Source organism: Arvicanthis niloticus, chromosome 4 (genome assembly GCF_011762505.2).
Source record: "Arvicanthis niloticus isolate mArvNil1 chromosome 4, mArvNil1.pat.X, whole genome shotgun sequence".
Taxonomy (NCBI): domain Eukaryota; kingdom Metazoa; phylum Chordata; class Mammalia; order Rodentia; family Muridae; genus Arvicanthis; species Arvicanthis niloticus.
This window is the reverse complement of record NC_047661.1, coordinates 110,104,357-110,248,535: the sequence shown is the minus strand read 5'-3', so window position 1 is coordinate 110,248,535 and position 144,179 is coordinate 110,104,357. Positions and strand designations below refer to the sequence as shown.

The window sequence follows — 144,179 nt, the reverse complement described above, 5'->3', positions numbered from 1 at the left end:
CTGCCAAATGACTGAATGCCATCTGCCAAATCCCACCATAGCAACACCTGAATTGGTTTTTAATTGTAGGCATTCTTGGTAGCCTAGCTTTAGAATTCCGCCTATTATATATGGGAACTTTCTGACAACTTAGTATCAATTATTACTAATTTTAGTGTTAGCAGTGATGAGACTCGGGCTTTTAATTGGCACTCCTGAAAATGTTTTATTTTATTATTTATTTATATTTAAAAAAATACTTTTATTTTATGTGTGGATATTTAACCTGCATGTATGTCTCTGTACCACATGTGTACCTGGTGACGGTAAAGAACAGAAGAGTATACCACATCAGTTGTGAGCTGCCTTTAGTGTCCTGGGAATCAGACCCTAGTCTTCTGGAAGAGCTTCCAGTGCTCTTAACTGCAGAACCATTTCTCCTGTCCTCAAGTTTGTTTCTTAAGGCAAAATATATGTACCTTCTGGAAAAGGAGTCTAAGGAGAAGTGCTTAATCATAGACAATAACAAAAAAAAGCATGCCTAAGAATGCAAGAACAGTGCTCAGGTTTTTAATACCCTTAATTGGTTCAGTGCCTGCTGTGCAAGCATGAGAACCTGAGTTCTGATCCCCAGAGGGACAGACGGATTCCCAGCATTCAGATGCTAGCTAGGTTAGCCGATTGGTGAGCTCCACATTCAGTAAGACTCTCAAAAAATTAAAATTATAATTAAAATTAAAAAAAAAAATAAGGTGGAGAGTAATAGAGGGAGACACCTACTGTTGACCCCGGGCCATGCACATGAACACACCCCACACAAGCAAGCTCATCCAACCCACTGCACACATATACACACCAATAAATAAACTCATACACATGAAGTCAGGTGTGGTATCACGTGCCAATCTGCTATTACAGCTTTGGGAGTGTAAAGCAAGAGGATCAAATGTTTGAGGCCAGGCTGAACTACATATCAAGGCCCTATCTTAGGAAAAAAAAAAAAAAAAAAAAAAAACAAAGACAAGAAGAGCGCATGAGGATGTCCATAGTGGGTGGAGCTGGGACTCCCATCCAGCCGGCTGAAAGCTCTGAAGACCTGAGCAGGGCCTCTAGAGGCCATTCCTGCAGAATTCATCATTTGCCTTTTTGCTTTGCTCTTTTGTTCCTTATGGCTCCAATCACGTAGCTCTCAAACAAATGGCACCTGTGTGGAAGACCGTGGTGGTTTGAATATGCTTGGCCCAGGGAGAGGCACTGTTAGGAGGTGTGGCCTTGTTAGAGTTGGTGTGGCCTTGTTGGAGGAAGTGTGTCACTGTGTGGATGGGCTTTGAGGGCTCTATGCTCAAGCTTCACCCAGGGCAGATGAGAGCCTCCTCCTAACTGCCTGCAGAAGAGAATCCCCTCCTGACTATCTTTGGACCGAGATTTATAACTCCCAGCTCCCCCAGCAACATGTCTCCCTGGTCGCTGCCACGTCTCCCGCCATGATGATATGGACTGAACCTCTGAAACTGTAAGCCAGCCCCAATTAAATGGTTTCTTTCATAAGAGTTGCCTTGGTCATGGTCTCTTTTCACAGCAATGAAAACCCTAACTAAGACAAAGACTGTGACAGACGATGACAAAGGCAAAGAAAACTAAGACAAAGTGGTGACTATGGGACAAAAGGAGGAGAGAACCAAGGTGCTACTGTGGAAACAAGCTGGAGGTCATTTCCCAGCTAGCCAGATTGCACATTCATAGGGTGCAACCACGGGCCAAAGGGATCACTTCCTGCCTGCTCATTTGAAGCCTGTTAAACCACATGACTGTATCAAGTGCTTTAACATCATTGCTACATAAAGAATAAGGTGGCAAAAATGTTCTTGCAAATACAGTAGCAAAATAGAATGCAGTTGTTTTAACCCTCAGTATCATATGCTTCATTAGCTCTGTGAGATGACCTGTCTTCACTCAGACTTGCCAATTGTTTGTAAACTTTGGGCAGAGCACTTACACTAAGTTATATATCTGATGTAGGGATTATAATTTTTAGAAGTCATATTTTATACATCTTGAAATTTTGATTACAACCTCAGTGGAGCATGGTTGTATGATTGGTTCTTTTGTCATACCTCCTTCCACAGGATCTGGATTTTAGCTCAACCCCCCAAACCTGTCACAGTGCTGGTCACAGTGGTCCACACTTTACTTAAACTAGCAATTGTAATGTTTTATGTCACAGAGGTTTCTAGACATTCATTTGAAGGGTTAGATAATAATTAAAATTGTTTGTGGGTATGATAGTAGAGTGGATGTCTCTCCAATGAGTTTTAAATGTATCTCCACTTAAGCAATTTGGCCATTAAACTTGCTACTCAAGATTAATTTGAATAGTACAGAATGGTTTTCACTGCTAACCCTTTTCTCTCCGTGTGTGTTTCTGAAGTTATAAGGTTTGTTTCCATTTCAAGTCAGGGATGCATATCAGAGAAGGTTCAGCCTCAGCCCCCAGCCTTGGGCCTACTACAATTCCCCCTCCCATCATTTACACAAGAGGATCAGTGTCAGGGTGAGGTGTCAGTAAAGTGAGACACTCAGAGCTAAGGGTTATCAAAAGCAATTTAGGCGATGGCAGTTAGCTCTCTGGAGAAGGAGCCTTGAATCTCTTTGGGAAGCTGCTGTTTGAGAGAGGAAAGATGGGAAACACGTTAAAGCCAGGACTCTTTGAGCAGAAATCTCCAGGTTTCATGGGGCACACAGGCTCAATTATCAGCATTTTAGCTTAGTGGAAAGTCAAGCCCCTACCCTTAGCCTGGGTCCCCGCTGCTCCAGGCATTTTATTGACCATTAAATATAGAATTTTGCTTCACTTGCCAAGCCAAACCTGATGTGTTATTGAAACAGAAAGAGTAGGATGAGACTTAAAATAGCAGGTGCTGGCACTTCTCTTTCCCTTGCCTGAGTAGCTCAGGTCCCAAATGTCCTACCTTCTTACAGCCCAAGACCCTTTCACAGAGACCATGCGAAGCAATCCCTGCAGGCTGCTTCAGTGCATTTTTTTTAACTTAGTGATGTCTATGTGACACCTATGTCGCAGAGACAGCTTTGCACTGCAAATGATTGACAGAGCAGATGATGGTAAAGAGATGTAGGCGATTAACCAGCTGAGACACTTCGCCCAGGAGGCATAGCAACTGGTCTAAGCCAGAAGACTTGGTGAGCAAACTGCAAAGCTGTTTAATAAACTCAAGGCAAGTCTAGATGTTTCCAAATCAGTTGTCCAAGGAAGGCTAAGTTTTTCCCTGGGTTGAACTTCTCTGTGAAAAACTTTCAGCTTGCTTTGTAACAGTGACTCTTCTCACATCTACCCATGGACCAATGAATTGAATAGTGAAAGTGACCCTAGCATGGTAGAACTGGGGTCCCTTCCTAGCAGGCCTGGAGCTTCCTACCTCTATACCCAATTCCTCCTTCCTCCTTTGGAAGCAGCAATTTAGAAAAGATGATAAAATATATCTTAAAGCAACCTGCCCCAACTTTTGGCACCTTCAAAATTCTGCTAGATTACCTAGACATAATGAATGTTCAAATGATGAAACTACTGTGCAGGTTGGAGGAAGGTCAAATACATTCATGGGTTACTGCAAGTGTACAGCACGAGGCCCCAAGAACAAGCCAAAAGTATCTGTCATGAACCAAAAGTATATTCATAGGTTTTGACTGAGGGATCCCCATCTTGAGAAATTTAATAACAAGTAAATAGAAAGGCACAGACTGAATGTATGTAAAATTTTGAAGGGCTGGAGAGATTGGCTCAGCAGTCAAGAGTGCTTACTGTTCTTGCAGAAGACCCTGGTTTGGTTCACCTCCGTGTGAGCACCCACATAGTGGCACACAACTGAAGGTAACTCAGGTTTTCAAGGAGTCCAGTGCTTTAGTCTGGCCTCTGCAAGTTTGCATATGTATGCTGCACATAAATTCATATAGGCACACACAAGGGCATGAGCGCACATGTGTACACACACACATCAGCATCATTCTCGCCATCATAAAAATGATTGTGCATTATTTCAGCCCTTAGTATTTGTCTTACAAATATGGGAAATAATGTTTTGTTTTGATTTGATTTTTACAAACTTCATCCCCTCCATTCTCTACTGAGGAAAGATAGAGGCCTAAAGAATAATAATAGTTATTATTATTATTTATAATAAAGCAAACACCTTAAGAGTGCCACAGGATGGGGAAAGAAGAAACAAAGGGGCACTTATTTATTCAGTACAAATTGCATAGAAACTTTTAAAGGCTGTGCTGGGTTTAGATAGGAAGAGGAGAAGGGAGGAAAGCAAGAAAGATTGTGCCTACACTGGTGGCGTCCACAGTAGTCTAGAGACGTCAGGCAAGGATGGCAGCCTATGATTGACTGGCAGAGATGCAGAGGATTAGTATCCAGGAGGATCTAAATATACTCCGGCATTTCTGGAACACAAAGTCAAGGGCCAGAACAGAAGGAGTGAAGTGGGATGAGAGGACAGGCTGTGAGGGAATTTGCTTCCTGCACACACAAAAGCCTTCGAATGGGGTTCAGCTTTTGAATGTGACATAATCACTGAAGGATATGATTGTAAGGCAATGATGAAGGGGGATGGTTAGTCTAATGGTCCATTTGACCAATTTAGAATCACCATGGAAACAGATGTCTTGATATATTGATGGTAGTGTTGACAGAAGTGGCTAACTGAAGAGGGAATGCCACCTTGGATGTGGGGGATACCGTGATGTGGGTGGGCGACCTGGACCAAATAAAAGAAGGCAAACTGAATATTTGCTTTGCTTTCTGAATGTGGATTCAGTGTGACTAGCTGCCTCACACTCCTGTCACCATCAGGGATTATACCCTGTGAGCTAAGCTGAGCTTTTCCTACCTAAAATTACTTTTGTCAGGTTTTCTCACAGCACTAGGTAAAGCAGCTGACACACTGAGTCAGATCTGCATTTTAAATAAGGATTTGATTACCAGCGTGTACAGTGAGTTAGGCCTGGACAGCTGTGAGCAGTGATACAGGGCTACAAGAGACAAATGGGAGTCTGCTACAGCAGTCCAGACTAAGGTGATTGACAAAGGGGAGAGACGGGAGGAATGCCATTGAAAAGTCTAATATAGCCAATCTTTGACCTTCACAGGAGATTTGCCTTAGTAAATCCCCAACCTGAAGAATATGGCTGTGTTTACACTACTGCTTCTTTTCTCCCAAACACCTTCCCACTTCCATAATTCTGCCCTGTTTCTGTGTCCAGGCCATCAGGCAAGACTCTTCTTTCTACTTGAACATTTTAAGCATTCTGTCACAGTGCTGAGATTGGTGACAGGCTTACCTGAACCATTGGTGAATCGGACACTCCAGTCTTCTGTGTATGCAGGTGATGCTCTTCCAGGCACAAACAACATGCAGGTTGTGGCACGTACACCCCAGTACGGCTATGGCTGAAATCCAGTACAAAATTGTCAGCTTACTTAAAGCATTATAAAATTGTTGTGGATTTCTCCCAGTAATTTAATTATTCCATTTTTGAGCGTGAACTTTGCAGGTGATGATATCACATCGCAATGTCAAAAAGTCACACACAGCTGTTTACTCTTGTGTCTTTAGCATCTGATACCACATAGTGGTACCTTTACAGATCCACTCTTAATAAGAAGTAAAGTTTTTTTTTTCTCTCATTGTAAAGACTAGGGCACATAAGCCACCACCATAAGCGTGAGTGTAGGAGCAGAAGGGGTGATATTGTGATCACCCTAAGCAACAACCATAAAAAATGCTTTTTTTTTTTTTTTTTTTTGATTCATGATTTCAGGAAGTTCAGCATGTGATGGGCAGCTGCTTGAGTCTATACCAGTGGAGAGCATCATAGTGGTAGAAACATGTGGCCGTAGCTACCAGCCTCATGGTGGACAGGAAGCAGAAAGAAAGAGGGACAGTAAGAGCATTTCATCACAATGCTGAAGTTGGTGACAGGCTTACCTGGACCACTGTCAAATCAGATATTCCAGTCTTCTGTGTATCCAGGTGATGTTCTTCCAGGCAGGATGTACGTGGAGAAAATAGACCAGATAATAATTACAGCCCTGATAGCCAGCTTTCTCCAGCAAGGGACTATCTCCTAAAGTTTCTAGTTTCTTCTAAAATATCACAAGCTGAGAAACAAGAAAGCATTCGATTCAAGAGGTTATGGAGGGACCATTTTGTACATAAATCATCATGCCACTATATTAAATCATGTCCCAGTGTGTAATGAAATAGTGCTTATAAAACAGTTTGTAACAGTATATAGGTAGCATTCAAGAACTGTTAGTATTACAGAATAACACAAAGCCATGCAGACAGCAAATGATTTATCTTTATTTTAATATCAATGGAACAATACAGCCTGGTGTATAACACACCTCAAAACTATCATAAAGTGAGAAGAACAAAGCAAATCTGCATACACAAAACATCTCACATAAAGTTTATGAATAGTTTGATATAAAGAAAACAACAAAATTCTACAGCTCGTAGAATATTTCTTTGTATTTTAAAAATTAAATTATAAAAAATGTTCAATTCTCTTGGGAAACCAAATGAATTATTTTGAGGATAATGTAATTAATATAGCCTGAGTTTTTCATTGTCCTTTGCTGGAAGTACATGCTAACCACGGCTAAGCATGAAGTTATATGATTTCTCTCAATGGGGAGATGTTTTGGTTCATACCCTGCAAATGTAGATTTCCAGTGTTATTTTGTCTCTTCCTCGTCTTCGCTCTCTTCATCTAACCTTTCAAAAGTTTACATGTCTATCAAAGGTCACTTAATGTCATGGGGATTCTTGCAAATTGAAGTTCTTACATCTGGTATAAAAATAAAGGTTATCACCTAGAAAGAACAAATGAAAATGGGTCACCTCTCTGAAAGGTTTCCTCACATCCCTTCATCACCAGGATGCTGCAAATAATTGTTTTTTTTTTTTTTTTTTTTTTTTTTAAGGGCCAGATTTGAAACTTCTTTCAGAGAGAGACATTTTAGGACAAGGGATCCTGGAGACACAGATTAATATAAGTGAAAGCTCTTAAGCTAAAGTTTTGCTTCTGAAAACTTGTGACCAGTAATATCAGTATCCTTGGAACCTGTTAGAAACAGAACTCCAGTCCCAGTCAAAGGCCAAGTGAGTTTGAGCCTGTATTCCAACAGATTACATGGTGACTTCTAAGCACATTAACGTTTGAGTCTGATTAAATCCATTACATATTTGTATAAGTGTTCCCATATCACTTCCATTATTACTATGTGACTGTTAATTTAGCAATTTGAATATATACTTTTTTCTTTATGATAGGGTCTCATGTAGTCAAGACTGGCCTTGAACTTGATAAGTAGTCAGAGATGACTGTGGCGGTTTGAATACGTTTGGCCCCCATAGACTCAGGCTCAAGTGTTTAAATGCTCAGCCCACAGGGAGTGGCGCTGTTAGGAGGTGTGGCCTTGTTGGAAGAAATGTGTCACTGTGGGGGAGGGCTTTGAAGTCCCTACCTCAGGCTCTGCCCAGTATGGAGCCTCGTCTCCACCTGGCTGCCTGCAGAAGATGGTCTCTTTCTGCTGCCTGTGGATCAAGATGTAGAACTTTCAGCTCCTCCAGCACCTTGTTGGTTTGCCACGCTTCCCACCACGATGAGAGATGAGGATGGACTAAACCACTGAAGTTGTAAGCCAGCCCTAATTAAATGTTTGCCTTTATAAGAGTTGCCTGAGCCAGGCAGTGGTGGTGCATGCCTTTAATCCCAACACTTGGGAGGCAGAGGCAGGCAGATTTCTGAGTCCAAGGCCAGCCTGGTCTACAGAGTGAGTTCCAGGGCAGCCAGGGTTGCACTGAGAAACCCTGTCTCAAAAAACCTAAATAAATAAATAAATAAATAAATAAATAAATAAGAGTTGCCTGGGTCATGGTGTCTCTTCACAGCATTGAAACTGTAACTAAGATAGAAGATGGTACAAGCAAAGCATAGTGGGGTAGTGCTATGACAGACCTGACCAATTTAAAGGAGGATTGTATAAGGACTTTGGAACTAGAAATGCCATTGAGTATTGAGACCTCAGTGGGATGTTTTGTAGGAGCTTGGAAGATAAGACTTTTGAAAGCAGTGCAGACGATGGAGGCCTGGCTTGTGACATTTCAGAGGAAAAATTAAAAACTCCATCAGGCCCATTGGTATTTTTGATTTAAGATTTTGTGATTCTGATTTGCTGGGGTTGAACATTCAGCTGTGATTAACAAGATGCCAGAAGTGAACCTTTTACGTTACTGGCATAATTGATGCTAGTTAGCTGAAGCTAAGAAATTAGTGGTGATTAAGAAGAGACCAGCATCACTGAGGTGAAGTCTTCTGGAAAGTGTTTTCTGGGAGTTCATGCTGACAGCCAGACTTGGTACTGTGTAAGAGTCACCCAAGTGGTACCTGTTTTAAAAGCATAAAGGGTTTATGGAGAGTAGCTAAGGCCTCCCACTCTGAGAGGCACGGAAAGGCCATTGGTGAAGGTGCAGCATCAGTGGCTGTCGAAGGCCCAGGACTGAAGGGGTCACGTAAAGAAGCTTGGCTCTAGGAAGAGAGCCTATGAGGGGTTAATTGTGAAAGTGCAGCCCAGCTGCAGCAGAAGACCGAAGCCAGCATTTTGGAATGCCAGTACCATGGGATGACCACAAAAACAGCAGTAGGGATAGAGTGGAATCAGCCTGGGCCTAGAAGACAAGGTGTGTGCCACAGAAGGCAGGATTGGAGAAGTGATCCAAGCCCTTCGGAGGAGTCCAGAAGATCTGAGAGGATCTCAGATATTGGACAACTAGAGTTTGATTTTGCTTTGATTTGACTGAGACTATGCCCTGGTATTTTTCTCTCTTGAAGTAAGAAAGTATTTTATTGGAGCCCACAGTTAAGAGACTTTGAATCGTAAAAGACTGAATTTCAAAAGAGATTGGGTATTTTAAAGGGACTGAAATTTTAATCTGTTTGAATTTGTAAAGATTGTGGGACTTTTAAAGTTATTTAGATCTTGGGAAAGTAAGGGTTATGGCTTAATGGTGTTGTGTTTGTGTGTCAGGTTGACCAGGGGTCAGTTATACTGGCTGGTTTTGTGTGTCGACTTGACACAAGCTAGAGTTATCACAGAGAAAGGAACCTCAGCCGAGGAAATGCCTCCATGATATCCATCTGTAAAGCATTCTCTCAATTAGTGATCAATGGGGAAGGGTCCAACCATTGTGGGTGGTGCCATTCCTGGGCTGGTAGTCCTGGGTTCTATAAGAGGGCAGGCTGAACAAGCCATGGGAAGCAAGCCAGTAAGAAGTACCCTTCATGGACTCTGCATCAGCTCCTGCTTCCAGGTTCCAACCCTGCTTGAGTTCTTGTCCTGACTTTCACCAATGATGGACTCTGATCTGGGAGTGTAAGCCAAATAAACGCTTTCTTTCCTCCCCACCTGACTTTGTGGTCAGGTGTTTCATCACAGCAATAAGATCCTGACTAAGAAAATGACCTTGAATTTCTAACTTCTCTGCCTCTATCTCCCAAGTATTAGAATTACAGGCATGCCCCATTATGGCCAAATTTATGGAGTGCTGGGAATTAAGTGACTTATCCTATGCTGAACAAGCACTCTACAACATGAATTACATTCCAAGCCATTTGAATATGTATTTCTTTGTATTCTTATTATTAAGCTATTTATTTACATCTGGATTGCAGAATCTCTTCTCTCCCCCCAGTCCCTCTGTCTCCCCTCCCTCCCTCCCTCCTCCTTCCCTCTTTCTTCCCTTTCTCCTCAGAAAAGGAAAGGCCTCCCATGGATATCAACTAGCTTCCACATATCAAGTTGCAGTAAGACTAGGCACATTTCCTTTTGAGGCTAGACAAGGCAGCCCAGGTAGAGAAAAGGGATCCAAAGGCAGGCAGAGTCAGAGATAGCCTCTGGTCCAGCTGTTAAGAGTTCCATATGAAGACCCAGCTACACAACTGTTATGCAGAGGGCCTAGGATCATCCTATATGTGCTCTCTGATTGTGGGATTCGTCTCTATGAGCCCCCATGGGCCCAGGTTAGTTGATATCCTTGACCCCTCTGGCTCCTCCAATCCTTCCAACCCCTCCTCCACAGGATTCTCCAAGTTCCACTTAGTCTTAGGCTGTGGGTCTCTGCATCTATTTCCATCAGGTGCTGGGTACAGCCTCTCTGATTAAGAAATGTTTCCCTTAGAGTCATGTGTTTAAAGACTTAGCCCCCAAGTGGAGGTGTTATTTGGGAAAGTTATGCCACCTGTAGAAGGTTAGCCTTGTTGGAGGAAGTGTGTTACTGGGAGTGGGTTTTAAGGTTTGATAGCCTGGCCCCACTTCCTGTTTGCTCTGTTTCCTGAGTACAGAGGAGATGTGATCAGCTAGCTTCCTGTTCCTGTCACTGTCTTTCCTATCATAATATACTCTATTCGTCTAAAACTATAACCCAAAATAAACCTGAAGGGCCCAGTTTAACATTACAAACTCCATTTTGTTTTCAGGCTCCATTTTATGATTAACTTAGCCTCTGAATGAATTCAGCTACTGAAAAAAACCCCAACTTGTTCTTGGAGCCATGTCACACTGGCAACTAACAATCACAATTCCCCTGGGCAAATAGCCACTCCACGCCTAGCAAATAACCAATCAGGTCTTAAGGGAAAAGTACCTACTGTCTAAAGTAGATTCATTAAGCTAGCAACCATTTTTCATGCCAAGCTGAAATCATTACTAGCCAATAGAAATGTGCCAAGTAAATGCCAACCAGTCATTTAACTGCCAAGTTGGAAAGTCTGTCACCCTGCTACCATGATAAATAGGCAAGGCTTGTACCAGTTCAGTACCGTCCACATCTTCCACTGTGCTGGAGAGTTTGGAGGGTCTGAGCTCATGCTTAAATACAGACTCTTTGCTTTTGCAAGAGTTGGACTCCTGGTGGTCTTTGGTGGTCTGTGTGGACCTTGCAATCTGGGCATAACAAATCATTCTTTAATTTGTCTTTTTAACGTTATTTTATCACAGCAACAGTAAGGAAGCTAATACACTAACTAACCATTGCTTGGATTGAGAGAGAAAAAAATACTGAAAGAGACAGATGCCCTTTCTAGGTGGTACAGGAATAGTACAAGCCACAAGAAAAAGATTTGCTGACAGGGACAGTTGACATGGTCCAATGGAATTAGCCATGAAGTCAAATGAAGGTGAATTGCTACAGATAACTAGATTTCTGGCTCAGGTAAGAGAACACAGGGGAGCCTGTTTATGGATAGAAGATACATAGTTTGGGAACAAAATAAACATGAGTTTCATAGCTGGAGATCTTCCATTCATACTTCCTAGCCCCTGACACCAATGATCTCATCAAGACCAATGAAAGAACATTTTTAATTTAAGAAATTGGTCAGTAACCACGTGTCTTTTACATAAACTCGTGGAGAATACTCAAATGATGTGTGTAGCTTTTCAAATTACCATCTGGTTATTAATGCATGGCTGGTAAATGAGCATAAATGAGACCAGAAGACCGGAATCCTTCTGTGAAGGGAGGGAGTCACAGAAACACCAGCAGCTGGAACACTTCTTTCATCTTCTGGTCACTTGGGTCTGGAAAAAGATTTTTTTTCATAAATATCACATGATTGCTAGTTCTGTGACTGTCCTTCTCTGACAGGTGCAGAAAAATATTGGTTTGAAAGATAAAATGGTTGAAGATATAAGGCCTTTGCCCGTCAGCCATGTCACGCCATGGATTTTAGCTGTGAGCTATGCAGACAGTGTTCCAGATCCTTTGCACATATCAGGCAGGCTTTAGCCACGATGCTTTTTATATATGCTCTCATTGACTCTTATCTCAGGTCAGTTCAGTTATGGGGACTCCCATCACCCTTACTTTTTTCTACTAGCGTCTTTACGATCACCCCAGCCAGGAGAAGAGTATCACATGATCAAAGCTTGACCCACTATCTTAGTCAGGGTTTTTTTTGTTTTGTTTTGTTTTGTTTTTTGTTTTTTGAGACAGGGTTTCTCTGTGTAGCCCTGGCTGTCTCGGAACTCACTCTGTAGACCAGACCATCCTCAAACTCAGAAATCTGCCTGCCTCTGCCTCCCAAGTGCTGGGATTAAAGGCATGTGCCACCACTGCCCAGCTTAGTCAGGGTTTGTATTCCTGCACAAAACATCATGACCAAGAGGCAAGTTGGGGAGGAACGGGCTTATTCAGCTTACACTTCCATATAGCTGTTCATTGCCAAAGGAAGTCAGGACTGGAATTCACAAAGGGTAGGAACTTGGAGGCAGGAGCTGATCAGAGGCCATGGAGGGATGCTACTTACTGGATTGCTTCCCCTGGTTTGCTCAGCTTGCTTTCTTATAGAACCCAGGACTACCAGCCCAGGGATGGCACCACCCACAATGGGCCCTCCTACCCTTGATCACTAATTGAGAAAATGTCTTACATCTGTATTTCATGGAGGCATTTCTTCAAGGGAGGCTCCTTGCTGGATGATGACTCCAGCTTGTGTCAAGTTGACATACAAAACCAGCCAGTACACCCACCAAACCCCAGTTAAGCAAGTGATGGACACAGGTAAACTATGACAATCAAATTTAAATTTGTTGGGATTTGTACTTAGTTGTAGCTAAAATATTAGGGCCATCAAATGTACTGAAGGAGAAACCATGTGGGATCTATTTGCAAGCTTCTGCAGAGAATGAAGTTATTCAAAATCCAAGGATAACTTGGCTGTGATTTAAACTGATTCAGAATTGTCATATCTTTGCAGTTCCTGGATTCACTTGCTTCCGAGGCCCATTACGGTTCCTGTCCTTGTGGGTTTCTATGACATTCTATATCCTTACGGTGAGTTTTCCTTTCTTCTTAAATTACCTGGAACACCGTAAAGGAAACTACTTACTACAGTCAGTGCAATACAATGGTCTCCAAGAAAATATTCTTATTCTCATTTTATTGACAAGGAAATAGAGAATCTATACAAACATGTACATAAGGAAAAGTAAAATTCATATCTATATGGCTGATCGTTTGTGCTTTTCAACTACCAGAATAACGTAGAACCAAACATTCAGCACATGCCTCTAAAACCATCTTAGTACAGCACACTGCAAACTTTGTGATTTTCAAACTTTATTATTATCTTGTTAGAACTAAGATTCGAAACCATCTCTCACTGGCAACAGGCATCCAAGCATTTTTATTTTCAGTCTGAGACCTGAACCTTCCTGCTCTCTGGCCTAGTCGGCATCTTTTCAAAAACCCCAAGCCTAATGACATCTGCAGACCTTACTCACTTCTAGCTTGTTAGACTCATCTCTTCCCAAGGACAAATTCTGAGCTTTCTGAGCTGGTTCTTTATGCATGATTTACCGACACCAGCCCATCCGTATTGTTCATCTCCATGGACGGTTTCCCAGCAGAAACTGACGTGGGCTTTTCTCTTTCTAACCATTGCACAAGCCCAGTGTAACATATGGGGCTCCCCAGTTGCTCAGTTTGAGCAGTCAGCATAAATGAGGAAGCAAGCGCACTAAAGGGATCCGGTTGTCATGTCTAAGCGCCCTGGCTTTACATTGGGATGTGATGCCTCACCACAGGAGCCCACCACGTAACTACTTAACTGACATGAATGTGGACCCGGACCACTCTGACTCCAAGATGATGTTCACAGCTTAGGTTAAGGTGTTTGTAATATGGCCTGAGAGATGGCTCAGTGGTTAAGAGCACTGACTGCTCTTCCAGACGTTCTGAGTTCAATTCCCAGCAACCACATGGTGGCTCACAACCATCTGTAATGGGATCTGATTCCCTCTTCTTGTGTGTCAGAAGAGAGCAACATTGTACTCACATACATAAAATAAATAAATCTTCAAAAACAAAAGATGTTTAAAATCCTGGCAGAGAACTACCTCTCTCTACATAAACCACATCAATCTTGGTAACTTGTTATATATTTATAACAATATATTACCAACAATAACTTGTAAAACACAAACAAACAAAACCACACCTGAATGCCTACCATGTTGACAAACTACCTGTCCTGTTGTTTGTGAACTTTTGTGCTGTGTGTACACATGCACCATCTTTATCTGGATTACTCATGACAGGAAGCACAGCTTTCTGTACTGCCAATCCTTTTCATTAGAATCTGTGTGGCCAAGTCTAAGTTACATGGTAATTTTTGGTATCTCCAGAGACTTACGAATCGGAGAATCATCTAGCCTTCTGGAGACAAAGTCAACAAGCATTGACTACTTACAAAGTCAAGAGCGGAGGTTTCAAAACATAACCAGATCCTATTTTACCTGGTAGGGATCCTACATGTGCCTATCACTTTCTTGATAGAAATTCAGACCAAAGATGAGAGGAGTTTTCTTTATGCAGAGCAGCCAGAAGCAACAGAAAACGCAGCTGAGAATCTCTGCCATACCTTTGCATACTGGGAACAATTCTGGCCGTAGAGGGACATGCAGCACAAGTTGAAACAAGTATTGGCTTTCGTTGCTCAGAGTTCTATTCTCCATCTTTTCACCAACGAGGTCTCCAGAAGGATCTAGGTACTATTTTCTCTTGTCCAGCATTAACTGAGACTCAGGAGAAATCCATGTCTTTCCGACCCTGCACATTTTGTAGTTCTCTCAGATGGTTAGTATTTGGTGTTTCTGGACCCAGGCATCTATCTCAAAGGTAATTTAAGCCCAGAGAAATGTAAATCTGGAGAATCAAAAACCTACTATTTACTCTTAAAACACTTACACATACTTTTTGACACAAATGTTTGTTTTCTTATAAAATACAAGTGCATTTTCTTATAAAATCAAGTCCAAGTACATGGACCTTCAGAATAAGACAAGCAAAAGGTTTTGGGTGGGGGGTGGTGTATGGGGGTGGGTGGGTAAGGGACAAGAGACACCCAAGGCTTCTCACAGTGCTCCTCATCCTCCTACTTCAGCTTTCCTAAATCAAGTTCTAGTGCATAAAAACCATGTAATGTTCTACATTATCTCTGACTTCTCCAGAGTCACAATGAATTCATTCATTCACCTCTTTAGAATAGCTTTTGATTCTCAAAAAAAGCCCATTGCTGATGGACCGTCTTCTGGGTTTCATTCTAAGCTGGGCCCTTTCCCTGTGGAAAGTTCTTCCTGGAACAGCATGAAGGAACCATTTGTTTTTTCTCATGATCACAATGATTTGCTGCTCAGGTGTGTGGCTGAGATCCAGTGCCTACTGGCCATAGGATGTCACACTCAGCTGTATTGAGACCATTTCCTAAGCTCAAGACTAAGTGAATGTTTCAGTTTGTCACATGAACAGATTAGACTATTAAGAACCATAACTACTGCTGGGCAGTGGTGGTGCACGCCTTTATTCCCAGCACTTGGGAGGCAGAGGCAGGCGGATTTCTGAGTTCGAGGACAGCCTGGTCTACAGGGTGAGTCCCAGGACAGCCAGGACTACATAGAGAAACCTCATCTCAAAAAAACAAAAAACAAAACAAAACAAAAAAACAACAAAACCCATAACTACCATAGACTTAATGTAGTCAACACTTTTACCCAGCAGGTACAGACTGAGTATGGGCGCAGGCAACACTCTTCCAGCATTCACTAGGAGGGACGACTGTGCATCAGGCTTCAATGACTCATTAGAGATTGCACTATAATTAGTCTATTGAGGATAGAATAGATCTTTGACCTCTCCTCTTCAAATAACTAAAGTCACCTGATCTCAGTGTCCTCAACCGAGCTAGGCAGCTCTCCCTTGGGCCCTCCCGACTCCTGCTTGAAAGTCACTGACACCAGACTCTCTTTCTTCTCACAGTGCCTGCCTGTTCCGCCTCAAAGGACATTCACACTAGCTAAGCACTTACAGGCCCCTGTATGTAACTTCTTCGGACTTCTTGGGACTTTGTTTTTCTGTATGTTCCATTTCCCTTTGAGTCAGTCTTCTTGAGTTTCCCTTTTGTTTCCTTGGTACTGAGAGGGGTCAAACACTGGGCTGAGCTGTGGCCATGCAAGGCCATCCCTTTACCACCAAGTCACACTCTGAGCCCTTAATTCTAGGTGATTAACAGAAAACAGAAACTAGTTCCATTAACACTCAGGTTTTGAATACCTCAGGGTGCTGGAATCACAGACATTTGTCATGTTGCTTTGTTGACTGTCTCTCTATCACCTAACAAGAGATCTGCCTGCCTCTGCTTTCTTTGTGCTTTTAACCAACAGAACACTGCAAAGCTGATATGAAGTTATGTCTCCAATTAGGATATAAAGGTTGCAGTTGATCTTGCCGGGAGACTCTTTAACTGTCTTGTTTTGTGCACTTTGGTAACACAACATACCCATGGAGAGGCCCATGTGACAAGGAATGAGCAACAAGCAGAGATTCTCTTAATCTCTACCATTTAAGTTGGGGAGCTAAGGCCTTATACAATCAAACCTTGGAATAACCAAAACTATGGGACTCAAGCTCAACCTGGATTTGAGAGGAGTGTTATTTCTAGTGGTCACATTTTCTCTCAAGTTGTTAATCACCAATAGATGATAAAGTAACAAGATTTTAAATATAAAGCTAATGTAACTTCTACCAGGAAATTACTTTACCTTTTTATGTGACTCAGGGTATTTATGCTCATTCTCCAAGTGCTCTCAAGTTTGGACGCCTAGTGACCCACACTAGGAAGGGCAAATAGACCACTGCAAGCAAGTGACTTTCCTTTCCTCTTTCTTTCTTTCTTTCTTTCTTTCTCTCTCTCTCTCTCTCTCTCTCTCTCTCTCTCTCTCTCTCTCTTTCTCTCTTTCTTTCTTCTTTCTTTCTTTCTTTCTTTCTTTCTTTCTTTCTTTCTTTCCTTCTTTAAATGTGTATGGGTATTTTATCTGCATGTATACATGTATGTCTGTGAGCTATGTGTATACTTGGTACCCAGAGAGGTCAAAAGATGGCAACACGTCCTCTGTAACTGGAGTTACACATGATGCTAAGTTGTCACATGGGTGCTCTTGAATCTATCCCTTGTTCACTCAAGAACAGTAAGTACTCCTAGCCACGGAGCCATCTGTCCACCTTAACGTTTTTTGTTTTTGTTTTTAACATTTTTCACTTCTACAATGCATCTTCGTCATGTCTATTCCCAGCTTCCTTCTTCTGCTTCCTCCACTTCTTCTCCCTCAACTTATCTCCCATCGCTCTCCCAACTACACGTCCATATTTGCTGTTTACAATTCACTGAGATCAACTAGTGTTGCCCATAGATACAGGTGTATATGCTCATCTCCCAGGTGTGAACCAATGGCTACCCTTTCGAAGCACAAGTGACTCTCTCTCCCCCTGAAGCCATCAATTGCCATTAGTCCCCCAGTTCCATATAGGTGTGGGCATCAGGAGCTCCCTCACCTTGATGCTGGAATTTTTACTCATCTTGCATAGATTTTGTGCCAGTAACCACAGCTGCTGTGAGTTCATGTGACAATAGCCATTGTCATGTCCATCGGACAGCCTTTTACATTCCTGTCACCAAGGAATACCACCTTACGCCAGCCATCCAGATATGCATGCACACATATAAGTTATCAAGTACAATCATGTGAGTTAGATGGTCCTTCTAGGGTGGTAAGGAAGATAGGAGATAAATGGTGTTTGACTCTCCTTTCTTCTTTCTCCAAGAAATAGTAGTCTAATGTGAAAACTCATCTTAAAGTAAAATACTTTGTCTGCATCAGTAAATTCCTTGCTAGGTTTATACCAATAATTCAACTGAAGGCCAACTCCAAGCTCCTGCATGCTCTCAGTGATAAATTGTAAAAGGCTTTCATAGAATGGACAAGTGGGCAGAGGGAGTGAATCTGCCACAGAGTATTTGGTTAACATCAGTTCCAGCTCCCACATCCCTGTTTTCCCTGGAACTCTGTTTTAAATTTTTCATTCAGTGTGAGCTAGGAAGACAGTACTCAAGAACGGCCAGCTAATCCGTTGCACTTCTTCTTGTATACCATGGGGAAATAGCCACACAAACAGATGTTAAAATACTGACTTTTTAAAAAACATTCCTCCATTTGCTTAAAGTAACAACACACTATTGAAACTCACTTCAACTCCAGGTCAACACCTACCTTCATTGTTCCATGTAAGTATCAGGGAAAAGAGACATAGATTTGCATACATCAATATCCTTTTCCAGCATAGGATCCTGGGAGCCAAGGCAAACACTCCTCAGATGAGCAAAGGGCCTGCAACCAGACTAAGACGAAAAACCCCAACAAACAAAAAAAAAAAACTAATGTATTCCCTTTGCCACAAGTCGCTGAACCAACCACAATTAGTATCTTCCCGTTGAAAATGTTAAGGCATACATAATATCTTTGGATTTACATTCAATCTTTACACTCATAATCACAATTGCAGAAAATACTACCAAACTGGTCCACAGTAAAAATTAATTTTTGAATGCGAGCCTGCCATGAAATTCCTATCACAGAAATGAGTCTGCACATGAAAAATGTCATTTGATGCTAAAACTATCAATGTTTTAAAGTAAATTCCAGTAGGACAGAAACTAATAACAAGAAATAAAAAATTATACATGATGTGCATTTGATCTCCTGCTACAGTCCAAGCAGGCATTAAGCCGATGATCCTTCTGTCTCAGCCTCTAGAGTAGCTGAGAGTGTAGACCAGTAAGTGCCTCCATGCCTGGCTAGAATGCTCTGGAGTCTTGAGTGGTCTGGAACTTGCTGTGTATACAAGCTTGTGGTGATTCTGTCATCTCTGCCTCCCGAGTGACAGAGTTACATGCATGTGCTATCACATGCAACATTTTTTTTTCTCTTTAAATAAATTCTCCCAATGTGTTACCCGAGCTAGCTATCAAGGGCCTTCTGAACAATTTCTGGATAGAAACTTTAGGTACACAACATCACATCTGGCCATCACACAATGTTCTGCGTGCACACAGCACAAAGGAAGCGAAGCAAGGAGGAAAGAAAAATCAGAAACAGGAAGTCACATTTGGGTTTGGACATCCCGTTTCAAGCCAGTTCTATCACTGGCTCTCGGCCACCAACCTTTGCGCATGCTATATTCCTCTTCATACAAGCCAAATTCCTGATTGTTTAAACAAGTTCTGTATCCCAAGCCCTCTTTCAGATTTCAGAAAAGCTACTACAAGAGGTAGGACTAGTGGCACACACCTGTCACAGCAGCATTTAAGCGGAGGCAAGAGGATTAAAAAAAAAAAAAAAAAAATCAAATTCCAGGTCATACTCAGCCACTTAGTGAATTCAAGACCAGCCTGGGCTACATGACACCTGTCTCCAAAACCAAATAGAAAAGGCAGCTTACAGTCTACAGCTCCTGGGCCTTTGCAAGCATGTACGTATGCATGAGCACCCGTGTTTGTGTGTTTGTGTGTGTGTGTGTGTGTGTGTGTGTGTGTGTGTGTGTGTGAGCGTGCTTCCAGTAGCACAAGGTAGAATGTCTAATACCATACATTTAAAAGTTTACATGTTCTAGAGACGCTACTGATATTATTATGACTTTCATGGGTAGGGTACTGTTTTAAAAAGTGGAGGGGGTACGGATTGGAAAATGAAAGTGTGGTTTAAGAGCCAAGAGCTCTAAAATCTTCCCAAGTAGAATTTTTAAGTATTTCTGCAAATGGAATGAGGCTATCAGAGGAATGACATTTGATATTGTGGGAAAGAGGGGGGAAAGTGACTTTTCTGTGAGAAAAACCTTTGTGAAATAGAGTAGCCCAGACCAAGCAGCTCTAAGTGGGACAGATGCCCTTTAAAACTACTTTTATGAGACTCTATCAATTGAGCCATTTCAATTACATCCACATGGATTATGTTCCTCTCATTTTGTTTTATTGGGTATTATTCTTAGTGTGTGTGTGCCTTCACTCTCTTTGAGTTACTTGTGGTCTCCTGTCACGAGTGTGCTGCTCATGTTACTTCTGATCTGAAAAGCTCCTCTCAAGGTCAGGAGGTCACATTTTAAACATGGAAGCCATTACTGGTCATTATCCAAAAAAAAATCATGAAGGAAGCCATTCTGGAAGAAGAATGTTGGCCTCTGAGCCTGGAGTCTATTTTTATTGTCGAGGATTGTGTGTTTATTTTTGTCTCCTGTTGTACAAAAGGCAGCAGTGAACACAGGGTGATCAGGCTTGGATGTTAACTTTGTTCCCAGGAGCATTGGAGGAATCCTGTGTGAGAACAAAATGACTGCTGGACAGATTCCTCCAGAGAAAAGCCCTGATGGGTAGCAGGATCCACTCACTGGGAAGGCAGCACAGTGCTCTAGGTTGCATTAAGAAGGTCCAGGGAATGTGTGAAGAGTGGGGACTGGGCTGCTCCTGTCTTGCATCGGGCTGTTGTTGCTCACACTCACTGAGGCTCTGCAGCTGAGATCATTTAGAAAGGATTGTAACCCAGGTTGAGATGGTGAGTAGGATTTTAGGTGAGTATAAGGCAACTTGGGTGGGTGGGGGCGGGGAAGAAACATAATAGTTAGAACCATATTTTAAGATTAAATGAGCTTCCTGACTCAAGGGATGGGATCCATTCATATTAAAAATCAAATAAGCCAACTTGAAGCAACTGGCACAGGACTGGCAAGATGGCTCAGTGTGTCAAGATGCTTACTACCAAACCCAATTACCAGCATCTGGTCACCCCTAGCCCACAGAGGCCTCTGAAGTCCACGCCGACCCTACATTGTTTACACAAACATACCCACACATAAGTAAGTAAGCAAGTAAGTAAATGAATGCAATCTAAAACTCCGATACTTAGATAGTTAAACTTCCATTTTGGGGGTCAGGGGTCCTTAACATGAGTGGATTCTTCTATTTCAAAGCTCTAACATAGGCTTTTGGAATGAAAGAAAACCTCTTCTCAATGCTTTGAACAGCAACAAGACGTGCCAAGTGCCAAGGGCCTGTAACTTCCAGTACTTCACATACCTTCTATAAACTTACTGGGATAATTAAAACAGAAAAAGCATCCATCTTTCTCACAAGGTACCATTTCAGTGTACGCCAACAAATACAAATTGCTAGTGTATAAAACAAATGCTTTCAAAACTGTCATGATATTGTCCACCTCTGCGATTTTATAGTTCAGTAGGACAGACGATAGGAAAAGATCTTGAACAAGACAGAGAAATCTAAATACTATGTATCAATTACAGAACAGAAGGAAAAAAAAAAAAAAAAAAAAAGCCAACCCAAACCCCAGCATTCCCTAGAAGGCCTGGGCAAGGGGTCTCAGGAGAAGGCGCAGGCTAGCTGAGTTTCAGGATCAGGATCAGCTCAAGTAGCAACATGGAGACACCACGAAAACACATTGCTGGTCTTGCTGTCTGCAGCTCTGGTCCACACCATCACTAGAAGCTATGGGAGCCTTACACAGAAGCAGCAAGGAATAGTTTTGGTCTACACAAATCAGTGTAGCTCTGATGAGAAGGGACAACCAGCTCAGTTGACCTGCTGGCTTCCCGGAGGGCTTGGTTGAATTTGAAGGCCAGGAAAGTGATCCCTGCCAATCAAGTTCAGGGCCGCGGCTGCGCGTGTGCTGCCCGGTGTTTGAGGCTTTAGCCGATTAAGAGCATCTAGCATCCTTTGGTAACGTCTTCCAAAATTGTTCCCATCTAGTTTATTCTTTTTGTTTGTTTGATTGATTGTTTTTCTGGGTTTCTCTGAGTAGCCCTGGCTGGTCTGGAACTCCCTGTAGACCAGGCTGGCCTTGAATTCACAGAGCTCTGCCTGCCTCTGCCTCGTGAGTGCTGGGATTAGAGGCCTGTGCCACCTCTGTCCTGCTATTTTATTGACTTTTGATGTAGTGTCTCATTGAAAGTTTTACAGCATCATCTTTGCACTTTAAGCTTTCAACAGACAATGGGAAGGGCAGACTGAGTTGCGCAGAGGCCCCCCTCAATCTGAGGAATTCTATCACACCCCACCAGGTAGCTCAGCGCGAATACCCTCAGAGCCCACATATAGATTATTTTATTTGAAAGTGAGACTTGGATCTGGTATTCAAATCTTAAAAGAAATCACAGAAATAGAAAAGGACATCAAAGATCTAATAAAGAATCAGGGAACGAAAATACATAAACAAAGTATAATCTATTATGAATGGTACTAGTAAAATGAATGGCGATTCTGACTGGGAGCTCCAGAGACCTCACTGCCAATCACCAGTACATACCTTGTATAGACACTGATATAAAGATGGAGATAACAAAGACTCAACAGAACTTAAAGACTGGATTCACTGTGTAATAACATGGTAATGGAGGGCAAAGGGCGACGCACAAGACATGCCCTGATCTAGCTCATAGCCACAAACGCCTTTGTCAGAATAAATCAATATGGTTAATGAGCCCACTGGCTCCTTATAGTGACGTGTTCACGGTAAGGGGCGGGCCCTTCCATAGAGCAACAGTGCTAAGAACAGCAAGCAGGAGAGAGCCACGAGGATGAGAAACTAAACGGGAGCTGGGAAAATCTTGACAGTTTCCCTTGGAGCAACTTTGAGGAAGATGAATCTTGGATGGTGACCTTCTGATTTACTCCACTCATGGGAACTAGCTTTTGGTATAACCTGACAGCCCACTGGGGGTCAATTTTGGTTTTCTAATCTGTTTGAGGCAGTTTTTAAAAAATGAGACAATCTGCTATTATACCCAATGGTTTTCCTAAGTATTAGTATAAGATTTATTCAATTTAATTGCCTCACAGGACTGGGCTGGGGAAAATTAACTTAGATAAACTGGAAGACATTCTAAAATAATTACAAAAGGCCAACTCAACAAAATGTAATTGTCACCATAATGACAACTAGGTTTAGGGTGGCAGCTCAGCCGTCATTCTTTGCAGGGCACAGAAAAACCCTGAGTTTACTCTCCAGCTCCACAAGCGTGATGATTTAATGTGATTTTATGTATTATTTATGAAAAAGATCACACACTATGAAGCAAACTTGTATCACTGAAGTGTCACCTCTTGAAAAAGGCTGAGTAAGTGGGTGGCATCTGGGTACTACCTGCCCCCGGAAGGGGAAGCAGGCCCATCCAGACATCCTTCTTTCAATACACAGAAGAAATTCTACACACACTGTGGGTACAGGACTGAGGATGGGGGCTGGGTGAGAGGCGACAGAGTCACGTGACAAATCACAGGAAATCCGACTCCGGAGACCAGCATCAGGGTGCAGATCTGAGTTTATTGCCCAGCCCATACTCTTATATACAGTGTTTGAGCCAATCCCAAGGCCCTAAATCCTTGCCTAATCGTATCCTGCTACACTATCACCATGCTCCAGTAAAAGCTCGTTCTGATGAGGTAACTCAGTATCATCACTTGTGAGGACTTCTGTGAAGACAGGGGAAGTGGCCACCGCCCTCGCCTGGGTTCTTTTTTGCTGTCTCATCCATGTTCTGGGAGTCATCTTAGATCTAATGCCATATACAGCAGGTTACGCCTCTTCAAGGAATTGTAGGAGTCTGTGGCAAGCCTCGCTCTCCATCCCACTTCTTCCTTCACAACGTTGACTTCTACATTCCCAACAACACACAAAATAATTAATCTAGCCCTTCCTTAAAAATTCAGCTTAATTTTTTTTTTAAATTACAAGGCTATGTGTTCTATATTCATTATATATGTTATGTTTGGATGTATATAAATTATATAAATATATTATTTATTATATTGTATATAATATGTTATATATCATTTATATATAATGTATATAAACATAAATAATATATATTTATATATAATTTGTATTATATAGAATATATAAATGTATATAATGATATATAAATAAAATATATTTATATGTTTTATTATACATATATTCTTTTTATTTTCACATTTAAGTCAGTGTCTTGTTAGGGTTTCTACTACTGTGCTCAAATACCATGATCAAAAGCAACTTAGGTAAAAATTTCAGTGTACAAGTCTTAGATCAGTGAGGGAAGTCAGGGCAGGAACTTAAGGTAGGAGCTGAAGCACAGGCCATAGAGAAGTTATGCTAAATGTTCCATCCTCACGGCCTGTTCAGCTTGTTTTTGTACTACTCAGGTAACCAAGATAGCACAGCCCCAGAAGGCTGCCACCTCCTGCCTCACTCCCACACACTAGCAAATGTACCAAAGATTTGCCCACAGGCAATTGGATGGAGGCATTTTCTGAATTAATGTTCCTCTTCCCATATAATTCTAGCTTGTGTCAAGCTGACAATCAACCAACCAACCAACCAACTAACCAACCAACCAAAAACCCACACAAAACCCACTAACCCGGACAGTCAGTACAGCACTAAAAATATATTCTTCCTTTGTGCTCTTGGCTATCCCTCAAAGTTGTTCACATTGTCCCAAGTCTTGCTTTCTTGCTGGACTGGGCTATGATTAAGTTGTTAAGGTGCTTGCTGTGTGTCAGCATGAGGATCCAAGTTCTATCCCAGCACTCAGTATGCGAGCAGATGACTGTCATCTCAGAACTGAGGAGACAAGAGACAGAAGGTTCCCTGGGGCTCTATGGCCAGGCAACCAAACCAACTCAGTGAATCCTAGATCCCAGCAATAGATCTTGTCTCCAAAATGGTGCCTGGTGCCTGAGGAGGAATGATGATACCAGAGGTTGTCCTGTGACTTCCATATGTATCCTCCTACACATGCATAGAAAATGTCTATACTGTCTCTATTTTCATGCAGAGGGATGCTATGAACTTTGCCTTCATTGTAAATAAGAAGCATCACGTATAAACAGGCTGAAAAATCCATGTGATGCAGAGCTTGCAAGTCAATAGTTCTAATCCTGGCTCTTGTGGGGCAGTGTTCGACACTGCTCCTGGGCCCTGGTTCTTTTCATTTAGCTTCAGCCCTCCACAACCCCTCCCACAGAGAGGTCTATGGCCATCAGTCATGAGGAACAGTGCCTCAGGCTCCCCCACATGCAGATGAGGTGTCTCCAAGCTCTCAGACCAAGTCAATAGTCATTATTTGCTGCCAGACCCTAATCCATCCTGAAACTGTATTTATGGGCTATATTTAGGGGAAGTAAAGTGCTCAAGAATCATCCTGGTGTCTGAGAGTTTCTGTCACAAGAGCTGTAACACTTGGGGAGAGATCTGCTCTTTTGGAACCTGCCTGGGACACCAAGCTCCCTTCTTGCCAGCTAGCTGGCTTCTTATCGGTAGCCCGGGCCTGGACTGGGCCTGGACTGGTTCAGCTCAGAGAGACAGGTGCAGCACCTGGGAGTGACCGGTCAGTGACAGTGGCAGCAAGTGAGCAGAGGCAGCAGCTGGGGCAGGCAATATTCCCTCCCTGCTCACACTCTGTGTCCTTTGGACCGTACCTCTCACATCAGGCCTGGCCAGAGACCTACAGACAGTGGAGACGCAGGCTGAAGGCAGCACAGAGACAGTAGCAAACCTTCCCTGCTCTCACCCTGTCCCCAGCTGAAAGATCATCATAGGACACCCTCCAGAACAAGGGACCCACAGGCTCTGAAATTTATGAATTGTGTGATGTTCAACAAGCTACAGAATATCTCGGGATTTCAAATACCAAGTGAGTAGAACCTACTTTATAGGGTATATGCAGCATGTTGATTTTTAAAACACTTCCAAGACACCAAAAGTGCTCAATAAGTGGAAAAAAAGTATTAACAATATTTTGCCAACCACAGAAACAATCATGAGACCAATAGAAAGGCAAAGGAGAAAAAGCTACAGTCAGGACTGCCAGGCAAGTAACAGTCATGAGAGTGTGAAAGTACATGTCTACAGTGGTGTGGGCAGCAGCACCTCAAGACAGATGAATGTCTGGAGAAAATGAGGATTTAGGTTTTATTCTCAGGAATATAGGAGCTATTGAATCTATTTTGAGAAAAACTAAGAAAATAACTCTGGAAATATAGAGGATGAGTTTGGAACATAGCCAGGAACAGAGTGATCAACAGTTAGGAGACTTGAGCAGGAAGCTGTGCTAAAGCCATGAGACAAGACAGAGGCCGGCAGAAGAGACCTGTGAGGGTGGAGTGTGCTCAGTGAGATGGGGCAGCATGTGTGTGTAAAGGAGCACAGAGGATACTTAGGGATAAAGTGAGGCCCAGGCATTTAAGGAGATATCTGAGCAGTGTTCTTCCACTGAGGATCTGAAATCTCCATGGAGATGAGAACTAAAGTCAAGGGATAGAGTAAAAAGCTGGAAGGTGTAAGGGCCTCTAAAACAAGCAATCAGAGGAAAGAGCCTTAAGGCATGTAAGTTACTTATGCAGACAGAGCTAAGAGGGGACAGTTTGGTTAAATAAGCCTTTAGCCAATGATGGACTTGAAAAGTGCCTAGAAGTTATGAAAGTAATAGTAATTGTTAAAAATTTTATTGCTAAATTCCTGATTGTACATTTAACCAATTAGACACAAAAGTAAATGAAATCATTAGCTAAATAATGCCTTGAGATTCTGCTATGAAATTAAGTGAAACCTTTTCTTTCTTTTATTAATAAATATATGAAAGATAAGTTCAAAATGTTAGTATTTATTTACAAGTTTATTTAAAAAGTTTTTAACAGTGATGTCTGACAGGAAGTCCTCAGATGATCATCCACTTGCTTCACAACTAAAGGAAAAGGAGCCCCCAGGGTCCTCAGAGATCGAAGTCTCGGAGCAGAAGTGCCAGTGTCCCCATCAGCTGCGGAGGAAGTGCCACACTTCTTCTGTTTAAAGTGTGAGGAGGTGGGGTGGAAGGAATGAAGAGGAGGGGAGGGAGCAAGAACAAGACATGTTTAGTTTAGATCTGTAGAAAGTATCCAGAAAAATCTTTGTAAAGTCTCTATAATCTTAGCATGTCATCTCTTTACTAAGATTGGCTACTGCCTCCAGTTCTCCTATGTTTTCAGTTGACTCAGCTTGAGATAAAACTACACTAGAAATTCTAGAATCTTCTCATGGTATTTTCTGGCCCCTTTTGAGGGCATTTTAGTCTTTAGTGAAGAGTACAAAAGTTAGCCCTCTAGCAACAGCAGGAAAGGTTTAGAAAACCCTTTTTACTGTAAAATTGTTCATTAAATACCCCAAAGAAGATGTACTGCAAAGAAAGCCTGACTGGCCAGCAGATGAGGACCACACCTGCTTCCCCATGGAACCGTGTCTAGGAACACCCTCACCCCTAATTATCTTACAGATGGACATAGTCAATTGTTCTCCTTTTTTTGCTCCAAATTCACTAAGTTGAATATCCTAACACTTTATATTAAAAGGCCAAAAGCATTGTCATATTTTGAAAGACACATGGTATGTGTATATGCTTACATTTTGAAAATGTTACTAAAGAATACTTTTACTTGCTTCTCAAACCAGCTTCAAATAAAGGTAACCAAAGTCACATTAAACTGCCTAGAGATGATAAAATAAATCTTTTAGATTCAAGTTTCTTGAGTCATCTTAAATTTACCAGAGCTGGCTGAAATCTCTCATTCACACAGAGCCATCAGTCATGAGAATGTGCCATACTGCAGCACACTATAGCAGCCACAAGGAAGTCCGGGCAAGCCAGATGGCAGGTGCTTAGTCACCATGTCATCAAACCAGCTGGCCTCAAAATAGCAATTGTGCTCCTCATTTGTTGAAGCTAGAACAAATGATATTTTATCTGAGAAATTTAATGGCCATCTAAAATATATTTTTCTTAATTTACATAATTTTAAACTAGCTTTATTTATTTATTGGTTTCTACTACTATAAACAAATTTATACATTTTGCTCTCAAGAACCGTACCAAGGCCACTGAGACGGTCAGGGTGAGGGTGCCTGCTGCCATGCCTGATGACCTGGAGTCTACCCCCAGAGTCTATGGTGGAAGGACAAATTGACTCCCAAAAGCACACACTCATTCTCAGTCTCTCTCTCAAACCGACAAGTACGGTTTATAAGAGTCATACTGTACCTTCTACATTGCTTTCTTTACTCATCGAAGGTGTTGGGACCTAAAGGTGAGAATAGAAGAGAATTCATATATTTAATGTTTATATATGAGAAGTGAACACAAAAATATTTTTATGAGATTATAGAATAAAATTGAGTCTAACTTCAAAAAAGTAAAGATTCCCTCTGCTTTACTAGGATGCTCATTCTTTCTAAGAAATAAGCCCCCAGATAAAGTCAAATTAGAGATCACATCCTCAGGAATACTTTCCATCAGTAACCCAGGCAGCCCACGGAGTCCTCTACCCTGTAGCTGAGTGTGTGAAGACATTTTCTTTCAAGCCACACTCAGACAACAGCACCCTGGGACATCATTTAAGCAGCCTGTCCTGTCATGCTCACTCACAGTGGCACTTCCAAAGCAAGGTTCTTGATCCCTAATGCATTTTCCCCAGATCATCAATGGTTTGGTTAATTTCCCTTGCAATATATGAAAGAGGAGGAGAAAGACAGAGGCTTATCATTATTATTCAATACATCTTCCTCTCTTTCACACACACAAAAACATGCTTAGCTAGGCTGGTTTGAGCGCAGCAGCAGATTAAAACAAGTTTAAAAATATGCAGACTGTAAATTCCTCATCTTTCGACATTGTTGTATCTTTTTAGTATATTAAACGTCACAAAAATCTTTGGAAAATTCACTGGCTAAGTTTCCTGTCTAAAATTAACATCTGTTTCTAATTGGCTCTGCCTACCATTTCAGAGATGGATGGTACAAAAATATAAAACAATCAAGCAATTTCTTGTTAGCTTAAAAAGAACTGCAAAAAAAAAAAAGGAGCAAGCATGTTGTCTCTTAAAACATGTATCACAGCATTACTTGAAAAATAATCTCAAGCATTTGGGAGGCAGAAGCAGGCGGATCTCTTGAGTTTGAGGTCAGCCTGGTCTACAGAGTGAGTTTCAGGACAGCTGGTCTACACAGAAATAACCCATATCAAAACAAAACAAAACACATAAATAAATAAATCTCAAGAATGTTATTTCTCCATTGTTAGGACAGATTTCCTGATTTAACCATATATTTAAAACACATAAACCCCTATTTAAAAGAAAACAAATGTTATGGGAAGCCAGATAATGACAATCACAGTTTTGTCACAGTTAAGAAACATCTCTGCCGGGCAGTGGTGACACATGCCTTTAATCCCAGCACTTGGGAGGCAGAGGTAGGAAGATTTCTGAGTTCGAGGCCAGTCTGGTCTACAGAGTGAGTTCCAGGACAGCCAGAGCTATACAGAGAAACCCTGTCTTGAAAAAAAAAAAAAAAAAAACAAAAAAACAACCAACCAACCAACCAAACAAACAAACAAAAACCCAAAACCAAGAAAAAAAAACACCTTCTTCACATTAGAGAAGTGAATGATATTTAAATTTGAAAGTAACGACCATGGTTTAGTGAAAAGCATCAGATATTTAACTCTTCAGTGTTGACAACTATTTCCTGATGTTTTTAATTGAAAAAAAATATTTTTCATACCATATATTCTGATAATGTTTTCCCTGAACTGTTCTAGGTCTTCCTTCCCCACCCGACTCCCCATCTTCCTTCTGTTCTGACTCTGAACCCTGACAAGAACAACAGCGTATACGTTTATTTCCCTATCTTATCAACGACAGCTAGTTTCAAACTTTTTGGTCTGGCCTTATAAGCACATATGTTAGTATTTCTATACCTAGAAAGACAACTTCAGAATAGCGAGTCGGAAGCATCTTCAGTGTCAGTAAGAATGACTTAGCATTCTTTGAAGTGATTATAACTATCTAAACTGCCAAGCTAACCACTAAGTACAGGGCCTTGCTTTTACTATCCAGAGTCATCAGACTTTTAAGCTCTGGGTAATCTGATAACTATGAAACTCCGCAGCATCTTGTCATTAGCTTTGTGAGCCTCAGCCTCGGTCCCTCACTCCCTCGCTTAGGCTGCTTTGGAACTCAGTATGTTGCTTGAGTCAGTCCTAAGCTCACAGCAATCCTCAGTCTCCCACAGGCTAAGACACAGGCATCCTACTGCTTGTGGCCTTGGACTCAGAAGGCTCTCCTGTTATGCTCAGCTGCTCACTCCATCACTGTCCACAACACCAGGCTCATGTACGTGCCCCTTTCCTGTGAAGCTGTCCCAGACCGCTGCTCAATGACTACAATTCCCATCCTCTTCTTGCCATTGTATCCCTTCTTCCTGCTTATTTTTCATCATGGTAATTATTGCCCATTGAAAACTTATCTATTTTGCATTTCCTTTTTTCACTTCATCTTCCCCACTAAAATATAACTTTCAAAAGGATACAAATTTTTGTTTTTTTTGTTTTTTTTTTTTTTTAGTGTGCACTCTAGCACTGATTCATTACCACAGAGCAGGCTATAATTGAATAGTTGATGAATTAGTGGTGGGAGAATACAAATTAGAAGCAGCCATAATTAACAAATAACATTTAGGAACATTTTAGTTGTTCATAAAGGCCTAAATTTACTAGTTTCTACCTTATAATTAGTTAAAAGCCCTTAATTTATAAGGGGGATTTTTAAGACTGTTAAATCTCTGTTAAATACACTCTATATACTTAATCATCTAAATATGAATGTTCTTATTTAGTGTTCTCTAATGAAGAATTAATAAACTGGTAGAAACAGTTGTCATCACACAGCATTATCACTAAGGTGAAGGGCCTCAAGCCTCCAACGAAGCAAAGCTCGTGACTTAGGTGATCTGTGTGCAAGTGACAAGGAGGGCTTTAGGTACTTCAGTCTCTTCGGGCAAAATGCACCTGCTCGATGCAGACAACTCGAGGGACAACTGACTGGGACGGCAGAGCACAGAGAGGAAATGCAGACAGCCGTGGACTGGGAACATGAGAACAATTTGAACCCAGAATTTAAGAAGTGAACTAGAAGGTTTTAACAGCCTCTGACTCAAATGACCCAGCAGCCCCTCGGGGGGAAAAAAAAAAGCTAACTTCAATAGCATGATTTCATTTTATGCCTACCAAAGGTCTTGACATGTTTTGTGGCTACATCTTTCAGAACCTCAGTAAGCGATCTTATGGTATGTACATGATTAAAAGACATCTTGGATACTGGCTCCTTACCGATTCAACTAATGATCTTGCTTCTTCTGTAGTGCAGTGGAAAGGACTATCACAAATGTGCACGTTTACACTGCAGAAGAGAAAGGATGTTAGTGAACACAGCTGAAAATGACGGACCTCAAACACTGCAGGGCTGATGACGTCAGCCAATGAAGAGAGACTGGAGCGAGGGCAGACCACTGCGAGGAAAGTGGTGTGCGCGCGCACATGGGGAATGATGCATGACACTGCACTCTCCGCAACCACAGCAGGTTTGCAATGACGTCACAGCAAACCAGTTCCCTGGTGCATACAGAAACATCCCGACTACATTTAACCCTGATTAAGACACAAACCCAACATACAGAGTGAGATGGTGTGGGGACATTCTCCTGTCTGAAACAAGCACTGGTACTGGAAAGATACTGAATTTCTGTCTCAAAGAGATTCAGAAGAATAAGGAAAAGCAGAAAGTAGGACATGAAAACTTTCCTAAGCTGGGCAGCCCAGGAAGGCAGAGGACCAGCCTTGGCTTGCTTTCTAATCAGTAAGGGCTTGGAAACTCGTGTCCTTCCTAGTTTGGAAGACCTGGGAACACGCTACCACTGCCCAGGCCCTGGTCTCCAGATGACAGCAGAGGCCACTATCACTCTTACATACAGTAAGGCCAATTTCTAAAAGTTTCAAAGAATAGCTGGTGGCTTGAAATGGGTGCAGATAACACTATCAGAGAAGGGGGCTATGACCAAGTTCCTTTTTTTAATCAAAGAAAAAAGTGACAAGCAACGATTGTCTCCTAAGAGATGAATGTGGAGGACACAAACATTCATTTTCTCTCAGAAGGACCTAACAGCTACATGTGAGCAAACTCATCGTCATTATTGCTTTGTGAAACATGTTGGGAGCCTGTGGGAGACCTGTCCATTGTGTGTGTCTGTTGTCCAGACCCCATGTGTCCGTAACTGACAAGACGGTTACAGTAGGCTCTCATCTTACATCATAATGCAGCCTAGAACGTAGCTTCATTTTTGCCACAAACAATATTTAATTTATAAATTGTCTGTAGATTTTTAAATAACATTATTTATGTAGGTATTTATTGATGTGTGTGTGTACACTCTGTCACTGCATACATGTGAAAACCAGAGGACAGCCTCCAGGAGCTGCTTCTCTCCTTCATCCAGATGGGTCTGAGGAATTGAACTCAGGTCATCAGGCTTGGTGGCAAGTACCTTCACCTCGCTGGTCCAGACCTTTTTTTTTTTTTTTTTTTTTTTTTTTAATTTGTTTATTTTAGTTTTTTTGAGGTAGACCTTGCTATGAGCCCCATGGTGGAACAGAACTTTCAACCCCCCTTCCTCAGTCTCTCCTGCTCCAGGACTCTGGGTGTGCACATGGCACCTGGCTCTCTGTGAAAAGGCTTGAAAAGAAGTGCCAGTTGTATTTTAAGTTATAATTTCTTTACATTTTCTTGTCTCCACAGCTCATGTCTGGATAGCTTGAAAACTGAGACCAGTAAAGTCTGAAGCCAGCTGTGTCGCTAATGAGAGTAAAAATAACAAGAGGGGGCTGGAGAGATGGCTCAGTCATTAAGAGTATTGAACTGCTTGCTCTTCCAGAGGTCCTGAGTTCAATTCCCAGCAACTACCTGTGGCTCACAACCATGGGTAATGGGATCTGATGCCCTCTTCTGGTGTGTCTGAAGACAGTGACAACATACTCACATACATACAATAAATAAATCTAAAAAAAAAAAAAAAAAAAAATAACAAGAGGGCTAAAGAGACGGCTCAGCAGCTAACAGCTCTGGCTGCTCTTCCAGAGGACCAGGGTTTGATTCATAGCACCTCTGTTGAGGCTCACACTATCTGTAACTCCAGTTCCAGGGGATTCGTCACCCTCTTCTGGACTCTGTGGGCAATGCATACATATGGTGCAGAGACATGCAGTCCAAACACCCATACACATAAAAAATAATACAATAATAAAACATTAAAATAAAGGCAGTAAGCAAAACAACTAGATACTGTAAGGTCTTAAGTGCTCGTCCTCTAGAGAGAGCACAGGGAGGGAGAAGTCCCTTCTACCTTGTAACTAACTACTGGGCAGAGGGAGCTGAGAACACAGGCGGAGTGTCCATATTTAGGACTACCAGACAGAACACACAATGTCTGACTACAGTTACATTCACATGAGACTTTTTATTTCCCAAAAATACTTTAAAAACCAATTGTTCTAAAATTCAACATGAACTGTATACAGGTTTAATCTGTTGATCTGATAACCCTATTTCTAATGTAACCCTCCACTCCTACAACAAAGACAGGCACAAATGGCAACATCAGAGAAGAACAACAGTGAAGCCAGCATTAGAACATTTTAAAATACTGATTTTTTTTTTTTTTTTAAATTTCAATTAAATATTTTGACAGGTGACCAGAATACGCCAACTGGCTCTGTTGCCTTTTCACTCTGGGTTATTATTAGTCAAAAAGTCAGTAAGCATTTTCATCAATAAAGTATATCATCTAGACCAGTGGTTTTCGGCCTTCCTCATGCTGTGACCTATAGTACAGCTCCTCATGTTGTGCTGACCCCCAAGCATAAGATTGTTTTGTTACTACTTTATAACTGCAATTTTGCTACTGTCATGGATCACAATGCAAATGTCTGTGTTTCTGTGTGGTCTTAGGCAATCCCTGTGAAGGGGTTGGTTAACCCCCTGGTTGAGAACTGCTGGGCTAAAGTAGAAGAGCATGCATATGCATATGTGTATGCATATTTGTTCCTCTACCAGGATTTTCTGAAGTGCTTTGTACTTGGACTGCCTGAAGGTATAACGTGCATTACAGTGCATTACAGAACTGTTCTACGCTTGTTTGGCTGGGTTTGGTGGTGTAGGCCTGGAATCTCATCCACTAGGGCAAGCTCAGGACCTGCACAGCACTGAGAAAGATGCTCAGGGCCAATATGGCTGATGTGGTGAGACTCTGTCTCAAAACAAAAAGGAAAAGTTTATCCAACATTGATTTATATTCCTTTGCAAGTTCGAAATTTATACTCTGTCTCAGACTTTTCTGGATGCTGGAAATTAAACATAAAGCCAATGAGTTTTCTACATAACTTGCAATCCTCAGGTCTTTCAGCTCTCAACCTGATAACCGCCTGTGGGAGAAGCTGATAATCACTAAATGACTAGGGTGTTGGTACCTACTGAAAAAAAAAGTAATTGAAAATAGCACAAAAGAGTGTGGGTGTTCTTTTTTTTTTTTTAATTTTAAGGTACTGAACATTTTTGTTCTAAGTTTATAAAAGTCCTTGCATTGCAAAACTAACTGAATAAATCGTTTATAAGTGTTGTACAGTACATGTGAAATGTCAATGACTGAGCTAATGAGACACAGCATTGCAGTTAGAAATCACCAATATCAAAAAGACTGTACACACTAAACACAAATTATATTTAGAGATTTAAAAGACATGTTAAAAAATAGATAATGGCACAAAATTACAGATTAAATAAGAAAGAAATGATTACCTGAAAATAACAGATACAAAAGAAAACTTATAGGGGCAAGAATATAGAATTTTAATCAATGGAAAATTCTTGTCTTCAAGTGAGTCTCAAGTCTGACAAAGGCTCACTGTTGTGAACATCAGAGTCAGTGTCCAGTCCAGGGTTCACGCCGTCAAAGCCTTTCACTTTACAGTGATACAACCGAGAGAAACCAGGGAGAGGACTCCAGGATGCGGGGCTGCCGCTGTGTCTGGATCATGACCCTTAAGAGTTTGTAAAAGAAAATGCTACTGGGGCAAATATATACAGAACTGGACAGAACTGGTTCTATTGACTGGCATATAAGGAACTGTGTGTGTGTGTGTGTGTGTGCACGCGCACGTACAGCCACATGTACATTTATTCCTGTGCATGGATTTCAGGTGCAGAGGTGCACGCATGCCACAGGACATGCACAGCTGGTCCTCTCCCTCTGGACAGAGGTCCAAGGGATTAAAGTCTGATAGCCAGGCTTACAAAGCAGCACTGCTCTCTGCTGCCACCGCATCGGCGCTACAAGAGAATGCTCTGTGAATCAAATGTACCTTCCTTCGGGAAGTGAAAAACAACACTAAACAAAACAACTTCAAGACATAAATACTTTGGGATAATTGAAAAATACGTTTCTTTGATGGAAACTACCTTCTTACTCCATCTTTGCACCTATCACAAGACATTGAATTAAACATTTGTTTACTGATAGACCAATGTCAGTATATCTTAATGAGACAGAACTCACTTGACAGAAATGAACCATGCTGGACTCCTAGCTGTCAGTGAAAGCTACCACTCAGCAACACCACTAAAGGGATGTTCTGGAATTTTTAAGTGAAAAAGAAATGGACTTGAGCACTTGGGAAACTTGAGCGTAGCAGTAGCTGACAATGAATTAACATGGTGAGCGCAGAAGAGACACGTTCTTACCAACTGATGGCTCCCTTGTCACACTTCTTCATAACCATCTCTTTCCAGCGTTCATGTGCAGAGTTAATAACTTCAAGGGCGAAAGCCTAGTTTCAACCAAAAACAGACAGAGCTAGTTGGGACCTAGTTCCAACCCAAGCAGTGTTCTATCCACCTAGAACTGTGAAGCACGTGAGCTCTGGAATTGGGTGAACGAGTAGAAAACTTCCCTAGTTACCAGCTGAGACAGCAGTGCTTACTTACCTTCACCAAGCCTCAATTTCCTTTTCAGAGGAATAGCACAGAATGAGGGTGGGGTGGGGTGCAATCTATATAAGGGGCAGGCAAACGAAAGCCTGTGGGTCAGACATGGGCTGCCACCTGTCTTTGGTCCGTGGATGCTTCAGTGGTGCAATGGCAGTGCTGAGATGTTAAAGAACCACACTGCGTAAAGCCTAAATCATGTACAATCTGACAGTTTGCCCGTCTTGGATCTAAACCACAGAGCTAATAATGCATAAATAAAATGAAGCAGTGCTGAGCTTAGCCTGGTCCACGACCTGGGAGGGAGAACACACACGCTTAGCTCAGCACTGCGTGACTGCACACAGTCTAACCATAATTTTGGACAATTCACTGTCTAAAAGCACTGCCCCAACTTTTTTTTAGTAGTAATTCATAAAATATCTAGAATTTCATAATCAGTAACGAACAAGCATTTGGCTAGGTATATATCTAGTACACTATATAATAAATCTTTACTCAAAGGAGAAAATTATTTTTACTTATTTTTTCAAAATTAGTTTATATGTTTGTGTTTGTGTGTGCGTGCATGCGAGTGCACGCTCGAGCATGCACATCTGAGATTGTTTATGGGCATCACCTGTGTGCAGGTGCCCTGGAGGTCAGAAGAGAGTATCAGATGCCCTTGAAGATGAGTTACAGGGAGATGTGACCAATTATATGGATGCTGGAAGCCAAACCTGAGTCCTCCACCAAAGCAGTGAGACCTCTGAGTCAACGAGCGATCTCTCCAGGCACAAGAAGATTATTTTGCTTATTTTCCCTACTAAATGTTGTTTCTTTTCTTTCAGGAGAAGCTTTGTTTATTAACTAACTCATACTAGCTTTATGCTTCTCAATTACAACTAATAATTATCACACTGAAGAAATAATCTTGGGCTCTGAGATTGAATTGTAATGAGAAATTTAACCCTCAAAATAAAATTCTCTCAAGTCTACATCTGAAAAAAAGAGAATGGTATTATTCTTAATGAGGTGGCATTGGGGTGCTATTCTAGATAGGGGATAAGAAATGGAAATTATTATGTGAATAATATAGGGAAGGATTCTTAGACAAAATTATTCAGATAATTCTGTTTGTAATAAATCCTAGTATCTGCTTAATGAAATGGGCTGGCAAACTCTAGAATTACAAAATGGAAGCCATTTTTAAACCATGCAAAAGAGGCACAATTAAATGTTTTTGAGTTAGGCTCTGTATTTTAATAGCAATCATAGGAAGCAATACATAAAGTGATTGCTCTTACAAGAATCATCTGGTCATCATACAGAAAAGAATCAATGTCTATTAAAAGCTGCCAGAACACAGAAGACACTTGACTCTGTAAATTCACAACTTGCCAAGCTACCTTTGAGACTATAAAGAACTCGTGTGTGTGTGTGTGTGTGTGTGTGTGTGTGTGTGTGTGTATGAGAGAGAGAGAGAGAGAGAGAGAGAGAGAGAGAGACTTGTGTAGTTTCAAATGAAGAAATGTAACACACACACATATATATGTATATATGTATATATATATATATATATATATATATATATATATATATATAGAGAGAGAGAGAGAGAGAGAGAGAGAGAGAAGATAAAAATTTATTTCAGAAACTTCCAGCACTGCATTTTTAACACAAGTCTAAAATACTTTTTATATTTTAAAACTGAACAAAACCCTTATGACATTAAGGATCGTTTTAATGAGCCTTTTAAGAAAACTCTGAGTCCAGCAATCAATCTTGCAGAAAAAATACTTGCTGTCAGTTTTAAGCTTTCATTAAATGCATTGTTTCACTTATAGGACACATTTTCTGTGCCCACTTAGAAGTTGGTTAAGAGCATGCAATTTATTCAGTGGTTACAGCTTTAAAAAATATTCCATATTTTAGACTTCAGCTCCTTGGCTGATATTCTCCATTTCTGTCATATTAGATTAGAAATATTCTCATGGAAGCTTTGTGGCATTCTAATGGAAAAACCCTTTACCAGTAAGATAGCTCAAGTGTTCTCTTAATTGTTAAGCAGCTTCATGCAGTCATGGTAAGATTTAGACAGGAGGGAACTCCGGAGGGATTTACATTAAGGGAAAATTGCCTCCTCAGACCAGGAAACAAAGCACCTTTCCTCATACACAATTTGCAAAGTTTAAACTAACTCCAACATTCCTTCACTTTCTGGAATGAGTTTTAAGTAGATTAGTCTTGTTGATTCACTTAAATATTCCTAAAAAAAAAAAAAAAAAATCCTAATGCCCTTAAATATAGACATCAGTAAATCGTGCTATGTCTTCTTCCATATGTGATGTGCACATTCACATCAGCTCAGCTAAATGAGGCATGCGCTATCAGACATCACGAGGTGTGCACTCAAACACGGGTCCTCATCTTTACCTTGTTTTTGAATTCTCCATTAAAAGCAAACTTGTTTTCTGGTTTTCCATCTGGTACCTTATAGAGTCTAAACCAATTGAGAGTGGCCTCCAGGTAACCTGGTTTGAACTTCTTAACATCATCAATATCTGAGAGGGAAGAAACAAAAGCATTTTGTTAAAAATCATTGACACTCAGCACTCCAGTTAGCTCTGGCCTGAGGAGGGCCGGAAATGTGGGGCCTGGTCCAGTTTACACTGTAACCAATTGCGCTGGCAATGTTGGGCGTGTCTCATATCACATGCAGACATCGATTTCCCTCTGTAAAATACTGTTCCTGCATTCTACAGATGCTTACTGAGCCCTTTCACTATTTGGGTTTCTTTGTTTGGTTTGGTTTTTATTTTTTTCAAGACAATGATTCTCTAGGTAGCCCTAGCAGTCCTGGAACTCGATTTGTAGACCAGGCTGGACCTTGAACTCAGAGATCCACCCCCACCCCCCTGCCTTCCTAGTACTGGGATAAAAGGTGAGCACACCACACCGAGCTCGGATACAGGTTTCTCTCTGTCTGCAAGTTCACAGGACTCCATAAGGGTGGAGGCAGACAGATTCCAAGTGGTCATAAAGTACAGGAGGTTGTCACAGACAGACACAGGATGGTAATCTCAGGTAAGGGAGGGAAAGAAGGAACTGGAAGAGTCCCATGAGAAGTCAGGTAGGAGAGAGAAGGCAGAAGGAACAGCATGTAGGAAACAAGGGAGTAAGCCCCGAGCAATAAATCACAGGCCAGGACAGTGTTAAGACGGGGTGGAGAGGGAGGAGACACCCCAAAGAAGGAAGGGCCAGTGGGGAGCACATACCATGACAAGGATTTGTCTCATCTGACAGGTAAGGGGAGGGGTTAAACTAGTAAAATCACAGTTTCAGGATTCATGTTTTTTGGAAATACTAGCCTAAACATTAAGAACACAAATGAGAGGGGTACCCAGAAGAGAGCACACTGACAATGGATGAGAAAGGTTATGTGACTTTTATTTGGTATTTAAAGAACTCTCACTATGTGTCACGCCGTTCAAGGCTGTGAGAGCTGACATACGTAAGGGAGGACGAAGGCCAGAGCTGTCATGGCTGACACTGCAGGAAGAAGCAGACAGCAAAGAAACAAACGTGTTCAGGGGCAAAAGCTCCATAAAGAAAACGAAGCCAAATAAGGAAGGCAGTTGTGAGTTGGGGGACTTAAACAAGGCAGGACCTGAATGGTACAAAATAATTATCCTAACTCAGCCATGGTTTCCAGGGTTTACCTTTAATGACACACACTGGAATATAATTGGAAGTAAAATCACTGATTGCAATTGATTACACACTTGTTCAATGAGGTCCGCAGGGAAGCAGCCTTTCTAATATTCAATTTAAAAGTATAATAAATACTTGCCAATATACTGTAATTAAAGGAGAAGTTTAGAATCATCCTGAGATGTACAATATATTGCATCAAATAACAGACAGGGTAAATCTGAAAAATCAGATAGCTATAACTAAAAAACGGGGTGACACACAGGGAGGGAGAATCCAGAAACTTGGTGTCAAGTCTTGTCAAAGCCCCGCCCTGTCAGGTGACAGGGAAAGGCCAGCACTTTGTGGGCTCTGCTCAGACACACAAGCATTACTCCCTTGCTTGCTCACACTTGCCTCTTGCTTGGTATTCAGGGGAGGTTGAACACCTCCAGAGCTGGGAGCTTCTTGTGAGCGAGATGGACCTGGTAGGGAGATCCCAGGGCAAGAGATAGCTTCAGTTTTCTGCCAGCACTCTTACGTAAAGTCTGAAATGATACTAAGGGCTACACATCTATCCAAAACATTTTGAAACAAAAAGTATCAATGCTCCAATTAACCAAGGGGAGTTGAGTGGGCAAAGAGAAACTTGCTTAGGGAGTGCAGGTTACAGTTAACATAACACTGATGGAGCCATGGTCACTGAGGGCAGAGGCTCTAAGACTGGGGCTCCCACATGGCCTACCCTTTCAGTAAGGCGCACTCTGCCCTGGGTTACAGGCTCCCAAACTCTTCACCTAATACACTGTTGTTTTCTTCCCAAATTCTGTTTATCTTCATATTTTTCTGCTTATCTGAGAGGTTCTTTCTAAGGTGGATTTTCCATTATCATTTTCTTATATCCCCATATTCTCACAAAGCATGCTTGTAAACTGATTAAGTCCAGGTTTTTCCAACTTAATGATATATTATTTGATTGGGAAAATATCTTAGTATACAAATGTTGAACTAAAAAATGTACTTTAATTTCCAAAATAATTTCTTATACTTCAATCTGATGGATGACTTTATCCCTGCACCTCGCCTAATCACTGGTTTTTATTCCACTGTATAAAACATTTGATTATCTTTACCTAACACATCAATTTCAAGGAAAGAAGCAGCTAATTATCCAATACCCTTTTCAGTCAAGGAATCTCTTTGCTGAGAACTTATGGAGGGGACCTTTACGACACCATCGATTAGAAATGTCAAACATTTAATAATGCCAAAACCAAGTACAAATCTCCAGTAGAAGCTACACTTGACAATCCCCGATTAATTCCATCCCTGGGGAAGACGCTGAATTTTCATAAACAACACAAAGCCCAAACAAATCTGAAGCACGCCATTTTAACATTTTAAGAACCTCAGTAGTAAATGTAAACCAGAACTCCAGCTCAGTGAATGAGTGCCTTTTCTAAAGGCATGAAACACTGTACTTAAAGTTGATAAGCAGAGGCACAGAACACATTTAGGTTAAACTATAGCGAAGAGAGCTACGCTGTGTGACGGGAGTGAACACTGATCAGAAGCTGGAGACGTTCAGGTCTTAACCTGGTTTATCCTCTGGTTGCATAGCTACACTGTCCAGCCGAAGGTGTCGGAGATAAACGCAGCTGTGTTCATACATTTTCCTCACCATGGTAAAATACGCACAGCGTAATACTGTTCCCTGGACTGGTTTTAGGAGCTTAGCTTGGTGGCATTGTGCCCATCCATAATGTCTAACCGCTGCCACTGTCCCTCTGCAGGCCTGCTCTGTCGGATGCGGTTTTTTTTTTTTAATAATTTATGCTATTTTAAAGAAAAGTAGCAATTTTCTAGCTACCATTTAACCCTTCTCTTGGGATTTTACATGAAAGTTTATCATGTGGACAATGATGCCATTTACTGAAAAGATGGACCACTCTGACAACAAGCGTGGAGAACCTGGAAGTGCTTATTTATAAAACCAAGCTAAATACATCTCAGTTTCTCTTCTGGATCAGTTAAGCTCTTTTAATTGAACCACTTATCACTCTACTGAACTAATTAACAAAGACTCTGCACTGTGTAAAATATCCCGACTGTGGTGTGTGCTGAGTCTGGTGGAACCTTCTAGAAGGAAGCACACATGGCTCCACACCAGCAGTTGGGTTTTACCTTTGCCAAGTATCAGGTGTCTTCCTTCCTAAGGCATTCTGCAGTGGTTATCCGTGGCTGGAGTTAGGGATTTAACTAAACATTTATGTAAGCAGGTGAGTGTATTAATACAAAAGTGTTGGCTTCTGTGAAATTAAGTTTGAATGTTCTGAAAAAAATTCCAGTAAAACTGGTAGCTAAAAACATCTGTCATCAATTTAGGGGTGGTGATAAAACAGAAAAACTAAACAGCTCCACTGCATGCAGACTGCTGAGCTAGTGGTATGGGAAAAGCAAAATCAAGTGCATGCACTTCAGTGAACTCTTTTCTTAAAATGTTATTTTTGTCCCTTTATTTTACATGTATGACTTTACCTACATGTGCGCCACATACATGCCTGGTACCTATGGAGGCAAGCAGAGGATCCCTGACTGGGGTTACAGATGGTTGTGAGCTGCCATGTGGGGGCTGGGACTCAAACCATGGTCCCCTTGAAGAACAGCCGGTGTTTGTAAACACTGAGCCACCTCTCCAGCCCCTTCAGAGGAGGCGTGTATGAACTGCAGAAACAACGATTCAGAGTTCTGCTATTTATGTTTTTCAGAGTAGAGACAGAAAGGAGAAATACCTTGCAGTCCAAGTGTGTTTTAAGATCTGAGGACAGGGAAGAGCAAAGTCCTGGGCTAGAACTTAGTGAACGATGGGGCTTGAGAGGGGAGAGAGCAAGCCACACACCTGTCACACACAACTCTTAGGGTCACACTGAGGACTTTGGCTTTCATGTTCAAACGGTTCAGGGCAGAGCACACATGTAGGAGGAAGAACCCTCGATTGCCAGGTGGAAAAACAACCACCCTGCACAGAGTAAAAACCGAAGCAAGAGTCCCAGTAAGAATCATATACAGCTGGGCATGGTGGTACAAGTGCAGGACTTTAATCCCAGCACTAGAAGCAGAGGCAGAGGTAGGTGAATCTCTGTAAACTTGAGGCTGGCCTGGTCTACATAATAGGTTCCTACACAGCTGGGACTATGTAGAGTGACGCAGTTTCAAAAACAAACAAACAAACAAAAGATGTAGGGGTGGGATGAGAAGGGAAAGAGAAAGAGGAGAGAAGGGAGACAGGAGAGGGGAGAGAGAAAGAGAAGGAGGGGAGGAAGAAAGAAATATTTATGCTTATTGATGAAAGAAACTGAAGAACATATCAGAAGATGAAAAGATCTTCCATGCTCATGGATAGGTAGGATTAGTATAGTCAAAACAGCTATCCTACCAAAAGCAATCTACAGGTTCAATGCAATCCCTATCAAAATTCCAACATAATTCTTCACATAACTTGAAAGGACAAGTTTCATATGGTATCACAAAAAACAGGGATAGCTACATCATAAATAATAAACTAAAAACAAAACATTGGAAATATCACTATCCATGATCTCAAATTTTACTACAGAGCCATAGTAATCAAAACTATCACACATGGTACTAGCATAAAAACAGATGAGTTGGTCACTGGAGTCAAACTGAAGGCCCAGATGTAAATCCACATCCCTATGAACACCTGATTTTTGATTTAAAAAAAAAAAAAAAAAAGGCCAGAAATACACACTAGGAAAAAAGACAGAATCTTCAACAAATGGTGCTGGTCAAACTGGACAGCTGCATGTAAAAGAATGCACAGAGATCCACACTTACCATCCTGCACAAAACTCAACTCCAAATGGATCAAGGATTTCAACTTAAAGACAGATACCTCAGCTATGATAGAAGAAAAAATTGGGAATAGCTTTGAACTCATTGGCACAGGAAAAGTCTTTCTGAGCAGAACACGGATAAAGCAGGCTCTAAGAGCAACAATTAATAAATGGGACCTCAGGAAACTGAAAAGCTTCTCGACAGCAAAGGACATTATCATCTGGAGAAAGTGGTAGCATAAAGAATGGGCTTTTACAGTTGATAGAGGGATAATATCTAAAATAAATTTTTAAAAAACTGAAAAAACAAACCAGACATAAAAAAAATCAAATAACCCAAATTAAGAAATGGCGCACAGACCTAGACGGAGCTATAAAAGATGAAAATGGCTGAGAAAAACTTAATGAAAGGTTCAACACCCTTAGTCAGTAGGGAAATATAAATCAAAATTACACCATCTTACACCAGTCAGAATGGCCAAGAAAATAGAACAAGGACATGGGGTAAGGGAAAAACACTCCCTCACTGCAGATTTGAACAGCAACTATGGTGTGGTGGTTCCTCAGGATGCTGGGACTTGATCTTCAAGATCCAGTTATACTACTCTTGGGCATACACCCAAAGGACTCTCCTTCCTACCACAGAGACACCTGCTCAGTATTCATTGCTGCTATATTCATAATAGCTTGAAACTGAAAATAGACTATATATATCTATATCTATATAGTCAATAGATGAATGGATTAAGAAAATGTGGTATATTTACACAATGGAATATTGCTCAGCTGTTAAAAAAATCATGAAATTTGCAGGTAAATGGATGGACTAGGGGGAAAAATCATCCTGAGTGAGGTAATCAAGACCCAAAAACCATATATGGTATGTATTCACTTATATGTGGATGTTAATTGTTAAGACTTCATTAACCAGACTACAATCCACAGAACCACAGAAGTTAGTTATGTAGCAAGTAAGGGACTAGGTGGGAGGGAAGGCTCTCCCTAGGAAGGGAAAATAAAATAGAGAGTCAAAATATCAAAGGATGGAGAAGAAAAAAGTCTATAATATTAAGTAATGATCTAAAACAGAGGAAAGCAAAAAGAGTTACAAAGTTTCCCCCTTCCCCCTTCCCTTTTTTGAGATCAGGTATTTCGATGTAGCCCTAGCTGTTCTGAAACTCACAATGTAGAGCAAGCTACTCTCAAGCTCTTAAACATTGTGGCACCTGAGTGTTGAGATTAAGTATGTGCCAACATGCCGATGATGTTTTGGAACTGCAATGTATATCCCGTGCCATGATATGTTAGAAGTATGTGATCTGCTTTTTGACTTTGATTTTATAGGGGATTTCAGTTAAGAGATTGCATGAATTTTAGAAGAGAGTTTGAACGTTGACCCTTTAACATTGTTGAAACTGTTATAGACTATGGAGACTTTTGAAGTTGGACTAAATGTATTTTGCAGTATGCTATGGCTAGGTATGGTCTCGACAGACTCATGCGTTTGAACAAGTCTATGGCAGCCAGGGCATGGAATGGGGTGATTTGAATATGCTTGGCCCATGGTGAGTGACACTATTAGGAGATGTGGCATTATTAGAGGTGTGGCTTTGTTAGAGGAACTGTGTCATTCTGAGGGTGAGCTTTGAGGTCTCTATGCTTGAGCTCTGCCCAGTGTAGAAGAGCCTCCTCCTGGCTGCCTGCAGAAACCAGTCTCCTGGTTGCCTTCAGGTCAAGATGTAGAATGCATGGCTCCTCCAGCACCATGTCTGCCTGAATACTGCCATGTTTCCCGCCATGATGATAATGTACTGAACTGTGAGCCAGTCCCAATTAAATATTGTCCTTTATAAGAGCTACCTTGGTCATGGTGTCTCTTCACAGCAATGAAACCCTAAAATGTTTTTCTATTAAACACACATTTTTGTTGTTGACACTGAAGAACAGACACAAAATCAAATTTTAAACTCAAAAGATAGTGTTGGATAGTGCAGGATCTCCTGTACACATGCTGGGCAGGCACTTTACTACCAAGGGAGCCCCTTAGCTATCTCCATGCCTGGTCACTCAGAGCCTGCCACGTGGGCACACACCATTGGCACACGTCAAATGGCCTGACACTACGTGGCAGCAAGTCTTTGCAGTGTAAGCCGGCGGCGGAGTGTGAGGAAGGCAGGCGCCATTCATAAGCTTAGGCGCCATTTTAGCTGGCCGCCCGCACCTGCACAATGGTGGTGCTTGTAGAGCAGGCAGAGGACAACCAATGGGAGTTTCTCTTTCCATGTGGGCCACAAGGCTAAAAGCACCTTTAGCCCTGGGCTACCTCACTGGCCCCAGTTTAGTTCTTACAATTGTTTCTCTCCCATGTGTCTGAATAAAACAACCATTTTAAAAACACACTTAGAACAAAGGAGATATGTATATATACATACATACATACATACATACATACATACATATACATGCACACACATAAGTAAAGTAGATAAGACTTTCACTCTGCTCTGGTATTTGAACCTACTTGCCGGCAATTATGAATATTTCTGAACTGAGAATTTTACTTTGGGGAAAGCAGAGACTGTTAAAGAAAAGAAGATTCTGAATGAAGATCTGAGCACTCCTCCTCAGGTGAACTACTCACAGTAAAGTACATAATGTATAAGGAGAGAGAGACAAAACCAAACCAGGAAGGGAACAGCAACAAAGAAATGAAGCCGTCTAGAAATGAAGCCATCTAAGACCCAGTCTTCCAGAAACAGAACAATAGGCTTGCGGCCCTGCATCTATAGCTGTGTGAAGCCTTGGGACAAATATTTCCCAGGTCTATATCTTGAAAAAAAAAAAAAGCAGCTGACAGAAATCAATCCTAAGATGACCCACGTAATCACCCACCATAGTAAATCCAGCTACAGTGGAGCACGGAGTCCTGTCCAGAGCCCCACCCACCCATATACCTTAGTTACATATTGCTTTGAAATATTAAGTAGCTACTATTAATATGTTCAAGGACCTTCAGAAACTATGCTCACAAAATGTAAATGGAAAGAAGTCAAAGCCGAGATGCAGGAACTAACTATAAAACAATAAAAATAAGGAAGAGAATATCCGAAATAAAAACTCAGCTCTCAATGACCAACTTAGACATGGCGAAATAATAAATAATATATAACACATATAATATACAATATAAATAATAAATAAAAGCTGGGGGCCTATAGCACACAGCAGTAGAAATGACCTCGCCTAAGAAATAGCAGGGACAAAAAAAGTTTATGTAATGAAAAGGGATTTAGTCATCTAGGAAATGGTAAAAGCAATGTAAAATCTGGGGTCACAAGGCTCAGAAGGAGTTAAGAGAATGAGCGGAAAACAGAAACAAAACGACAAAACCAAAACCAACCAACCAAATCAGCAGCATATAATCCCTCAAATGCAACAAGACCCAGCAAGCTCAGTACAGCACATGAAAGACAAACAGGGACAAAGGGACACTGTAGCAGAGCACAAGCAAGACACGCTGGAATCCAGAAGCAAGAAGAACATCTTTAAATTTGTCTGAGAAAAAAAATGCATTATTATTTTTTCCAAGACAAGGTTTCCTCTGTAGCATTGGCTATCCTGGAATTAGCTCTATAGACCAGGTTGGCCTCAAACTCACAGAGATCTGCCTGCCTCTGCCACCCAAGTGCTAGATTAAAGGGGTGGGTCACCATGGTCCTGTAAACCAACACATTTAAAACACAAATCATGAAATAAAAACTTTTAACTCAAAATACTATGTCCAGTAAAACTATAGTTCCAAAATAAAAGAAAGTGCAATTTCAGATACATGAAGATGAAGATGGTGGCACCACGGCCCTGGGCTATAAAAAGCGCTGGCACATTCACACGGAAGGAAAATGATGTCAGGATGGTGACTTGGACCTGGGAAATCTTCAGGAAGGGAATGAGTGCCTATGGATATAGAAATGAAAACTGTGTGAATACAAAACAATGCTTACACATGTGCATGTGTGTGGAGTCTCTGAATTTTTAGCAGGTATTGTTTTAACTTTCTCTTCCATATGCTGGTTGACAGGCCCCGGTACAGCTCAACAGCAGCCTATAATGCTAAGCTTATAATTACATCTGATTTAATGATCCTGTTCCTGAGTATTTCCTTATAGGAAATGAAAACATATTCCCACCAAAACTTCAACATTCATATCAGCTCCAAATTGGGAATCCAAATGTTCACTCACCAATCAAAGTAGAGTGTACTGGGCCACACCACAGAGCTCCATCCAATGATGAAAGGGAACACACTACTCTGTCCAGAACATGTACAAGAGCAAAAAGTCATATTCTAAAGGCCATGTTTCACACAAGACACCCGCTAGCTCTCTGACGCTGGACCACTCTGATGCAAATTCCAGAGAAGGGTATTAGTCAGAAAGGAGAACAATGTTTACTCCAAGCTTAGGGTAGGAAGATGGGACTCACTAGCTATACACAGGCAAGAGGGAGTTTGTGGATGGCAGAAGCATTTGGCATCGGGACAAACACATGCAGTTGTCAGAACTCCTTAAACTCTGTATTTAAAGTGCATTAAAGTGACTGCATGTACGTATTTGGAGTGCTAGGGGTGTAGCTCAGAGGTGTCCATTTGTTCACTTAGCAGGTACAAGGCCTGAGTTTTACTGGGCCATGAACTGGCTGTGGTAGTGCACACTCATGATCCCAGCATTTGAGAGGTGGAAACCAGAGGATCAGAAGTTCAAGGTCATCTGCAGCGACATCACAAGCCTGAGGTTAGCTGCAGGTACATGAGACCCGTCTCAAATTAGCAGACAAAGTAAACGAAAGGCATACTCTTCAGGGGTTCACAATTTAGATAGGTGGGCAGACACAGAAACAAATTACAAATATGTGATATCAAATGTTTAACTGAATGAAACAGAATGGTGTTTTTTGGGGAAGGATTATGTTTGTCTTATAGAAGCAAAGTCACTTGGAGAAGAGATGACATTTAGACTGGCTCTTAAAAGTTAAGGAACATTTGAGTGATAGAGATGTATCTGCAAAGCCACCAATGTACAGAAGAGCCTGGCATTCATAGGAAGTGGGGGATGCCAGGTGATGAGGAGCACGGTTTACAGAATAAATGTCAGGAAACAGTAGAAAGTATAAAATGACTTTTATCAAGGGAGAGAATCCAGATGTCTTTGTAAAGAATGAGTGTGGGGAGGTTTTCTACCCTCCTTTAAAGTAATATTTCTCTAAAATGTTTGGTAAACAACGAAGAAGATAAATTTTAGTTTCAGGATGCTGAGACCAGAGTAATGTTAATATCACTTCAACTGAAAAGAAGGATATGGCCGTTTAAGGGAATACAAAAGCAAGAAAAGATCCGAGATACCTCCCAGATTAAAGTGAGAAAAACTGGTAATGGATTATATATTGGCAACTTAGCAAAGACATGTAGCTATGATTAAAAAGGCACAAATATAAAATTAGAGGATATTCACATGACACTAATAAACTATAGTCATTTAAAATGTCAAATTCCAAGTAGTAGCTGAATGTTTTTCTCCTGTTGAAATAAATTAAAATACATCTATTTTGAAGATCTTTTCAGATTTCACTCAAAATGTCCATTTTTGAAACACATACACATCCCCTGATGTATCAACTAAAAATTAAGATATTTAGACCACGTACGCTTTGCCGGACAGTGCACAGAGGCATCAGAGAATGTGGCTCTGAATCTTAGCGCTCATTCTCACCAACTAGGAATCACCCGTACTTACACAGAGCATAGAAGGGAAAACCTTATCTGGATTTTTCTGGATTATTCACACTTAACACAAGAAGAGGAAGGCAGGTGAAAGGTGTTGCTAAGAAAGGAACATAGAATCCTCTGTCTGGGGCCAAGGATAAGAGGGCAACCCACAACTCAACTGTAGAATGTAGGGCTTGGGGCGAGTACATGACTTTGCCAAGCGAATGGGAACATTTTAGAACTTTTACCTCCCCATGTTGCTGCATCATAGGAATATGACTACAGCCCTAAAACCTACGGGGGTCAGGTTCAAAAAGGAAGCAAGAGACTCCCAGTAATTAGTTCCTAGTGATATTCACCACACCCTCTCCCCACACACCCAAGCCTCTATCTAAACCATTAATGAAATCAAAGGACAGACATCAAAAGAACTACCCTCTCTCTGGCAGACGTCTAATTATCACAGCTCATTACTGCCTCTGGGAAAATGGTCTCCACTCCCCGAAAAGTTACAGAAACACTTGACTAACTCGATGCTTTAGAAGAGCAAAGAGTGAGATCCTGGTCTGAAACCAGACTGGATTAAAGGGCTGAGGTTTTATTTTGTTACTTCACTATCTCCTTCCCTTAGCATCTTAAACAAAGGAGAGGGGGAGAGCGCATCTTGATTGAAGTTGTATAATGAAAAAACAAATAACTCTAGAAGCACCTGGCATCGTTCCTAGACACAAGGCAATGTGCTGTACACAGTAGAGCTCTAGGAATGCAAGAGTCATGAGCTGTCTGTCCTTCTGAGCCCAAGAGAGAACACTACTGTCCTCTAACAGTCTGCGTCTGGCTACAGCAGTCAGCAGAGACATTCTGCCTTAGGACTGCCATTAAATCCTGTTCCCCCCACCTCCATCCCTCCCCCCCACCTCCATCCCTCCCCCCCCACCTCCATCCCTCCCCCCCACCTCCATCCCTCCCCCCCCACCTCCATCTCTCCCTCTCCACCTTCATCACCCCTCCCCCTTTACTTTGTTTTCTAATGACAATATTAAATTATACTCTGGGAAGAAGAAAATCAAGCACATGATAATTTGATTATTTTTTTAAATGGTAGGGACACTAGACATGTTTACACATATGAAGTGAAATTATAGCCAAACTGACACACTTTCTTCATGTTCATTCCTGTCCTGGAAGACAATAAAAAAATATTTGATGTTTAAATTTTCATAATTGAACCTTCAAATTCTACACATTTGAAACACTTAAAAACTCTGGTAACTAACTTTAGGACAATTTGATGCTGGCCTTTGAAAAGGTTCCAACCTCTCTGTGTAAAATAAGTTCCTCATAACTCAGTTCATGTAATGCACTCATCCCAGATGTGCTAAAATCAACGTCATTTTCATGATTTTAAGCTTTGGTTCATAAGCTTTCATTTGAAAGTATAAAATAACCTGAGAGGCAAAGGTTTTTACAGGATGTAAGACAGCAGTTTTCATTTAGCTAAAGACAAAACGGGAAGAAACAGCTGCCGAGTTTGCAGATCTCTCTTACCCACCGCACTAAGGTCCCCAGGCAGGTAATCAAACCAAAGAAGAGTGGCAGAAGCCCACGTACTCCAATCTCCCTAAAAAGCTAGAGCTTGGTTGTTTTTTAACCCGGCAAGACTATCTCTAATGGCCCAGCCATCTCCTGTACGATTAGGTACCCGGGAGTCTTACTAACTCTTTCAGACCATTAGGGTACCATTATGAAACATTAAGGACTAGAAACTAATTACAGTTGATTAAATGATCTCAGTGCTTCACAAGTGTTAATGAGCCAAGGGGGGGGGCAATTTTCTAACTGGGTATTTCATTTCAAACTTTATTTAGCTTTTAAAAAATTTCAGTATCCAATACAGTTATAGAATGAGAAACTTGGCAGTAATGTTGATTTTTAAAAATGTTTTGAGACAAGCTCCCACTGTGTAGTCCATGTTGTCCTGAACTACTTACTCACAGTGATCCTCCTGTGTCAGCCAGGCCAGTGGTGGGTTTATAGATGCAAACTACTACTCCCAGCTACTAATGTTAAGATTACAGAAATCCAGCCAGGAACAGGAGATTTTGCAAGTGAAACATGTTTTCTCATGCAATGGCTTGTTTCAGCTCAGTTGTGTCAAAGTTGGACACTATACCTTACCAAAGTCTGCACATATTTTCAATGGGAAACAATAAAAGAAGCAATTTCATTACAAGCAAAATAACTCCAGAATACCCTTGAAAAACCTACAGGTATGTCTACATTAATATAGTAAAAGATATGTATAGGTAAATATACTGTGGTCAGGATGTGACCTACTTTAAATTGTTCTGTGTGGTATGGAGCAATAGCTTTCAGGCTGCTTCTTGGCCAAAGTGAAGTCATTTTATAGGACAGTACTTGGCTCTACTGTGAGAGCCAGGGCTAAGACAAATGGCTCTTCATCACTCTCTGGCAGGAAATCCTGTGTGCCTGTCCAGCACACAGCAAAGGGCATAGACTGGTAACTGAATTACATCAATAAAAAGTGCTACTTACTGGTCAGCCCTGGAATCACATAAGCAATGCTAAGCAGACCCAAAGGCTGTACTTATATATTTATGTATGTGTAATATATGTATATATATATATATATATATATATATATATATATATATGTGTGTGTGTGTATATACATATATATACACATATATATGTATATACATATATGTATATGTATGTGTAATATATGTATATATATTACACATATATATAATATATATAATGTGAATATATATATATATATATATTATGTACAATAATAAAGAAAAAGAAGCCCTGCATTTGAGAGTGAGCAGCAGTGATATGAAGAGTTGGAGGGGAGGAAATGATGTAATTATATTTTAATTTTTAAAAACTATAAAATAAATACATATATTTATTTAATTTTTATTCTTTAATGTTTTCTTACAGTCCAGACTTTATCCCCCACCCTCTGACTATTCCACATCCCACACCTCCCTCCTCCTCTATCCCTGTCTCCAAGAGGATGTCCCCACCTCATTCCTAACTATGAGCCATGTATAATACCCACGGGTATATACCCAGCAGACTCTATATCCCACTGCACAGACATTTACACATGCATGTTCATTGCTCTTCTGGTCACAATTGCTAGGAAACAGAATTAACCTAGACACTCATCATTAGATTAGTGAATAAGAAAATGAGGTCACTATACACAATGGGCCATTGCTCAGCCGTAAAGAAAAGTAAGATTATGAAATATGTATGTAAATAGATAGAACTGGAAAATACTATACTTAGTGAGGTCACCCAGACCAGAACACAGTTGTGCATGTTCTCTCTCAAGTGAAGATCCTGGCGGCCAAGCTTCAGTTTTGAGTGTTTAACCTGGAGCACAAGTGGACACCAGAAAACTAGAAATGGGCCATTGGGTGTGTACAGGGTATACTGCAGGAGCAAACAGTATATTATAGGTAAAATGCAAGTAGTGAGGTCAAATACTGAGGGCAGGAAGACCTAGACAGGAAAGGGCTCAGGTGGAAGCCTATGGAGACCCACTATCTCTTCACTCAAAAATTATAACCAGAGGGGCGGTTTGAATACATGGTACGGCAGAAGACAGGGAGGCTACTAGGTGTTACATATTACATGGGAGTGGCGCAGTGTGGTGGGGGAGAAGAGGAGTGACAGGTGAGTCAGCCAAAACTAAAGCTCTATGGAAAAACCAGAGGGAAACCCACCAGCTGGTGAGCTAACTTAAAAATGTAATTTTTAAAAAAGTTTGAATGTGGTACCCTGCATAGGTTAACAATGCCTTTTCCAAAAGAGATGAGTTATTAAATAAAAATCTCAGTACAAGGCATACCCCCACCATGAAGTACTGGTCAGTACTCAGAGTGTGGAGAAGTGGACCATGCCAGGAAACTTGGTAAGGTCAAATGGGTTCAGAGACCTCAGCACCCAGGCACCCCTCAGAGGACTGTAGGCATCTCCCTGCTCCCTACCAGACTCTTGGCCTGGAACATGTGACCACACTTTCCACACAGGAACATGACCAATGGTCATGTAGATCAGCACAGAGTTCTCTATGCTAATGAGGTATCTAGAGGCCCTGAAGGTTTAGCCAATGAGCTTCCCTTTCCACAAAAGGTACTTAATCTCTGGTCCACCCTGAGGAAGCAGTATGCACCCATTCTCCACAATGAACAATCAATAAATGGTATGGATAAAGAAGTGGGCATCGAGTTAGGAGAGCAATGAGTTGGGGGAAATCTGGTGAGAGCTGGAGACGAAATTCTCTAAGAATAAAAAGAAGAAAGAAACCAAGTCATCAGAAATACAGGTGACACTGTTTAAATTGCCACAGAATCACTTCCTCCTGTGTGACAAAAATTTCAACTCCATATGGGAGCTTATATCTCAGGTCACTGTACTACATGTTTTAAAAGACGTGCTAAAAAGGAAAGCACATTTCAGATACGGGTAAGACTCTGAGAATCAATTTCATACACAATTTCTTATAGAATATTTTGGAAAATAAATGGGTAGCCAACAATAAAAGTGAAAAATAACTAATAATAATAATAATAATAATAATAATAATAATAATAAAAAAGAAAGACTATAGCTTAGGAAAAGTGGACACAGCCTATAATGGCTGTACAGCAGGCTCGGAGAAGAGCCCCTGTGTAGCTGATCACGTAACAGTTTACACCGTTCTATAGTTTTAAATTTTAAGATCTAACCAAGAGTCAAAGCAAGAGCAAATAATATTTAAAGAACATAACGTAAGGACTGTATTTCTTTCTTGTTATCACAAAGCTCCCATGAGCATGCTAGGCAAGCACGAGACATCTATAGACAAATTTTTCATTGTTGACACCACAGAACAGTAAGGCTGTGAGAAGCTGGGTTGGAAGTGACGGATGCGAGAGATGTAGAAACTTCAAAACCCTAAGTTCTACACACTGGAGAAGGTGAAGTAACAACTCATATATACACTAGCATCTGAGCATAACAGTGGCCATCTTCATCAGAGATGTTGTGAGTACTTGTGCAGGACCTCAGGACTAGGACCTGGTGATATGCCCTCCTTGAAGGAAGACAGTAGAGGGTTATTAGACCCATCTGTCACTCTCTCCTGCCTCTCCCAGCTACTATATATAATTCACATGCCCTGGTGGTCTCCGCAGGTGCTAAAGACAGTGGAAGGTTACCTGAAGGGGCACAACCTCTATATGCAAGTCTTTATTTGTGCTGGGATGGCTTTTTGCTGATGTGGCTGCTTTGACGTTACCTATGCTCCTGTAAAGATCTCTCACCCATGCTCAGAAGGAAGCTGATAGACTCACTGCTTCCCTAAGGTGGACTCTGGAGGAATGTACTTAGGTTTGGTGCAGGTGCCCTGAGAGGAGGGAGTAGATGTCTGCTTACATTTCCCCTCCCCAACTCCAAGGAAAGAGTTAGGAAGTCCCTGTCTTTCTAAGTACCATCTCAAGTCAAAGAAAATACACAGATTAAGAACTAGCCATATAAATACCCTGCTTGCAGAACAAAGGTGCTATCTATGCAGAAGAACTAAGGAGGAGGAAGCCAGGAGACAGGAAGACTGAAGTAAAGGAGGGAAGGGAGGGGAGGGAGGGGAGGGTAAAACAGAAGGTAGAAACACACAGTACCAACTTCTTGTATCCACACAAAGTATCATGTCTGTCTCCAATTTTTCTTTTACCTTCCTCATTCTAAGAATATGACATAACTCATAAAACAATATACTAGGCTAATCTCTGTGGACTATAGAAGGAGAGTTTTAAAACTCTGCTTAACCCCTATATATGCTTTTCATGTCTCCCCTTTCAGTTCTAAGAATCTCAACAACACACTGATTTACTTCTGGGTTTTTTTTTTTTTTTTTGGGGGGGGGGAAGGTCCAGACTTACCATGAAATTTTTCAGCCTCAGGATCATTCACATTGATAGCAATTATTTTCCAATCTGTTTCACTCTGATCGATAAGTGCCAAAGTCCCAAGGATCTTCACATGGACCACGTCTCCACGGGAAAGAACCTTTCGCAGAGAAAAGGCCCGTCATTTGCAAGGCTTGGGAAGGTTCAACCATAAAACTGCACTCACACGACAGAAATGTATGTAGTTCCAGTAAGTATAAACCACGTAGAAATGGTCAGAAGCCTGTCTGGCAACCCCAACAAGTACTGTGTTCTTATGCCTGAGAACAGTGAAGACTGTCTTAAGAAGGTGATGCACAGTGGAACGATTGTTAATGCCACACAGAGACAGAACAGGTTCAAAGGATGCTGACAAGTGAGGTGAGGGTAAATTAAGTAAGAAGCTGGGCCAGGAGATGGTTCAGTAGCCCAGCACTTGCTGTGTAAGCATGAGGGCCTCAGTTCAATTCCCAGGACTCCAGTTAAAAGCTGGGTGCAGTGCTTGTGACCCCACTACTGGGAATCAGAAGACAGGTAAGACTCTGAGTCTCTGATCACCAGCTCAGCCAAACAGGCAAGAGCCCACGGTCCATGAGAAACACTGCCTCAAAAACCAAAGTGGATGGGACCCAAGCAGAAATGCTGAGTTCTGTCTCCATATCGTGTAACATAAATGTACATGCCCTCTCCCATGTACATACACAGGTACGTACATACACTATACCAGAAGTTGACTCTGATGGTCTACAGCTTGACAAAGTGATTTCAGTACTCTCAGGTTGCCAACGCCTAAATTCCTTTTATATCTTTTTTATTTATTTTTAAAAATTATTTTATTTACTTACATTCTAGTCATTGCTCCCACCAGGTCCCCCTTCCACAGTTTCTCATCCTATTCCTCCTCCCTCTTGCCTCTGAGAGGGTGTTCCTTCCCCACCAGATCTTCCCTTCCCTGGGGCCTCAAGTCTCTCAAGGATTAAACACATCTTCTCCCACTGAGGCCAGATCAGGTAGACCTCTGCTATGGGCCTCGGACCTGTCCATGTATGCTCCTGGTTGGTGGCCCAGCCTCTAGGAGCTCCTTGGGTTCTGGGGTAGTTGAGGCTGCTGGTCTTCCTATGGGGGGGGGGGTCACTCTCCCTTTCAGCTTCAACCCTTCCCCAATCCGTCAACCATAGGAGTCCCTGACTTCACTCTAATGGTTGGGTGTAAGTATCTCCTTCTGTCTCAGTCAGCTGCTGGTTGGGCCTCTCAGAGGACAGCCATGCCAGGCTCCCATCTGTAAGCACATCATAGCATCAGTAATAGTGTCAGGCCTTGGTGCCCCACCCCACATGAGATGGATCCCAAGTTGGGCTGGTCAATGGACCTCCTTTCCTTCAGTCTCTTTTCCATTTTTGTCCCTGCAGTTCTTTTAGACAAGAACAATTCTAGGTCAGGAATTTTGGCTCTGGGTTAGTAACCCTACTCTTCCACTTGAGGCCCTGTCTATCTACTGATGGTGGAGTCTTCAAGTTCTGTCTCCCCAATGCTGAGCATTCTGGCTAAGGTCACTCCCAATGAATCTTGAGAGTGTCTCACTTCTGGGGTCTCTGGTACTTTCTAGAGAGTCCTTCCACCCCCACCTCTAGGCTGTTTATTTCCACTCATTCTCTTGGCCCTCCGGGCTTCTCTCCTGTTCCCTGCCCCCTATATCTGATCCTGTTCCCCTTCCCCTGCTCCCTTTCCCCCTCCCCTTTCCCATGCAGGTCCCTCCCCCCTCTGCCTCCCAGGGTTATTTCCTTCCCCCTTCTCGGTGAGACTGAAGCCTTCTCCCTTGGCCATTTCTGCTGTATTCTTTTATTTTTAAAAGTTTAATTGGCTATTGAACTCCTCTATTAGCTTACACTACAAACATGTTTCAGGAAACAAGTCTCCTCATGATTAAAAATGGAGCTTTCCATTCAAAAAATACACGGTGTGCAAAACCGAGCCATTTGCGGGCATTCAAAGTGCTTGTTTAGAGAAAGAAAATGATGCTAAACCATAAAATCAAGTAATTTCATTCAAAACATTTGAGAAATGACTTTCAAGCCTTAACCTAAGTGTACATGAAGTGATTACCACACAGCAGATATGTGTTTGACTGTATCAGTGGGACTGGAACCTCATCTTTGGAGCAGAAACAACCACATTAGGGTCTCCAGTGGCTAGTCTATCATCTATTAAATTCTCGATCCTCAAAGTCCAAGAGGAATATGTAGAGATACTTATACAAGATAGGGGCGATGTTTGCAACGTGGAGTATGTCTCCCTCAAACCTGAAGCACCTCACAGGGCGACCTTGCAGCTAGTAGGTAAGGCTAACATTTCAGGCTGGGTCACATAGTGTTCACTGCTGGTGATTCTCCATTCTAAAGAGGGTGTGGACAAACAAGATCTAGAGAACAGAAACAGGCAGAAGAATCTCAAACCGTCAGGAGAAGCAATTACAGTATCTAGAGTACAGACCCTTGAGGAAAAGGCTTCATTCAGAAGAGCATGGTACAAGGGACCAAAGGAATTGTACAGTCTTCATGAAACAAAACATCTGGAGTTCGAAGTTTCTGTGTGATTGTCAATGAAAAGCTGGCCGTGTGGGTAACTCAGGAGATACACTGGCCGAGCTGCTTTCAACCAGCGGCAGTTTTGACCTCTTTGAGATACGGCTGTCTGGGGACATTTTTGGCTTATTAGCATCTCCCCGGAAGAGGTGAGGGATGCTCCAGAGACACACTGCTCTGACAAAGATTTAGCCACCTCAGACACCAGCCTCAATACAGAAGCAGGAAGCAGGGAAGTTCTCGAGAATTTCCAGTCTCAATTGCTTTGTTTTCTTACTCACAAGACCTATTTTCCAACAACATACCAGTGAGTCTGTTTGGCAGACTGTTAAGGAGAGCAGGAAGCAAGTTGAGCCAATTGTCAGGTTTCATCAGAGGAAGTAGCCTTTGATCTCAGAATAACATCGAGAGAGGGAAGGAGTCTTATTTCAAATGAAACATTGCTTAGCTGTAATACCCTCAACAGAGGAGGAAACTCAAACCCGAAACTGTAAAGGGTGCTTAGAACAAATGGTAAAATCTGTATAACGCTACCTCACTCCAATAAAAATCAAGTCAACAAGTTTATGCTGACCGTATGTGCAGTCTTTTCATGAAGGACAGATGAATATTCATGGCCTCTCCAGAAATCCACAAGGTTAAACATTTCTGTCTGCAGCCTTCAGTCTACTCCTGTTTCCTTCCACCACTCAGTAGTAGGATGTTCAAAGACTTCCTACCACCATCTTTCTTAGAGCTCATTTAAGGACACTCCTTAGACAGTGCTTTGTTCAAAGGTGACTGTAATTACTTCTCATTTAGTAAGTTCTGCCATGGCTCATGCTGACTGGAGAAATCACTTGTTCTTGTTGCCAGAGGAAATCGACTGTCCCAACAGGGCTGTCACTCTACCCTTGCGGTGACCACTTCTGCTGGAGCAAACACTATTGAGTTTGTAAACTAGTTTGAGATTCTGAAGGAAGACCATACATAACTTTGTCCCTAGGTTTCAGGTAAAACCAGCAAGTCTTTTTCAGCTCTTGTGGAGAAATTTCAAAAAGCAGGATCTTTAGTCATAAATGTTGGGTTGAATTTGTTCTCCACAATCCTAAGAGAAGACTTGAAGCAAATTATTCCACACAATCTTGTGGGTTTCAGTTTCTCATCAGTAACGTGAAGATCATGTCTCATGTCCCCAGGCTGCAGTTCGTATATGTACTTTCCCAGAAGGTTTCTACAGGGAGTGTTATCCCCTCTGGGATCTACATGGATTTATTACAATAGTCACACCAAATGCAGGGGCTCAGGAGCCTGGAAGACTCAACTATAAGAGGGGCCTTTAAACCTATGTTCCATACTGATTCCATCCTAGAGGGAACAAACTTCAACCAGGCCCAGTTAACAACAGAGAATAATGGTAAGTAACAGTGTCAAGCTGTGTACAACAGTGTGAATAGGTTTTCTACTGTTGTGGACTGTCTTAGTTAGAGTTTTACTGCAGACACCATGACCAAGGAAGGCAGCTCTTAAAGGACAACATTTCATTGGAGCTGGCTAACAGGTTCAGAGGTTCAGTCCATTATCAAGACAGGAGCATGGCAGTGTCCAGGCAGGCATGGTGTAGGAGGAGCTGAGAAGGTCTACATCCTCGTTTGAAGGCCTCTAAGAGAAGACTGGCTTCCAGACAGCTAGGATGAGGGTCTTAGTTCACACCCACAGTGACACACCTACTCCAACAGGGCCACACCTACTCCAATAGGGCTACACCCACTCCAGCAGGACCACACCCACTCCAACAGAACCACACCTACTCCAACAGGACCACACCCACTCCAACAGGGCAACGAACACCTAGTCCAACAGGGCCATGCCTAGTCCAACAGGGCCACGCCCACTCCAACAGAGCCACACCTACTCCAACAGGGCCACACCTACTCCAACAGGGCCACGCCTACTCCAATAGAGCCACACCTACTCCAACAGGGCCACACCTACTCCAACAGGGCCACACCTACTCCAACAGGGCCACACCTACTCCAACAGGGCCACACCTACTCCAACAGGGCCACGCCTACTCCAACAGAGACACACCTACTCCAACAGGGCCATACCTACTCCAACAGAGCCACACCTACTCCAACAGAGCCACACCTACTCCAACAGAGCCACACCTAGTCCAACGGGGCCACACCTACTCCAACAGGGTCACACCTCCAAATACTGACATTCTCTGGGTCAAACATATATAAACCATCACATGGACCAAGAAATCTTGAATGGGTGAATCTTCTGCCTAGGGTTTAAATAGTAGACAGGCCTATAATATTGTAAGTTCTAGAATAATCTAGCAAAATATAACAATATTAATATACTCTTCAATAATTATACACTACACACCCACCATATACCACACTTTATATGTAAGATGTAAAAAAAAAAAATGCTTTCAATAATAATGATACACTTGGGAGGCAGAGACAGACAGATCTCTGTGAGTTCCAGGCCAACCTTGTCCACATAGCTAGTTGTAGGACATCCAAGGCTATACAAAGAAACTCTGTCTCAAAAAAAAAAAACAAATAAACAAAAAACACACAAAAATCCATATTAAATTTTCTTAGTATTCTTGACTTACAAATAAGTGTGACTATGTCATGTCAATTTATGTCAAATGTTGCTAACATTTTTTCCAGTTCCAGTCTCACTAATTACATGTTCATTGTCACACTGACACGGGTGAAAATACGATGCCTTTAATATTTTTATTCATAGCAGTTGACTGAATATTTTGTACTAAATATGAATTGATGACCCCCACAAGTTATACTCCAAGAATAAGAAAAAAAATTAAAAACATAATTTTTTCAGCATTAAAATTTTACTTAACTTAATGATCTTCACTTGTTATGAAATAATAAATGGGCAGGAAACCAAAGAGCTCAGCATAGAATCTTGGCATAGGAGGTATTCATTACAATGATTAATCATTTCTTTGTTTGTAGTGTATTTAATATTATAATACATCTCTTTATCGCTCTTAGGAGAAAATATTTTTTAAAAAATAAATTCAGAAAACTACACCTTAAATTTGAAAAAAAATCAATACTTCATTCATATTTTTGGTTGAATTCATGTACCAGGCAAGAATAACAGTAACAGACACATGAATTCTAACAAATCTGGGTATAAAGTCAGAATTTCGAGGCAGAAAAGATCTCTCACCTCACAAAAGGAGTAGGACTACGAGGGCAAATAAGAAGAGGGAGAGGTGCCAGAACGGAAAGAAAGTAGAAAATCAAGACATGAAAAAGCAACAAACGACACTGACGATTAAGAGGCGGCAAGCGGGGATCAGAGTGACGGACAGTGGAAACAAGGAGAGAACCAAGAATCCTAAGTAAACAGAGATAGATGCCGCTTGAAGATGAAAATGTAAGTTTCCAACAACTGATTTCAATTAAGTCAGAAGATGGTAACAACTAGCAAATTCCACTTGGCATCCTTTAAATTAAGCATATTCTCCGTGCCAGGCACTGAGCCCAGCAGTGATGACAGATGCAGTGGACCCTCCTGTCCTCGGAGCTTTACTACCTCAAAAACGTGAAGATGCAGATCTCTGAGTGTACGCAGGACTGCGCATGTGCCTAGCAAAGAACTGCAACCGAAGCCTTTGAAAACTCCAGGACAGTGGGTTTTCAGCTCAACGAAGAAAAGAGGGCGCGGTGGGAAAGCACTACTCTCTCCATAAAGAGGATGACTGAAGGCGGGTTCCGATGGATTATAGCTGGTGGGCATGGGTTATAGCTGGTGGGCAGTGTGCAAACAAGAAGTGGGAAGAAAGAATGCCAGGAGAGGCTGTACCAAAAGGGGTAAGGCAGCCGAGTTTGGCGCAATAAAAACTCAGTGAGGAGACGGGACAGTAGAAGGAGTACGTCAAGTGAGACATTACCATCAAACTAGATGAAGCTACTGCAGCGAGATGGGGAAGAATTGGTTTTGAAAGCTCTTTGGGACACAAAAATCAATACTGGGTCATTAACTGAGTGAAGAGAAGCAGACTGTCAGGATGACGCCTGTTTCTGATGGAATAGTGGAGCTGAGAATCGAAGGGGCCACGTCTTTGGGCAGCATCTCCTCTACTTACTTACTATGTCTTTTGTGGCTCACCTTTTGTCGCCCACCTCCCTTAAAAAATATTGAGAGCTGTGAATTTAAAAAAGGAAAAAGCAAACACAACTTGGGACACAAGCCAGAGAAACCCAGGAGACATCAGAATATAAGACGCTGAATGCAAGGATATGAGCTCAAGTTAACAATTTAAGAGCAAACCTGGGGCCCTTGGAAGGAGGACAGGGATTGACAAGGGCTCACCTTCCTGCCCACCTTCCTGCTCCCTGGGACTGAGTGGGCAGAAGGAAAGTTTGCAACAGAAACCATGGGGAGGGAGCCGGAGTGCTCTGAGGGAAAGTAAACTTCTGTGATGTAATCCAAGTCCCGTGCAAGACCTCCTAAGCCTCTAAGGAAGAAGGAGACTGCTCGATAGTGAGCACTCAACGGAACCCACTGCCTCTGCAGTGCTGCCAGGGGCCCAGGGAGGGTGGTGTGCTTGAAATGATGGCGGGAGGGAAGATGGACCAATTTCACAACGGAGTGAGAGCTGAAAGAGAAGGAAGAGATGGAGGGGCACTGAAAGCTCTTCTTACCTGGCTCTGTGTAGAGGTAAGGGAGGCTGCATGTGGTAAGAAGCCAGAGATGAAAGAGGAGTTGCTGATACTAAAGAGAAAGAAGAAGAAAACGGCCACTTAGAGGCAGGAAGTGTGGAAATCTCCAACACAGGTATGGGGGTGGGGGAGGGGGGCGCACACTTGACCTCAAAGATGAGAGGCTCTCCTGGGGACAAAAACCACACAGGAGGAGAACTCAACAACAATAAGAGCAAGAGCACATGCTGTAGAAACAGAGGAGCCAGACAGACAGAAGACTTGATGGGCTGTAGGAGCCCATAGGCCTGCGGACAGCCTGGAAGCAGGTAGGGAAAGAAAGAGAAGGAGGGTTTTTGTTCTGTTTGTCGTGTGTGTGTGTGTGTGTGTGTGTGTGTGTGTGTGTGTGTGTCTGTGTGTGTGTTTGCAGGTTTGTATACACCTGTGAGTGCAGGCATACATGGGTGAGGTCAGAGGACAATCTCCAGTGTCATTCCTTGGGCTCCTCTTGCCTTCATTTGAGATAGGGTCTCTCAATTGCCTGGAACTTCACCAAGCAGCCCCGATATTTGGCCAGCAAGTTCTGGGTATCTGCTTGTTTTTGCCTCCCCCAAACTGGCATTTCAGGTGTGTGTCAGCATCCTTGGCTCTGCCCCTGGGTCCTGAGGACCACCACGTTTTAGGCAAACATCCTACCATGAAGCCACGCCCCAGCTCCAGCAGTTGCTTTTCGGCAGTACTGAGGTCTCTGTCTAGACAGCAGCAAAGAAGCTGAAAACAGAGCTTGGCGAGCTTCCAATAAAGGGTCAGATGGTGAATGCTTTAGGCCTTACAGTCCCTGCTGCAAGTCCTCAGCTCTGCTGCTGTGATGTGAGCACCATAGACAAGGCGCACACGGATGCAGCTGTGTCACGTATGTTATCAGAACCAGGCGGCAGCTGGACTTCACCTGCTGTGGTTTACCGAGCCCAGACTTAGGAAAGGGAAGTAAAGAGATACGAGTCTGAGTATCAGAGCAATGAGCAGGCTCAGACTTTGAAGAATGAGAGAACTGGAGGCCAAAATGAAATTTTATGACAGGAATAAACCAGAACAGGTGAGGATTAAACGTCTATAAGACAAACCTTTGAGCCTATTTCACAAACGTCAAGAGGATCGTTATCTCCACAGCAGTCTGTGCTCTCATCTTTTAGATGAGGATCTTCCCAGGTCTAAGGAACGAAACAGAGACAAAAGTGAGGCAGGAATGTAGGTTAACATTCACGCAGTATAGCCCAATCTGTCCACGGCCGTGAGGCTTTAGAGCCAGCCATGATCCAAAGGAAAGCAATCTGAGGTTACTCGGGCTCTGGCTAGCATGACAGCAGACCCCGCAAGCATCACAATAATTAAAATAGATTTACAGCCCTTCCTCCCTCTGTCTCTAATTTGTCTGGGTAATCACATCTGAAAGTGGGTGGTATTTCTAGAAGATTCATCTTCTAAGCTCAGTCAGTGGCTAAATTTACATTCACAAATCTCAGAGTCGAAGTCTGCCTGTTCCCACTGCCTGTGCCCTGGCTGCCTGTTTATCTATGGCTCCTGTCACTCACTGTCCATCTAACACGGTGGCAGCCTGTAGTCTCGCTTTTCACATCCAAAATGAACTTCTTATTGGTTAAATGTCTCCTTCTGCCAGAAATTGTGTTCCCTCCAGAAACAAAGGACAAGGCATTATTTACTACAGGGAAGAAAACCTGTCTGTCTCATTTCCCTCCCTTAAAGGCTTCTCTACCTGTGTCACTAAATTTCAAGATCCTGACAAAATAATGCAAATAAGTCAATTCTTCTAGTCTACTGGAAAGACGATGACCCGTGGGCTACAAAATATATGTTACAGTTTTGGAGATGAATAATATAATGGGAATTTGCTATCAATTTAAAATCTCTCTTAGGCATTAGCTCTTCCCAGAAGCTTCACAACTGCTTGACTCTGAATCAAACTACAGAAATTGACTAAAATGATTTGCCTTAAATTGACATTAGAAGGAATGAGAAGCTGTCATCTCAAGATTCAGCCACTGCTATTATCCTGGCATTTACATTATCCAGATATACTTTCTCTATTTTATGTAACTAAAATGTGGACTTATTTACTGGCAACCCTAGAAAAACTCCAGTATGTTCCTTTTAGCCTAGATTATAATACATCCACATATCCATCTTTACTTAAAAACAACAATAAAATAATCAGGTATAGCATGTGTTCCCCAATACTATTACAACTAAAAACCTACAAGAATAACAACTAATTGTTAACCTTATATCCTGGCCACAGGTGGCATTATGACCACAGGTGGCAGATTCTACACCCACACCCACCCACCCACCCACCCACACACATACACACACAGAGTAAGGAATAAATTATTACTCAGCCCATTGTATAAATAAAATGAAACTGTTTACAGTGGTCTAAGTAGCAGAGACAGGACTAGAATCCATCGTGTGACTGGGAACTTGTGATGCTGGGATTTCAGTAACATCAGCAAACTCCGCCTCACAGTCACCTCTTTGACAAGCCTTTCCTTATTCTCTGAGTGTCTGTGTGAACTTTCCTGAGACCTATGTTCTTTCCTTGTCTTGACACTGCAGCTGCTTTCCCACACCGACGACTAGGCATCCTCATCTACTTGCATGGCTGGAATGAGGCAGGCTCAGTAACCAAGAGAGTGCCGTTAATAAACGGTGCAAAAGTTGTCTCAATGTGCAAGGAAACTAACATGGGACCAAACTGGAACTGACCATCCAGATCATAAAGCCAGAAATAGCAATGAGTGTTCTCTTTCCTGAGGCAGGGATACCACTTGCATGGAGATGAACCAGAAGTCCTGCCTCAGCCACAGGACTTTTACTAAACATCTAGTCCTCGGTTTCCTAGACTGCATAAGGAAAAGCATAAGCAATATAATTAAGGTCTGGGTACATGCCAGACTTGTCTCGACTGTCAGTGTTCACTCACAATCTCCAGCTTATCACCAGTGAACAGAGAGCTAACTTAGCCTACAGAAAGCAACATTAATTTTGACAGGCTCTCTCCATATACTGTTGTTTGGCTTGTGAGCTGAGCTTATAACAGCTGAGCCATCTCTACAGCCCGTGTCCCTCCGATTGAAACAAAACTGTGTTCTCATAACATGTATGCAATATAGCTTTGGAGATTTTTTTTCTCATTTTTAAGATTTACTTTTGATTTACGCGTATGGATGCTTGCTTGCATGTATATATGTGTACCACACATGTGCCTGGTGCCTGTGGAGGCCAGAAAAGGGAGTTGGATCCCCAAGAACTGGAGTTACAGATGACTGTGAGCCATCATGAGCCTACTGGGAACTGAATCTGGGTCTACTGCAAGAGTAACATCACTCCTGGCCACCAGCCATGCCTACAGCCCATTGGTGAATTTTTCTGTTTCTTGATTGGCTGACTGAATTCACTCTCACTATCTCACTCTCAATATTATCTGTCAGTTTAGTTCCAAATGTTGAGGAATTAGCAATACAATGAAATCTTCTTAAGCCATTTGGTCTGTTAATTTTAGGGTCATTTCTTCATGATTTTCTGTACCAGCAAAACCCAACCAACCCCAAAGCACAGACTGGTCCCTTCCCCACCTCTGCCTTTCATACTTTACATCTACAGGCTTCGGTTCTATTATAAAAACTTAGAACAATGTAAAACTTTGAGAATGCCCTCTAGTGGAAGTTTAGGTGCATAACAGGGCAAAAGGAAAAAAGTCTCAGACCAGTGAAGGAGTATCAGGAGGGGCACATTCAAACTGTTCTTCAGGACAAAGGGGCTAAAGACACAAGAAATTTAAGGGAGAATAAGAAATATGAATGATTTATACATGTAAGAAAAGTAAGTGATCTGAGAACCACAAATTAAAACCACATTCCAATGCTATTTTGAAGAACTTAGAGATTTGTTAACTCAAAATAATATGATATTGGTCACCTGGAACCTATATTATATAATGCTTATAAGAATGTAAACTGTTACGATTTCCTGTATGAATCGTTTGAGAATATTTAATAACGCAGAACGGGTATATAACTCACAACTCGATTCATACAGTCTATCTAGTAGATAATTAAAAAATAAAAGTCTTAGCATGGAAACAAGAAAACAATTTTTAAAAGCCACAAATAATTTACAAGAAATGAGAATAAATCTATGAACGTGAAATCAAAATACATATTGGCATGGCCTAAAACAAATCCTAGCTTTGTACAGGAACTGGAAATCATTACTTTACAATCTATATTAACCAATATGCTTGTAATCACCATGCTCTGGCCCGTAGGTCTCTTTGAAAAATCATTGAAAAAGAAAAGACACAGCAGCACACACAGGCGGTGTTGCCAGTTTCTTGCTGATCATCTAGGTTCTTAACACCAAACTGGACTGGGAGCTACACAGCCCCATCTGCAGGCTTCCAGGCCCCATCTCATCCCCGAGTTTCACCTGGAGATAGTCTATCAACTGTATCATCATCAGCTAACATCACTGGCAATAGCTGCACTGCTGAGCTAACAGGCTTAGCCCTGCCCAGAACACATCCTATTATAATAGCTTTCGGAGTAGGACTCGTGATCAGATGAATAAACAGGCCCAGAGAGAGATTTAGTTTCTTGTCTCAGGCTCTAAATCCAACAAAAAACAATATCTAATCTGTGTGGTCAATGACTCAAACGGATAAGGAAGTTTAAAATGATAAACACGTCAACACTGTATTCAGACTGAAGGCTTAACTTTAAAGTGAAACGAATTTTTTAATATTCTCCAGACAAGTGTTCTAAATATGCACTCAGATAAAGGGAATGCTGGAGCAACCTTGTGAAATCATGGGTAAACTTAAGTTAAATGTAAGAGCCCTGAGAGGAGAAAGATGAGGATTACTCCAGGCAGGGTTACAGGCAGAGGAAAGCATTGTGTGGGAGAGAAGACAGACAGAAGGCCTACGATAATGATGTCACACTGATGGGTCACAACCTCATCAGTAAGGTTTCTGCTTAGTGCTCTGATGCTTACATTTCCCTGCAAGCAGTTGGCTGGGTAACTCTTCTCGATGAACTTCCTGCTTGACCCAGACAAAATGTGGGCAACCAAATAGACTTACTATCTGTCTGTGTGTGTCTATGACGCAGACACATCCTCAGTGAAGTCACTGACTTAGTCATTCTCTATGGTGTTTACTGCTATGCACAGTGCGACATTCCTGTAATCTTTGCACCTGGCCAGCATCATGAGACAAGCACACACAAAATAATTGATCACCAATTCAGTGTGCCAAGAAGCAAATTGGTCCATTGAAATTAACTACCAACAAAACAGCCCTGAGCTGATGACATCTGTATTCTAACTTCAAGAACTGACAGTAAACAAAATAAATTATATAGTTAGTTATAATTTGGTGGATACTTAGAAAAATGGGGAGTAACACATGGGAATAATCATTACAGTTCAAGAGGCAGGGAGAAAAGACTCACAAGAGACTTGAGAGACATCACAAAGACTTGGCCTAGAGCAAACATTCCAGCCAGTGACCTGTGTGCACACTGGAAAGGCCTATTCCAGAAAGAAGGCAGTGGGGGTGAAATGGAAAAGGGAGTCAGCTGGAGGGTGGGCAGGGGAATAAGGAAGTGGGGGGGGGAGGGGGAGGGTGCAGAAGAGAGATGAGATGGTATCCCAAAGGGGCCAATAGTTGGCTTTCATTCTAAAAGCTGTCTGATCAATAACCTTGGAAAACCGATATTACATGGAATTATGCCTTGCCATGAGCAGTCTCTGTAATTTCAGGTCTAAACAAATGTTCCATTTAGTTATTTTTATGTGGGAGATAACATATGAAATCTTTAGTGAAGTTGTATGAGGACTGAAGCTGTACCCGTGTGTGTGTGTGTGTGTGTGTGTGTGTGTGTGTGTGCTGAGATCAGTTTGGGTTTAAAAGATAGTAAGGCTCTCTGGCTGGAAACGGAAACGAGCATAGATGTGCTTGCTTCTCTCCATCATGTCCAGCCTCCTCTTCGCTCACTGTGCACCAGCTCGGCTGCTCACATGCACTGCGTCCCACTGTGGTACCTCTCCTCTGAATGCCCGCCCTAACTCTCCCCTTGTTTCTCTGAGGTCTTTACTCAGACAACGCCAGGTCATGGGATCTTCTCGAGGTCTAAATGGAAACACTCCTTACACCCAACAGCCCAATTCCATGCTTTACTTCTCTCTCACATCCTTTCTTCAAAATTAATGTTGTTTATTTATGTGTGGGAGTGTTTTGCCTACACATATGTATGTGTGGCTGGTGTCCCAGGAGACCAGAAGAGGGGACTGGATCCCCTGAGATTTGGGACTTACAGATGCTTGTGAGCCACCATGTGGTTGCTGGGAAGTGAGTCTGAGTCCTCTGGAAGAGCAGCCAGTACTTTTAACCGCTGAGCCATCTCTCTAGCCCCTTCTTCCATATTTTTAACATCTGACATTTCACTCTGTTGACTGACTTTCTGTATGGATTAAAAGTTCTCAAAGAATTTGATTACTTTTATCTGGTTTTTCATCCGGTACTCAGAAAAGGAACACTCTCTGGCAAATACATAGCACCAGTGAGTACATGCTGAATGAACTGACACTGTGGAGGCCTGGGGATTACAACACTGGACAGTCTGCAGGGGAAAAGTAAAAAAGAGCGGGGTCTTCCTGTGAACCTTGGAGAGAGTCACGTAGGGCAAGGGGCCAGGTTAAGAGTTTCAGACTTTATCCTCTTGCCAATAAGAAACCAGTGGGCTCTTGCATGGGAAAACATCACCAGACCTTTCTGTCGTTGGAGAGATGGTCTCTCTGTGTAGTCTTGGCTGTCTTAGAGCTCGCTATGTAGACCAGGCCAGCCTCAAACTTACAGAGATCCACCTGCCTCCAGCTCCCAAGCTCTGGGACTAAAGGTGTTTGCCACCACGCCTGGCCAGATCTTTATTTTTGAGACATATTTTGGACATAGGATGGAGCATGAAACTTAGATAATGGAGAATGCATAGCACACAGAAAATTAAGAGACGATTCCAGTTCAGTTTAGTTGAATCAGGAAAGAGCAGCTGTACATCACAGACTCAAAGCAGGGAGGATAAGAATACCCTGAAAATTCAAGCACACCCAGAGCAGTACAAAAAAAAAAAAAAAAGAGAGAGAGAGAGAGAGAGAGAGAGAGAGAGAGAGAAAAGAAAGAAAGAGGCACCTGTTCTTTAACTAGAAAACCACAGTATAGCCTCCTTTCACTTTCAGTCATGATTTTGCACCCCTTTTCTCACTAGTAGACCTGCTTTTTGTTCATTTGCTAATTTTTTTTTGGGGGGGGGGGTGGCGCTGGGTAGGGTTGAGACCAGGTCTTGCTATATATAACCTAGGCCAGCTTCAAACTGGCAATAACCCTCTTGCCTCATCCTCCCACATGCTGAGACTGCAGGTATGGGCTACCACACCCAGCTTTACTTTATTATTTTCTGAATAAAATAAATTAATAGAACCAGTAAGAGTTACTAGCACTAGTCATGCTACGTTGTAACAACTGACTGAGTTGTCTATGGCTGTAATCAAACTGTAAATAACGTTGGAAAAGAAATAAACGAAACAGAGCCAGTGGTTCTCAACCTGTGGGTTGCTACCCCTGTGGGATATCAGGTATCCTGCACACCAGATATTTATATTATGATTCAAAATAGTAGCAAAATTACAGTTATGAGGTAGCAATAAAATAATTTTATGGTCATGGGTCACCACAACATAAGGAACTTATAGGGTCACAGCATTAGGGAGAAACCACTATACCAAGCAGTAATCATTCAGACAAAAGTATGGCTAGTGGTTGTGGCGTGCTGTCTGCATCACTTGTGTCTAATGAAACAGTCGTGTGCACCTCAGCACAGCCACATGCAGCAGATAATTCACGTTCTCCACTTTACAGGTGAAGACAGAGGCAAAAGCACAGAGCAGCTTGTTCAAGGTCGCTTTGCTGGGGTGACAGCCGGGCTCTCGAGCTCACACACTCAGTCATCCATCACTCTGCTGAACCTCGTGCCTAACTCTCATCTTTTCACATCCGTGACTCCTAGCACATCATCCCTAAGAAGCAGTTCAAGAAATGGATATTAGTTTATTCCCAACTGCTCAACTTTGCCCATCTCTGGTTTTGCTGCTCATCGGTAGCTTCTCTGGTCCTCCTTTCAGCCCTGCGGTCCTTTCAGCTGTGTGGTCTTCTCTCCCACAATCCTCTAAGCTGTTTTTAACCTCTCCCTGTTAGGTCCAACAGAATCATTTACTTTGAAACCCAAGAAGTCCAGGCAGTTGCCTTTACGGCTTGAACATACACTCGCATTTCTAGTCACCATTTCAAGAGGACTGGTTTTACCCAAGCGTGCATCCACACGGGTGGTCTAGCTGCATCAAAGGGAAGCTGGCTCTTGAAAGAACAGCTTTCCTCTTTCTTTTCTCAGGAATGTTTATCCTAACTGGACATCTGTTTTTCTTAGCTGTCCTATTTCCTACAGGGTCCCCTGTGTACATTTTCATGTAATTAAAAATTAATACATAAAATTATGAACATTAAATTTCCACACAGCTGATGATGAAATCAAGTTTACTAAATAATCAGGAAGAGTTGCCACTTCAAAGACCGAGGAACTTGGCAGGTGAGTAGGAAGGGCCAGGAATAGCAGGGCGGGTCTACATGGAGAACGAAGACTTGCCATCCCCCAGGCCTCCCCCTCACTGCCTTCCAGCCAGAATTCTGGACTTACAACAGTGAACTCCATCCATAATTTAACTCAATTTGCCTGTTAGGTTTATTAAAAATAAAACCCATTCTGTCATAGAGAAATGGATATAAAAGCACACTTAAAGGTTAGATAAAGACTTGCTGAAAATTCTTCATTGGCATCAGCTAAGCCCACAAAGAGAGATGCATTCAAACGTCAGCTGTCAATCTTCTAAGCCTGTCTCCAAGAACTTTAGTAGTGATGATATGTCTGGTTTGAAGCAAAGTTTACTGGGACAAGTGAAAGCCACATTAAAAAATTAATTTAGTAAACCCCTGAAACCAGTATGTTCTAGGAGCTAATTTAAACTCAGGGAGTTCACTGGATTCACAAGGTGATTTCTTTAGAAGACATAAAAGTTTAACATGATAACAGAAATGTTACCTGAGGGAGGGCCCCATAATTCCATATATAGCCCTTGTGAGGGAAGATATTTGGTGTGTAGCGTAGCTTTCCATTCTTTATATCTTGCTTAATGGGATTCAGTGGCTCCTCTGTGGCAATCTAGGAAGATCACAGGGAAAGGCACGGAGAGGGGTAAAACCATTAGTCCTGTATACAGAGAACAGATTTTAAACCTGTCATAGCTCAAACAGATACCCACGTCTCAACTTAATGTTTAAAGGTATTTTAAAGTAAATGAAGTCAATTCTCATTACTAATTAACAAGTACCATGTAAGAAAATCTGTCTGGAAAGAAGATACCTGATTACAGATTTAGGCTTAAATTATTTATACACTGCATTGTTTCTAAGAAAAACAGTATGGACGGAAAGACAGGAGGGCAAAAGTTATTTGACAATTTGTGGTTGCTGCTGCTAATTTTGAGGCTTTTACTGCCAAGTCTTATGATATGATAGTTAACTAAAGGTATCTACCATGTGGAGGGAGGCTCTGGAGCAGTGGTTCTCCACCTGTGGGCCACTGTCCGCAAGACCATAAGAAAACACAGCTAGTTATGACTCTTAACAGTAGCAAAATTACAGTTACGAAGTAGCAACAAAAATAATGTTATGGTCGGTGGGGCAGTGACCACACCATGAGGAACGGCTGCCGCGTTAGGAAGGTTGAGGACCACTGCTTGTAGACGGCTACAAGGTTCAGGGACCCGCATCAGACACCAGTGCATGTAACAGGTAGCTCGGCAAACAGACATCTGTGAAACCAGCTCTGTGGGTAGTGGGGACAGGGGTTTGCTGACTCCCAGCACAGAAGAGCTTTAAGCTCTAGGTTCAGGGAGACACTGCTGCAGAGGAACAAGGAGAGAGGGATGGAGAAGCATACCCAGTGCCCTCTTCTGGAAGCACCTGCAGACACCCAAGCATACTCGCACGGACACACATAAACAAGACTGAAAGCTTTTTGGACAGATGACAGGAGCCAAGGATGCTCAGTCTTCCCTCTGACTGACAGAATTCTGGCAGTCCTTCCCAGAGCAGCTAGACAAAGGCAGTAAAAAGCATTCACACAGAAAAGGAAGGAATAGAATCATCACTGTTTATAGATAATATAATCATATATGCAGAAAGCTCTTAAGATTTTACACACATATACCTCTAAAATTATGAATGTATGCAGTAAAAAATGAATGTAGTCAGTTTTCAGGATATAGAAATCAGCACAGAGAACCCCACAGCACCTCTGTACACTACCAATGAACCATTCAAAGCAGAAATCCAGAGGCTGTCCTATTTACAGGCAAACAACAATACAAACCTTTAATGGAGGAAGATAAAGATTTGTTCCTATTGAAAACTGTAAGTTGATGAAAAGAAAAAAAATCAAAGGAGACACAAATAAACAAAAGACATCCTGTGTTGGATGAGAAATAGCACGAATCAGGGTCACTGTGATCCAGACTCAAGTTCCAAAGTCCTTTAAAAAGGACAGATATGGGAAGAGCAAACTGTGGAGTTTCCATGGAAACACACACACCCTAAAATGCTAAGGCAATTATGAGCAAAAAGAAAAACCATCACATTATTGAATCCCAACTACACTACAGAACCACAGCAGTAAGATCAGATGAAATTAGAAAAGTCAGTCTCTGACACACAGACAGGCAAGATGGACCGCCAGTGTTTTCAGCAGGTGCCAGCAACACAATGGGAAAAGAGCATTCCACCCAAGAAACCACACTGGGAAAACAACGTAAGATGAGCAGAAGAACAAGATGGAGCCCCTCTAACCCAAATGCTTACAGAAACCAAGTGGAAATGGATTCCTGAAATCTAAGGCAGAGGCTGTTAAACTGCTACCAAAAAACAGGAGAAAAGGACAAACTGGCAAAGAAAACAATTTTTTGGACTTGTCACAAAAAACACAGGCAATAAAAGGAATAATACACAAATGGGATTGTATCAAACCAAAAAGCTTCTGCATAGCAAGGGAGACAATCACAGAGTAAAGACAATATACATCATGGGAGAAAATGTGTTTCATCTGACAAGGGGTTAAAAGTCCAAAATATACAAGAAACAAAGGAGCTAAGTAGAAAAACAAAAAATCAAAAAGCTATAATTAAAAAATAAGTACTAGACCTAAAAAATTCTGAAAGACACACAGATGATCAATGAGAATAAGAAAAAAGAAATGGTCAATATGGCTATCAGGGATATTCCAGTCAAGACGAAACAAGGAGGCCAGCAAGACAGCTCAGATGGGAAAGGCATTTGCCATCAAGTCTTGATCTTGAGAACCAGCCAGGTACATCACCTGGTGGAGGGAGAGAAGTTACCTATTCATACTCACACACGCACGCACGCACGCACACGCACACGCGCACGCACGCATGCACACACGCACACGTGAATGCATGCAGAGAGAGAAAGAGGGAGAGAGAAATGATTACTAACAATAACTACCACAAGGAGGGTTCACCTCACTCTAGTAAGAATGAGTATTATCAAAAAGAATAGAGACACTAAGTCCTAGTAAGGATGCAAGAAGGAAAAGTCCTACACCATCAAAGGGGCAAGCCTTGTACCCTTAGAGGGGAGAAGTCTTGTGTATTGGCAAGGGGAGAAAGCCTTGCAAAACGTTGAGGGGAAAGCCTTGGTACAATCGAGGGGCTAAAAATTAGCACAGCCATCATGGAAAACAGCACAGAGTTCTCTAGGAACCTGAAAATCTAACTGCATAAGCAACTCGGTTCCAAATACACAGCAGAGGAAAGGCCGGCCGTGCACTACCGTGGTACCTGATGGCCGTGCACTACCGTGGTACCTGATGGCCGTGCACTACCGTGGTACCTGATGGCCGTGCACTACCGTGGTACCTGATGGCCGTGTACTACCGTGGTACCTGATGGCCGTGTACTACCGTGGTACCTGATGGCCGTGTACTACCGTGGTACCTGATGGCCGTGTACTACCGTGGTACCTGATGGCCGTGCACTACCGTGGTACCTGATGGCCGTACACTACCGTGGTACCTAATGGCCGTGCACTACCGTGGTACCTGATGGCCGTGCACTACCGTGGTACCTGATGGCCGTGTACTACCGTGGTACCTGATGGCCGTGCACTACCGTGGTACCTGATGGCGCCTTAGCAGGCACAGCAGCCAAGGGATGGAAACAAGGCCCACCGACTGATGAATGGACAAAGAAAATGGAATCCATGATTGATCTCCCAGAGCTTGTGAGCCAAACAGTGGTTACTAAAGGTTCGAAAGAGCAGGAGGTGAGAAAAGACGGGGAAGCTTGATCCATGGGGAGGAGCAGAAGGCTCCGGTACCATCTGCAAAGTGTGAGCATGACCGCAAAGAATATAAACACTTCAGCTAAGAATACTGTTGTGTTCTTCTTGAGACCTACTCTGCAAATGCACAGGGAATAAGAATTTGCGATGACCTCCGCAGAGAAAAATATTTCACATGGTATGCTGATTAACTTGACTTGATTTTTCTGTTACGTTCATAAATTATTTGCACTCCACAAATATATATTGCTCCAATTACAGCAATTAAAAAAATCAAGCTCAGATCTTTGTCAAAGTGGCTTTGTTTTAAAGTTCTATTTTTCTATCAGACATATTCATATTAGCATTGGAAAGGGGCGGGAAAAAAAAGCTCTGATATAAAATAAACAGTGAAGTGATGAATCAAAGTGTCACACTCGGGAATTCACCCCAACCAGTGAAGGGCTCATCAGGTAAAGTAGAGCAAGCACGAGCAGCTCACAAGAGGGGGTTCCGGCAGCTCCAGTTTCATGGACAAGATTAAAATAAAGTTTTTAAGAAGACTTAACAAGTGCGACTAGGAGTTCTTAGATAACATCCACGAACTCGGGAGAGAGTGCTGCCCCCAGGCAGCAGAAAACTCTAAAGAACTAAATCCCCAGAAACCAAAATTGCCACCAGCTCCAGACAAACCGCTTCACGTGTGTTTATGAACTAAGTACAGAGCAGAGTCTGAATAAAATCTGAACGTGTTCACCACCATGTCAAGGAAAGGGCAAGAAAAATTACCTAAATGTGAGCCTAAAAATATGGAAGCACACTCCAAAGTGATACTCAGTTCAAAGCATTTTTTTTTTTTAATTAAGGTCTAAGCTCTAAAGAATATTTTAAATTATCTCCTCCATAGAGAAGTCTGTCGTCCAGTCCATCCTTCAAATACGCCAACTGGCTAGAAACGATGCTTTTCTGTTTCTAAGTTAGCCTTTCAATTTCATGTTAATAAAATGTATCTGTACCTCCATCTTGGCATTTGTCCACCGAGGAATTTCCACCACCATGTTAAACAAAGTCTGTAGTCAAAAAAAAAAAAAAAAAAGAACATTACCATTTTTTATTCACCCTTTCTTTTCACTTGGCACTGAGGGACTGTGTGCTAAATGAAAATCAATACAGCCTCTAATAAAAGAACAGTGTAAGTTTCCATCCCACACATAAAATGTTTCCTTCCTGCCTTCTACATGCACCCTGCTGTAAGTCCCTTCTTGTAGTTAGCTCATGGGTGCACCCCACATCTGAGTACACTGCATAGCACAGAAGGTCACCCAACACTTGGAAGCACTTCTTAGGGCAGCGACAACACTGGGAATCAGATGTGGTCTGCAGCTGTCTGTTTTGAGACAGAGTCTTACCGTGTAACTCTGGCTGGCCTAGAACTTGCTATCCAGACCAGGCTGGCCTTAAACTGACAGAAATCTGCCTGCCTCTGCCACCTGAGTACTGGGGTTAAAGGCATGCATTGCCACACCTGGCAGGAAATGAGCTTTGACATTTATTTTCCAGCTAAGCTAGAATGACAGACCATTTCTGCTCCACCCATGACAATGCGGCTAAAATATCATTATGTAATTTAAAGAAACACACACAGAAAATCAAGGGGGTAAAAATGCTGGAAATGGTGAGAAGAATATTTGCATCCGTGCTAGAATCATAACCTAACATTAAAGTTAACACTATAGGCTATTACAAAGTTTCCGAGGACTTAGACATGCCTTTCTAAAACCAAGTTAGTGGTTCAGATTACTTAACCTTCTAAAAGGACCATGGCTTCTTCCTCTCACTTCCGTACTTTGTACATTGCTTAACTGAAAAGAGACTAGATCAGTAGTGGGTAAATACAATTCACAGGGCTTGCCTCACAAAGAGAAATTCTTACAGTTTAAAGGAGGCTTGCAAACGGGTAAGGATACTATGTTTAACGGCAACAAGGAATCAGTCATGGGGAAGCAACAGTTTAAAGCAGCATTATCCAAAGCATGGTGCAGCCCCATGCCAGTCTGTAACTGTTAACTGAGCAGTTAGAAGCATTTGTAGTTACTGGCAGTAATGTGTATAGCTACCGAATCTAACAATAAAACGATTAGAGCTCTGTGGATACATCCATCTACAAAACACTCCCACACCAAAGGGTCAGGGACACTACAGGGGGGGAGCGGAAAGACAGTAAGCAGCAGACACCCAGGAAGTCTGCTCGGAGACGGTGGCTCCTAGTAATGCCAGAAGCTAATGCAAGAAGTCTCACCAACATGACTGTCTAAATGTGAGGTGAACAAGAGCTACACCAAGGGCCATGCCAAAGTGGACCAGAGGGGTGAGGTGAGATGGGATGGGGCGGGGTGGGGGCGGACACAAGCACTCAACCCTACACAACGAACTTAGGCAACTGAGGAAAGCTGGGAACAGGGGAGGTGTGCCCCCCCACCCCCCAGGGAAGAGCACATTAAGCAGTTGTCCAGTGCCACACGGTCAGCCCTGACACTTGAAAATGCCACATACGACTAACAGTATATGGACTGAGCAGGTTATAATTACCAATATGTGTGTGTGTGTGTGTGTGTGTGTGTATACAATTTGAGTTAATGAAAGAAGAGGATATACATTTTAGGAGAGTGGGAAGTGTATACAGGAGAGTTTGAAGGAAGGAAAGGGAAATGTAAGTATAATCTCAAAAACTAACAAAAAATTAGAGCTTGAATTATATATTTCATCATTCACTATGATGTTTTAAAAAAGTATACAGCTACAATAAACACAAGCAAACAAGCAAACCTAGTCTTTTATCACAGATTAGGAAAGCAAAAATGTATTACCTCTCTACCCTGCATATATAAAAACCACTGGGTGAGTTTTAACAGACAAGCAGGCAAACACAAAATCAGATTGCTTAGGGCTGCTGCCCACCTTGTCAGTTCAACTGGTCTAGGGCGAAGCCAGGGAACTGCTAATTTTTTAAAACTCTCTGAGGAATCTTAGGATAAGGCCCAAGCTGGCTTAGAGCATGGCTCCCCACATTCGGGGACTTCCTTAGAAAAACAGATGCTATTGATTTAAACAATGCCACTTAGTAGCTTTTTTTCAAATTAAAGACTTCTAGATAAGACAATGTTTTGCAAGGTAAGAAAGAGCTGGAGCCCCAGAGGAGTACATGGAGCTCAGGCTGACAGCGCACACCTAGAGTTGCAGCCTCATCCACAGCCCGCTGCCCTGCTTCATCCCCTATGGTCTTTCATGAGGGACCCCGTGCCTGTTTCAATGTGTCTGAGAAGCTCTTAAAGAAAACACCCTAAGTAGATGGCAGATGTTTGCACAACGTACTCATCTCTGAAAGCCTGGGTGAAAGGGAACAAATGTAGACAGACGAATACAAGTGACAGAGGGGACCAGGCTAACAAATGTAGACAGATGAATGCAGGTGACAGAGGAAACCAGGCTGGTTAACGGCTACACAATCTGAGTTGGGTCAAAAGAGCAACAGATTAGGAACAGGTCTGACATGTGAGCCTGCAAGGCACACTCTTGGTCACTTGATGGCTGGGGCTCATGCTACCTGCCTTTCTTCTTTCTGGCTGCAGTACGCTCTCGCTGTAATTCATCAAAGCCAAGATCAGTCTTGTTTACCGAAGATTGGCATTAATTATAAGTCCACAACTGCCTACCATCATTTGTCAGAAAATCCAAGATACATATTTCAAATCAGAAATACAGCAGGGAAACCTATCCCTTCCTTTACTCCTTTTCATTTTTCCCCTGGTGGGGGGGTGGTGGTGGTGGTGGTGGCAGATAATAGAAAGAAATAAAAAAGAAACACTAATAGCACACGACAAAGCAGGTACTGATTTTCATGTATGTGCAGGTAAAACAGGAAGAGACGGCCCTTCTTTCTTCTCTGTAAATACCAATCAGTCACCAACATATAATCTGCATTACAACAATTACACTTTAATTTGACACTCTGAACTTGGAACATATTTTTCCCCACTAAAAAGACTATTTCAGACGAACATGCTGTGTCTCTTGGAACTACAAAGCTTGTATGTCTGTAGCCTGTATGTCATTTCCCATCTAGAGCATGGTTCTTTCTCACACTGGAAGTGCACTTGCTAAAACAGACTAGCCAGAGCCCATGGAGCAGAGACTCTCATCAGCAGAGATGCAAAAGGGTCTAGCCTCCACACTTTCAACAGGTGCTGCAGGGTGTCAGTGTGGATGCGTCACAAGCGGTCTGACAACTGCGTTAGGAGAACAGAATATGGTCGGCAGGGAAACGGTAGAGGAATTTGACAGCCTCTGGAGCTATGCTCCAAAGTGACCGCAAAGGCTGGGGCAGCAGCTTCAGCTCTGGAGGCAAGGGGCTGGAGGAAGAGCAAGGAGAAAAGCTTAGCAGGGAAACCGGCACCCGAAGCAAGAGATGGGCAGAGAGCCAATCAAATGTTTCGGTCCTGAGTCGTCACTAAAGCGGCACATAGTTAAAAGACACATTTGGAATCAATTAAATTTAGCATGTAGCGGCTGTATTTGTTTTCCTACTTCCAAAAGACAGCTGTGCCTTAATTCTAAAAGAGACTCTCAAATTATCTTCTCTGGTTCCATCTAACAAAGAAATACATCGGGGCAGGAAAGGACAGCAGTAGGTGAGAGCCCACTTATATACATGTTAGAAACGGATAAAATGATGAATTTTATGCTGTGAATATTTTAACACTATAAAAACGGTTAAATGGTGAGTTTGTCCCCAGATGCCTTAAAGAGACATTGGGAGGAAATCATCAGAATCCACACAAAAGTCTTGTAGGGGAAAAATTAGACGTAGTTTAAATATGCAAACTATATCAAGATCATTAGCAGACTGTAGAGAGTGTCAGAGGGGACGGCAGGAACAGCTCTGTGGTTAGGAGTGCTGGCTGCTCTGGCAGAGGACCCAAGCTGGCTTCCCAGTCCCCCGTCAGACAGCTCACCATCAGTAATGCTAGCTGAATGGGATCTGGCGCCCTCTTCTGGCCTCGATGAGTATCGATCTGCACATGTATGCACATTCAAACACAAACAGCATAGTCACAAAATAAATTTTTAAATGATTCAAACAATAAAAACTTTAAAGTATACCTTATGTTCATCATTCCGTGCCTTTTTCCTGGGAATGCCATGTTCCTGTAAGAGCAAAGATGATAATTACGATTGGAACATTTCAGAGCAACAAAAACATGCCTACTGCATACATGTTCTACTAGCCGCTGTCTAGAAACTCGCACTCAACAGAGAACCTACCAGTAATGCCTGGACAGCTTCTCCCTCAGCATCCCCGGCCTCAAATGTTTTAAAAGGAAATGATCGGGAAATCTAAAGCTCTCTCACATCACTCCCCAAGTCCGTCTGGTGTAAGAGAGGCTCAGCTGAGTGTTGAAGGAGAGACTGGCAGGTTCCAGTGACTGCGCCACAAACAGTCATTTCATTATTGAAATGAAACTCCCGGGAGCTTGACTAACAAGCTGTGAAAGTGCTTGGCTCTACCTCCGGCCTGTGAATTCTACCAAGGTGTGATGACTGTGCCTCCACTAAGTACTTTTAAATTAAGCCAGAGTGCATGGTGGGGCGGGAAGAAAGATTATGCCATTGAGAAATGTTTACTGGGTCTATGTAAAACTTACACACCAGAATGACTAGTAAAAAAGAACCAAAATGAGCGGAAAATGATTATCCCAAGTCGTGCTGCCCTGAAACACTATCCTTGTTCCAAAAACTCTACATCCCCAAACCACAAGGAGCAAAACTGTCATCATGACTGGCTCAGGGAAATCAGCTTATACAGACACTGTGTATGGATCTCGGCACCGTCTGCCTTATCCTCAAAGTCCATAGGCGGGATGTTACATCCGCAGATGTCTGTCCACCTTTGTTCCACACCCACCCTACCCACATTTGAGACCAGGGGCAAGGAGTGGAACCTTATCAAGGAGTAAGTTAGTAACAGAAGCTGCCCTCAGAGTTACAATAACTCATGGCAAGCACTGGGCTCTGGCCTAACTGTCTTCTCAGCTCTCCCTTCAGCAGTGGCTCTAACACGCACCCCACCAACATCCTTCCAACTGTCAAGTGATTTTTACAGAGAGAAGCTCACGAAGCCCAGGTTTTCCCAGCCTTACATTTCTGCTTCGGAGTGGTAAGGGGAAGAAACTCCGTGGTCAGAAGGGCCAGTTCCAAACTTGCCTCTGACACTTGCCAGCTGTAGGCTGTCACACAAACCAATGAAATGCCTGCCGCCTTATGGCCCTTGGACATTGTGATGGCAACTTGCATGAGTTAAAGAAAATAGTACAGTGGCCAGCACACAGAAGTCTCCCGCAAATGCTAACTATATTATGATTCAAAATAAGCAGATTAATTTCCCATGTTACTACCCTTGAACCTTCGATTCCTACTGCAGTCGAAACATCATAGACCGCAAATATCCCCTCTTCTGGCCTCACGCAAATCCTAACTTAGAACGGAGGCTTCCAGTCCTGTTCCAGTCCCTTGGTTTCTTCTCCTGCCTACCAACCACATTTTGACTTTCAAGGCATTTCTACAAAAGCATTTTTGGGCAATAGTGAAGTATTTTCATACTATCGTGTACAGGAAGTTTTTCATCCCCCAAACAAGTAAAAAAACAATACCTCTTTACTGTCCGCCTTCAGGGGAATGTCATGGAAAGGGGAAATGTAGTGACCAGCTACATGCTCTGCAAAGGAAAGAGCGACAGAATTACCATTGCGCACACTCTGCTCTTTATCACAAGAAGGTCCTGGTCTGCTTTCGGAACTTATATGCTTTTTACAAAGCTAACTTCACACCGTAAGAGTTTAATTCGACTTTCAAAACTTGTTCCAGCCTGAAGAGAAATACATACCAACTAACCCACACTCAGTTGCTGAAACCATTTAATTCAATATTGTGTCTAGCTTCAAACACCTACTGCACAAAATATCTAAACTAATGCTTCAAGGAGGAAAAATCTGACTTTTGAAGAGACTCATTACTAAGTGAACTGTACTAAACTGACATCCATTTCCTTAAGAGAACTAACAGTATAACCCAGTTTCCACCTACAGTCCGTAGGAAGAAAGGTCCAGCTGAGGTGCTAAGAGGCTGGTAAAAGGCCAAAGTAAATGATCAATGCCATGAGCACTCAGTGTGAGGATTAAATTCTGAGGGGAAGTGTTCTTGTTGGTTCTTGTGTCTGTCTGCTTTGTTACACTTTATTGAAGGTAGCTAACACCTTGCTGCCATTCAGTAGTTATGAAGTAAATGACTTATTACGATTCATTTCCCCCTTCCCTACCCTGGTAACCAGGTAACTCCTACAGAACATGTGACATGGATGGGTGAAGCTGAGTGTAAAAAGTAAACCCAAGTTTTGTCCCACCTCCTACTTCCGCCTCAGCTCATTGGCCATAGCATTTTTATTGACAGGTGATGCTTATAAGAAGAGATCCTCTCTGCAGCTGAGGACGAGCACACAGGAACGAGACTACTCACATACAAATGTTTGGTTTTTTTATTATTTTTTATGATACTGGGTGTCTTTCATGTGTATGTACAGCATGAATGCCTGGTGCCTGGTGTACTGCATCCGTGTGTAAACCTCATGAATGTCTGAAGCCTGCAGGACTCAGAAGAGGGTAACAGATTCCCCAGAACTGGGGTTACGAGTTAACTTGAAGTAAACCTGGGTCCTCTAAAAGAGCAACACACGTTTTTAGCCAACGAGCTCTCTCTGCTCCCCATCAATGTTTAAATATTGACATTCTCATGCTTCTGATTTTCTTTGTTTCCTAGGCTTCCTCACAGTAATTAATTTGGTAATTATTTACAGAACACATACACTTTCCATACAGCATTCTGTGTGCTAGGAATACAAATTCTAATTTCCTGGTCTCATGCACGTATTCTAGTGGGAGACGGGAGTGATAGATGTGTATAAACTACAGCACGACTGTAGCACCACAAAAGTAAAAAAAGTAAACAGAAGGGCAGGCAAAGAGAATCACGGTGAGTCTGGACAGCCAGGAGGTGTTGTCCACACGGGCAGCATGTCAACAGCAGCCTGAAGGAAGTAATATGGAGGGAGGTGCTGAGGAGAGAGAGCACCACAGATGTTGAGAAACACCAACAGGGTAGCCAGGCAGGCAGGCAACAAAGGCAGGAAAATGGGCGGTGCTGAAATCAGGGCAATGCCATAAGGGATCTCCTAACAGAGTCCTTCACACTTCTTTTGAGTAAAATAGAAAAAACTCTGGGTTTCGACAGAGTGTGTGCATTTTTAAAGGGATGATGTGTCTTCTGTAGAGCAAAGGGAGAGAATCCGGAGGCTGCTGCAACGGGTCAGCTGATGAGGTGGAGAGAAAATGTCTTCTGGCTACGTTTCAAAGGTTGAGCCTGAGCTGGAAAATGGCTCATCAGTTAAGAGCACTGGGTTGCTCTTCCAGAAGTCCTGAGTTAATTCCTGGCAACCATATGGTGGCTCACAGCCATCTGTAATGGAACCTGATGCCCTCTTCAGTCATGCAGACATACATGCAAATAAAGGACTCATATACAAATAAATAAGTAAATAAATCTAAAAAAAAAATCTATAAAGTTGAGCTGGACATGTCTCCAAAGGATATGATGCCAATGACCCAGACGTGGCACAAAGGTAAGAGAACGGACAAGCAGGTTACAGGGGAAAGAGTGGCAGTTAGTGAAGGTGCCTACTGCAGTTACACCAGTGCCACAGAATGCCACTGACCACAGCTAATCAAATGGATTCCACGACCCCCAACACTAGAGCACATAGTGGGACCTCCCATGCTCATTTGACTCTGGTTGCTGATGGCTGTGTATCAGAATGCATCACTGAGCACTTGTGACAGAGATGGACAGGTCACATCTGGTCCTTTACAGAAAGCTTTGCCAACTCCAGAGCAGAGACACTGCAGAGACATGGGCTATGAACTGGATCCTGTGGCATCTCAAAGGTCAGAGTTCAGAAATGAGGGAACGCTCACACAAAGGCCAGGATGAAGGGAAAGTCAGCAGAGTAACTGATACAACTGTTGAGCGTGACACACGTGCCCACGGTACCTAGGGCTCCGCCTAGCTTCCTCCTAACTCCACCCCCTTTGACACACACACTTAAGCTAGTTATCACAACCATATTTCTTTAAAAGAAACTGACAAAATACTGGTCAGCCTCAAACTCTGGTGGCTCCTTCTTTGCTGGTTAAGGACTGCTCTTTCTCCGGCTCACTGTGACTTTAACACAGTGTTTATTAGGAAGTAGACAAGAAAGTGACGTCACCATATCACTCCTTGGCGTTTCACTACCGACAAGGTCAGTCCGAATCCCTAGACAAAAGCTCATGACTCTCATCAGGCCCGTCAGATGTCAGGTAAGCAGACATCAGATACTCCAGCCTCACAACGGCCACTCTGACTGGCCTAAACTAGTTTTCATTCTATCCTTTTGTAAGGTTTCCATGGTTTCATTGTCTCGCATTGCTGAAAATGTATTCGTTGTATTTGCAACTGAAGAAGTTGAATAGACTGTGAAACCCTATCTGATATTACACTTATACACCAGATAGCTCCATTCATACCAAACACCAACATTCGCAACATTCCTAAACCATTTCTTCTCACTGGGAGCTTGATAAGATTGCTGACAAGATTAAGAAATGTAAACAATGAGCTTCAATAAAACCATGGCCTGTTCTTCATATAAATCACAAGGTTTCTACTTCACTGTACTTCATTTGGGTTCTACAGACCAACATCCAATGAATAGATTTTTTTTTAATGTTTACTTAGTAGCTATTATGTTCAAATGTATTGATTCAAGTACCACGATAAGGGCCAATTTACAGGAACTTATTCACATGAAGTTTTACTAAGTTCAAACATGGAACCACCCACTACTTAAATGATGTAATTAAGAAAACATGTTGTAATTTCAGTACCTATCTACAAAAAAAAAAATCATGTTATTGAAGACCTACATGACTCAGTCCTAGAATAAATAAAATTAACTGAATTACACACAACACTGTTTCCTAAAGTGAATCACCTTTTACCCATAGCAACAAGAGTCTAATCTACAGAAAGGATGGGTTTCCCCCTGTCCGTTCGGGAGAATGTAAAATCCACAATAACTAACTTTCAGGCTATCAACAATAACAGAAGCCACCGAGGCATTAAAAGGACAGGACAGGCAGTGCTGCCCCTTTGCTCCTGTGCCAGCAAGTTATCATTGTCAGCATCAGTATCATCCACAGTTAAGGTGAAGCTGGAAGGCCGAGTCTGCGAACATCCTGAACACTGCAGGTTTCCAAATATTCAGTCTTATGCTCACTCCGTTACTTTCACCCTGCATGTAATTTAACAATGAGTATGTGTCCTCACCGCCGCAGTGGCTCTGTAGTATAATTTGAAATCAGGTGATACCTCCCACAGTGTCCTTTCTGTTTAGTATTGTTTTGATTATTCGGGGTCTTTTTGTTTCTCTCCATAAACTTTTCGATTGTTTGTTCTATGTCAGCTAAAGAATGGCGCTGGAGTATCAACTTGTAGGACGGTTATTTCCACACTTTCTTTTCTGCTAATCTATGAGCATGGGATGGTTTTCTATCTTCTAGGGGCTCAATGTATTTCTTTAGTGTCCTAAAATTTTCATTGCAGAGGTCTTCTGTTTCCTTGATTAGAGTTCTTTCCAGGTGTGTGTGTGTGTCTGTGTATATATGTATGTATGTATGTGTATGTTTGTGTGTATATGTATGTGTAAACAAACATATATGTATATGTTTCTTTACTATAAAATATATATATTTTAAAAAACTATAAATATAATTAAATATATTTAATTTATTATTAATTTTATATATATTATTATATATATTACATATATTTACATATATATAATATTTATTATATATATTATATATATTTACATATATATAATATATATTTATATATTTATATTTATATAATATATAAATTCATACTATATATTATATATATAATTTTATATATATTATATAAATTATATATTTAATTTATTAATTTAATTAATAATATAAATATAAATAAAAACTATAAATATAATTGTTTCTCTAATTTCTTTTTGGTAAATAGGAAGACTACTAATTTTTGTGTTAATTTTATATCCAGCCACTTTACTAAAATTATTTACCAGCCAGCTCTTAAATATTTAGAATTAAAAACAGCATGGTATCAGCACAAGAACAGATAGCTAGATCAATGGGACAGAACCAAGGACCCAGATATAACACAACTTCATTTCCCTGATTTTGACAAAGATGCCAACTGTAGGCAAATACGGCATCTTCAATAAATGATGTTAGGAAAACTGGATTTAATGTACAGAAATGTGAAAAGAGATCCCTAGCTCTTACCATGCACAAAACCCAGCTCCAAGTGGATGAAGGACCTCAGCAGAAGACCTGCAACCGCCAGAGGAAAAGTAAGGAGTGGGTTTCAACTTACAGGCACAGGCGAGGACTTTATACATAAAATTCTGATTGCACAGAAGATATGACCATCAATCAACGGATGGGATCTTATGAAACTAAAAAGCTTCTGTACAGCAAAGGGAACTCAAGTGAGTGAGTGTGTGCTCCACAGAACGGGAGAGATCTTTGCCATCTATACATCCAACAGGGGATTACTTGTCTAGAATACATAAAGAAAAAAAAAAAAGAAAACAAACTTGAACATCAAGAAAATAAACAACCCAATTAAAAATGGGTTATAAATCTGAGCATAAAGTCTCAAACCTCTGGTTCTCCAAGTGGGTAGGAGGCAGTTTTTAAAATAATACTCATGTTCTTAACAATCAGGAAACTAAATTAAAACTACTGATTCCATCTTAGCCTGGTTAGAATGGCCATCTTCAAGAACACACATGACGGAGTCCTGCTGGAGAAGAGTGGGCCTGCTACTGCCAGGACACATGATCTTGTGGGCGTGACATAAATCGAAGTACAAAAAGAGAAGAAAATCTCCAGATACCTACAGGACTAATTCATTAAGAAAAAATAATCGCATGCAAAAGTCTCGTGATGAGAATGAAGGAACATCCCAGAACACACCAAAAGCAGATGAAGGCCATCCTTCAGAAGATCCACCACAGCAGCAGGCTTCTGGAGAAAATGTGAGGAGGAAACTGACGGAAGCCTTTGAGGAGAGCCTGCTGAACCCAGTGCAGAGCCTCAAGAGGACGCTGCCGCAAGAACCCTGAACCGCGAAGAAGTGATAAGAGGAGTAGATGAGTCGGAAAGGCTTAGAGAAGAGATAAGGAGAGTAAGAAACACGTTTGTGTTGATGCATTGGACGCAAAGACAATCCTGAAGCCGTCCTTACCCTGTGTGCTTCAGGCCTTGAAATAGTTTTTCTCTGATATTGAAATGAGGCTACTGCTTCCTTTCTCTTAGCATTTTCTTTTTTGTTTGTTTGTTTGTTTTGGGGTGTTTTTTTTTTTTTTTTTCAAGACCGGGTTTCTCTGTATAGCCCTGGCTGTCCTGGAACTCACTCTGTAGACCAGGCTGGCCTCAAACTCAGAAATCTGCCTGCCTCTGCCTCCCAAGTGCTGGGATTAAAGGTGTGCACCACCACTGCCTGGCCTCTTAGCATTTTCTGATGTATCTCTGAACTTCATTTTACTTTTAATAATAATGACCTGGCGGTATTTTCTTTTATGTAGTTCCATTGGATTTTGGATTTTTGACCTATTTTCCATGTTTTTCTTTCAGTTGGAAAGTTTCACACTTATACATGGAAATATACAATTAAACAGCAGATTGAAAAGCAGCGCATTTAGGATCAGCTCACAAATGTAGGAAAAGTCCTAATTATGTGTGCACATGTATAATTATATGTATCAAAAAAACTTAACAGTAGAAAAATAAAAAAAGAAAAAGAAAAGAATACACCTGACCACAAATGCTGTCTGCCACAGAGGAGAGCAAAGGGAAATATGTCTAGACTGTTGGTGGGACTGTAATGTAACTTCTTTAGAATTAATCTGGAAGTCTCTTAAAAACAAAAAACAAAAAAAGTAACAACTAGAGAAAGGACTGTGAAATGACACAGCTATTAACACAGTGCACTTTATCTGACTACAGAGACACTTCAAAATCCATGTTCAGTGTTCTATTCACAATGACCAGGAAATGGAATCAAACCAGATGTGCAGCAACAGATGAATGGATAAACATGGTACATATATACAATGGAACATTACTTAGCTGTAAAGTGTATAAAATATTTTAAAAAATGGAATCTGCATGTAAATGTATATGACTGGAAAATATTACATTTAGTGAGGTCACCGCTGCCCAACTAGAGAAACACCACATGTTCTCTCTCACATGGGATCCTGGCTTCTAATCGTTTGTTTTGTATGTTTAACTTGGAGCATCCGTGGAAGCCAGTACACGAAAGAGATCCTTGGAGGAGGTGTGTCCAGGGAGCACATTACAAGTAATGAGAGCAATAAGGTAGAAGGCTGGGGTTGACAGGTTTGAGGATGGAAGGGCGTGGAGGGTTGGGTAACATGGCCCCAGGAGGACTACCCTATAATACACATGAAAAAGCCACCCGAAAACCCATGATTCCTCAACTAATAGAAAAGATAATTGGAGGATGGCCGAATACATGGAATACGAAAGATGGGAAAATGACAGGATTAAGATTAAGTGGGGATGGAGACAAAAAGATGCGGCAGAAGAGAGCTCATAAATAGGTTAACCAAAACTATGGACATGAAAAAGCCCTATGGAAAACCACTAGTTAGTGAGCTCATTTAAAAAGGGGGAGTTTGAGTGAGGTACCCTACATGAGTGGACAATGACACTTCCAGAAGACAGTTATAAATAAAAATCTCCGGGCACGGCGAGGGACATCCTGCTATGAGTTTTGGTTGGCTTCCCTCCCTCCCCCCATGGACACCCCAGAGGTCTTCAAACACACAGGCTATTGTCAGGGCCCTTGTTTACCTACCAGAGTAATATCATAAGACCCTGTTGCTGAAGCCACCACACACTTTGGCTGCAAGACACAGACTAATTAAGGTCAAATTAGGAGAGAAACATCCTCCCCACTGTCTAGCTTTCACACTTGAGAATGTGCTATGCAGGCAGCTGGGGAGAAAACCCATTCCTGCTCTTCCCTAGCACTGACATGCCTGGTAAGATGTGCCTACCAGTGTAACAGGGGCACAGCTAGATGGGGCAATCGACTGCTTTCAAACTGAATGAAGCCTGTTCCGCAGGAGGGAATCTCAGGCCTGGTCCTGTACTCTTGGTCCACAGCCCAGAGCTGGGAGAAGTCAGAAGCCCAGATTAGTTGTTACTGTTATTTTGCTAAGAGTTCAGGTTGTGAAACTGCATTCCAAATGTTTATGTTTATATCCATACACCTGGACTAAGGAGTGGTCAATAAAGGGATGTATAATTAAGATCAAGTGCATGAGTGTGTAACCCCAAAACAAGACATCTGTACTCCCCCCACTATTACCACTATTACCAAGGTACAGAGGACACCGAGGAAGAGGTGAAAAGAATTTAAGAGCTAGGGTACAGGGGGCAGTGCTGTGCAAGGCTGTCTTCTGGATATGCTGTGGCCGCTGCAATCACAGCCTCAGGGCAACTGTGCACAAGACGCATCTGTGAACGATCGAGCCAGCTAGAACCCAGGATAGATGGCGCCAATGACCTACAGTTCCCACCTTTTACTGAGGGGCTACTGACAGTGAGTAGTTGCTGGGGGAGAATTATTCTTTTTTTGGAGGATGGGACCACTGCTAGATTTCCCATGTCCTAGTGTGTGGTTCCACATCCATGAACATATGGCTACCTCTAGTTAGACTTAATGTAGTGTGTGTGTGTGTGTGTGTGTGTGTGTGTACATACATACAGAGCTGGGAGGGAGGAAGAAATTGGGGAGTGTTGGAAAGGAAAGTAGGGTTAGATGTGAGATTTTATTCTATATAAGACTCTCAAAAATAAAGAAAAATATCAAAATGTCTAATTTCTTAAAAATCAAAAGAGAAAAAGAAATGAAGTCACTTGGTGTGTAGTGCACCTGAGAGAGACACTTTATGTATGTCTCACCCTATGCACGCCTGCCTCACAGTATGCACGCCTCGCTGAACAGCCAGGACAATTCTCTAATTACTGCTATCACCAGACTAGAGAGAACCTGAGCTAAAGGGTGTCATCTGAGGTCAGAGAGGTTATGCCACAGTTGGTTCAGTCAGGTAAAGTTGTCTGAGTTATAACACCAGAACTGAAACCCAAAGGCATTGCCTGCTGGCCTGCACCTGTCACCACAGCACAGCAGCTTCTAGAAGCTTCAGGGACCACTATCTATGGTACTTCCCCAGTGAGCGCCATGAAACTCTAGAGCTACGGGGACAGTGGCTCTCAACCTTCCTAAGGCTATGACACACTTTGATATAGTTCTTCATGTTGTGGTGGCCACACACCATAAAACCATTTTCAGTGCTATTTCATAACTGTAATTGTGCTACTGTTCTGAATAATAATGTAAATATCTGATATGCACCGTATCTTATATGTGACCCAATGAAAGGGCCATTCGGGGTCACAACCCACAGGTTGAGAAACACTGGACAAGGCTGTTAACAATGTTCTAAGAAGTAAGTCCCATGGTTCAGATGTTTGGGACATGTTGCCTTACACCAGAATTTTTCAGAACTTTAGGGTGTACATTATTATTCTCCAAGATGACAATAAAATGAAATGTTTTAGTTAAACCACAAAATCCTGTGCTTGAAAGCAAACTAATGTATCAAATGGACACTTGTGTTCAAGAAAGCAGTTTGGGTCACTGGGTCCAAGCCCCTTACTCCACAATTTACAAAATGATGTCAGTAAGCAAGGTGTACAGGACAGGGCAGAGAGGGGTGGGCAGTCCCCGACATGCTTTCCCGTTACCACCCAGTTTCGTGTCTCTATTATTTCTGCATATTCCAATTTTTAAAGAGCACTTCATCATCACCCAATTATTCTTATTAGTTGTAGAGGTTTAAAAAAAACACTGAAGCTCAAAAATGTTTCGTCTGCAACTGTATCAATATCTCAGAGACTTGGGATATGTTTGAAATACGGGAAAATGCTGAACGATGACTTTCATCCCGTAACTCTGGCATTTCTTCTGTTGAAACATAACACCCTTGAACTGCTTATAGGCACAAGTACCGAATGCATCCAGGTTGGGTCCTTCCTTTTTTTATAATTTTATTTTATTTTATTTTATTTTTTTGATATTACAATGAGTTACTGTAATCATAAACATAACCAGTGGTCAGCATTTTCATCTCCTGTTACTGTTGAAACTCTCCTTCAGTTATTGTGACTGTTTGGATAAAAAGCAACATGTTCTTCATCTCCTCTTCCCCAGCTCACCCTCAAGTAGATTGCCTTTTCATCCACCCCTTTCAGCAGTCCTGGGCCACTGGTGCCCTCTGGTGGTAGGTACAGGAATTGTCTAACTCCACTTTACAGTAAGAATTAAGCCATTTGAACCCTTCCCCCAGATAGCACTCAATTTTATTTGGATTCTTGCCATTTGCTCTATTTTACTCACTCTAGTGAATAAAAATAAATTTTACTTATGGCATCCTAGTTTCATAATAATCTTATGTACATTTGATGCTAAAACCAAAAACCAAATTACAGTGTAGCCTCAGAGATTGTGTCACAGACCTTGCCCAACACAGAGTACTTGAATTTTTACTATGAATGCATTCGATGCCTTGAAGGAATGCTAATGCTATGAAGGACCTTGAGGATTATGACAAGGTTCGCTGCCTCACTGTAAGAACTGTCGCAGGAGGAAACATTACCATCACCTGCCCGGTAGCACACAGCAGGAGAACCAAGATTAAGATCCAGGTCTCCCCATCCAAATCCAGTGCTTGGCAAACTGTGCAAGTAGGTGAGGATGTCTTAGCACCTTTGTGTGTGTGTGTACGTGTGCATGTGCGTGTGTGTACATGCCAGCTACACATGTGGGTCCTGGAGAGCAAATGCAGATTATTAGGCTGGTCGTTTATTGTCAACCAAGGTGCAGAGTCCTCCCATCTCTGCATCTGGATTCAAAAGAGTTAAATTCTGCTTGTAGAATGGAGTTTCTCAGGACAGGGACTAGCCTGAAACTACTATAATGTATAATGAGATACAACCTACCTAGATCAGGATATGGTCTACAAAAAGTGCACAGTCTACTGCCCTGTCCAGCCCCACCCACGAGGCACAGAGATAAATATATATCATTCCTAAAAGTTCACACAGAGCTGCTCTATCAAGTCACCGGAGTAAAATGGAACAAAGGAACACATGGCATATTAAAGTCTTATCAATGGCTGGCAAGACAGTTCAGTGCAAAAAGACACTGCCAAGCATAATAACCTGCATTTGCTCTCCAGGACCCACATGTGTAGCTGGCATGTGCATGCACACACACACACACACACACACACACACACACACACACACTACAACATCCTCACCTGGATGCCATAAAGGAAACATGTTCACAGAAACTGTGGGGAGCCCCACACTGGGCCCTAGATACTGTGTTTCCACTTTGGGGTTTCTAGTCCCATTAATAGAAGAACCTAGAAGCACACTTGAAAGGAAGTGTGACAACAATCTTATTAGAAATTGAAGAACAACCATCAGAGGTTGCAGGCTGTGAATTGGGCCAGCTCCCTGGAAGAAGACTGGGAAGAGGAAGAGACAAAGCCATAGTTGGTGGTGAAAGCCAGATGGTGAAAGGGGAGGGGTGGCTTCAGAAAGTCTGGAAAAAAGAAAGAACTACATTTTCCAAGTAACTTAGAAAAGTGGGCGGGCTCAGCAATGCTATGAGGCAGAAGCTCTGTCAGCTTCTACGCTGGGGTAGGGTTTCCTGGAAGTGTAAGTACAATATCCTTATTACATATTAAAGGCGTAATTATTCCTCCAATCTGCTTGGCATATCCTTAGGTGTATCAGCCCTCCTGACAGCCAGTCTTGGCCAGGTGATTGACAGGCCCAGATGGATTAGCTCTTATGGGGGTTGACATAATGTTCTAATCTTTGGAGAACAGCAGCATGTTTTATCTCCACCCAGGGCCAAAGGTTCAGTCTTTGGGACAGGAGGAAATTGCTTTTCCTCATTGAGCCTCTACAGAGTGGTATACCCATCCTCCATGGTTTCAAAGAATGACATTCCCCTCAACAGTCTAATCACTTAGAAGATGGGCAGAGAATGGGAAATAGAAATAACTCATTGCTTTTTGGTTTTTGTTTTTAACCATGAAAATCTAGGGATCCAGGATGCACTAGTGTCTGGACTGGACTTTCAATCACACCTCCATATATAGCTTCCGGGACAGAGGTTAGAAGAGACAAGGAACCAGAACTCCCTTCCAGCATTTCTGGCATCTGGCTAGGTCAAAAGCAAGGACATTTCCAACTTTTAGCTACGCAAACAAACAAACAAACCCCCCCCCCACACACACACACACACGCACAAAAAAAAAAAACAAACAAACAAAGCAAAAACAAAAAATTAACCCAACTCTACCTCTACCCTAAACAGCCTATTATATTTCTACCTCCTGTCCGCATCAGGGACACTTAATCCTGAAGGATTATGACTCCCACCGACCTGTCCTCTGATCATCAGCTGTGCCAAAGGACAGACAGCTCCCACTGTCCCTGGGGCTTCAGATGCAGCCTACTAGAATTCTTCTGGCCCACTCCTGAAGGCACGCTTCTGGTCTGGTTCTGCACATCAGTTTCCACACTCCCAACACTTCATTCACATGGACTACCTGACTCAACCTTGAAGCTCAGCTCAACTCTGACCCTGTGGCTCTCGGCCTGATTCAAACCTCTGACTTATCTGATTTCCCAGCACCTAGTACAAACACCTGCAGTGATTCTCTCTGTATCTGCATCAGTAAGTTTCTGCCTTTCTGTACAGGGAAGCCCTAAAACAGCTACAGCCTCCTTAACTCTTCTGCGGTCATTCTGTAACCCACACCTAGAGATGCATTCACCATAGCGGGTGTGAGCTTAGAGTTAGCAGTAGCTAAGATTGGACTCAAGAGCCTGGCTTGAGCTGAGGAGATAACCTGGTTGGCAAAGTGCTTGGCTGTGCAAGCAGGCATAAGGATCTGAGTTCACTCCCCAGAACCCAGGTAACAAAGCCAAACATGGTGAGGCATGCTTATTATCCCAGCGATGGAGAGGCAGAGACAAACAGATCTCTGTGGCTACTGGCCATCTCGCCTCACCTATCTCCAGATCAGTGAGACACTTTGTCTCAAAAAATACAGTAGACGGCACCCAAGGAACAATACTTCATACTTCTGGCCTCCACGTGTGTGTGCATGCACCCACCCACACAGAACCTGTGTTTGCTTGGGCCAGTAATCGGGGCAAAGCGGGGCTCCACGAAACCCATGTGGCTTCTCAATGTAATGTTATTTGATTAATTCTGACACCGTAGAAAGACTAGCATGTTTCTGACAGAAGACATTCATGACATACTACTGCACTGATTGAAAACCCAGGACATATCCGCCATATTACACACTTGTTTGGAAAACATTTCCAGTGGCTGATACATTGTAACTCTGGGAATACAATCCATTCAGAAATGAGCACACTTATTAAGGGCTTCTCTTCCTTCGGATGTTTTATTTTTATGTTCCTTGTTTTGAGGCTGTTGTCTACCCAGGCTCCGGGTTGTGTACACACCCTCTTTTAAAAAGACCTAATCCATCTTGCCTAAACAAGAAACGAGACAAGGTGGGGAAAAACAAAACAAAACAAAACAAAACAAAACTGTAGGGTAGAAGAGAAAATACAAACTAATTGTGAAGAAACTATTTAGTGTAAGATGCATTATAACTTCAAGAGTTTGCCATTCAAAGTGTCCCATGTGTTCAATCCAGGAGGCAGAGGGAGGTATACTACTGTGAGCTCCAAGGTGTCCAGGGCTGCGGTGAAACCCTATCTCAAAACACAGCAAAACAAAAAGACAAGAGTTTAAGCTAGGTTTGCTCCTTGATCACAAAATAATCCTCAACCTTAAGCTCGAGAAAAGTAACTAGAAACATCAAAGTACAGTTATTAATGATTTCAAGTTACGATACTAGCCTGGTGACGACTTTGAACACACATAGTAATTTCTGCAACCCCGTTTTACAGGGGGAAAAAAATAAAAAGAAAAAGAAAAATTCTAATGCTTCTCAAGACATTCGTCCAGGATGGGGTCTCAGAGCAAAAGGTCTGTATTTCCGCCTTTAGGGCGGAACCTAACAGGTGTGCACAAGACTTGACATTGCTACAGCTCCCCTACCAGTCAATGAGGCACGAAGGCAACTCATCTACGTGGCTATTTTCATGCTATTGTTAACAAGACCTACAGAGTGAAAAGAAAAGGAGAGTAGCCAGGAGCTTTTCTGTCTTTGGAGGCTAGCCCAAAACACCAGACACCTCCCTCTAGGTTTTGCTCAATGTGCAGGGCAAGAAATGGTACCACGTTCTCGCCAGAACGCCAGCCAGTCTCCTACCAGTCCTGTGGATTGGTATTCAGGGTGCAAACTTTTAGGTGAAAAACTCAGTTTACTGTTGTTGTTTTTAAGTTACCTTATAAAACAAAAGGTTTCGTGATGGCGTGTGTGGTGCCCACAAGCCTTATCCCAGTGCCCGGCTCACATTCCCCTCCCACTTCCTCCCTCCGTGTACGCCTGCGCTGACAGCAAGGTCGCGGTCGCAGGCAAACTCGGTTTCGGAGTGAAGCCCCCGGTCCCCAAAGTTCTGCGTCCGTGCGGAGGGGGAAGGGTTCAGCAGCGCCCGGGAGGGCGGCGCGGGCGAGCAGCGGGCGAGCGGCAGGCCACGGCGCGGAGGTCAGAGGGAGGAGCGAGGCGCCGCGGGCCGGCTGCGGTCGCTGCACAGAGCGGTTGGCCCCGCGCCGCCCTGCGCGCCGCGACCCGTCCCCGCCGCCCCGGGCTTGGGCGCGGGCTGCCGACCCGGCCGGGCAGAGCTCGGCGCCGCGGCTCCTCCGCGGACCGGCGCGGAGCTGGGCGAGCGACTTACTGAAGAACAGGCGGTAGTCCTGCGAGCGGGGATGGCCCAGCTCCTCCGTGCGGTACAGGGACATGACGCGGCGCGGAGGGCGGGCGGCGGCCCCCACGCGCCACCCTCGGCCGACGCTCAGCAGCGGCAGCAGCGCGCGCATGGCGGACGGTCTGCGAGAACCGGCGGCTCGGTGCTGGGCCCGGTGCGGCCGCTCGACGGCGCCCCCTGCCGCCCGGAGCCCGCACTGCCTACCCGGTCGGCCTCAAGTGGCATCAAGTCCCACCCTCTTCTGGATTCCTGGGGCCACCTACCTTCACTTTTCCTCTGCAAGCCCTCCGAGGCCTAAGACCACCGACAAGACAAGGAGACAAGAACCTTTATAGCCCCAGGAATTCACCACCACGAACACACTCAACACTGTCAGTCTCTGGATCAGACTTTGATTCTATTAATGTAGCACTGGTTGCGTGGCTCCAGAAACTTCTAAAGGACCATTCCAAACTAGGAGACCCGAGTGTGTACACACACACACACACACACACACACACACACACACACACACACACACATACACACGACTATAATGTATAATCACTGGGCCTCTTTGTGAAGACATTTGACACAGAGTTACCCTAAATCTGTAATTCCCTCAAACGCAACTTGGCCCATAAGACCCTTTAATATTTAACCCAAGTACAGGTAATTTCTTACTCCTCCTCTGTAATTGTATACATCACAAGTGTTTCTGTCTGGTCCAGAGGCCAGAGCTAGTTACCACAGCCGTCTTTACTTTGCAGTCTTTGTTCCAGCTAACAATGGGAGCTTTGGTTCTGAGGAAGGAACCAGCCACTAAGCTACACTTGCCGTTTCCTTCTCTGTAGTCCAGTAGCTTGGGGGAGAGCTCATTGAACAGGTCTTCGGGACCTCTACCAGTTTCCTCTCCAACTGTGAGCAGCATTTACATCCTCACCTACTGGGCACCTACTGGATTCTTTCTGCACCTAAATTGTGACAGTCAAAACCAAAACTGGTTTTACCCAGGTTCCATCTTTTAGAGATGCACCAGCCACTTAGACATTGCTCAGCCTAGTTTCTAAAAAAAACAAAAACAAAAAAAAAATTGACATTAGTGGTTTTGTAACATGTCAACTTGATTAGGCTGAATTGCAAGCTAAGTTGTCCTATAAAAAATGGAAACATTTCCTTCCTGCTTTTATCTCATTATTTATATAATTTTGCTTATGTGTAAAAAAAGAAAGCTTAAAGTTTCACTTAAATTTCAAATATTGGATATTTGAGAAAGAAATTCCTATGGAAACAAGGTTCTGAGCTGTCTAATAGTCTAGATTCTTAAAGTTAACATCAAACTCTCCAGGTATGTGATTTAGGAACGTATTACTTTATGGCATTAAAAAGAAATGGTTTGTTTTTGAACATGTAAATTCCCATCTTTCATTTTCTACAGTTTACTGAAATATTTATAGATCAAAACCAAATATATGATACATGTTATGAGAACAAGCTTGGCTTACTGGTTAACTTTAAAATACAAATTTCTGAAGATGTTTGTTCAACAATACTTGCCCATCTCAAATGTAGACATTTGGAGCTTAAGTCATCGACTTTCTTCTGTGGACATATTTCACTATCATGTAGCAAGTGTGGTGTTTTGAATAGGTATGGCCCCCATAGACTCATGTGTTTGAATGCTTGGCTATCCATAGGGAGAGGTACTATTAGGAGGTGTGGCCTTGTTGGAGGAAGTGTGTCACTGTCAGGGCCAGGCTTTGAGGTCTCCTGTGTTCAAGTTCTTCGTTGTGTGGAGCACAGTCTCCTCCTGGTTGCCTTCCAATCAAGATATAGAACCCTTAGCTTCTCTATTACATCTGTTTTCAGGCTGCCATGCTTCCCATCATGATAATAATGGACTAACCTAAAACTGTAAGCTAGCCCCAACTAAATGTTTTCCTTTGTAAGAGTCACCTTGGTCATGATGTCTCCTCACAGCAATGAAACCACCTAACTAGCAAGTATGTGTCTTAATTCTTAACTTTAGATGGGGATCAAAACATACGTGCAAAAAAGCTCTTGAACGCATCTCCAGAATTTACAAATAAAATACAAAACTCATCAGGTTTGGAAGGTTGGGGTGTCTGGTAGGTAGCCAAGCTTAGCCATCATTCTGATTTTGTATCTGGGAGTAGTGAGATGTCCAGGAGCCAGTCCAATGTGGAGCCCAGAAGGCAACTATAGCATGGAAAGTGTAGGACTCTCAATATATTGAGTAGCTTTTAGTCTATAGAAATTTAGTTTATAGACACTTCACAATAAACAAAATACCAGGTTGCTAACATCAGAGACAACTTCTGAGGTTTTTTAGATTTTCAGTTGATTGGCTTTCCTTTTCCTGAAGTATGTGTGAAGCAGATGCTGTCGATTTTCCAACTAAATGTGAGGGAAGGTGGTCCAAGTAAATGGTCGACTCTAGGCTAGAAAGCTGAGTGGGCAGGGCTACACACCACTCCAGAAGAGGCCCAGATGATTCCAATATGAGCCCCAGATGCCAGATACGAAGTTGCAGAATTTGGTGTTTGCCCCCTGGGTGTAGGTCTTGCTATGGTCTCATCATTCCTAACTATGCCTTATTTCTCTCTGTTGGACTTTGTGTCATTATATTAGAAATATGTAACTTTTTTAAAAACAGGGCCTCATCCTAAGAGATTGAATGAGCCTCAGTAGAAACTTTATGTTTATACTTTTGAATACTCCTGGAAATTTTGGGTACTTCATGAAATGTAACAAATACATTTTGTGTTATAAAATTAACAGGGCATTTCTTTTTTCTGGGATAGAGGTGGAATATCATGATTTCAAAGTGACATTTGGCTGGTGTGTTGACAGAATGGACTCATGTCAATCGGTACTGCCAACTAGGTTTTAGAGCAGCAAAGAAACACACATGTAATCATAACTATGAGATTGTTTCCTGAGATGCATAGCTAGAGAAGGGGAGGAGGAAGAGGAGGAAGAAGAGAAAGAGGAGGAGGATGAAGAGTGGGGAGGAAGAGGAGGAGAAGGAGGAAGAGGAGGAAAAAGAAGGGGAGGAGGAAGAGGAAGAAGAAGAGGAGGAAGAAGGAGAAGAAGACATGACCTGGATGGCCCTATCCCATGGACTGAGGTCTTGGAACAAATAAAAAGGACAAAGAAGCAGCTGAGGTGACCATCAGCACTCATCTCTCTTCTTGCTGACATCAGACTCAGTGTGACTAGATGCCTCCTGATGCCATGCCTTCCCCACCATGATGGACTGTACCCCAATCTGTAAGCCAAAATAGTGCTGCCCTCCCCTCGTTAAGTAGCTTGTCTCACATTTCACAGCACCAAGAAACGTAACTAATATACTAGCGAAGTGTCTGTGCGTTCCGCTCGGTTTTCTTGTGAACATAAACCTGCTCTCCTTTTTAAGAGGCCCATTTTCTACAGAAAGCTGCACAACTGAACAATGATGGTGAAAGACATGTCTCCAAAACTGTAGAATTGTTTTTTTTCTCTACTTCTCTCTCTACCCCCTCATTTTTCTATTTCTCCTGCTGCTTCTTCAAACAGGGCCTCACTGTAGCCTAGGCTGGCCGCAGCTCCCCGACTGCTGGTATTACCAGTAGAAAGTGCAGTAATTAAAGTTTCGATTGTTGCATCCTTTATCCATTGTTATTGCTACATCTGGCTCCATCACCTAGTAAGCAGCACCCTTGTGGCTTTCTGACTCACAGCCCCTATTGCTGGTACTGCCAGACACCCTGCTCATGACGTACATCTGCTTCCAACTCAGACTGGCTTTCTTGAGCATCAGTCTATTCAGCTCCATGTATTTACTGCCAACCCTAGAGCAACCATTACCCATGAATGTTAACGGTGCCATGTGACTGCATCCTTCCATGGACGCTTCCATTCTTCGAGAGATTTTTAATATATCATCCTTTATTGGTAGTAACAGCATTTTTGCTTAGCTTTATTTTTAAGCGAATATTTATTTTCATTTCACAGATCTTTACTCATCTCCTTAATCATCTACACCTCTCCTAATGAGCTTAATGAACGGAGCTTAAACTGTTAAAACCCCCCTTTGAGCCCCTACCTTAAGAATATCAATTTTATTTAAAAAAATATAGAGCTATTATATAGCAACTAATTTTAGCTCCAACTTTACAGCCTTTAAATATAAATAGGATGTTTGTGAATGAGGCAGTAATTCACTAGTAATCATTTGGTGTATTTCATAAGTTTTGTAAGTTTCAGTTCCATGAAAATTCTTGAAAAGATGGCTCAACTTATTATTAGGCTGTAGCTCTGGATACCTTGAAAGAACAAATATATATAATATTAATATATATTAATATTGGTCCAAATGAAAAGAAGAACGCCAAAGTTATGGGTCTTCTAACCACCCAAGAGACAAAAGAGTACGTAATAGGATAATGATATTACATTTATAATGCAGGCAAAAATTGTAGGAATCACTAATACCACAATAGACTTGGTCGCCTCCTTTATTTTATTTATTTATATATTTTGGTTGCCTCTATTTGTAAATGCTATATTTTTGTAGAGGCTAATGAAAACAAAGATGAAATCTTTTTCAAATCTAAGTTCCCTGTCCAGCCTCCTAGAACTGTAAGCACCAACTAAAGGAAGGGACAGAGGCTCGCTCTCTTCTCCATCCAGAAGTGCTCTGGTGGAGAGCGCAGGGGAGGATGACAGATGACACAAACAGGAAAACGTGAGGCAGCCCCACCTATGATCCAACTCTCTAGGAAACAAATGACCCAAGAAGCAGACTGACCAAGCAAATAGAAGCAGGTTGAGAGTTGAGAACTTAGTTTACGTCTCCCTGTCTGGGGGCAGAAAGGGAATTGTTAGCAAGCTGAAATTCTTGCCAGAGAGAGCTCATCTGGGTCCTATGTCCTGAGGCTCACACACCTCTTAAAAACCGAACAGAGCAGACACGTTATTTTACACAAGTCCCAGGGATTTGCAAAGTATACTTGTTATTCAGAACTCAGCCTTTCTGGCTCCTCACTAAATTGGACATAACATTTATGCACCGCATGAGAATCACATATGAGCTAACTACATACTATTAAATGGCATGAGGAAAACAGAAAGGTTTCTTTGATGAAGTATTATGACTGCTTTTAAGCTAACATAAGCATGAAAAATCTTAGCCCAGTGACACATTATAAATTCCTTATAATATTATAAATATAGAAACCATAGTGATACTTTAATCCAATTCAAGGGCTGAGCCAGTAAATTGGTAATAATAGGCCCTGAACAAAATCTAATGAGACAACCCATCTTCTCTGCCCACTCTGTAAATTTTTCCCTTTAGGCCTTGAGCAATGGGAATTAATTTTGTTTTTAAGTGATTTAACTACATTTCTTTTTTCCCCCCATTTCTTATACATATTCTAATTACATGGAAGAATGGGTTTCAAATTGAATTCAGAAGAACTGGGTTCTAAAGGCAGTTCTTTCAAATAAATTTTATGTAATCCATTAAAGGAAATTGTGGACAGGATTAATTTATATCAGACCTCATGCTGACCCCAAAAGAACCTCAGCCCCATCCCTGAAATAGTTCAGGATGGCTTAAATTTTTTTCTTTCTTTCCTTCTTTTCTTTTCTTTTTTTGAAGAAAAGGCTCAAAAGCCAAGTAACTGGGCAGTTTTCTTTATTAAAAAAAAAAAACAACATGATTTTTCTTAAATAATACAGTTTCTCTTCTCCTGAATCAAATTTTTATTCATTTGACTAAATTTGTTTTTAAAAAATTACTGTTGGTCAGAAGTAGGACAGCAAATGAATATAAAACAATGGAAAAATAGAAAAAAAATATGTCCACTGTTGTGGTAAATCTCCGATCCAAATAAGTCCAGTCAAGAAAAACACAACTCAATATTTATGGATATAAACTGGGGGCCTAGCTTGGATAGATTTACCACTGCGCTACTCTATTCTCCAGCTATGAGATCCCTTAAAACTTGCAATTTTTCCAGGCCACATTCTTCTCCTCCCTTGTCCTTCCACCTCCAGCTCCTCTTGGACTTCCTCTTCCGACTCCTCTCCTAAGCCTTTTTCCGATGAATTTTCATTTGCAGCTCTAAATCTGGTCCATCTCCCTCTGAATCACGGTGATACTCTTCTTCTCTCTCTCTCCCAGTGCCTAGCCCATGTAAAACTAAGGGCCCTCCTCAATTTACCTGCTCAGCCATTGGCTGTTGGCTCTCTATTGATCGGCCAAAACCAATTGGACATGCAGATTCCCAATTTTGGAGGCCAGATAAATTCATAGCATTAGAACCAATCTCAAACACACACAGGCATTCACTGAGGCTGAGAAAACAAATACTTCCTTCTAGTGGGGCATGCCCATGTCCATATTCAATTTTATAGAAGACTTTTATAAATAAGCAAGAAATAAACTGAAAATACAATAGAAGACAGAAGTAGTGAATTCACACATTTTTCTTAAAAAGTCACAAATTATCAACAAATACTATGTTCAGATATGTTCCAACATTTTGACAACAATGAACAAGATGAAGGAGGGAGCGAAGTCTTTTATGGTTTATTTTCATCTTTCGTGTATGGCTGTGGCAGTAGCATTTCTGCTCATTGTGGGACCCTGGATGAGTGTTCTCTGGATATGATGTACTTCTCTGGTGAAGGTGCGCCCCCAGAGATTGCTCATTAGAGTATGCTATAACCAGAGGGAATTTCCACACAACAGAGGGAAATATAAAAATACTTATTGATAAATTCATGGGATTACCTCTATTAATCAATCTGAAAGCAAACAAAAACTTCTATATGTGTTGATCATAAATGCAACTCAAATTCTAGCCTACTATTTTGAGGGATAGCCATTCCTACAGCATTACAATGTTGTTATCAGTCTAAAAAGGAATTTACCTGATTTCACATATAGTTAACAGACACTGTAAGACCCCCACAAGGGAGGACCTCACCCAAGTCTCAGGAATTTATGGCCACCCAATAACTCACAAGACACCAAACTCAATGCAATCAGGAAGAGGTATATTTCGATCAGCATGCTGAGGTCAAGACCCATGACCCACGCAGGGCCAGTGGGGTCTGACCCCAGGCTTTGGAGACAGAGAAAATTTAAAGGCAAAACCCACAAAGAAAAAACTACAATCCAGGGGGGAAACTACAACCCAGGGGGAGTGAAGGGGGTTATTGGAGAGTACCTGTGGAAAGTCCCAGCCCATTATTCAGTTTGTGACAGGCTCCAAGGAACAGTCATGGGGAACATTTTGTATAGGCTATTCTCACGAGTCTATTCGTACTCAACCATCTATCGTGTGGTCAGCCAGGTTCCTGAAACACAGAGCTCACGACCAAGCTGACCTGCACTCTTGGTTCTGCTCTGCCTGCTAGGAGTTTTTGAAAAATTTTAACCCTTTCAACACAAAGAAAAATCTAAAAGTACCCATGAAGCTTAATTTGGTCACATGGCATTGCCAGATATGCAGGCATAATTTTAGCACTTTTGAACCTCCAGCACATGATGCCTTCAGTACAGATAAGTGTGTCCTGAGCCATCCATCAGCTAACCATTTACAAAGGTTCACCCAACCCCCATGTGGGCAATTTCTGTTCTGTCAGCCCATGACACTCATTAAGAAGAACCTCCACCATGACCCAGTAGTACCTACCTGGAAAAAAGAAATCAGATACAAAAAGAAAGTGAAGGAAGAAAGGAATATTTAAAATATAATTAAAAAATATCCACAGTATGTAACCTTTCAGGTTTGATGAGAAATGGTTGGGACTGCCAACCATTTCAACCTTTCGTGATTTTAGAACAGTATGGAATTAGCTGGAACAATGAACATGTATAAAAGCTCTGACCAAATTGTAGCATGCATACTTACAAAATACAACTACTCTATTATAAGGTAACCTTTATGAAATATTATAATATATTTTATAATATAATTAATTATATTAATTTTACATAACTAGTCATTGCTCAGACCTATCCAGGCTAAACATACTGCCATATGCTTTAACACAAAAGCAGGCTGGAACTAATTTGCCTCCTGTGGTGGGAGAAGTTTTTCTTCTTCCTCTTCCCCTTCTTCTCCCCCTTCCCTTTCTCCCCCTTCCCCTTCTTTCCCTTCTTCTCCTTCTTCCCCTTCCCCTTCCTTTTCTTCTCCTTCTCTTTCTCCTTCTCCTTCTCCCTCTTCCTCTGCCCCTGCTCCTGCTTCTGCTTCTTCTTTTTCTTCTTCTTTTTGATTCTGTAATTAGAAAATAGTTTTGTAAGTAAAAGAAAACTTCATAAGAAGTACTTAAAGTGAGGTTGTAGTCCCCATTTCTAAAATGTCAAAGCAATGATTGTAAAAAAAAAAAAAAAAAAAAAAACAAAACAAAAACCAAAAAACCTAACAACATAGAAATGCAATCTTACAAGGGTGGAGAGGGATGACTGAGCTGAATTGTTTTCCTTGTAATTTATAGAAATCTATCATCAACCCTTGGGTATAATTATTCCACCTTTCTAACCACTCTTGTCAACTCATTACTATAAAGTTTCAGTTTTAGATTTAGCCTTAGATCAAGCTTGACTCTCCTTCCTCTACCACACCCTGGATAATAGATGATAACTCAGTCTTAACTTTTTAAACAAACATCACCTGGGCCTGTGTGCCTTTGTTGAACATAGTGACAAAGCTATTTGAATTGCCTTCACTTTGCTCAGGACATTTTTAGGTAGTCTTTTCCTGGAAATGTCTTCCAGGTAAGGTTATCAGTTACCTTAAGATGGGGGAGTCACACCAACTGCCCTACCACTAAGGTGGTTAACTGATCAACCTGTTTGAATTGAACAATGGTGTATGACAAAGGAAAAATTACAGGCACTAGAACAGCTAGTCCAAGAGCAGCTGGAAGCTTCAGCACATAGAAGAGTCCACCAGCCCTTGGAATTCTCCAGTATTCGCATTACAAAGGAGTCTGGCAAATGAAGGATGTTAACAGATCTGAGGGCAATTAATAAAATTATTCAACCAATGAACTTTGCAGCCTGGAATCCCATTGCCTTCCTTGTCCAAGGAATGGCCCATCATAGTAATTGATTTAAAAGGTTGCTTTTTCACAATTCCTTTACAGGAATAAGATGAGAGATATTTGAAAAACAAAACAAAACAAAACCTCACCTATATAGAAAAGATCTCTAAATCAATTCTAAAAAGAAAAAGAAGGCTTTGTCGATTATCTGGAATAGATCCAGCTGAGATTACCTTTTACTAACGCTGAAATTGCCTCATTATGGGCACAAGATGAACATTGGCAAAGAGCTTAAAACAATTTTGGGGGGGGTGATATTAACAACAAATACCCCCAAAATTTCAGTTTATAAAAAGAACTAATTGGATTCTCCCTTGTATAATAAAAGGGACACCAATTTCTGGAGGCCCTACATTTTATACTGATGCAAATAAATTAGGAAAGGCAGGATATAAGTCAGAAAATACAAGTAAAGGGCTGAGAGTCCTTATGATTCAGTTCAAAAAAATTATAATTATATGCAAATCTTATGATGTTATTAGATTTTCAAAAATCTCTTAATATAGCAATTTCCTCTCCATATGCAAAAAGATGTTTGCATATAGAAAGTGCTGAATTTATTCGGGATGAGTGTGAATTTTTACTATTTATTAAGCTATAAGTGACCAGAAATAGAAATTATCCATTATATATAACACATATCAGATCTGATACAGGTATGCCAGGCCCTCTAGCACAAAGTAATAATAAAATTGATCAGCTTTTGATAGGAAATGTGGTAAAGGCTTCATAATTTTATTTAAAAAAACCACTAGGTTAACACAATGGTTTAAAGAAAGAATTTTCTGTCACTTGGCAAACAGCAAGGAAATTGTAAAGAAATGTCTTACTTGTTCTTTATGTGACCAAACTGCATTATCTGCAGAAAGTAACCTTAAAGATATCCAAAGAAATAAAACTTGGCAAATGGATGTGTTTCATATTACAGAGTTTGGTAAACTGAAATATGTATACCATACTATAGTCATATATTCAGGATTTCAATGGGCAACTGCTTTAACTTTTTAAAAGGTTGATTCTGTAATTATGCATTTTTTAGAAGTTATTGCCATTATGGGGATACCTGTACAAATTAAGACTGACAATGTTCCAGCATATGTCTATAATAAAATCAAGCATTTTTAATATATTTTAATATAAAACATGTTGTAGGTATACCACAAAATCCTGCATGACAAAAAAATTGAGAGAGCTAATCATACTTTAAAATTAAATGCTTAAAAAACATAAATATGTAACAAAACTCCCAACAATATATTACATGATGCCTTATTAATTTTGAATATCTTAAATGCTAAGAAACAAAAATCTACAGTTGTGAGAGACAATGGGTTATGGCTGAAAAAAAACACTGAACTAAACAAATCTATTTATTTTAAAGATGTCTTAACCTCAGAAAGGAAAACAGGGAATGTGTTATGGTGGAGGAGAGGTTTTGTCTATGTTTCCACAGGAAAGGAGAGACTACCAGGGTTCCTTCTAATTTGATAAAAATGAGATATCATGAGGGAGCCCTCCTGAAGATCCTGGGTACAGACAGGAAGAAAGAAATAAGAAGGACCAAACAGGACAGGTAACATGATTTCCTGATCCCTTCATATGAGAAGAGGTCTGAAACATTTCAGCTTACATAGCAAATAATTCTTTGACTATGGAGTCCTCAGGACCTAATCATACCACTCTTTTCAACGGCATAGATAAAATTTGATATGTTAGTTTGGTTACAATCCAAACTAGCTTAAGAAAGACAGATGTCTTTCACCTGCTCAAACACGGAACAAGGAATCTTTGTTAACTGACCTGTGCACCTTGCACATTACATACAAATGTTAATGCAAAACTGTATATTACTTGTAAGAGCTTATATGTTCACAGAGAATAACAACCACAAGAAAAAAAGGGGGGGAGGGGGACCAGTTCTAACAAGATCCACCCTTGTGTATCCTGAGATGGCCTGATCCTATCTCAGGCTACTTCAATGCTATTTCCTCAAAAGACTTACTTCCAGAACAGTTTTAAAGAAAGCTGTTAACCCCAGATGGCCTCAATTCACCTAGCCTTACAGACTGATCCAGTCAGGACTTCACTTAAGCCTGAGTTTTCTCAGTGTAGAAACTGGAAAACAAACGTTACAGCTACTTTTCTTAAGACTAACATTTTCCCCAATCTTCTTTCCCCCCCCCAAATTCTTCACCTCAAATTTTAAGAGAACTACACCCCATTCCCAAGATCAGAGAGAAAACAGTTTACAGGAGGTTAGACTTGCGTGGCAAGCACTTAGCCAACTGAGCAATTTTCCAAGGTTCTTTTCTCCAAATATGTTTTAAAAACTGACTTCTCACAAAGTGTCAGTTTTATTCTTCTTCAGTACTTTCCCTGGAGAGGCAGAACCTTGTCTTCCCACTGGTCCTAATGTTGACATTTTGGTCTTGCTCTCATCATATTCTTTCCAGTTGTAAACTCACTTTTCAGTGATGGACAGGAATTAAAATTTGTAGGCTTCAACTTTTTAAAGCCAATTTTTAATAAGGGTTCTTAAATGCTTTAACCTCCCTTCTAGCCCCACACTCATCAGAGGCAGTGAAAAGGAAGAGTTAATAGGGCAAAGGAGGATGTGGACTTGTTTAGAAATATTTCTTTGGCACAAATCCAATCTGTGTTGACAGAGTAGCAGGGGTTCAGTGCACATGACTCAGCAGCAGTAGCAGGTGGATCCACTTGTGAACATGATTCACGGATCAGCAACGGCAGGTTGATCCAGAAGAAGCCTCCAGGCTCTGCCAATGGGCCAAAGTCTGTGGAAGTGGCAAGAAGCAGCCTAAATACCACCAGAAGTCTTTTGGCACATTTCTCTCTGACGTCATGGCAAAGGATGGCCAGTAAAGGATGGCAAGGTGAACCAATACCATAGTGTCCTCAGCGAAGACCAGCGCCAGCAAAGCCCAGCAAAGAATGGTAGGGTATACCAGACACTGTTGTCCACTGTCTGTTGGGTTATATTTATACCCTTTCCAAACATCATGCATTCTCTCTAGCAAAACATCACATGCCCCTTTTCTAGGCTGCTTCCAGAAAAACACATCCTCAGCAAAATATTCTCCAGCATGCCCGATTCAACAAAAATATCCTGGGAAGAGGAAACTCAAGTGAAAAAAAATATTTTCATCAGATTCCCTGTAGGCAAGTCCAGAGCCTTATTTATTTATTTATTTATTTATTTCTGATTAATGGTTGCTGTGGGAGGGCTCAGCCCACTGTGGGTGGTACCAACCCTGGGAAGGTGGTTCTGGGTTGTATGAGAAAAGTAAGCTGAGCAAGGCACTAAGTAGCATTCTTTTATGGCTTCTGCTTCAACTCCTGGCTGCAGGTTCCTGGCTTGACTTTCTGACCTGACTTTCCTTGTGATAGAGGGTGACCTCAGAGTAGTAAGCAGAGATAAGCCCTTTCCTCCCCAAGTAGCTTTTGGTCATGGTGTTTTATCACAGAAATTGAAAGCAAACTAAGATGGCTACCCCCATAACATTCATGCCACTATTGTAACCAAGGGCAAATTTTGTCATGTCAGTCATTATTATAGTTAACTGCAGGGTAAGGCTGTTGATTCTTCCCCTGATCCAGCAGTTTGCATAGCACCTTCTGTTGTTTTCATCACAAGTGGCAAAAATGCAAAACAAACTAATGTAAACAAAAGCAGAAGTTAGTCAAAAACACAATCTGATATAATTGAGGAAAATATTGAAAAGGTGAGTCCTGTAGATACTGCTGGTCCTCAAAAATATTTGAAAACAGGTCATTACGTAACTCCAGGGCTCTTTTCCTCTTATTCTTTCTTCAGATCTACCTATACATCCACCCCAGACCCCTGGTTTTCAAGTGTGCCTGTGCCTGCACCTGTGTATTTGTGCGTGTGCATGTGCGCATGCTGTGCGTGTGTGTGTATGTGTGTGCGTGTGCGTGTGCGTGTGCGTGTGTGTGTGTGTGTGTGTGTGTGTGTGTGTGTGTGTAGACCAGAGGTTGATATTGAACGTCTTCTTTGATTGCTCCCCACTTTACTTTTCTTGAGACAGGGTTTCTCATTGAACCGGAAGCTCGTTGATTCCACAAGACTACCCGGCCACTGAACTCCAGGACTTCATTTGTCTCTGCTCTTCTCTTTCCCCAGAGCTAGCATTACAGACTCAGCCACAGCCCCTAGCTTCTCCATGGGGACTAGGGATGTAAACGTGGCCTCGTGCTTGCGTGGCAAGCGCTTAGCCAACTGAGCAATTTTCCAAGGTTCTTTTCTCCAAATATGTTTTAAAAACTGGCTTCTCACAAAGTGTCAGTTTTATTCTTCTTCTGCACCTTCCCTGGAGAGGCAGAACCTTGTCTTCCCACTGTTCCTAATGTTGACATTTTGGTCTTGCTCTCATCATATTCTTTCCAGTTGTAAACTCACTTTTCAGTGATGGACAGGAATTGGCTATAGTTGTGATGGATAACTTCCCTTGAACCAATCATGCCCACAGAGTATACTCTGAAAAGAAGCAGCACATGATGGTGGTTAGGGTGGTGGTGATGGTGGTGGTGGTGGTGGTGGTGATGATGGTGGTGGTGGTGATGATGGTGGTTGTGGTGATGGTGGGGGTGATGGTAGTGGTGGTGGTGGTGATGGTGGTGGTGGTATTATAATAAATCTTATTGAAAAGAGACACCACATGTCAAAGGGTAACTGGCATAGTAGGTGGCCAGGATACTTGCATACTATAAACCACGGTGGCTAATTTGTGGTAAATGTGCAATGTGCACAAGCATTTACTATACTGATTACTGAGCACATTATCTAATCATCCTATAACCATATGACTAATTCATAACCCATGATAGATAGCAGAGTAGCATAATCTATTGACATTCATTTTGAACCCAAGTATTATGCAACACACTAACAGACATTTCTTGCCAGTGCATAATTTGGAAAAGCCAGTAAAACCTTGGGACTTTTGGTTTTCTGAGAACTTCTGATCAAAATCTCCTTTGTGGCCTTACATCTTTTTATCTTGTAATGAATAAAATTATTGAACAGTGTCACACTTAATAACACCAATATCTCCATGCTCCCATCTCAGAAGGTAAACCATAGATCTGAAATAGATAAGCCAACCATGTAAGATACGTTTCACATACATAAATATAAAACAAGAAATTTTCCTTTTTTCATTTAGTCAAAAATTGTGGGGGAGGGCGAGGGAGATGGCTTAGTGGGTAATGTCACTCGCTGCCAAATATGATGGATGCCCTGAGTTTGATCCCTGAAACCCATATGGAAGAAGGTAAGAATGAATTCTGGCATGTTGATCTCTCACTTCCTCATGAACAATGGTGCATGACAAATATGGAAAAAATTTTAAGTTATAAGCTCTTATACACCCAACCATCAAAACAGAGAGTAATTAAAAAGCCTTTAAGCTACCAGAGTGTTCTCATGCCCCAGTCCTCCCTAAGGATAGTGTTAGAATTCACAAGCAGCCTTTACATCACACCATCACCATCGCTGACAAAACATTTGTCACCCTGGCTGCCCTTTCAAGGTGAGCAAAGACGGTGTAATCCTCTGGTCGGGAGGGACCCTGAGAGCCAATTTCCTGCCCTTCTATTCTTACTATGAGTGTTGCATACGGTTTTCTTCTGAATGCAGTTGCCATAGATACAGCTCCGTTTATTTAGATCATCTAACAGGTTCCTTTAAGTAGTTAAGACTGTGTACCATCAATTTATGTATTTAAAGTAATTCCTGTCCTAGAGAAATCTCATTTTCTCCCTGGGCATCTCAAAACAGCAGTGGCTGTAATAAAGACTAGGACTATATGAAGCAATGTTCCACCCATCACAGAAGAAGGAAACCTGAGAACGTCTTGAGGATCTCCAAGTCCATGGTTTCAGTTATTAAAATGCCAGGAGCAGGGTCAAATGAGCTGGTGCATAACTTTAATCTCAGCACTTGGGAGACAGAGGCAGGTGGATCTCTATGAGTTCCAGGAGAGCCAAGGCCACATAGGGAAACCCTGTCTCAAATAAGAAAAAATTAAATTAAATTAAAAATTTTTGTAAAAATTCCAGGAGCAGCCCTAACCCTGCCTTTCCACCAGGAGATCTTGCCTTCTTGCTGGGATTTCCACTCAGCCTCTCAGCGCACCCACCTTACTCCTTAACTTTACCTGTGTTTCTGTCACTTTCAATGAAGACTTATTTTCCAGGAAATAAATCACTTCCTTTGATTCAAAGCATCCTCAGGTCTCCAGCTTTCGTCAACCGTGGGCACCGAGGACCAGGAATCACCCCACACATAACTGCTCAAGAATGAATCCTAATGAGCCTGAGTGCATTCACCCTTCTTTCCAGAATAATCTGCTGAACTTTGGGGGTGTTGTCGTTGTTTTATTAATTAGATCCCTAACAGCACTGGACTCATCCTTCATTTCCTTTCCTTCACTCTCTTCCTCTTCCAGGACCTTGGCCTTGAACAGCAGTTCTTAATATGGTCTGAATTCTCCCACACTTCAACAATCGGAAACAAATGACTAATTATTTTATCCTCAGGGACCTAAACAACAACAATAACAATATATATGCATATGTATTTATCAGATTTGATGAAAATTTGCAGAACATTTTCCTCAGAAAGTACATAATACTACAGAGCTTATTACAACCCCAAAAGTCTCTGACTCTGTCAGATTTAGGTACTAAGTTCTATTAAGAAAGGCTGGTTTGGTGCCGGGCAGTGGTGGCGCACACCTTTAATCCCAGCACTTGGGAGGCAGAGGCAGGTGAATTTCTGAGTTCGAGGCCAGCCTGGTCTACAGAGTGAGTTCCAGGACAGCCAAGGCTATACAGAGAAACCCTGTCTCGAAAAACAAAGAAAAAAACAAAAACAAAGCAAAACAAAGAATGGCTAGTTTGTGTTGAGACTGTGCCATGAATTCTCTTGAGCCTACTGTCAAGATGCAATTAAATTAAGTGTTCCTTAAATCAATCTATCAAAAAGGAAAGGAATGCATTGAAAAATTATCAATTGTTCCTTTCCATATACTTTTATTTCTTGCCCAAATTTAGAAGATCCTGACGTATTTCTGTCTTCACACTGGATATCTATCGAGACAGTTGGTATTAACAACTGTGTTACAAGAACACTTTACCATCTGACTCAAGCATTAGTGTGTGCCAGACTTGTTTGCTGGTTTTGCATTTGAAGACAAAATGAAGTCTCTATAGCAAACCATTTTGTAGAGGATAATCCCTTGGAAACCCACAATACCGCCTGCCCCCTTCCTCTACTCGGTTCAATTACAGCTAATAGCCTTAATCAGTACTTTTAAATCCCTGTCTAAAGTTACAGTTGATAGCTATGCTTCCTGATGATTACAAAAGCCATACAGAGTTACCAGAATATAAACTCAGTGATAAAAGTTCGGGATATTAAACACACACTGTAGTCTCACAAATTAAAACAAAACAACTCTGAGAGACAGAGAAATTAATGCCACCTACTGAGACCTCCATAACTCATGCAAAGTGCCTTTCACTTGGTCATTTTCATGACTTTCTCTCTTCTCTGCAGAGAAGGTAGAAGAATGTTTTGTAACAGATTTCTACCTTAGTAAAGTGGCAGTTGTAGGTTTTCCTCTGAGATCCACAACTTGGTAGTCCTAGGGTTTCAGCACAAGGCATGATTTCCCTCTTATCGACCAAATCTTAACTCTAACTAGAGAACAGTCTGTTACTGCCAAGGTATGTGTACCACTATCATATACTTAGGGTTACCATGCCTTTCTGGTCATTGTTGGGGTTCATAGGCATCTAAGCTGGGTAGGCCTGTTGACTGCTTTCTTGCCTTGGAAACTGACATGGTACCTTTTGGTACCACGAAAGCTAGTCCTCAGGGAAGAGGCATCCATATTGGTTCCAGCCCATGGGTCTCTGGGCCATTGTATCTGAACTTACATCCACTTCTGGGGACAACTAAGGGCAACTCCCATGGTTTGCAAGTTTCTTAGGTAACCCTGACCAACAACTCAAAAGAGGGCTTCCTATGCCTGGTGTTTGGGTTTTCCTTAGCTGGTCATTGACTCTTGGAAGGAGCACTGTCAGCCTACATGAAGAAGGTGTATTTAAACTATGTATGGATATTTATACTGACTTCCGGGTATAATTTTTTTTAAAAATGGATACTTAATAGTCTGAGTCCTTAAAACTTTTTCAGACATCCTTAGGATTATTTTACCCTGTACAGTTTTCTAAAAACACTTTTTGTTCTTCAGACATGCATAGGTTATAAGTTGAAAAAAAATCAATGAAGTGCATCAAAGTCATAGTATAAAACTATGACCATAAAGAACTAAATCGTATTAGTTTAAATAAATACAGACTATTAATAGACAGATACTTGTCTCTTTAAACTATGAAGTTATAAATGAGAAGCGGGCCCCAATTTAATCACCCTATACCAAGAACACTGATAAGTGGAATAAATATAAGAAACAGGCATTTTTCTTTTTCTTTTTTTTCCCCTTGGGTTTTTATTTATTTACATTTCAAATGTCTCCATTCCTGGTTTCCCCTCCACAAACCCCCTATTCCATCCCTCTTCCCCCTGCTTCTATGAGGGTGCTCCCCCACCCACCCACACACTCCTGCCTCAACACCCTAGCATTTCCCTTTGCTGGGGCATCCAGCCTTCACAGGACCAAGGGCCTTCCCTCCCACTGATGCCAGATGATGCCATCCTCTGCTACATATGCAGCTGGAGCCATGGGTCCCTCCATGTGTACTTTTTGGTTGGTGGTTTAGTCCCTGGGAGCTCTGGGGGGAGGTCTGGTTAGTTGATATTGTTGTTTGTCCTAAGGGGTTCCAAACCCCTTCAGCTCCTTCAGTCCTTTCTCTAATTTCTCCACTGGGGTCCCCATGTTCAAGTAACAACAGGAACAAAACTACTTGCTCCCAAGGAAAGCAAACAGTCAAGCTCTGCACCTGCTGACTTTCTCCTTTTCTTTCTCCTGTTTTTCTCTTTCTTTTGTTTTATCAAGACAGGGTTTCTCTGTGTAGCCCTGGCTGTCCTGGAACTCACTCTGTAGACCAGGTTAGTCTCAAACTCACAGAAATCAGACTGCCTCTGCCTCCCAAGTGCCGGGATTAAATGTGTGCGCTACCCTTAGCAGCCCTCTCCCACACACACCCCCACGCACTTGCTGACTCTCTACATAACATACGCTCCACAGATGTGTTTACAGGAGGAACCAAAGCCTACAGCAGCTGAAGAATTTTGCCCAAATCTGGTGCTCCACAGCTATGATAACACATGGGAAATAGAATCATGAGGGTTAGGTGTTCAAGGCCATCCTTGGCAATGGGGAATTTGAAGCTAGCCTGAGACACTGTCTCAAAACAAGGAAAAGAAAAGAAGCAAACTGAAGTATTTACTCATATTTTCTAGGAGCAGAATAGAACAAGAACGGCAGCTCTCTCTTTTTTATTCAAATTTTCTTAAGTTGTATGCTAAGCAGGAAAAGGAAATAGAAAATTATAGACATGGAAAGCAAAAAAAATTGTAAATTTTATTATAGACAAATTGACTTTAAACAGAAAGTCCTAAAGAATCTCAAATACATAAATAAACAAATAAATAAAACTCACTTTAATAAGGTGCCTAAATAAATACTGGTGTACAAAATCAATTGCATTTCTATATTGACAACAAAACGTTGAAAATTTATATATTTCAATTACAATAATATCCAAAAATGACACTTTTAGAAATAAAAATAACAAAATAGATGCAGTATCTGTTTACTGAATACACGGCAGAGGCACATTTTAAAAAATGTTTTATTGATTTCACACCATGTACCCCAGTCACACTCATCTCCCCATCTCCTCTCGGTACTCTGCCCTTGTAACCTGCCCCTCAAAGAAAATTAAAAACACACAAACAAACAAAACAAATCATAGAAAATATCTCATTATGCCACATGCAGTGTGTCACAGTGTCTCCCACAGTTTATCCCTCTGCCCACACATCATCACTTGCAAATGTTTGTCGCAATGAGCCATTGATCCAGTTTGAGGTCTCTGGCTTCTGTCACACCATCAATATTGGATCCTCACTGGGCCTCCTCCCAGTCATCTTGTTGTTGCTCTGTGTCATGGAGATCCTGTAGCTTTGGATCAGGAGGATGGGCCCTTTCATGTTCTCCAATGGTTCACAGATGATGTAGACTTTGTCGTGGGCCTGGGTGGTAGCTAGCTGAGCCACCCAGCCTTCTGGCTCTCCTGCATCACATCACCATGGTATGCTTTCCAGCACTGCCTCAGCTGGGCTGCCCATCAGCAGGAGGCAGAGTCAGCTCTCCCTCTCAGAAACACATTTTTTAAAAGATGTGAAGGAGTAAGAAAAGACACCAGGTTCATGGATTAGAAGATTCATCACTTAGACACCATTGACTTCCCTAAACAATTCAAATTCCCTAATAATTTTTGGTAAGCAATGGACAAGATGATTAAAAAATTTATATAGACATTCAAAATAACTGTAATAGTTCTAGGAAGAAAATAGAACAAAGTTAGAGAAACTATTTCCCTTGGTTCTGACTCAGTTTATTGAGGGAGAAAAAAATAGATATAAACCAATATAATATATAGATATATAATATAGCTATATAATATAATATAATATAATAGATATAATATAATAGATATAAACCAAGATAATGAAGTGAGGAATTTAGAAATGACTCAAATATCCATGCCTAATTTTCTTTCTTAAGTGGTACCCAGAGCCAACAGACAGTCATATGAAAAATAAAACCAAATTGGAGACATGTCAAAAAGGAAAAACCAAGCACTAATCTAAACTTGAGAGACATGGTTGAAGGACATCAAAGCATAAACCATTAAAGGAAATGATTAACTACTGCGTGTTTATCAACTAGAATAATAACCAGTGCATCCTCCTGGGAGTGAATAAGCAAGACAGAGACTAGAGACTATATGCATATTACATGGATTTCAACTGAATTATTATCAACCAGGAGTGATTACTACTTCCAGAAATACTATTTCAGTATACTGTCACTAAAACTCTAGTAAAACATCAAATTAAGACTAGCAAAACAATGTAATGATAGGACAAGTATTGAGGGCATAAAATAAACCCCTAATGTCCATATTTAAGAATTAATATTATCAGATTAATTAAGAATTAATCATCAGCTATTAAAGATGTTTAGTAACAGTAATTCTGAAATCTATCTATCTATCTATCATCTATCTATCTATCTATCACTTTACTTAAAGACAGAGTCTTACTATGTAACTAAGGTAAACTCTGACCTTGACCTCATAGAGTTTAAATTCCTCCTGTCTCTGACACCCAGTTACTGGGACTAAAAGCAAGAGCCACGGTGTCTACCTTGCTGAAATTAATTTTATTTTTTAAATACATTTAGTCATTCAAGTTAGCTCCTTATGTAAATTCATGAGCTTAGGAAGTTTAGTACATGAATATAATAAGGTAAAAAAATCCACAGATACTTTTGTTTTAATTATAGAGATAGAAAGAAACATTTCATATTAAAAGACATTCTATAAACCACAACCATAGAAACCTAACCCATCCTACAACTCAAGGTTGGACACTTAGCTTCTAGTACAGAGCAGTGGGAAGTTAATAAACTCTTCTCACAAGGATTTTACAAGGTCAGCTGTGATAAAGAAATGAATGACAATGTTTGGGATATACAAAAGATGACATGATATATAAAAAATATAATTTTAAACAGCAACACAAAGCTTGAAGTAAAGTAAAGGAAAGCCAAGTTAGAATGTTCATTATAAATGATGAATACATAATTAAAGTGCACAATAAATAGATCATATGGAATCAGCTATAAGTTAGTTCTAGTAAAATATTTAGGAATGGTTATTTTTCCATGAGAAAACTAGATCTCTGATACCCAATCCAACACTTATAAGCTAATGAGAGTGCCGATTTACTTAATTGGACAAAAGGAGGGCTGTATTAACATTTTTCTACACAGTTGTAAATTTATTTCTTATTTTAGAAACCAGGAATAACAATGAATTAAAGTGTATTTAAAGTTGAAGGCTATTTCTCTTATAAAATGATAAGCAGGGTACTGTATTCAGTCTTGACTTTGAGAAGTATGTACTTTTCTGAGAGTTTTATAGTTCAAGAAATAAAAATGGTCATAAAAATACGGTATTCTTGCATTTTGAACAAATAAAATATAAGGGCTTGGTAAATGTTGCCTGTTCACCCAAACATAAAATGCTAAGTTTTAATTTTTCTGGAATCGTCAGTTCTCCAAGAATGCTTACTTCCTACAAGTTCAGACCCTGAACACAGAAAGTCGTTAATGTTTATCACTAGTGCTGAACTTTACCTTCTTGGAAGCTGGGAGCTTTGCTATCAGGGATGGGCGTGAGAACCACAACTCAACAGTTAGGCACGCCAGGATTTATGTGTTTACTTAGGTCAATAGAAAAGCCATTTCCTATGGCTTCAGAGTTAACCAACATCCCCCAAGTTGCTGGGATTTCAGGTTTTGATATTTTTGTAAATTTGGTCCTTTTTGTCTTGACTTATTTAAGTGAATTTATCTTTATGCTGGCTATTTTTTTCTGGAGTTCTTCAACAAGTACTTTTGAAGAAAATTTTATATTTAAAGAAGAAAATATTTCATTAATCAGATAGACTTAATGTAGACAGGATTCGGTGAAGGGAGTGGCTGGCGATGCCTGCTCTAACAGTCAGACTCATCCGTCTTCACATTTTCTCCTCTTACATTCTCAGTATCTCCTTATTTATTTCATTGCTCTGATTTACTATCATCACCACCATCATCATCATCACTATCATCATCATCATTTAAAATGCTTTTGTTTTTTGTGTCAGGGTCTCTCTGTGTCTGCCTGGCTGTCTAGTCTTGAACTCACAGAGATTCACTAGCCTCCCTCTCAAGTGCTCGGATGGATTGTGGGCGTGCATCACCATGGCCAGCTTGTTTTATTCATTCTCTATCTCTGTCTCTGTCTCTGTCTCTGTCTCTGTCTCTGTCTCTGTCTCTCTCTCTCTCTCTCTCTCTCTCTCTCTGTGTGTGTGTGTGTGTGTGTGTGTGTGTGTGTTTTGCACATGTGAGTGCAGATCCTGTGGAGATTATCCTTGCTGCTGCCTCTGGAGGGAAAGTAGCAGCCAGTGTGGCAGTGGCTACCTAGGAGGCCAGTTCTAGAGTGGTGAAACTTTCTGATTGGAAGGTTTTCCCTATGGTACACACAATTATGGCTTCAGTGGCAAATGAATAACAGACCTAAGGTCACTGACATTTAATAAAGAGACAATTTACAAAGGTGGGGACAGGCTACAGTAAGTAAATAAAAAATAGTGAAGAAACCCACGTACCCACAGCAAGAGAACAGGGGAAAAATAGTTTCCCACTTGCTGCCTGAAGCCCTCTTAGAAGCTATGGCCTTCCAGCAGTTCATCTTAACAGAAAGCAGCTACCAACAGCAGTCACCCTCGCCCCTCTCTCCACTTGCTTTCATCTCTCCTTTGTCTCTTATGTGATCATAAATAGAATGGTAAAGGAAGTTTGTTTACATAGTGCATAAAGCCACCCTTCACAGGCACAACCATAGGTCACCATGGGTGGACTTTGATCACTCTTAAACTTATTTTCTGCGACAGAGTAGCTATGGACTGTGAACCATTCTGATGGGCAAGGCCGAGTGGACAACAAGCCCCGTGTATCTCCCTGTTTCTGACCTCCCCATTCTTTCTTCCTCCACAGTGAAAATCTCACCCCTAAAGGCATGGATAAAACCCCATCTGCTACAAGGAAGCTTTCCTGTACCCCAAGACATATATGGTTCCTCCTATCTGTGAATGTTGGCTTTGTGTCTCCTCACTTGAGATGGGTAGGCTATCATCAATCCCCTTAGTCCCCAATCCCTTCAGTCCCCAATCCCCTCAGTCCCCATAGCCTGATATTTCTCAGTAAATAATATATAGATTTCACATGAATGATTATTTGGGTATATTGATTTAAAATAACTACATTATCAGAGTTAACATTGCACTCCTTTTAGTTTAAAAAATATAACTCAGGATAATTTAAATTACATATATAGCTCATGTTATATTTATACTGGAAAGAGGAGATAAGAAAAAAAGTAATGTGAGGGGGCTCGAGAGATAGCTTAGAGGTTAAGAACACAGGCTGCTCTTCCAGAAAACCTGGATTCAATTCCAGACAGCCACATGGCAGATCACAACCACACATAACTCCAGTTGCAGAGTATCTGACATCTGACGCCCTCTCTGATTTCCATGGGCACCAGGCATACATGTGATACACACATATATATACACAGGATATATATATATATATATATATATATATATATATATATATATATATATTACATGATTATGCATATAATACATGATTTTAAAAACTTAGTGATTACTTTCATGTACTCTGTGGTTATTGTTTTCCAGGCATTAATCATGGAACAGTGAGTAAAATCTTTATTATGGAAGTTACATTGTATTAAGTTGAAATAGAATATAAAGATCGATAATGAGAGAGAGGAATTATTAATTCATATATATATATATATATATATATATATATATATATATATATGAGAAAGGAGTTAACATACTGGCCAGGATTAGCAACAGGCAGAGGAATTGCTTTGTAACACACATGTAGAGTTGCTGGCAGGAACTGTGTGCTCACATGAAGATGGAAGTTCCAGGGACAAGCTAGGAGGACCATCTATCAAAGACAAGAATTCAGGAGACAGTGCTGGTGGTGGCTGGAGGTGTGGAAACTGAGAGCATATGAGTCTTGGAGGGCTACCTGCTTTAAAGTTCTCAGTGCAACTCTAGTGAAGCATTTTTGGTTTTGACTTGTAATAAGCATGCCTGTGAGGGATTATCTTGGTTAGGTTACTTGGGGTGTAAGATCCACTCACTGTGGGTGGCACCACTCCCTGGGCTGTGATCCTGAAGTATATAAAAAAGAAAGAGTTAGCTAAACACAAACATTATTATTCGTCATTATTCTCTGCTTCCTGACAGGATGCAATGTGATCAGCCACCCTTGGCTCCTGGCTTGACTCTTCCACCATGACTGACTGTGTACTTTAACTGTGAGCCAAATTAACCCTTTCTCACTGAAGTTGCTTTTGCCAGGATAGTTTATCTCAGTAACAGACACTTTATGACCAAGAATAGAAAGAGAACAAAAAAAGAGAGCCCTAGCCGGGCGGTGGTGGCGCACGCCTTTAATCCCAGCACTTGGGAGGCAGAGGCAGGCGGATTTCTGAGCTCCAGGCCAGCCTGGTGGACAGGGTGAGTTCCAGGACAGCCAGGGCTACACAGAGAAACCCTGTCTTGAAACCCCCCATCCCAAAAAAGAGAGAGCCCACCACAGTTCCCTTCAAGGTACCCCTCAGTGATCTAGCACCTTCACCAAGCCACACTCTCTAAAGGTTCTTGCTTCCTTTTAATAGGACCAAGCTTGAGACAGTGGTCTTAAAAGCACAGGGGCATTTGAACAGGGGGCATATGCTAGATAAAAGTCATAGCATGCAAGAAGTATGTTTCTTACTACAACTTATGGTATCACTGGAGACTGCTAACTTGACATATTCTGAAAGAAAGTCCTTGGGTCAGTGTGATGGGCAGACTCCACAGATCACCCAGGTTGCAATGTTTTTATGTATTTCTCAGATACTCTTCCTCCTGGCCTACTTGTTATGTCAAAACAGCACATGGAATAGTTCGTTGGTGTGCATGGTAGCCTAATTCTGTACCTGGGAGACTTCCAGACATACCATGTGCTGATTCTCCCTACTACTCATGTATCTGACCTAATTGTTGCACTGTACACTATATTGTCATCTTTACTCTTCCATGAAAAGTTTAGTTTCCAGAGTATTTTCATTCTCATTTATATAACTGGGGCAATCATTTTTAGTCATCTTATCATAGAACAAAAATCTATCTAAAAGTGACATATAATCTCTACCAGTATAGAAAACCCACTGGTTTTATTTTTAAGCACTTTGATCACAGAGTTGTATTTAAATTCTCACTTCATTCCCATCTTATTTAATGTATTGTAATCTATTTTGTTTCTTTCCTATTTGCCCATTTGTTTTCTCATCTAGAACTCAAGTTTCTCCGTTTATCACCAGGCTTCCAGCCTTGTTAAAATTTTTAAATGAAAAAGGAATATAATAAGAAAGAATTTAATTCTTTCTTAGTTAGTTAGGTAACTAATTTAGGCTAAATCAACCATATACTTTACATGAGCATATCATGGTACTTTCCTTAGCTATTATTACATGGGAATCATCCCTGGTCTGTATGCACAGAAGTAGGTCAGTGTTTAAACAATCATGTAATATACTCCACACATGGATGTTTTCTACGCGTTTAACTAGCTCTTGATCAATAGACAATGAAGTAGTTTCCAAGTTTGTTTTTACTACAAAAACGAACTTGTTACAAAATCTTTTTTTTAATCTTTTCTTACCTTTTCCAACTATTTCTTCAGGAAAATTCTTATAAATAAAGTTTCTCTTTAGATGGTTTATTTTATTTTATTTTATTTTTACTACACTCATTAGTTGTATTGTTTCCAAGCCAAATGTCTTATTTGAACACTTCCTGTAAATTGCTCTTTGCAACATTTTAAATTCCAAAGTAACTCTTGTAATAGCTCTTATAACTGTGACAGTGAACCTGTCAATCACAAGTATTAACATAAGTACAAGTTTATTGTTCCTATATCTATATTTGATATAGTTTCATTTACTCTATTTTAATTTCTAGATACTTGTGGTTTTTTCAATAGTTTGAGATTTTTATATTAGGTCTAAGTAGAATTTTTCCAACTATAATTTAAACTATTATACTATATTTCCCCAGTATATTTTATTTGTTTATCTTTTATTCGTGACACATTTATTTTCAATTAAATAATTATTTAATTTTCAAATTAATTATTTAATTTCAATAAATAATTATTTTAATTTTCAGTTGAAAATATCATTTGTTGCTTTGGGCATCAGAATAGAGAAATACTTAAAAAGTACTAAACCTAACCCAAGACAATACTTTTAGAAGAAGGAAAAACATGGTACAAATTTCAAAACTAAATTAGTAGGAGTTTTCTAGTATTTATGAAAATAAAGTTGCTTTCTTCCTACAGACAGTGAGCTCGTTTGGATTCTGCAGAACAGCCTGTGAGTTTATCAGTGAAGACAAGGCCCAGTCAAGTATCCCCATACTGACTACTTCTGGAAAGTAAAGGAATGAGTCAGCTTTACTGAGTGGAGGTTTGCAGGGGGGCATTTGAAGAAAGGGAAGTTATCATTTCTACAAGATAACATTTTCATGTCTTAACTGAGAATTTGGTAACTGTCTTAACACAAGAGGGCGCCAACAACAGATGGAACTTGCATTGACCCTCAGGGTTTGCTGAGTTGAGGAGACTTTGCTTTTTCTCTTTTTTCTCTTTTCTCTTCTCTTGTCTTCTCACTTTTTCACTTTCTTTTCTTTTTTGAGAGGGAGAAACTTGAATGAAACCTACTCTGATCTATTTCCAGTTGTCACAATTATTTGGATGAATAAATCGTCGTTGTTTTAACTAGCATCTTTTTCTGACACTCAAACACCTAGCCTCCGCAATGGTCTTCGATAACGACATTCTTCTCTTTGTTGGTTCCTTTCTCATGTATTTGAATCATTCCACTTGTCTGTCTTCCTTTGACTTTAGAAGCAGCTGTATCTACCTCGTATGCTAGTTTGTTTCCACCCAGTGCAATGCCCTCTGGAAACCAGACACCTGAGATGTTTGCTGAATGCATGAGAAGAAACTATGCCCGCTATCAAAGATACTTACATTATCTGAGTTCACTTTCATTTATTTTCCACCATTTTTTGTAAAACTCAATTATCTTTTCATAATAAAAATATAAAAAAAAAACCCCACATAGAACCACACAATGAAAAATTGCTTACAGAATATAGCCAGTTGAAACCCCAAATTGTGGGGAACCTTGGATACTCAACATCGAATTATAATAGCTTTTTTTTTTATCTGATCATGAATATCATTTACCAAGTAGGCAGGCCAAGATTTTTAAAGTGGTACTATTTTGAGTGGCTTACTAACTGCAGGCAAAACAGATTATAGTATATTTTACATTTAGTAACTTAGTTTATACCCTCAAGGTATCCATGACATTTACTAATTTTAAATAGTGAAATTTCCCCCCTGTTTTCACTGTTGCAAACAATGCTTCTCTGTGTGTGCCTGACTGCTTTTCTACAACAGGCTATATCAGTCCATTTTCTGTTACTATATCAAGATACATGACACCTCATAAAGTAGTTAGCCTTGGTCAGGTTTTCAGTTTGGAAACCCAGTATCAGGTGGTCCATGTGTTTAGCCTCTGGAGAGGACCCTGTTGGCTCCTCATAGGAGTGGATGTGAAATGCAGATACCACATCCACCGATCCAGACAAGGATGCAGAGGACTCTCTCTGTAACTCTGGGAGCCCCTCGCTAATCCCTTTCAAGCAGCCCAATGGCTCCTCTTAGCTCCTGTTCAGCTCTATTTCTTAAAGGCTCTATTACCTTTTAATACAGTTACATTGGGGGCCAAGATGTCAACACAGGAACACATTAGGAGAACATACGCAGGCCACAGTTTTGGACTAAATGTTGACATCCAGTTAGAGTATCGCTAACCTCCTTCTTTTGAAAATGGTTGCAGTTTTAATATCTGTATGTTATGAAATTCTTTCTGAAGTCGTACCAACTTTTAATCCTACCAACAGCCCCAGGAGCAGTCATTCATCTCACCTGGTTAGTGCTCAGTATTAAAGTTTCACACTTTGTTAGTCTGCTAAATGTGGATGGTCTTCATTAGTTTTAAAAATATTCTGTGTTTGCTCTGATACCGCCATGCTTTTGGTTATTAAGGTTTCTGTGTTGCCTGTTCATGTCAATTTCTATTGCTTATTGTAACCGAAAGGACTTTTTAAAATTATAATTTTATTATACTTTTGCTTATGTGTGTTTGTGTACATGCATGTGTGTGTGTGTGCGCGCGCTTGCACATGTGTGTGCTGGTAGAAGTCAGAGAACAACTTGAGAGAGTTGGCTCTCCCTTTAATGCTGATGTGCCTGTAGGTCAAGTTGTGCTGGGTAGTTTCGTCAACCTGACATAAACTGGAGTCACTTGGGAAGAGGGAAACTCAGCTGAGGAATTGCCTCTACCAGACTGGCCTTTGGGCATGCGAGTGGGCTATTTTCTTAATTGCTAAGTTGATGTAGGAGAACCAACTGTGGGCAGTGCCATCCCTGGTCAGGTGGGTCAGTCAAGAAATGTAGCTGACCATAAGCCTGGGAATGAGCCAGCATTTCTCTGTGGTTTCTACCTCAATTCCTGCCTCCAGATTCCTGCTTGAATTCCTGCCTTGGCTTCCCCCAGTGATGGACTACATAAACTATAGTCAACCCTTTCCTCTCCAACTTGCTTCTGGTCAGTGTTCTATCACAACAGGAAGAAAAGTAGAGCACTTTGTAGACCAGGCTGGCTTCAAACTTGACCCTGGGCTTCTGTCTCAAACTCCATGATCAGACCCAAGCCTGGACCACATTTTCTGTATCCAGCCATCTGCTTGCTGATGGATATTTAGGTTGGTTCCATTTTCCTTGTTACTGTTTTTAGGGGTTTTGTTACAGCTGTTGTTGTTTTGTTCATGTTTGTTTGCTATTGTAACTATTACAGCAATAGACATGGAAAGACAAGACTCTCTGTGGTATAACTGCCTGAGTGGTTGGGGGTGGGATGCATATCCAGGAGCAGAAAGGTGTTAGTTGTACTTCTCGGTTTTTGAAGACCTTCCACATGGACATTTGTAGTGGCTTTGGAGTTCACATTGCCATCAGTGGTGACTAATGGGTCCTTTCCCCTCACATCCTTGCCAGCATTTGCTGTCATTTTTCCTAGTTGTCGTCCTGACTGGATGAGTTAAAACCTCAAAGCAGTTTTAGTCTGCATCTCTCCGATCGCTGAGGATGCTGCACACGTTTGCAGATGTTTACTGGCCACGTGTTGCAGCCCGTACTGCCCGTTCCGGTCCGAGGGTCAGGGTCTAGCGAGAGAGAGAGAGAGAGAGAGAGAGAGTGGGGATAAAGGGGAAGAGACGCGAAGAATGGAGACAAGACAGAGATTCTGATCAAGTCTCGTTTATTGAAGGGAATTCTGAGCTATTTATAGGCTTTTGCCACGTGCCTTGCAGGTGTTGATATGACATAAGCCTTACAGGCGTCTATAGCGTGGACAGCACGTGCACCGCAATGCCTTGCAGGCGTGGATAGCACATGCGCCTTATAAGCATGTATGGTGTAGATAGCACGTGGACAGCACGTGAACTGCAATGCCTTGCAGGCGTGACTACCACGTGCACCTTGCAGCTGGGGCAGTAAACAGCAACACAAAATATGTGGGATATCAGAGTGTGCTTCAGCTGTTGTAGGCTATTGAAAACCAAATCTTTCGTCAGGGTATATGGTTCCAGATGGCTGCAAAATTGATCTAGCCGCTTTCTGCTAAAGTCGGCTCCCAACAGCCACGTGTGAGTCTTCTCTGGGGAACCTGTGGTTCAGCTCTTTTGCTCATTCGGTGCTGAGATGATGTGGGGTGGTGTTTAATTTTTGTAGTTATTATTAAATAGTGGGTATTAACCCCGTCTACTGTACACTCGGCAGCTTCCCCATCCTACAGGCCTTTCCACTTGGGTGATTATTTCCTTTGCTTTATAGACTATCGTAAGTTCATGCACCTCTGTTTATCAATTCTTGGGTTTATTTCCTGTGCTATTGGAGCCCTTTTCAGAAAGGCCTTGGCTGTTCCTATATATTAAAATATTTTACCTTTTTTTTTTTTTTTTGAGATTTCAGTGTTTCATGTCTTGTTTTAAGCCCTTTGGTCCATTCTGAATTGATTTTTGTGCATTGTGAGGGATAGGAATCAAGTTTCATTCTTTAACATGTGGACATTTAGACATTTCACAATACTGAGAAAGCATAGGAGGTCTGTCCAATCTGTATGGTCTTCTTCCATTTCTTCAATGTCCTAATGCTTTTACTGTATAGATCTTTTATTGCTTCTGACAGTCTTATTCCATGGTAGTCTTTTTTTTTTATTTTTTTATTTTTTAGCTTTTTGTTATTGCTGTTGTTTTTGAAGCTATTGAAACTTGAGATTTTTTTAAAAATAATTTCTTTGCAGGCTAGTCTTCTACTGGCATATAGAAAGGCTACTGACTTTTTGTATGTTGCATGAGGCTGTGTATATGTATTATCTGTCTACATATGTACATATATGCTTGTGTGTGAAAGTGTGCACGCATGTGGGTATGGGTAGGTGGGTGTGATGTGTAGGGTATGTGTGGGGTTGTGCATGTATGGGTGTGCATGTTTGTTAAGGAATGTATGTGTGTATGTATATGTGATATATGCATGTATTGGAGGTGCACATGCATGTATGTATGTATGTGATGTGCACAGGTGTGCAAGTGTATGTATGGGTGTGCATGTTTATGAGGGCATGCGTGCATGTATGTGTGTGTGGTGTGTATGTGTGTGCTTGAAGGTGGGAGCGAGAGCAGCACATTTTCTACTCAAAGTGAGGCAGATCTTTTCAGACTCTTAGGAGGGAGAAGTGTCCAGTTTGTAATTACAAAGATCAGTAAGGTTTTACAAAGACAGATCTCATCCACAGTGGAAATAAGGTCCAGGATCTTGGGACTGTGACTTGACAGAAGGACAGATGTTTGTGGAAATCTGTTGCAGCTCTCAGAGAAACAGGAAGTGAGGCGTCGGTCTGAGGCTATTAGGGAAGGTGCTAAGGGTCTGAGGAAAGAGGCTCAGAATGTTGATGTAAGAGGGTGAAGAGAGAAAGGACTGAAATGTACTGCCTGATTTCTTCTGAGTACTTTGGAACCATTTGAAGTTTAAGGTCACAAATTCAAGATGGGAACAGTGGTTCTTTTTCTTACTCATATTCAGCTACAACATGAAAATGGAGGGATTTGAGCATGAGATTGAACCAGAGCTTCAGTTTTGTCCAGTGAATGTTATCATGGCAAACAGAGGCAGGAGAGGTGATGGGAGGTCCCAGTTGTAATATCTGACAGTGCAGTTTAAGCTGGTAAGGCCAGGCCTGGTGAGGGCCTCCTGGGCATGCAGGATGGTAAGGGGGGTGAGAGACTCATGGTGTGAGTCTGGCAGGGTTGAGGCACCATTGGATTCAAGGTACAAAGGAGAGCTGGACTGGAAAAACCTGCAAACAGATTCAGCTTATCTTCGCTGGGACACTCTCTGTGACAAGTCTGTATGGCGAGTCTTGGAGTTATGGAGTCTTGCCAAGTATTTTATTCCTTCCTGCTTCATGAGTTTCTTCACTCAGGCCTATCCTCCAATGTTATTTTCCAGAATGGGTGTAGATTCTAAGCCAAAATCAGCATGGAGGCAGCTAAGGCTTCTGTTTCTCAAAGGTGTGTTTGGAATATGAACATGCATCTGGTGGAATAATCCTGAGTGTTGATTACGTTTGGGTAGCCTGCACCAAGCTCTTCATCAGTGACTTACTTGCTGACAGGGACCAGGCACCTTTGCAAGAGCCTCTCTAGTTCCTTTCTCAGAGCCTTTGACTTAATACCACTGCTCTTTGCCACTTTTGTCAAAGGAAAGAGTTTCTGCTCTGTGCTGAGTGTTCTTTCTTTCCTCGGGAAGTCTGAGTCAAGTTCCCTTTAGCTCATAATTACAGTAGAACTCACACTCTTCCAGATATTTAGCTCCAACCAGGGTGCTAGTTACCCCCTTTTAAAAAACAAAACTTAGTTCAACAAGACAAACTAACAGACGCAAAGGCGCATCAGCTTATCCAGTGGAGTGACAATAGGTAGACTAACCACTCTGGGGCAGGCCTATGTTCAAGAGAACGTGAGCAGCATATAATGGACTTCCTAGTTTTTTGTATTTTTTTTTTTTAATGTGCTTCAATTTTGTTACACTCTGGTAAGTTTGCATGGGGGGGGGGCTCTTGGTTCTGTTGTTGTATTGAGTTTTTATTTGTTTCTTGAGAAAGAACTTAAAGTTGTTTGCGTAGGGATGGAGGGATGGGGAGAGGACCTGGAAAGACTTGGGGGAGGGGAAGAATATGATCAAAATACACTTAAACTTAAAATTATTTTAAGTAATAAAAATATACAAAAGAAGCGTCTAATTTAGAATAAGACATCATAGATTTCATCCTGTCAGCATGTTAGTACTTTTTTTTTTCTAAAAACAGGACTATTTCGGTATAACTGCAATACTACAGCAAAACCAAAATAATTAGCAACAATTTGTGAAAATCAATAAATATTTAGAGAGTGTTCAAACTGTTGGTTATTGTTATATACCATAATTTTCAAAGTTACTTTTTGTTTGGGGTTGTGTAGGGGGGAGTGCGCGTGCGAGCAGGTGCACACACACATGCTCTCGAAGGTGTTCTTGTGGGTGTACAAGAACACACATAACTAGTGAGAGCTTTTCCTACTTAGCATTTCCACACTCCTTCCTGGTTCTTCTGGACCAGGAAGAACACACAATCCTACTGCTTCAGTTCATACAGCTCCTGAATCTCTGAGATCCCAGGCTCCCTTCAACTGTGTTTTCTTGTTCTAAATAAATCAAGTTCTTGTTACCCTGACAACAGATAATAGTGTTTTGTTTCTTGGTCCTCTATATATTAAAATTAGAATTACTTTGTTATTTTGTGTCTAGGAATATTTGCAATTGATATCTGCTAAGAGAGGGGAAATCAGTTTTCTCCAATGGAGGGACCCTGGATATAGCAATCACATTCTGGGGAAAGCCTTGTGCTCAAGGAGTAGTTGGCCAACACAATCTGGACACACAAAATAGACTCTATGGGGTTCTGCATGCTCCTTCTGGTTTGGTAGCTTTTGCTTTTTTGGGCTGTTGGTTATAGGGGAGGGAGACAATAATAAAAATGGAGTAATAAAAATTTTATTTAAATGTTTTCATTAAAAATAGTTGTTTTTCTACTAAAAAGATACAATTTTGTTTGTCTTTTGTGTCATTAGCACAAAAAATGTTGATGATACTCTGTGCTTAAACTATTATGAAAACTTTATAATTTTTGCTACATTTTATTTATTTGTGTGTGGGGGACACATACCATGGTGCAAGGGTAGAGGTCCTAGAACAGCCTGCTGGAGTCAGCTAGTTCTCTCTATCACGTGGGTGCCAAGGATTGAATTCAGGCATGGCAGCCTTCACCTTTAACCACTGAGCTGACTTGCCTGGCCTTCATATGCTCTTTTATTAGCAAGTTTGACATATATAAAATACATGTAGAAACCAGTCACCTTATCTTACCCAAGAGATATTCATCTCCTCCATTATCTATAACCAAAGAAAGTTGCTGCTATAAACTGTGTTTTCAGTCTCTGGTCCTCTCATAGGTTAGCCACAAACATGCCTGAGCAATTTTGCTCAGATACCTACTGTATCTCTGAGGTTCAGACCAAATTACTCCTGATGTCATCATGTTATAGTATAGGTATTAACAATTCACTGTGTTTGGCCACTTATAGAACTCTCAGATCTCTACAAAATTAGTAAGACATGAATAGAAGAGCTAGGAAAATGCTTGCTGTGGAGCAGAAAGACCCTAGGCTGATCACCCAGACCCTTATAAGAAAACTAGGCACACTGGCACACTCACAGATATTCACTCACTCACATACTAGCACACTCACACACTGGCACACTCACACACTGGCACACTCACTCACACACTGGCACACTCATTTATATACTGACACACTCACACTGACTCACTCATACACTGACACACTCTCATGCTGACATATTCAATCACACACTGGCACACTCACATACTGGCACACTCACATACTGGCACTTGCACTCACATATGGGCACACTCACTCACACACTGGCACTCTCACACACTGGCATACTCATATACTGGCACACTCTCACACTGGCACACTCACACCCTGGCACACTCACACCCCAGCACACACAGAATTCCATATAATCACTAGGACAGGAGAGAAAGAACCCTGGGGCTCACTGGCTAGACCGTCCAGTTGAGTCAGTAAGCTGCAGAGCTAGTGAGAAGTCATGGCTCAAAAAATAATGTGTAGATCCATTGAGAAAGGCACCTAACATCAGCCTCTGACCTTCATGCACACAGGCTTACACATATGCACATGTACCTGCACATAGATGTGCACACACAAGAACACACACAAACACCAAAGAAATACACAGGAGACTACAATCGAAGCTTGTGTCATCAGTGTAAAAAGGACCAAAGTGTTTTTATCAAAGCCCGAAATGTGACATTTATGCACATGTGTTATGGCATACTGAGGTTGATCCATTTTGTTAAAAAATTTAACTAAACCACAATTCTTAAAAAAGAAGACAACACAAAAAGAAACAGGGCTGAAGAGATGGCTCAGCAGCTGAAAGTGCTTCCTGCTCTCTCAGAGGGAAAGAGTTGAGTTCCTAGCACCTACTCTGGGGCACACGTCCTGCAACTCCAGCTCCAGGGGAGCCAGGGTCCTCTCTGGCCCCCAAGGGTACCTGCATACATGTGGCATACACTCATAGACACACACACACACACACACGCACACGCACACACACCACACATATTGAAAATCATCTAATAGGTAATGTATAGTGCACATTGCAGGAACAGGGAAGTCAAATGAGGATATTGGCTTCTCTGTGATATGTGTATATTGGAACCAAGAAACTGGTTGGTTGAATGTTTAATTAGAAATAAGGGCAACACAGCATGAAGACTAACAAAAAGCTGAAAGTAGGAAGATTACGAGGGAGAAAGTAAGATAAGTAATAAGCCTAAAGTAAGAAAGATAGCAAGGTGAAAAATGATTCAACTTCCCGGAGAAGTGGCTTTGTAATATTTATCAAGTAATTAAAATATTAATATCCTTTGACCCAGTTATTTTACATCTCAGAAGATAACCTAAGGGGGAAATACTGAAATCTGAAAAATAACCATGCTTCACTCACTCTGTATGTAGTTTAAAAGGGAAAAAAAAAAAAAAACGGAAATGGATGCCTTAATGTATAATCGTGAAAATGATAAAACATCAGCTTACAGGATGAAAGCGGTTATCTAAAAAAAAATTTTTGTAAGATATACGAAAGCATGAGAATCTCACTATGCTGTGGGGCTATTCATCCATATATCCACGGAGAAAAATGCGTGTGATGTGGGATCAGTGGATGTTTATAATGAGATGCTGTGGTGGAAAAATACAAAGCTAAAATTAAGAGTTTGCTTCTGGGCAGACATTACTCAGAGTTTACTCCGTAAAGTGTGTTCTGAGGATAAAGCAGAGGGTGACTGCAAAGGCTGCAGATGACACTAGGGATATGGTTCCTTAACTAGCATTTCTCAGACATGCTCATTAGAACCTTAGGGGAAAGAAGGTGTTTTGGGACTGTCTTGCTGTCCTTCACTGAAGGTTCTCCACTGTACAGTCTGACATAAACATTCATGATTTCCCACAATGGTCTCTGTATACATATTGCTAATAGTAAACTCAAAATTAATGCAGACATTCATAAACTACATGAGTAGGCTAATCTGGTTTTAAATGACAGCTAATTTGATTTTTTAAAAAATCACTGTGAAATACAGAAATAAAACACTTCACAATGTTGTTATACATAGGCCCATTCCAAAAAATATATGATTTCATGGAAGCTCAGAGTAGAAAGATGTCTATCAGAAGCTGACAGCACAGGCAGAAAGGAAAAAGCAAAAAGGCTGAGTAGTAGTTGCTAGCTACAGTTAGATAGAAGCAAGAAGCTCTGGTATGCCATTGCCCAGTAGGGAGAGGACGGCCTACAGTTACGTATTGCACTGATCAATGAGCTAAAAGAAAGATTCTGAACATTTTTCCTGTGAAAAAATAATGAATGTTTGAGGGGACATATAGATTAAACCTAAGTTGAACATCTCTCATACACACACACACACACACACACACACACACACAGTATATATGTAATAATATATAATGTATATATACAATGTATATGTATATATAATGTGTACATATCATATACACATATATACTGTAACATATATGTATTATATCATTATATATTATACATATATGTATTATATATATATATATATATATATATATATATATATTACTGTCTTAGGGTTTTACTGCTGTGAAGAGACACCATGGCCATGTCAACTCTTATAAAGGAAAACATTTAGTTGGGGCTGGCTTACTGTTGCAGAGTTTCAGTCCATTATCATCATGGCAGCATCCAGGAAGGCATGATGCTGGAGAAGGAACTGAGAGTTCTACATCTTGACCTGCAGGCAGCAGAAGGGGCTGTGTACCACACTGGTGTAGGTAGAAGACCTCAAAGCCCACCCCCATACTTCCTCCAACAAGGCCACACCTCCTAATAGTGCCACTTTTTATAGGCCAAGCATTCAAGCATACGAAGCTATGGGGGTCATTCCTATTCAAACTACCACAGGGGTTTTATTAATGTGTATGACCTTTGCATTTCTTTGTGTCACCTAGGAGTAAATTTAGTTTAAAATTCATTATAATTAATTAAATAAGGGAAACTGGAATACAGATATGACCATTTCTGCTTCCACACAAATTTCAAGTATTTTCTACCCTCAACTTTAAGTAACATTTTTTTTTTAAAACTAACACGTATTGCAAATTTAAAATGTTCACTTTTGGGTGAACTTTAAGAGATTTCTGTGATGAATAATTTAGATGAATTATTATGGCTTTAAGGATTGCTTTTGAACTGCAGCTTAGCAGCTAGGCACAGTGAAGCACTAATCAATAAAGACAACTCTCACCTGTCAATCATGCTGCTTCAAAATGGCTTCTTAAACCTCTTCTTCCTTAGTACCTGTACCTGCTCTGAGTTTTTGTGTTAAGTTTAGGCCTTTAACATTTGTCCTTTTCTTCCACTGTCAGAAACATGGAGTCAGTGGGGATGTGACTTATTTGTCTTTGAAAAGCCACACTAGCCATACTGTATTTACTCCATGTTTCCTGCAGATGGCTTCACACAGGGAGGAAGACATCGTAATTATGACGAGCTAATTAAGCCAATACAACAAGAAATAAACAGTGTTTGGTAATGATAACACACATATGTGGCATCACGATGTGGTACTATACTTAAGCTTAAATTCTGACTCTATTACTAGGGTTCATGTTGCTTGGCAACTTTTTAAAACCCATAACTAAAGATTTAAAAACTATATGTGCTCCTAGGCTGGTGGTTTAGACCCTGGGGAGCTCTGGCTGGTTGGTATTGTTGCTCTCCTCATGGGGCCACCAACCCTTAAGGTTCCTTCAGTTTACTCTCTAACTCCTCCATTGGGGACCTTTGATCAGATTAATGGATAGCTGCGAGTATCTGTCTCTGGGTGTGTCAGACTCTGGGGTACCTATAAGGAGACAGCCTTATCAGGCTGCTGTCAGCTTTCCCTTCCTGACATCCATATCAGCGTCTATTTTTTGTGACTGCACATGGAATGAATACCTAGGTGGAATGGTCTCCATACAACCTCTCCTTCAGATTCTGTCCCACACTTTGTCTCCATATTTGCTCCCTTGGTTATTTAGTTACTCCTTCTAAAAAAGACCTAGGCATCCTCACTTGTTCTTTCTTCTTCATGAGCTTCATGTCGTCTGGTAGTTGAATCTTTGTTGTTTCAAATTTGGGGGCTAATCTCCACTTATCAGTGAGTAAATACCATGTGTGTTCTTTTGTGATTGGGTTACTTCACTCAGGATGATATTTTCTAGTTCCATCCATTTACCTAAGAATTTCTCGAATTCATTATTTTTAATAGCTGAGTAATACTCCATTGTGTAAATGTACCACATTTTTTGTATCCATTCCTCTGTTGAAGGGCATCTGGGTTCTTTCCAGCTTCTGGCTATTATAAATAAGGCTGTTATGAACATAGTGGAGCATATGTCTTTGTTATATGTTGGGGCATTTTCTGGGTATATGCCCAGGAGTGGTATAGCTGGGTCCTCAGGTAGTGCTATGTCCAATTTTCTGAGGAACTGCCAGACTGACTTCCAGAGTGGTTGTACCAGCTTGCAACCCTGTATCTCCACCAGTCAAAGATAGTGGTTATATCTAGGTTGGGTAGTGGGTTACACCTCTGATTGAACAATACCAAACTTATAAAGCCTATGATTAACATTTTTTAAAAAATGTATAAATGCAAAAAGGAAAAGGGGGCATGGGATAGGGGTTTTCTAAGGGGGGGGGATGGGGAAAGGGGATGGCATCTGAAGTGTAAATAAAATATCTAAAAAAAAGATTTAAAAACTACTTTAAATTCTTTCTCTGCCTCTCTCTCTCTCTCTCTCTCTCTCTCTCTCTCTCTCTCTCTCTCTCTCTCTGCTTAGATTTTTCAAAACTTACTTTTAATAAGGGTTTTCAGGCCCTTAGACCCTCCCCCAGGTAAAGGAGAAAAGATGGCAAGCAGGACAAGGGGATGAGGACCTGTTTAGAAGTAGATCTTTGGGGTGATTCCAATCTCCATTTATCAGGATACCAGCAGTCCAGTTCAGTAGTGTCAGGATACAAAACACGAATCAGCAGCAGTGGCCCTATCCAGCAGAAACAACCAAGCCTCCACCAAATCTGCACGAGTCAGAGTCAGCGGGAGCGACCAGAACCAGAGGAGACACTAGTTCTCTGCTGTGCCTCTCTCAAAGAAGTGAAGATCAGTGAAGACTGGGAACCAATGAAGTGTTGCAAGGCTAAGTATGCAAGACCACCATCACTCTCTGTTGAGTCCTATTTATACTCTCTCTAAACATCAGGTGTCCTCCCATGGGTCTTGCCTCAGCAAAACATCACGTGAGTCTGTATTACGTGGTATATCCAGAAACTTCTCTCTCTCTCTCTCTCTCTCTCTCTCTCTCTCTCTCTCTCTCTCTCTCTCTCTCTCTCTCTCGTGTGTGTGTGTGTGTGTGTGTGTGTGTGTGTGTGTGTGTGTACAGATGCTCACAGAGGCCAGAAGAGGCCTTCTGATCTCCTGGAGCTAGAGTTACAGAAACTTGTGAACAACCCTATGTGGGCCCTGTGGACTGAAGTCATGTCCTCTGCAGGAGGCATATGACGAGTGTGGAGGTCAGCCAACAACATTGTGACAATAGTCCTCTCCTTCCACCATGATGAGGGTCCCGAGGTTCTAACTGAACTCACCAGGCTTGCATGACAAGTACCTTTATCCCCAACCCATCTTACCAGTTCTTAGACCAGTGGCTCTCATCTTCCTAATACTGTGACCCTTCAATACAGTTCCTCATGTTGTGGTTAACCCAGCCATAAAACTATTGCTACTTCATAACTGTAGTTTAATTACTTTTACAAATCAGAGTGTAAATAACTGTATTTTCTGCTGGTCTTAAGCAAACCCTGTGAAAAGGTCACTTGACTCCCAAAGGTATGGGGACCCCCACAGGGTGAGAAACACTGTAGTAAGCTCCCCCCCCCGCGGGGGGAGGGGAGAATGTTGTATAATAAGTATTTGGGGAAAGAAGCCACTAAGCTGAGCATTCCTGGGTTTTATAAGGACTTTCAAACTTCAGATAGTAGAAGAAGTTGAAATGAAATAAATGTAAGTAAACTTAAAAATCACAAAAACGATTTAAAAGGACTCAAAGCATGGGGAAGTGTCCTCATTTGGTTTCTGTTGCTGTGATAAACACCACAATCAAACACAAGTTGGAAAAGAAAGGACTTATATCAACTTACAGGTTACATCAAGTACATCACTGAAGAAATCCAAGACAGGAACTCAAAGCAGGAACAGGAAAGCAAAACCGAAGCACAGACCACACAAGAGAAACACCGCTGACTGACTTGTTAGCTACTCTTGTTACCCAGCGGAGGGCTGCTTGCTCAGGGAGGCACCACCTACAACGGGCTGAGCTCTTCTACAGAAGTTGGAAATTAAGAGAACACTCCACAGACATGCCCACAGGCCAATCCAATGTAGGCAACTTTTCGATTGAAAGTCCCTCTTCCCAAGTGTGTCAAGTTGTGGGATCAGCCGTCATACTTAGGTTGATTAACGGACCAGCATATTTGAAAGGGTCAAAATTATTTTACTAAGAAATAAAAATAGTCACTACAATCTCAAAGGGTACTTACTAACAAATTAGACTTCACCAAACAAGAATTTGTGAACTGGAAGCCACAGTGGGAGAAAGTAGCCATAGCGTCACTCAGTTAGAAATGGATTAAGCCCATTCTAAGAAGGAACATTGGAGACTTTTGCACCATGGATGAAAAATACATCTCTTCAAACTCAGGAAACACAAGGTGCAAGCAGGATAAATCGAAGTCTACTTCTACCCAGGTGCTTCAGCCTGGACTCTATATGGGAGAGGGATAGGACATACAATTCCACAGGAGGTATCAGCAGAGGACAGGTTTGTAATCAGAGTTTTGATCTCTTTCTGGGGAAGGTTAATTTGAAATTTGAGACAGGGCCTGTATGTAGCCCCAAGTTTCCTAGAATACTCTATGTAGATACGGCTGCCTGAAACTCACAGAAATTCTTTTGCCCCATCCCCGCCCCCCGCCCCCCCCCCCCGCCTCTGCCTCTTTTGAGTGCTGGAATTAAAAGCATGCATCACCATACCCTCTTTAATTTACATTTTTGGTACATTATTCCTACAAATCTGACAGAATGAATTGAAAAGGAACTTGTTTCTCTGCTAGTAGTTGTCTCAGGCATTCTGTCACAGCAATGTACAGATGCCAAATGCATTGTCCAAAATAAATGTGAAGACTCAATATGAAATGGGTAAAACTAGATAGATGTGAAAGTAAGGTTTTCATAAACATTTAATATATAAGTTGGTTCTATTGAGAAACACTAAAAATTTCAGTTAAAAATATAAGCCATGTGCCAGGCAATGGTGGCGCATGCCTTTAATCCCAGCACTTGGGAGGCAGAGGCAGGCGGATTTCTGAGTTCGAGGCCAGCCTGGTCTACTGAGTGAGTTCCAGGACAGCCAGGGCTACACAGAGAAACCCTGTCTCGAAAAACAAAACAAAACAAAAAGCCACAATATAAAATAGTAGACAAATGTAAGAGAATATTATTAAACTCACTGACAGAAACGTTAACAGAGCTATTGGCATTTTTAGAAAACCTTCAGATTCTCATGGAAGTAGGCCAGAGGGGTCCAGAATGAGAAAACTTAGCATGGACACATCAAATCATCTTGGGCCTGCTCCTGAACAAGTCTGGGTGTTTTAAATAATACAGTGAATGTGACCATCTCTCTTCTTCAGTTCTGGTACATTTTCTGGGAATTAATGCTTGTCGGGGGAGGAAGGGCCCAGTCTGCAGGAGCTGCTCTTGGTCGTCTGCCTCCTGGTGCATGAAGGACAGTTAGAGACAAGAGAGGACATTAGAGTAGTAAATTGCATATTTTTAATGCACGCTGTTCAGGACCAACACTGGAACCCGCTTTAGAGGCTTAATTTAAGGAAAATGATGAAAAGCCAAGCCTTGTTATGGTCTGGATCCAATTTGCTTTTGACAGATTGTACGTTCTTCTTTGAAAAACAAGGTGAACAATGCCCGTACGGTCACAACACTTAGCACAAGTCACCGAGGTCAGCGAAAATTCCAATTATTCTGCCGATGTCATCTGCTGAAGTCATTCTGCCAACTCCTGATGAGGTCAGAATTCTGAGAAGTAATTGTTTATTCTGTTCCTGAGAGAGAGAAAACAACTGTTTGCAGAGCACAGCAGGCACTGGATAAATTGTTTTCTTTGCTTTTCAAGACAGGATTTCTCTAAGTAGACCAGGCTCGCCTGGAACTCAGAGATCTACCTGCTTCTGCCTCTCAAGTGCTCAGATTAAAGGCCACCAAGCCAGGCTGGATAAATATTTTAACTGATTGGTGCCATCTCTTTTCACCTTACTTTATCTTTAGAATGAATTACTTAAAATCTCATTGTAGTTTCTCTCTTCTTATTTTATTTATGCATTATTGTCTTTGATATTATTTGTTTTTTCGAGACAGGGTTTCTCTTTGTAACCCTGGCTGCTCTGCAACTCACTCTGTAAACCAGGCTAGTCTCAGACTCAGAAATCTGCCTGCCTCTGCCTTCTCAGTGCTAGGGTTAAAGGTATATGCTTATATGAGTCTTAATCCATATTCATATTGCCATGAAGAACGGAGGAAGACTATGGCTGCACAAAGAATACCTAATATGGGAGCCAGTTCAAGAATCTGAACAAATGATGCCATAATTGGCAGCCATTAGTTAAACAAGAAACTGTTCTCCAGACCCACAATGTGTGGTGGCAAGGAGAAGAAAAGAATTTAGGTAGCAAGGGATGCAGTTTCCATCCTTGGTTGGCAGCTACCCCCACTGGGGAAGACCCTCGCATTCACTAATGGTTTCTGAACCTCAGTTCCTAAATTCTAAAGGTGACAGCTGAAAGTCTAGTCCGCCAGCTGTTTGCTGACATCAAGTATCGTGTTCTTCTGCAGTCACCCACTAAAGTGTTACAGAAAGGCCCGCTGCAGATGACTGCTCACAAAGGAAATGGTCGTTGATGGAAAGACCACAGCTTTTAAAGCCAGGCTTCTCTGCACTCAGAGCTCATGATGCCTGTAACCAGCTGATCTGGAGTGAAGCCATCCCCCTCAGCTCTGTATCTGTACAAGAACAATAATATTTGCCCCTAGGGCTGTTCAGACTATCCTCAAACTATGTCAAACAGTGTCAGCTGGACACAGTGACTCTTATCTCTAATCCTAGCAGTCCGGCTGAGACGGCATTTCTGTAAGTTCAAGGCTAGGTTGCAGAATAAGATCTGTCTCAAAAATGAACAAAGAACCTCTCAAAAATTCTCAAAGCAATAAAAGACTATGCAAATGTACACATTTCATAGTACATAGTCAATGCTCACTAAATCGTGGCCAGTCTTAATGCTTAATGCTGTTGTTTGACTTAAAGAAGAGATGGTAATGTCATAGGGAGACTTGAAGAGGTTAGTGCTATAACGAACTTTAAAAGGCTGGGGTGACAACAATGACTGGGTAGATAGAGTTCTTACTACACAAGCCTGAGAGCCTGAGTTCGGATCTCAGGCATCCACATAAAAATCTTGGCATGGCCATATGCACACCTGTTACCCCAATGCTAGGAGAGTGGAGACAGGAGGACTCCTGAGGCTTGATGGCCACTAACTCAGATACGGTGTGAGTGAGAGACCCTGCCTCAAGGGAATGATGGAGCAAGATTCCTGGCATCCCTGCTGTGGACTCCATACATGAATACATGCCAGGGACCCATTAAGCCTCATGGGGGGTGGGGCAGGGAATGATCCACATGAGGTGACAAATGAGACTCAGGTCAATGTCACTTCAGCAGGTGCTGGGTCGAAACTTTCAGAGTTCAACTTCATGGTTTATTTTTATTACACTTTTAAACACAGTAAAACTTGGGGGGAAAAGATTTCCACGTGACTGTTATTGTAACAAAGCTCTAGGCATAGCTTCATAGAAACTCCCTTGCAAAGCAGCAAAGCGCCATGACTTCTATAATAAGAATGAGTTCTATTGGCTGGTAAACAGTGTTCAGGCCAAGGGCCCAAGGAGGAGGGGTTTGCAATAAGCATAAGGATAGATTCTATTGATGGAGGATGCAAAGTACATGGGACTTCTTTAAAAAAGATGAGTTCTATTCACTGAGAGAATAGAACTCAGCATAGGAGCTTTAACAGTGCTCAAGATAAGAGAAATTCAGGTAAAGGCTGGCTCTCCTTCAAAACGGTCCCCAAGTTGTTAGATAACATTTACTCCAGCTTCATAGGTGACCAAACATCAGGGTTTTTTCCCTTTGAAGAAAAGAGGCCCACATGTTTAACAAGACTGGTGCTGCCAATTCTTTCTTTAAGTTGTGCCTCCTACACACACGCACACGCATACACACACACACACACACACACACACACACACACACACACCACACTGATGCATGCGCACACACATACAGGTGTATATCCCGTTTGTACACCATATGCATACACCACATACACATTCACTGAAAAGCACATATACACACAAAAAACTTAGTAATTGCTAAGTAATTTAAAAACATTAAACATATAAATGTTTGGATTAAAGAGCACGTTTCCCACACCTTCTCTGTGGTTTCCCCATTCACATTTGATCTATGATATTTTGGTATCTGCGGTAAGGGGTGGGGTGATGTTGAGATAGGTCTCACTATGTAGTCTTAGTTGATCTGGAACTGGCTTTGTAGACCAGGCTGGTGTCAAATTCACAGAGTTCCGACTGCCTCTGTCTCCCGAGTGTTGTAATTGAAGGTGTGCACCATCAGACCCACCAATTTATGACAGTTTATGATAATCTATGTATGTGAAGCTATAGGTATGTGAATATAATTGATTTTATAAAAAGAGGGCCACAAAGAATACACCATTAAAGATATTCAATAGGAAAAAGCTAGTTGTTGGTGTAACAAGATGATAAATAACATTTCTGCTGGGGAAAAAATGACTGCTGCCAAATCGTAAGAATGCCTCAAAGCCACTAGGATTTCTGTTTTGTTTTCCATAGAATCCTTGGGTTTTAGTTTTACTGAGCACTAATCATATTGCTTTAAAAGAAATAACTGCACCTCCACTATTAAAAGCTGTTATTCAAATTCACAGCTGGAGAAGTAAAAATTACATATGTATTATCTAATTTGCATGAAGGTTTATGAATGTGTGGCTCACAAATGAATAAGCATATAAGTCCTCTGGATGCTGCTGGGTCCCTTTCTTGAGAAGCCACTTTCAGCAGCATAACAAGGTTTGCAGGCACAGAGGATGGTTGAAAGAGGATAGAGGATTCTTAGGTGGTGCTCCTCTAAGTGCAAACTGACCTAGTTACGGTTGCCATGGAGACGGTAATTTTGAATTTAATGGTATTCTCTAAAGGAGTAGCAAGACAGCTGCCCGAAACACTGAGATCAATCTGAAGCTCAGTTCTGAAAGGTGAAGAAACTGAGTCAGAGGGGTTTTGTGTTTTCATCCTTCGCCGACAGGGATGTTGGGAGAGTCATAGGGAAATCTCAGAACTAATGAAGCCTAGGTCGATGTGTCTTTCAAAGTCACTGAAGCTGTTAAAAAAATGCTTTCTAGAGCAAGTGACTTACACGAGTCCTTGCTGCACTTATTAAAAACACCCTTAGAGGCTCTGCCAGAGCCTGACATATACAGAGGCAGATGCTAACCATTGAACTGATCATGGGGTTCCCAATGGAGGAGGTAGAGAGAAGACTGAAGGAGCTGAAGGGGTTTGCAGCCCCATGGGGAGAGCAACAATACCAACCAACCAGAGCTCCCAGGGTCTAAACCACCAGCCTGGGAGCACATAGGGAGGAACCCATGGCTCCAGCTGTATATGTAGTAGAGGATAGCCTTGTTGGGCATAGGTGGGAGAGAAGAGGAGTGAAGGCTGGATGCCCTAGTGTGGGGGAATTCAAGGGTGGGGAGATGGGAGTGGGGAGGAGGGATGGGGTCACACCCTCATAGAAGCAGGAGGAGGGAGGGATGGGATAGGAAATTTCTGGGGGAGGGGAATGGGGAAAAGGGGATAACATCTGAAATGTAAATAAAATATCCAATTTTTTTAAAAGAAAGAAAAAAAAAACCCTTCTCCCTGTTACCTACAACTATAGCTTTATACCTCCAGTGTAGAGAAGCACACACATCTGCCAGGAGTCACTCTACCAAGTTCCCACAATGAACAGTCTTCTGCACCAAAGATGAAGAGGGAAATGCCTGCAAAGTAGAACTGGTTGCTTGCTTTATCTTGAGCTCCTAGGCCATTTGATGGCTGTATTTTATGGGTCTGCAGCATCTCATCTTGAATAGAAGGGTGATGCTGTGATCTGCACAGTTAATATTCTACTGTAATATTAAGGTTTTCTTCTATAATAAATATCTCTGAATTATTCATACATGCAATAAAAAGAAGTTGGAGATTTACAACAAGAGTAAAAGCACCTATGTTTCTATCTCATACCTAGAAACCAGATACTATCAACTAGCTGCAGAGTTTGGGGAATGAAGGCTGGAGAAATTGGAGTGAGGGCAAATAGCAGCAAAAATCTCTTAAATGCTCCCTGGAAATGAGACTAGTTCATCGCCTGTTTTATTTGATTTGGCCCAAGTCGCTGTTCCGCCGAGCAACTCTTATTAATGAATGAGTTCTGCAAGGTCATCTATAACAGGAAATTGAATCCAGTGATCTATCCGAGACCCTAGCAATTACTAAGTAGTTTTCAAAGATTCCAGCGGCATATTTTCTTGCTTATGTGGCTGGTTTGGCTCAAAGGCCATCCCCTGCACTTGCACAGATGTTTTTCTATTCAAGATAAATCTCCCAATCTTTTGAACACAACCTTGAGAATCTTAGAATGGATGATACATTACAGTTGAGACAAAGGCCCAACTCTGCTCATATGTCATTGTTAAAATTATTTCAGTCAAGAGGATAAAAACATGAGAAGGTTTCCCTCCTTCTGGTCCTCAGCTTCATCCATTGTTGCTGACAGGGTTATTATACTGCTGCCTGCTCGGTGCATTAACAGAACCGGTAAGCATACTGGAGGATACAAACACATAGATGCAAGACAGCAGGGCCACAGTGAACAATTGATGGTTGAAAAGGGAGCTTTCAGAGCTGGCTTCACGACCTCCTAACAGACACATTAATGAACTCATCTTTGAGGAAGTAATATTCTCCAATTTTTGCTTTTCAGATCTGTACCCTCCCTTTCAAGGAAAGAAGCTACTGATGTAAGGAAGACACAGTGAAGCCCCACTTAAGCTGTAAGGCCAGATTCCCAACAGTATTCACTGACCTCATGTTGCTAGGCAGGAGGGGCGCAAGGGCGAATCACTGGGAGAGCTGGAACCCCAACATGAGTCAGAGTTTAAAGCACAGCATCCACTGTGAAGGAAGTCACTGCTCAGTGATTTCAGAGGAAGGAGGAAGTGATAGGTTTCTGAGGACAGGAGGGAACCATCACAGAGCAAGACACCTTGAAGGTGGGTTTTGAAAGATGTGAAGGACTTCATCAGAATGGGGGAAGTGATTTCATGTCTAAGAAAGGACTTGAACAAAATCAGTCCCCAAAGTGAATAGAATCCAGAACACATGAGGGCATGTGATCAGACTGCGTCTCAAAGATGCTCACAGAAACTTCTTTCCTTGACTAGCTAGGGTTTGCATTTGAGATCTTGATATAAGTGACACTAGGTGACTTCCAAGGGCAAGTCACTTCCTCTGGGAACCCTGAGCTTCTGGATGAGCATCTGGTGTCCTTGAAATTTCTGTGCCAGAAATAAGTCCAAAAGAGGTTCTACTGAAAGGTCAAAAAGAGAGGCCCCAGATCCACAAGAAAAGAAAGATAGCTTTCTGGTCAACCTAATGCTTACTTCACAGCTGCTTACTGCCTCAGCTTTAGCCAACAACCACAGGTAAAGTGTGAGATAGACCTGCTTAAATGAGTGAGCCTTTCCCAAGCTCCTGAGCCCCTGTGAACCCAAATACACTGGCAATCATTATTTCAAGCAGCTAAGGCTTAGGGAGTGGTTTACTATTGAGCAGTCAATAATTAGAAGGATAACTAAACTGGTGGATTG

At 41.5% G+C, this 144,179-nt stretch overlaps 1 protein-coding gene and 1 pseudogene across 2 annotated transcripts; one reads left to right on the top strand and one right to left on the bottom strand.

Annotated features, from left to right (window-relative positions):
- Positions 1-26,602: 26,602 nt before the first annotated feature.
- On the bottom strand, positions 26,603-96,319 carry Ppa2 (inorganic pyrophosphatase 2). Of its 2 annotated transcripts, none has more exons than XM_034499383.2 (12): positions 96,091-96,319; positions 81,592-81,656; positions 80,045-80,089; positions 75,901-75,954; positions 71,589-71,708; positions 63,486-63,572; positions 55,095-55,221; positions 38,260-38,387; positions 35,602-35,687; positions 31,143-31,212; positions 28,017-28,056; positions 26,603-26,784 (listed from the first exon to the last, which is right to left on the bottom strand). In XM_034499383.2, the coding sequence occupies exons 1-12, from the start codon at positions 96,230-96,232 to the stop codon at positions 26,759-26,761; spliced, it is 990 nt and encodes a 329-aa protein (XP_034355274.1). In that variant the 5' UTR covers positions 96,233-96,319; the 3' UTR covers positions 26,603-26,758. The 2 variants fall into 2 exon arrangements, with proteins under 2 accessions (XP_034355274.1, XP_034355273.1); XM_034499382.2 differs by having other exon boundaries at positions 26,603-26,787; positions 96,091-96,316.
- Positions 86,308-87,355, top strand: LOC117706545 (transcription elongation factor A protein-like 8; annotated as a pseudogene).
- Positions 96,320-144,179: the final 47,860 nt, after the last annotated feature.

Coding starts and splice junctions, on each gene's coding strand:
- Ppa2 (XM_034499382.2), bottom strand. CDS start 96,232: ATGCGCGCGCTGCTGCCGCTGCTGAGCGTCGGCCGAGGGTGGCGCGTG. Junction 71,709..75,900: donor GGACAAATGCCAAGATGGAG/GTACAGATACAT, acceptor TGATCTTCCTAG/ATTGCCACAGAGGAGCCACT. Junction 38,388..55,094: donor TGAGGCTGAAAAATTTCATG/GTAAGTCTGGAC, acceptor CTTCCCTCTCAG/ATATTGATGATGTTAAGAAG.